Source organism: Acomys russatus, chromosome 15 (genome assembly GCF_903995435.1).
Source record: "Acomys russatus chromosome 15, mAcoRus1.1, whole genome shotgun sequence".
NCBI lineage: Eukaryota > Metazoa > Chordata > Mammalia > Rodentia > Muridae > Acomys > Acomys russatus.
The window spans coordinates 49,084,589-49,228,767 of NC_067151.1; the positions used below are offsets into that span (position 1 = coordinate 49,084,589).

At 37.1% G+C, this 144,179-nt stretch overlaps 1 protein-coding gene across 1 annotated transcript; it reads right to left on the bottom strand.

Moving 5' to 3' along the window:
- Positions 1 to 17,667: 17,667 nt before the first annotated feature.
- On the bottom strand, positions 17,668 to 117,101 carry Zbbx (zinc finger B-box domain containing). The gene is made up of 19 exons (XM_051157303.1): positions 116,982 to 117,101; positions 114,272 to 114,385; positions 111,727 to 111,817; positions 103,863 to 103,911; positions 102,598 to 102,707; positions 99,505 to 99,600; positions 76,946 to 77,098; positions 70,732 to 70,906; positions 64,431 to 64,551; positions 59,500 to 59,609; positions 59,060 to 59,160; positions 57,751 to 57,830; positions 55,800 to 55,939; positions 52,414 to 52,700; positions 47,092 to 47,245; positions 43,219 to 43,335; positions 33,757 to 34,014; positions 19,510 to 19,645; positions 17,668 to 17,910 (listed from the first exon to the last, which is right to left on the bottom strand). Exons 1-19 carry the CDS (start codon positions 117,047 to 117,049, stop codon positions 17,778 to 17,780), a joined length of 2,493 nt encoding a protein of 830 aa, XP_051013260.1. The 5' UTR covers positions 117,050 to 117,101; the 3' UTR covers positions 17,668 to 17,777.
- Between the last annotated feature and the right edge of the window lie 27,078 nt (positions 117,102 to 144,179).

Here is a 144,179-nt window from a genome sequence, read left to right on the forward strand (position 1 = left end):
TCAACATATGAGTTTCAAAATTTCCCAATATTGGAACATCCACTCAAAACAAATATTTCATATCACAATGTTTTTAAATGTGTGCACTGAAAGTCTTTGTCAAGGTAGATTGGATTTGGGCATTAGCCCAAAGTAAAATCTTTTCAATGGTATAGAATGTATTTCAAGTGGTCAGAACATTCTCCACAGTTGAGTGGAGAGTGGGATATGACTTTCTCAAGTACTCTGGTGCCTCACATTTGACCATGTCCCCTGGAGGGGGAGACCTGGTGGCACTCAGAGGAAGGACAGTAAGTTACCAAGAAGAGACTTGATACCCTATGAGCATATACAGGGGGAGGTAATCCCCCTCAGGAACAGTCATAGGGGAGGGGAATAGGGGGAAAATGGGAGGGAGAGAAGAATGGGAGGATACAAGGGATGGGATAACCATTGAGATGTAACAAGAATAAATTAATAAAAAAATTTTTAAAAGATAAAAATATTTATACCTATTAAAAAAAGAAGAAGTCTAAAAGTGAGAAACTCAATCTGAATGATGATTAGGTCTTTTTGTGTATCATGTGCCTTTGAATAAACATCAAAAACTGAGAGATGGTTTATGTAATAAACAGTGTGATTTAAGCAAAGCAGTGCCTCAAAATGTGAGTTGTGTGAAAACTGGCTTTTATTACATATTTAATCTACACTAGGTGCAATGTTCATATGTTCTGAAAACAATCAGATATAGAGCAGCAGTGAGAAAGATGTCACAAGCAATGAGGATGCCACATGCCCTCACTACCCTCCTTTCTTGTCTTCCCTGGTAACACAACCTTAGTTCTGTTCTAAGCATCTATATATTCAGTCACATATTCATTTCCTTTGCATCTAGATGTAATTAAGTCCTTGCCAACAAAATATAAGCGTAAGTCTTACAATAAAGAAAAGAACTGACAACCAGAGTATGTCCAATTGAGTCTTTTCATTATCCTATTCATAAAGCCTGAGACTAAGCTAGTGATACAGTATCTTGGAAGATAAAATAACCTTCAGAATGAAAACACCATGTAAGCTGTTGTTACCATAGAAGTGCCTGACTTCCTATCACTAGATTTAATTTCTCTATAAAAAAAAAAAAACTACTGGTTTATTACTTTGTCACTTGGTGTTTCTTCTGAAATTATACAAATAAAACTCATCAAATAGCCTAAGCTTCTTCTGAGGTTGTGTCACAGATCAAAGAAGTAATGAATGTGATAAATATTACTGAAATTTTATGTGGGATGTCCATCTCCTGCTGTGATTCTAATGCTCATATTTTAATTCCAGAGCCATGAAGAATAAACATAAGATTTAAAAGGCAGTTTAATGGATAAAGAGCTGTTGCTTTTCAAGCATGATGATCTGAATTTCAGTCCCCAGACCCAAGCAAAACCCAGGCTTGGGTTACACTATATATGTAACCCAGTTAAGACAAGTCAACCCCTAGGGCTCATTGGCCATCCAGCCTACCTAAAATGATGAGACACAAATTCAATCAGACTCTGTCTCAAGAGCATAAGGTGGAGAGTCATAGACAGGACACTCGGCATCTTCCTCTGGCCTCAGAATGATGCACGTTCAGGCATGGGCATGGGTACGGCCATGGCCACACACACATACACGCACGCGCACACACACACACACACACACACACACACACACACACACACACACACTAAATGAGAAACTTACCGAAATGTCCCTTTCACGTTTATCTAAATGTATACAGCTGTAAATTGGAGCTAAGGGGAAATATCATTCTTCAAAAAAGTTTCTTAACATGACTTTGTGTATATATACTAATATATGTATACTTTTTTTCTGGATAGAAGGTATGCACACATCCCTTTTTTTCTTCCACAAACAAGAGCATAGACACCTTTAAGAACTGTTTGCATCACTGTGATTGTTTATAATATGCATTTGAGAAAGAAGATTTATCAACCAATTAATTCTCTTCATTTAAAAGATAACTGTCACCTAATGGAGACTGTTAAGAATGCCCTCTACTTTTCTATAACTATGGAAGACATTCACATTAGATGAGGAGCTTCTTTATTTCCTTTAGAATCATTTATGCTTGCCTGTTATTCCCCAGCTAAAGTCGTAATCTTGTTTGCAGCATCATAATCATTTACACAGTGAACAGTCAGTGTGTCACTAACTAAGAATTATGACTTTAGGTAAAGGATAAACTACAGACACAGATGAACTCTAAGGAAATAAACATTGTTTCCATGCAAATGTCGCTAGTAATAAATAACCAGGGATGGAAATTATGATGAAATAGAAAATCATATAAAAACAGGGACATGGAAGTGTAAAAGAGATGCCTTAATTTTTTTTTAAAGTATGATGTGCAAAGTGTCTAAGAAATTCTAGCATAAAATTCCTATATACATTTTAACTCATAGATTATAAAAATATATTAATATATGAAACAATGTTTGATAATTCCTTATCAAATGTTTATGTGGTACCTTGTATCATTTAATCTAATTGCCATAGTCAAAGTGATTTTAATGTTGATTTTCATGGCTTATTCACACCAATTTGACCCCTAATTTACTCACTAATTAATTATGATTTACTTTAATTATGGAACTGACACAATCTGAAATTACTTGGACAGAGTTTCAGTGAGGGATTTCTTTATTAAATTAATTCATGAGCACTCTGTGGGGGATTGTTGTAAGTGTGTTAAGACCTAAGCCACTATGGGCAGCATGATTCCCTATACAGGGTCTATTGTTAAGAATAGAAAAGTGAGCTGAGAACAGATAATCAAGAGAGAATTATGGATCCATTTCTCTCCACTCTTGATTACAGATGTGATGGGACCAGCTATTTGAAGTTCCCACATTGACATCACTATGACGATGGATTATAATCTAGAAATGTTCACTGAAATAATCCTTTCTCCTATGGTAGGTTTGTCAAGACATTTTATTATAGGAGCAAAAATGAAACTAGAACACTGTTCCACCATTTATTTCTTTTTTTTTTTTTTTCTTTTCATCACTATTTTATTTTTTACAAAGAATACAAGAAGTCCATATAGCTTTAAAAATGATACAGGGAAAATCTTTATATAATGTTACCAAGATATACCCTTAAAGGTAGAGCAACATGTGTGTGTCTCCTGAAAGAGAAAAACAACCACAACCACAGACCTGGTGGCACTCAGAGGAAGGACAGCAAGTAGCCAAGAAGAGACTTGATACCCTATGAGAATATATAAGGGGACATAATCCCCCTCAGGAACAGTCATAGGGGAGGGGAATAATGGGAAAATGGGGGGGGGGAGGAATGGGAGGATACAAGGGATGGGATAAACATTGAGATGTAACAAGAATAAATTAATAAAAAAAAATGAGAAAAAAAATAAATAAATCCACCATTTATTTCTTAAATATAAATTATTTATATTTGAACTCTGGAAAGGTGATAATAAATAGGACAGAGCCGTTTTCAGATCCAAAAGTATTTAAATATTCATTGTTTTAATTTATTCTCACAATGCATTAGATAACCTGCAAGGACATTATGTTTTCTCTACATACATTATTTTTTAATATTTAAGCATGAAATATTATAGTATGTTTTTCTTTAAATATACTATACACATATTATATTGTTTCCCTTTGGGGGAAACTAAGGAATTAAGCAGCTTATTATTTGAAGTCTGTACAATATTTAATTCTCTAATGTCCTTCCAATCTGAAGAAGCATCTCCCAGTTTGAGTGCATAATGGTGAACAGAAGAAACATAATACATGCTCAATCAAGATGTTCTACTATACCAATTAAAATATACAATCTACTTCAAAAGAATATCTTCAAAAGCACACAGAAGTATTAACCATTATAGTTGTTGGTGCCATTTTTCATTATGGGAAATCATAAGGAAGGACTCAAGGGAATAAACGTGATGGGGATTAAACATAGAGTTTGATAAGATCCATGATGAGACCTAAGAGATGAGAACAAACATACTCCCAAGACTGCAAGAGATGAGCACTGATTAAGCTATTTTGTAAATATCAATAAGAAACAGAGAACTTGTTTTTCTGAGTGAGTGAATTCTTTAGACTATCTAAGTGCCCTACTATACACAAAAAGCTGCTTCATAGCATCCAATCACTCGCAAAATATTCAGAGCACCTCACATGTCTTGCACAGCAAAAAAAAAAAAAAAAAAAATGACTTGCAGGTTTTCAAATACCACAGGCCTGTGTTCTGTACAGGATAGCACAGTGCACCTTGGTGACCTCATTATGTTTAAACTATTGAATATAACTTAATACTATTTTGTTTCCATCATGTGGATGATCAGTGTGGTAAGGTAATGATGTTATGGGTATTGCACCTCTAGACTGCTAGGTTTTAGTATTAGAAATGCAGATGTTGAGTCAGGTTATCCTTTTAGGCAAAAAAAAAAAAAAATAGTCTTTAATAAAGATCGGGGATCTGAGGTAGTGTCTCAGGCCAAAGATAGGAGATAAAAGTCTACTATTAAGTTTTATTTGGGAAGGGATGGGTTTATACAACTAAGAAATAGGGTTAGTTAACATGTGACCTACTTATATGACTGGAGCAGAGACAGGACTACCAGTGAGTTAGGCTTTGTGGTAGGGATCACTCTGAGGCTGAGAGTGGTGCCTTGCCAATGTGTGTTACTGTCGTGGTTTTAATGAGATGTCCTCCTTAGTCTTCTACTTTGAATATTTTGACCCCAGTCACTGGCCTTATTGGGAGAGGTTTAAATGTAGCTTGTCACAGGAAGCAGGTTTTGAGACTTTAAGACTTGCACTATTTATCTTTTTCTCTCTATGATCATACTTGAAGTTCAAAATATAAGCTCTCAGCTACAGCTATAGCTTTGATAACAGATGCCTCTGTTCCACCAATGTGTTCTCTATCTCTCTGGAATCACATAAGCCCAAATAAACTCTTCCTTCTTAAAGTCGCCTTAGCCATGCTGTTTGACTGAAGCAACCAAAAGGTAATTAATATGGATCTATAGGCTGTTGTTATCTTAAGGCTATCAATGATCCCCATCCCCAGGAGGAAGAGAAAGGTAGGTATTAGGCATGGTGCTGCCTTGCTGGCAACCTTCTCTGCTAAGGCCCTGAGGTCCTTGATAAGTTGGGTATAAAATACTAAAGGCCAGTATTCATGTGCAAACATTGGAACATTTTTCCAAAAGATGCTAGAGGCATACTGTGCTAACCTTAATATCTCTTTTATGGTTGAGATGCCTCTGGAATATTCAGAACCCACCTAGTGCTACAGTCAGAAGTAGGTGTAGTCCTGGAAAAGTAATTTTAAGATTGAGCTTCAAAATGAGTGAATACATTGAATCTGCTTCAGGCAAAAACTAGAATCTTATTTAGTTTTTATACCCTCATTAGTCTAATAGCTGTGGAATTAAGGAACTTTTCTAAGTGTGTGGTTGTGTGGAGAAAGCTTATGAAGGCATAAGGAATTTGTTCTCTTCCATTCCTCGGTGTCTTGTCAGGTCTGATTATAAAGTGTCATGGATTTAAACAGTCAGCCACAGACTGGTGACAGAAGAAATGATAAATATTTAAAACACAGGGCACTCTTGGCAGTCATAGATAACTAGAAATGCCCCTTGAAACTTGTACCATGCCCGGTTCTAGTCTATCTTTGTTCCTATCTGCTACTGAGAAGTGAAGAAGAGACCTGTTCATGCACTCTGTGAATTCCATGATGAATTTTCATGTTGAAGGTGTGAGCCAAGAAAAAAAAAATCTCTTCTATATTAAGTGGTTTCTGCCAGGAATTTTGACCAGAAATAAGGAAAGTTAGATGTTAAACTATAAGCTGTATGTGGCACATTCCGTATGTCAAACTTGGACCAAAGCTGCATGTGTTATAATTAGTTTGAATTTACTTTTTATTTATGCTTTGACTTGAGACAGAATTTCACTCTATTATCCAGGCTAGCCTCTATCTCACAGTGAATCCCAAGCTGACCTAGAATTTTTATGTTAGAATGGTAATATACAATACAAAAGCTTTTTACCTACACACGTATCATAGTTGCCTTCTTGGAAGAGAGATTATCTTGGCCAAATGCCAAGGATCTATGGTAACTAACTGGGCAGAAAAGTACTAGGATATCTAGGTGAACACGATGTATTGTAGAAAGGGGGAAGGGAAAATTCTAGGACCTTCACCAGGGATTGAAACTGTTTCTTCTTCTTACTCTCTTCCAGCTAAAAAATATCAGGAGAGAAGTTATAGTATACAGTGTAGCCGCTAACAGCTCCATTTTGATCAAAGCAACCATCTTAGAGGCGGGACGCCAACTCCATCACAGACTTGAGTTTGTTAAGACAATTCCAAGAAGTGAATCCTATTACATTTTGGGGCAAATGCTGGACACTACAGCCTCATTGTCCTTTCTCAGGCATGTGTAAAATTATTAGCTAATTGCTTATTCTGACTTCTGTAAACTTGCTTAATTATCACTTGTGAAAGACCTGTGATGTTATCTCATGCCTGTAGAATTCCATGTGTACAGAAAAGAAGGGATTGTATAGTTATAATTTTTGCCTTTAAAAACTCTCAGGTAATTAATTTTTATTCCTTCTCAAGTCTTTGATGGAGTTGAAGACCAGGTAGCTTAGTTTTACAATGAATTTTAGTTGTTTAGGGGTTAAGATGTTTTTACGTCTAGATAGATGTTTTAAGTTGATGACAACATGTGATGGAGATTGATTTACATTCAGAATTTTAGATGCACCAAAATAGGAAAAATGTTTTCTCAAGGCTGTCAAACACAAATAGCCAAAACACTAAGAATGTAACATTTATATAATTCCTGATTGTGCCATGGTTCTTCTTGTTGTCGAGTGTATATGTGTGTATATGTGTGTACATGTGTATATATGTGTAATAATATAAATGCACATGCAAAAATAAAATTGTTTAATAACAAAAGCTTCAGTCAGGGATGCAGTTCCTACAGTCCCAATTCTACCAAGAGGCTATGATAAGCTGCAGCTCAAATAAAAGTTGGCTGTTAAAACTTGATAGTCAGGGGTAGTCTTTTCAGTGGTCTAAATCCATGATGCAGCTTCTGTAAGTTCTTCATCCATAATGGTATGTGACTTTGCTGTGATGAAGCTGATTTTAAGTCACCCTCAATTTCATAAGTAAACCCTCTCCCATGATTGCAGGTAAGCCCAATAAACTCTTTGTTTCACCACATTACACATGCTGTTCTTATCTAACACTGCCTATGTGAAGAGAATAGAAATTTGTCCACATAGCTCCAGATAAAAGTCATTAGAGCATCTTGAAACCAGTACACAAAGGATTGATACCATAGCTGACTACATGGAAGGAATAGGAGTGGCACAACTCCCCAGCATGAATAAGAAATGAGTTTTACATTTCCTGAAGAATTCATCCAAGTTTTAAAAATTATATCTGGAGGAAAAACTTTTTTCTTCATTAAAAATAATATATTTGAGCAAATTCTGGCAAGGACATTCAAAAATCCTTAAGCCTGAGCTAACAAATTAAAAGGAAGTATGTTCTATGTTAAGAGATGAAGAGGCAAAGCATTTTGACAACAGATACTAAAATTCAGATAGCCAGTGGCAGGAGGAGAAAAGTCAAAAGGACTTTTGACATAAAATGACAATTTTGAGATGACTCACTGCTGTGTCTATGGGTTTGTGAAAACAAACATGTTAGAAAAATAAAAGCTACTGCTTAAGGAGGTAGACTTCCAGCAGATCTTCACCATTCTCTCAGCTTCTCTAAATCCAATCCTCCTGCTAAACCCTGCCTCACCATCAGCACTGAAGCAGACCACCTGTGAGCCTCCTAGCTCTCTCTCTCCTCTCTCTCTCTCTCTCTCTCTCTCTCTCTCTCTCTCTCTCCCTCCCTCCCTCCCTCCCTCTCCTCTCTCTCCCTCCCTCTCCTCTCTCTCTCTCTCCCCCTCCCTCCCTCCCTCCCTCTCCTCTCTCTCCCTCCCTCTCCTCTCTCCCTCTCCTCTCTCTCTCTCTCTCCTCCCTCCCTCCCTCTCCTCTCTCCCTCTCCTCTCTCTCTCTCTCTCTCCTCTCCCTCCCTCCCTCCCTCCCTCTCCTCTCTCTCTCCCTCTCCTCTCTCTTTCTCTCCACCTCCTCCTCCTCCTCCTCCTCCGCTCTCCTCCTATTTCCAGCAGATCTTCTCATGCAACCTTCCTTCCCATTCATCCAATTGCCCTATCTCCCAACTACAGCAAGTGAATTTCATACAACCAACCAGGCAAGTAAATCAACTCATCAGTGAAATCCCCCAGTCTCATCCTCAGCTCTACCTTCTATGGCATCCCTTCCCTCTTTACTTTGCTCTCTAAGCCCATCCCCAGGAGACTGAGCAGATCCTGGAGAAACATATTGCATATTCTCTCTTCCTGAAGATGATGGACTACCTCAATCCCCCTATCCCCTCCCCAACCCCAGCTTTCAGCCAATTCCTAAATACAAGTTTTCAGCACACATTCTAATCAGAAACTGTAGAGGCCACACCTGGAAGGAACGTAGAAGAATTATCTACCAGGCAATATAAGGCCAATACACTCTCCTCAGAACCACAGAGAACAAAAGAAACTGATTAGAAAAACATCAACTTAACAAGAAGATCATATTATCAGCATCTAGAATGACAATGATCCCAAACCCAGATGCCTTTACTCTAGCATGAAAAACACAACTACAGCAAGAAAAATACGTCTTTTCTAGAGCCTCGCAAGCTTACTAAAGTAGACCCTAAGAAATGCAACATAGCTATAGCACAAGAAAGGACCTTACTGGATACGACAGAGGTCCTCAAATAAGAATGAATAAATCAGTTAAGGAAATCTATGAAAAGAAGGACAAGCAGTGGGAAAAAATGAATAAAGCAGTTCAAGACTTCAAAGTAGAAATAGAATCTTACATACCCATACTGAGGAAAATGTAGAAATAAAAATTTTAGGAACTTAACAACAGGAGCCTCAGCCACAAGCCTCAACAAGAAAATACCAGAGATGGAAGAGAGAATCTCAGGAATTGAAGACAAGATAGGACAATGAAAAACTGTCATAGAATCTCAGGCATTGAAGACAAGATACAAAAATTAAAAACTGTCAAAGAAACTGTTAAATCTAAAAAGCCACAGGCACAAGACATAAAGGGAATGTGTAACACCATGAAAAGATGAAATCTATAAATAATAGAAAGGAAGGAAGGAGAAGAAACCCAGATCAAAGGCACAGACAGTAATTTTTTAAATTCCCTAGCGCCTAACCTAAAATTCCCCCAAAGAATAAGATGCTTATCAAGGTTCAAGAAGCATAATGGAAACCTAATAGAATGCACTAGAAAATAAATTCCCTTAACACATAATAATCAAAGCATTAAACATACAGAACAAAGAATATTAATAGTGGCAATGGAAAAAAGGCCAAGTAATATACAAATGCAGACCAATAAAATAACACCCAACTTTTCGAGGGAGACCTAAAAGTCAGAAAGCTAGAAAAGATGTTCTGTAAACTCTAAAAGACCACATATGCCAGTCCAGAATATTAGACCTAGAAATGAAGAAAGACACTCCATGACAAACTCAAATTTAAGAAATATTTACGAGCAAAACGAGATCTACAGAAGGAGCTAAAGGGAAAAACTTCAGATAAAAAGAGGTACAAAAAAACACAAAGAATACTTTTAGACCAGCAAATTAAAAATAGGGAGAAAAAACAAATACCTCAAAAACAAAAAAACAGAAATCAACACAGTACTGCTGCTGATGTCATCAATATTGATGATATCAATTCTCAAATAAAAATAAAAACAAAACAACACACTACAAAGAAACAATGAAACAAACACTGGCTTATTTGATAAAATAAATAAGATTGACAAACCATTTTCTAAATTAACTAAAAGGCAGAGAAAAGAGCCAAATAACAAATTTAAAGATGTAGATGAAAATGGGGTCATAACTACAGACACAGAGGAAGAACATTGAATCATAAAGATATCCTTAAAAACCTGTACTCCATCAAATTGAAAAGAAAAAATAATGTAAAATTTTCTTGATACATACCGCCTATCAAAGTTAAATCAAGATCAGTTGAGCAACTTAAACAGACCTATACCTTCTAGTGATAATTAAAAGTTACCAAACAAGAAAATTCCTGGGTAGACAATTTTAGGGCAGAATTTTATCAGACTTTCAAAGACAAATTAATGCTAATATTTCTTAAATTATTTCACAAAGTAGAGACAGAAGGAATATCGCCCAATTCATTTTCTGAGGCCACAATTACACTGTACCCTAAACTTCATAAAGACCCAACAAAGTAGAGGCTAACAGGCAATTTACCTGATACACATAAATCAAAAAATTCTCAACAAACAAAAGCAATTGCAAGCTGAATCCAAGAACACATCAAAATGTAATGGGTGTAAATATGTTTTTGTTGTGATCCCAAGTGTGGGATGTGAAACAAACTTACGTGAGGGTGTGCTGTGTTTTTCCGCTGAAAACAGACTTGTGAGAGAACAGGTGCTATTTGTCCACTGGAAGAGGAACCGGCTCTTGTTGGGGCATGGGCTCTGCCAGCTGATAAACACGCTAGTACAGACTGAGAGGAGATATATATTTGAGTCCTAAACAAGAGGCAGGGCTTTTTGGTCTTGGCTGCTCACCACTCCACTTTGAGATGCTCCTGGAGAGAACTGCCCTAGGGAAGGTTACTAATCTGTATTCAGGCTGCTGCTCTGGATTCCAGTGGCTGCAGCTGCAGTTACTTTTGTTGAATTACTTGTTTTTTGTTTAATGGGTCTGCTGGAATCCTGTGACTACACCAATAGAATTACTCCAAGGAACGTAATCTAAAATGGTCTATTTCTCCTGTTCCCATTAACCTCTTTTCTCTCCTGTCTAGGTTAGGTGAGTTGGAAGGGAGGCATAGCATTAAAAATATAATCAAATAAAGTAGGTTTGAAAAAGTTCAAAGCCTACATCCAAAAACAAAACAAAAAAACAAAACAAACAAAAACCGCATGAGTAGGTTTTTGTCCCAGAGATGCAGGAATGGTTCAACATATGCAAACCGATAAATATAATCTTCCATTATAAATAATCTGGAAGGCCAAAAACCACATGATCATCTCATGTAGATGCAGAAAAGGCCTTTGACAAAATCTAATACTCATTCATGATAAAAGTCCAGGAGAAACTAAGAATACACAGGACATGCTTCAATGTAACAAAGACAATTTAGAGCAAGCCCACATCCAGTATCAACCTAAGTGAAGATGGAGAGTAGGGTATGACTTTCAAATGAACTCTGGTGCCTCACATTTGACCATGTCCCCTGGAGGGGGAGACCTGGTGGCACTCAGAGGAAGGATAGCAGGCTACCAAGAAAAGACTTGATACCCCATGAGCATATACAGGGGGAGGTAATCCCCCTCAGGAACAGTCATAGGGGAGGGGAAAATGGGAGGGAGGGAAGAATGGGAGGATACAAGGGACAGGATAACCATTGAGATGTAACAAGAATAAATTAATTAAAAAATTTTAAAAAAGAATAAGTCAAAACAGTTGTACTAAAGTCAGGAATGAGAAAACATTGTTCACCTTTTCTTCTTTCAATACAGTACTTGAAGCCCTAGCTAAAGAAATAAAGCAACTGAAAGATATTAAAAGGATACAAAATGGAACAAAAAAAGTGAAAATATATTTATTTTTGGATGGTATGATTATATGAATAAGTAAACAATTTTTACCAATAAATTGATTGACCAACCTGACTCTCTATTAAGGATAGAAGCCATTTATCTATAATGTCAGAACATATTCATTTGTTTGCTGCAAAATTCAAATTGACCATGTTTTAACCTGTTCCTAAAATGTAACATGCTCCCCACCCTATTATGTTTCATTCATACCCTGAATATATTTTGGGCATGCCCTGATAAGATGTTCTGCCAAAATTTTTAAAAATGTCTATCGAAATTGCCATATAACCAAAAATTCTCTGGAAATTCCTCAATCCTTGACAGCCCCATATTCCTATGACTATATGGACTATACAAACACCACCCTCTCCTGTGTTAGATGCTATGTTCAAAACCCACTATATGGAGATAGTCCTGTCTGACAGAAAATAAAGCTCACTTAATTTGACCAAAGAATTTGTGTGATGACCTTTAGTCTCATTTGGTGGCATTAATAAATGCCTACAGCTAATATATACTTTCAGCACATTAGCAGGGTACAAAATTAATTTTAAAAAATCAGTAACCTCCTTATATGAAAAGGACAAACATACTGAAATAAAAATCAGGTAAGCAACACCCTTCACAATAACCAAAAAAAAAAAAAAATGTGTAAAATGTCTTGGAGTAATTTTCACCAAGCAAGTGAACGATTTGTCTGGTTAAAACTTTAACACATGAGTGACTCTAAGACTCCTAGTAATAGGGCCCCTTCCTGTAACCAGACAAAATTTCCAATAGAGGGATGGGAACACCAACCGAGGCACAAAACTTTGAACCTCAATTGTTCATGCCTATACAGATGTGCAAGGATAAAATAGGTACCAGAAAGTGAGGGAATGGGCAACCAATGACTGGCCCAACTTGAAACACGTACTTGAGAAAGCCCACCCTGACACTATTAATGATATTCTGCTATACTTGCAGACAAAAGCCTAGCATAACTCTCATCTGAGAGGATTCACCCAGCTGCTGATGGAAATGGATGCAGAGATCCACAGCCAAACATTAGATGGAGGTTAGGTAACCTTGTGGAAGAGTGGGAAAAGGATTGAAGGAACCAGAGAGGTCAAGGACACCACAAGAAAACCTACAGAAACCAACTAACCGGGATCCACAGTGGCTCATAGAGATTGAATCACCAACCAAAGAGCATGCATGGGACATACCTAGTGCCCATACACATATGTAACAGATGTGCAGCTTGGTTCTCATGTGAGACCACTAACAGCAAGAGCAACAGCTGTGTCTGACTCTGCTTTTTGCCTCTGGATCCCTTTTCCCTAATTGGCTGCCTTATCTAGCAATAATAGAAGATGTACCTACTGAAACTTGACATGCCAAGGCTGAGTGATATCCTTGGAGGGTCTTCTCTTCTTTGAGGAGAAAGGCAGGGAGGGTGATGGGGGAAAGAGAGGTGAGAGGAAGGGACTGGGAGGAGAAGAGGGAGGGGAAGCTCTGCTTGGGATGTAAAGGAAAGTGAATTAACTAATGAAAAAACTTTTAACACTTTGAAGAAAGATATTGAGGAAGCTATCAGAAGTTGGATAGTTCTCCCATAATCACGGATTTGTAGGATTGATACAGACTAAATGGTTGTCTTATGAGAAGCAATATACAGATTCGGTATAATCCTTGTCAAAATTCCAACACAATTTTTTTTCACAGATCTTGAAAGGACAATTTCAACTTCATGTGACAATGAAAAAATTAGCTAAAACAATCCTGAATAAGAGCTTCTAGATGTAGCACCAACTCTCACTTCCAATTGTACTACATAGATATTAGTAAAACCCAGATGGTATTGGCACAAAAACAGAAATGTTGATCAATGGAATCAATATGAAAAACAAGGCATAAAATCACTTATTGATACCTGACTTTTTATAAGGAAGCCAAAAATGTGCACTTGAAAAAAAAAAGACAGTGTTGGTTAAAATGGATGGCTTTATATAGAAGAATGGAAGTATATCTATACTTATCATCCTGCACAAAACTACTCCAAAGGAACAAAACCCTCAGCATAGGACTAGTACCCTGAACTTGATAAAAAACAAAGTAGGGGATAGCTTTGAACTTATTGGCATAGAAAAAGACTTTCTGAAGATATCACCATTAGCACAGGCACTAAGAAAAATTAATAAAAAGGACCTCAAGAAACTGAGAAGCTTCTGTGAGGCAAAGTATGCCATCTTTCAGAGAAAATACCAGGCTACAACACAGAACAAGACTTTTACCAACTATATATCTAATAGAGGCATAATATTCAAAATATATAAAGAACAGTAGAAATAATAAATACATAAAGACATATACATATATATGCATATACTAGATATCAAGAAAACAAATAACCCTCTTTGAAAATGTGATACCGATCCAGATAGTAATTATTAAAAGGGAAAACTCAAATTCCTGATTTTTAAGAAATTTTTAAGAAAAAAAGTATGTATCTTTTAACTGCCTAAACATTTGGCAAATTTTAATAATTTTTTTCTTTTGTGTTAAATATTTTTTACATATATATGTATATCATTGCACATATATACAATAAACTTCCTACAGCCAGAGGAACCATGATACAATCAGGAATTACATAAATGTTGACAGTATATAATTTCAAATAAAAATTCTTAGAGATTTTATCATATAGCCATAAGACTGTCTAAGATCTATAAAATAACCAGCAAATGCTGGTTAGAAAGTGGAGTTTGTGGAACACTTAATCCATTGCTAATGGGAGTGCAAACTTGTACATGCTGAAGACAAAATCAACACACATCACTGAACATGGAGAAATCAGTGTGATATGTACCTAGAATCTTCACATTTGTGCTTGTGTTCTTGGTCCTGGAAAGTATGCTGCAGGCAATCAAAGAAGAAATGTAAATAATAACCCATCTATAAACCCTTCAATTTATAGTAATGTCCTGCCTATAGTGTATGCTCGTAAAACGGTGGCCCAGATTTTTCTTCCATTTGTGTTTGGTTCTGTTGTGGGCCTCTCGACTATCCACTCTCTGGCACTTGGATCAGTTGTCATCGGAGAAGCTTCATTCAACAACTGATAGAAATTGACGCAGAGAATCACAGCCAACATTAGGTGAAGCCTAGGAAATCTAGTGGAGGCGGGTGTGTGTTGGGGGGTAAGCAGGAGCCAGATGGGTCAAGGACACCAAAAGAAAAGCCACGGAATCAAGTACCTGGGCACATAAGGGGTCACAGAGACTGAACCAACAGCAAGGGAGCCTACATGGGAGAGACCTAGGCCCTTTGCACATATGATAAAGTTGTGTAGCTTGATCTTCTTGTGGGACCTCTAACAATAGGAGAGCGAGCTGTCTTTGACACTGTTGCCTGCCTTTGAGACCCTTTCCTCTCACTGGGGTGCCTTGTCCAGCTTTCCTAGAGGAAGAAGTGCCTAGTCGTAAAGCAACGTGATATGCCACGGCTGGTTAACATCTTTGGAGGCTGACCTTTTTCTGAAGAGAAAAGGAAGTGGAGTGGATGTGGAGGGGAAAGGGAGGGTAAGGGACTGGGAGGAGCGGAGGAAGAAAAAATGATGTTGGGATGCAAAGTAAATGAAGTCAAAACTAATTTTTTTTTATTTTAAAGAAATCTATGTTTGTGCTGGGCATGGTGGTGCACACCTTTAATGCCAGCACTTGGAAGTCAGAATCACGCCAGTTGCTGTGAGTTCGAGGCCAGCCTGATCTACAAAGTGAGTCCAGAACAGCCAACAGAAACCTTGCCTTGAAATAAACAACACCAACAACAACAAAAAAAACAAAGCAAAAACAAACAGAAGAAATCTATTTTCAGCAAAAGTAGAAGAAATAAATAGCTTTCCTCAAAAAATTAAATTGTTCATTTAAAAAAAGGCTCTGTAGCCACATTCATTTGAACATATATTTCCTTCTGCAAAATTTTATTCTGGTGATATGGCTGGCTTTTCTGATATCTTATTGTCTATATATGTTAATCATATTTAGTGAGAGATATTTTAATATTAAGAATCATAGAAATTATGTACTCTCCATCTACCATTGCCTTATAGCTTAACAGAGGATATGTGTGGATTTAATTTATTGGTCCTTTAGTAAAAGTGACAAAGATAAAACTACATTGTGGCCCCAAATAAAAATATACTACCTAGAATCACAAAATAACAAAAGAATTTGAGCCACTAGCATGACATATTTGGTAAAAGTGCAACACACATCAATCATTTTTCTTCTTAAATTAACAAAGTCCAAAACTCAGGGAGGACCTGCTATAAAATGTCAGAAATTGTCAACCAATATTCTACCCTCCAGGTCCTTCCTTACCATTTCCTAAATATGTTGATTGTACTACTGTATAAAATCTCAAATAGCCACAAAAAAAACCACAAAACAAACAAACAAACAAACAAACAACTTAGAACTTGGGAACACCAGCAAGAAATAATTAATAGATTATGTTATAGTGGGTGATTTTGTTTTGATGCCAAGTATGGGCTGTGAAATGGACTTGTGAGAGAACAGGTGCTGTTTGTGTGCTAGAAGAGGAATAGAAGAGGAACCACCGCTTCGGAACTCAGGGTCTTTGCCAACTGATAAACATAACCCCCAAACAAGAGACTTGGCATTTTTGGTTTTTTGGTTCTGGCATTTCTGCTTGTTGTTTGGCTGTTCAAATCTCCACTTCGAGATGCTCTTAGAGAGAACTTCAAGAGAATGCTTTGAGGTTTCTGGCTGCTGTTCCACATTCCAGCTGCAGCCCTGGGTCCCAGCTGCTGTGGTTCCAGTCACCTTTGCTGAATTGCTGGTTTGCTGTTAAACCAGCCTGCTGAAATCCTGACTACGAAGAGTAGAATCGCTCCAAGGAACTGAATCTGAAAAGGTCTACTTCTCCTGTATCCATTAACCTCTCTTCTCTCCTATCAGGGTAGATGGGTTGGAAGGGAGGTATTACCACTAAAGAACTATAAATAAAGTAAATTTGAAAATTTTCAAAGCCTACATTATGACCTATAGTAATGACCACCTTAGGGATGTCTAAAGGCATAAAACAATGTAGCTGATGATGGAGAGAGAGAGAGAGAGAGAGAGAGAGAGAGAGAGAGAGAGAGAGAGAGAGAGGAGATGGTGGGAGAGGACGAGCGAGAGAGAGAGAGAGAGAGAGAGAGAGAGAGAGAGAGAGAGATGGTGCAGAAGAAGGATCAATTGACACAGTTGAACTGATAACTCCAATTTGCGGGTGGGCAGGCTGGGGACCCAAAGAAAAACTGCTGATGAGGCTCTTGCCAAAAAGAGCCTACAAGGCCCACTCACATTGTCCAGAACATTCTAATTTACTCAATATCTAATGAGAAAATAGCTACTTTCATCAAAACACATTTTTTTTCCTGAAACATCTGGAATAACTTCTGTGCCCTGCAGCCTAGACAGACTGGCACAGGAAATCTTCCAGTTCTTTGACTATCCCAAAGTGAGATGCTTTGAGGTATCTCTTTAAAAGTACAATGGACCTAAAACAAATATTTTATCCACTTTGTTTTAGGTCTTTTTTTCCCCTTGCATCAACTTCAGCTGCCTATATACAGTATCAAAACAAACAAACAGAAAAAACTCTCACAGAAAAAGCACTGTAATTTTAAGCTCAGTTGATGATATTGTGATAACATTCTCATAGAGAGTACAACTTTTCATAATTATGTCAAATATAATTGAATAAGAAACATTAATTAGCTTAAAGACAATCTTGTTCTGTTCTATAGTAAATTTTATTGACATAAATTTACCCATTACCAGTGTAATCGGAAATTATATGTAAAAATGAATGTTTGAACCTCAAGCTCATACCATCACTAATCTTTATTAGCTTACAAGCTTAGAAGCATCAGACTCATAATCTCTAGTTGATCACTCAGTTGTTTGGTTTATTCCGACTACAAAATGGAAAAGTAATGCAGTATTACACACTCTTCGCCCATGGTAGTGTACTGACATGCTGCTTGTCAAGAAAATCTTCCTCTTCCTCTTCCTCTTCTGAACTATAATCAGCAAGTGATAGGAAAGACAGCAGTTTGGTATTTCTTCCAGAAGAGCTGAAAATGCATTAGAAGATCAATACACAGCATATGGCACCAATTTTCATCTTTCATTTGTCTTATAATCTATACATATGTTGAAGTCATCAGAATCAAGGTGAATGGGGCTGTAAGTTTTGATGCTCTTGGGATATGCTAAGGCTCCTCATAATGAAAATTTTTCATCATTTTCCTGTTTCCAAGTAACAAAGCTACAATTGTACCAAAGGATATGGATTTTTATGGGCTCCAGTAGTGTTCTTCCCTGATGACTTCTTAGGAACTTCTAAAACCTGCAGAGCCTCAGGCCATCATTAGAACATTCATCATGATATTGGCTGCTTACAAGAATCCCAATGAACAGACATTCAGATAAATCACCTCTTTGTGTACAGTAAATTAGGACAATGCGGTTAGTCATTCAAGATAAACCAAAGCTAAAATTCAATGACACTAACTACTTGCCTGTTTTTTTTTTCTTATTTGATTTATTTTGTTGGTATTTTACCTGGAGGGGGTGTGGACTGTCCAAAGCTTTAACTCATAGATGTCTGAGGTTTATAAATAAATATAGCTTAGGGGAGCAAAATAGTCTGTATTGTTCAGATATTTTGATGCAAAGTTACCAGGATATCCAGCCTATGTATATTAGAAAATATGAAAATGTTCACCCTGTGATGGACACAACACCTTGATAGATTATTTTATCAAATCCAAAACAGGCTAAATCAGCAACTCGTAAAGTAATCTGTAACCAACTAGGAAAAGACTATAAGGCCAAGGTGACTTTTGTGTGACTCTTTCAATTGTAAGTCCAGCTTTATAACATTTGTTCTCCTATAGTTTTAGTATAAAATTTATTTTGTGAAATAATGGTGAGAACAAATATTAAGTTGGGCTTTAATAACTTCTAGCGAGAAAAACAGCAGTTTCATACTATTCATTTTAAAGTTATTTATATTGAAATGGAAACAATTTAAGAGCTCAGGCAGAAGATTTTCTCTTCCACAAAGACTGAGTTATAAACTCTTAATTACCTTTGAGCACGAGACTTTAAAGCAACCTAAGAGACATCTGATTAGAAAGGCTTTTGTTTTGAATTTATTTTCTTATTTTTAAAAGGTGACATTGTCTCTCAAAACTGCCAGTGCCATTAATAGCCATGCTTACTACTCTGCTGAAGCATTTGTCAATCTGATCTATCTTTTAAATTGATCCCTATATGCAAAGAAGTATAAAATTGTACAAATTAAGGAAAAATTTCGGAATATTTTATTCTCAAATATTTAGAGGGTATTTTTAGTATTAAGACGGTACTATATGAACTATGGAAATTCATCAGATTAATTCAAGCAAGGCAACTGTTTTTCATATAATACGGGAGTATCATTACTTCCATTTTTGTCTTTTTGACAACACACACCATATAGCACAGAAATATCTTCAAAAGTGACAAGTTTTTAAGTCTTTTACTACTACGTCATTTTACAAAAATAAAATCATTATAAATTTCACACATGTAGGTAATATTTCCTCACATAGCAGAGAAAACTAATTGAAGCTCCTTCAATTCTCCCGTGTACCTATTTTTTTCAGGAAGCGGTAGTCTTAACTTACCTGACCTCAATTCCATCGGGGTCCCTCTCACATTCCATCTCAAGGTCGTCTTTGGACATTGGACCTAAATTCAGATTATTGTGGTTAAACAACTGTAAATCTTCTAATGGTAGACTGGGCAGTTCTTCTGCAGGACCTGAAACATGCCATTCAATACATCACTGCCACATCTGAGAAACAACTCAACAATATATGGTGCTGGAGTTTACCCAGAATGAATTATAAAGATTATAAAGCAACATAAAGAGGTTCGACACAGACTTGTCACCACCCATCAGTTTCTTAATGATACTGAAGTGTTGCCTGAGATTCCCATGGAGCACAGTCTGAGATTCCCATGGAGCACAGCCTGAGATTCCCATGGAGCACAGCTTGAGATTCCCATGGAGCACAGCTTAAGACTCCCATGGAGCACAGCTTGAGATTCCCATGGAGCACAGCTTGAGATTCCCATGGAGCACAGCCTAAGATTCCCATGGAGCACATCTTAAGATTCCCATGGAGCACAGTTTGAGATTCCCATGGAGCACAGCCTGAGATTCCCATGGAGCACAGCTTGAGATTCCCATGGAGCACAGCTTGAGATTCCCATGGAGCACAGCCTAAGAGGTACAGTGCTTACCTAATGTGTATAAATCCCTTGGTCCAGTAAGTAGCACCAAAAGTAAAGAAGAGAAAGAGAGGAGGGAAGGAAAGGTAAAAGGAAATAAACAAAGCCTTGATATCAGGACACCTCAATCATACTGAATTTTAAAATGTACATGCTACTTGTGATATGTGTCAAATATCCTGCAAATGCACTAAATTTCAAGTGGAATAAAGGAATCCTCTTTAACAATAGATTTGTATGCAGTTTTTCCATTTGCCTGAATGTTAGATATTTTATTATCTGTGTGTGTGTTTATTCTGCAATGCTCTTCCTCTTTTATAGATTCTTTGCTTAGGAGAAATGATACTTTGTACTTGAAGGAGGGAGAGGGGCATGTACACCTTAAATCTTCTCCCTTTTCATTAGCTGGCCTGTGGTTCAGTAGCCTAGGTGTAAACAAACAGTCATATAAAATAAACAGAATGTTTAGGCAAACTTACTCTATACAAACTATTCTAGGTCCAAGTATGGAAATAAACATTCCTATGTTAGATGTCAATGCATTCTTTCTGATATCGATGTAACCTCCTTAATATGGTTTCTCATGTGGCCTAGGTTGGCTCAATATGTAGTCAGGGATGATTGAAAATTTCACATCCCCTTATCACTTTCAGCTGAATTCTGTGATGACAGATGTGACTCACTGCACCCTGTTTATGAGGCACTGGAGCTGGAATCTAGAATTGTGTGCACGTTCACACTCTCCCAGCTGAAATCTATACCCAGCCTGTGAAGCCATCTCATTTATCAAAGGATATATTATGATGAAGGTGTATACTGTCCCTATCACTGGGTGCTGTCCTCCTCCAATTTACAAAAGGATCAAATAATTAGCTTCCTGGTTAGAAGGAATAAACACTAAACTACTCTCATACTGGACTGAAAACTATTTAGTTTTTGATAGTTAATAGTAACTTTCAATGTTTCAGCAAGCAGATTTCCCCACTGAAAGTAAATTACATTGTTCCTAATGAAAGATAGACCTCAATATATTTACAGATTTAACTTCCTTAAAATTATTTAGCTCAGTGATTTTCAAATTATGATACACTTAGATAAATTAAGTTTGAGATGAAGTTCTTTTCCCATAATCCCAAAGCAATCAAAGAGAGTTACCTAATTTCATTTATATTTGAGGACTCGTGATAAGATTTACTCTGAAACAAAAATCCTAAAAGTTTTCGTTATACCAAAAAAAAAAAAAAAAAAAAAAAAAAATCACCACCCTCACGTGTTAGATTAGAAAAATGAGGGCCCACAGAAAAATAGTCACTCACTATACAATGAAAATTGATAGTAGACCCAAGTTGCTTTAGCTTGTTCAGACCACACGTGGCTATGCTCCAGCACCTAATTCTTAACTTTGAGCTGTTCTCTTCTCCCCTTTTCAGCCTTTAGGTGAAAAGACAACACCCAATCCCACACAGCGGCACTAATGAGAAGGCTGGTATCACTGGAAAGAGAGGACTTCAGGACTTCATTTCATGATGATCACAAAACGCACAAAGTCAACAGGAGGAAGATACAAAGATGGAGCGTGACAAGCAGCTATGCCAATACAAGAGAACCCTGGATTTAGTGGTATGGTGCAATCATAAATGAAAGATTAACCTAAAGTCAAGCATCACCTGTAATCCCAACACTAGGGGGTCAGAGATAGGAAGATACTTAGTTCCAGGCATGACTGTATTATATAGCAATCTTGAGACCAGGCTGGTCTATATGGCATGACTTTGTGTCAATAATACTTCTGCTAAACAAAAGGGTTTGGCAGAAAACTCACATTTTAAGACCATAGAAATATTCCACACAAATCCTTTGCCTATAAAAGAAGTAACTGAAAAAACTACTTTTAACAATAGCAAAACTAATCTCAAAGGTCCAACAAAACAAAGCAAGTGGCCACTTATTCTTCAACTGGAACTTAAACCAGAAAAATGATGAGTCTAACACAAGCTTTAAGACAGCATGTTAAACATGTCCTACAGAATAGAGAAGCATGTCCATCACACTAACTGTATGACTCTGAGCATTGCAGCAGGCATGTGTAAGAGAGGTGTTCTTGTTCAGGAAGGTACACACTCATATGATGTTTGGTAAAGTCACAATGTCTGTAACTAACTTTCTAGTGGATCAAAAAACCCAAAACACAAAAATACATTCTCTCATTCTCCTCTCTCCTCCCTCCACCATCTGTATTTTCCTTCCCTCTATCTCCCTCTCTGTCTTAGGTTGTACATACATACAGGACTTTGACACGTATTTCTTCTATTCTTTTACAAATTTCCTGAAAGTTTGCAATTACTTTTAAAAATCCATCTACAATATCAAAGGAAAAGTTAAATCAATATCATTAGAATATTTCTTTTAAAATCCTAACATAGAATTCGAACTTCAGGGAAAGCACAGCAAATACAGGCAGAAATAAAATACACATGGAGCGACCTTGGTAGCTATGGCTGTCTGTCAACTTGACTATATCTTGAATTAGCCAGAACTCAAGCAGCTGGATATACCCGTGAGAGATCTTTCTTGATTGGATCATTTGAGATGGTAATGTTCACCTAAAATCTGGCGCATCCCATCTGGTGGCTGCCTACATAAATGATAAGAAGCTCTTGTTCTCTGCCTTCTTGCCTCATGCTCAAAGGAAGTCCATTCACTTGCTGGCATTGAAGCCTACTTCTTTGGGATTTTCGCAAACTCTGAAGAGCAAGAGAGACGTTCAGCCTCATGGACTGAACATCAGAGTTTTAGATTTTCTGTTGGAAGACAGCCATTGTGAAAATGTCAACTAATACAGTAAGTGAAGAACATATTGGAAAGGCATTGTTCAGAGACTATCAAACTAAAGAAAATAGGTTCCCAGAAGGAGAAAGTAGAACGTAATAGAAACCAATCCAAGGATACAAAAGCAGAAATTCTTTTCTGAAATTGAGGAATGTATTCTACAATCAGAAAGAAAAGCTGCCACTGTAAGAAACAAATGAAATAGAATCATCCTAGTCCTGTCACTTAGTAGCCAAGAACATAAGACAAGATAGGTCATAAGCCTAGGGGAAGTATGATCAAAATATATGGTATGAAAAAATTGAAGAAAAAAGAACAAAAAAATTAAACAGAAACTCTTCCAGGAAAGGAGTGTGAGAAATAAATGAGCATTAGATTATGTCAAGCCTAATCCAGAGCCAGGAATGTCCTTGTTGACGTTATCATAAAAGAAAAGGAGTCATTCAGACTATTGTCGTAAGCTGATCATGTTTCAAGTATAAAGTACTCAGGGGATTCTAAACTGGAGCCACTTCAGGTAGTACAGCCATAAATCCATGCCTACAGGGATAAACAACTGGACTATTAGGCTCAAACAAACAAAACTTCAATGGAAAAACAGGGAGAAAGGGCAGTGAAGAGATATCTGCAATTGGGCAAAGGAAAAAAGTTCAAATCTATTAATTATGTATATTCAGGTGATTAGTCATAACAGACACACCTTGTTGCCCAGAAAGCTGGTTCTCCAAGCACCGTTATTACCCAGTAAGCCTGATTATCTGAGTTCGATCTGTTGAGCCCATGTAAAGATGTAATGAGAGAAATTACTTAGCAAATTTGTCCTCCAACCTCCACACTTGCCAACTTATACTCGCCCTCTTTCTCCTCCCATCCACATCATACATATACCCAAACACACACAATATACAGAGAAATATTAAAAATACATTTTAAAGACAGGTCATTTTAAGAATACCATTTCCAAACTTTCTCAAGATGAATGAAAACACAGATAACTTAATTCTCAGGAATTCTAAAAAGAAAGAAAGTGGAAGGAAAACTTAACAAGGTAGGCTATAACTCACTGAGATGTATTTACTGCTATCTAGATTAGCATGTGATTTAATAAATTGTGCAAATAAATGATTCTACATCTTTTATTTTGGAGGTGAAATAATGACAAAAAAACTAAGGCAGAAAGAAACAATCTCAATTGCCTAATTTTCCCAGTTTTATTAAATATTAAGAAAAACTCACAAAATCTAGAAGTAAACTGTCAATATTTTCTGACCTAAAACGGAGCAATTTCATATAGTTAACTTGGCAACCGTATTCTGGTGATAATATTTTACTGATGTGTATCCTACTAAGATTTTGAATCTGTACGCCTGTCTAGTTACAATTGAAAAGTATTGTGCAAAATAGCAGGAATGTTTTTATAAAGGTACAATATACCTCCTTCCTTTTATTCTATCCATCTACCTTTGTGTAAGTGTTTACCCCAGGATTGAAACATTGCCTTTTGGAAGGGAAAGAAAAACTCGAAACTCAGGAGATGTTGCAAGACTCAAGATCATAATCTCACAAAACTCATGAGATTTCTCATAATATTACATAAACAATAAGGAAGGAGTGGGAGGGAGCAGGAACATATGACTCCTTAAAGAACCACCTACAAGCTGAGCAGTGAATTACAGTAACAGAACTTGGATAAGCAGGACATGGATGGTATGACTTCTGTGGTGTGTCACGGCTGTCTCTCTGGAGAGAGTGATGCAACATCGCTGTAAACATTAATTTTTATGACACAAACATATTTGAAATGACCCTCATTCTAGTTAATAGTGGAAGAATAGATAATAAGACTTGTGATGTTATGTTGCTTTGGTTTTGGGTGTTTTGTTGTTGTTGTTGTTGTTGGTGGTGGTGGTGGTGGTGGTTTGGGTTGGGTTTTGGGTTTTGGGTTTCGCTTTTTTCCCCCTTGTTTTCTTTTTTCACCTTATTGGCTGAAGTTTTCATAATTGAGTTTGATCATTCTTAGAAAAGTGTCAAAGTTGTCTAAACTTCATAAGAAATAAGACTACTAACAGCAAAGAAACAGGATACACAGACCCAGATAACTTTCTACCCTCTTCATCTAGAGTTAGTGTCAAACTGTGAATGACTGTAAGAGGATCACATCCCTGATGTTTTGGTAATGCAAAACACTTGCAATGTTCAAGCATAGGGTGGCCATTCGTCACATTCTTTGAAACTATTCAGGTTGGAAATAAAATGAGCAAGTAGATTTGCTTTCCAAACTGTGGTCTGTTACCCAGCAGCCTGGCCGTTGCCAAGGCATGTGTTAACTGTGCAGACACATTAACTTAGTGTGCATTTGAAGAAGAACCCAGGGGTCTGTGCATACATTTAAGGTTGGGAATCATTGCTTTAAAACTCCTAACAGCACAATTTTCCCACAAAGACTTATCTTATAGAAGATTTAAAAAACCTGAAGATATTAACCTTTCATTGCACTTGAGGAAAAAAGATTTTGTCCTTTATACCATTTTTTCATTACATTTTATTTGTGTGTGTACATACACATATATACACACACCAATAAGTATATACAGAGGTCAGAAAAAACCTTGGAGAATTCTGCCACATGTATTCCTCTGACCAATTTCTTCCTTTCTTTTTCTTTTCTTTTTCTTTTGTTTTTGTGTGTGTGTGTGTGTGTGTGTGTGTGTGTGTGTGCTGTTTATTTATTTTGCTTTGCTTTGTTTTATGATACAGGGTGTGTGTATGTGTGTATGTGTGTGTGTGTGTGTGTGTGTGTGTGTGTGTGTGTGTAGCCATGGATATTCTTGAACTCACTTTATAGACCAGGCTGGCCTTGAACTCAGAAATCTGTCTGCCTCTTCCCCCTAAGAGCTAGGATTAAAGGCATCACCACAGCCCTGCTGGGATCAAATGTTGGTTGTCAATCTTGGTCAAATGGCTTTATACACTGAAACATTCTGATGTCTCAAAACATGAAGGTTCTTTTGTCATAGCCAGGACCCAGAGGCTGGATATCCCAGAGACCAAAAAATAGTGGCAAAAAAGAAGTCCGTGAAATGATTTCTAATGATATTCTGCTCTCACAGACTGGTGCCTTGCCCAATTGTCATCAAAGAGGCTCCATGGAGAAACTGATGGAAACAGATGTAGAGACCCCATAGCCAAACACTAGAATTCAGGGAATCCTGCAGAAGAGGGGTAGGAATGATTGGAGGAGCCAAAGGGGTCAAGGACACTGCAAGAAAACCCACAGAATCAGCTAGCTTGGATTCATAGGGGCTCAAAGAGAGTGAACCAACACCAAAGACCCTGCATGGATCTGACCGAGGGGCTCTGCATATATCTTACAGTTGTGTAGCTTGGTATTTTTGTGGGAGTGAGGGCTGTCTCTGGCTCTCATGCCTGCTTTTGAGACTTTTTCTCATAGTGGGCTGTCATGCCCTTCCTTAGTACCATGGGACTAGTCTTACTACAACTTGCCACGTCATGTTTGGTTGATATCGATGAGAGGCCTGCTCTTTTATGGAAAGAAACAGAAGGGGAGTGGACTGGGGGACACTGGAAGGAGAGGAGGAAGGAAAAATGCAATCAGGATGTAACATATGAAAGAAAATTCAATTTAAAAAATGTAAAAAGAGGCAGAAGGGGAGATCCAAGATGGCGGCGAGCAGTGTGGACCGCGTTTGGAGGCTCCAGTGAACAATTCAGGGAATTGCACAGATTTCTGAGCCAGGAACACCGAGGTCCAAACATCACGGCAGCAGGAGTGCTCCACGGTTCGGAGGGACCAGGGTGTGGAGGACCTGCGTGCCCCTGCACACGGGAGGAGCGTGGTTTTTCTCTGATCGGAGTGGCAGCGGCAGAGGCAGCAGCACCAGCGGCACCAGCAGCGGCGGCTGAGGTTTGCAGCTCATAGCCTTCCGGTGGAGGCGATTGGTGTGGTGGCTGGTGGGAATTGCTGCGGGAGAGGGGACTCGGGGCAGGATTTGGGTCGCGTGGAGCCTTTGGACCCAGACTGGACTCGGCGGACAGTTCGGCCCCAGAGTCCCGGGTATTGGCCCGGCCCAGCAAACAATTCTGCCTGAGGCACTAACTCAGCGTGGCCATAGCTCCCCTGCTGTGGCACAGGCTTAGTTGAGCACGCTGCTCCACACTAGGCACCACCTCAGCTCAGCGGCAGCTCCCCTGCGGTGACACAGTCTGGGCGGAGCACTTGGTTTCACCACAGGCGCTAACTCAGAGCAGCTGCAGTTCTCCTGCTGTGGCGCAGGCTTGGTGACGTGCTCGGTTCCATCCTAGGCACCACCTCAGCTCAGCGGCAGCTCCCCTGTGGTGACACAGTCCGGGCGGAGCACTTGTTCCACCACAGGCGCTAACTCAGAGCAGCCGCAGTTCTCCTGCTGTGGCGCAGGCTTGGTGACGTGCTCGGTTCCATCCTAGGCACCACCTCAGCTCAGCGGCAGCTCCCCTGTGGTGACACAGTCCCGGCGGAGCACTTGTTCCACCACTGGCGCTAACTCAGAGCAGCCGCAGTTCTCCTGCTGTGGCACAGGCTGGACAGAGCGCTCGGTTCCACCAGCTCTAAGACTCTGGTTGGACACAGTGTGCAGTTTGAATCCAGAATTCCTGGCTGAGATTGGTGGTCAGTTCGGGCCCTGAGTCAATAACTGACCACAGCACGCACTTTGGGCCAAAAGGCCCTAGTGGAGCTTGGTGCGTAGTCCCAGCCCAAAAATTCTGGCTGGACCCTGTGTGCATTTTGGGCCCAAAATTCCTAGCTGAGCTTGGCAGACGGTTCAGGCCCTGAGAATCTAGCTGAGTTCTGCCCGTGGTTCGGTCCCAGTGCTCCTGGCTGGACTTGGCAGGGAACACAGAAGGCTGTGGATACCTTGGCCTGACCCAATGCTCACTCAGAGACCCAGAACAATTGCAGGATCCACAGCAGAGGGGGACTGAGGATCACTGGCTGTGAGAGACCAGAACAACAGGGCTAACCTCCTAACATCCACACCAGTGAAGCTTTGAGCTCGCAGCCTAGGGAAATCGTAAGAAAACAAGTGAATCTATCGTCAGACACCCTCCATTCAACTCTGGAAGCTACCCAACAAAAACAAAGACGGCAAGATGTCTAAAGGACAACGAAAAAGCATACGCAAAAAAACCCCAAAACAACATGGCGTCTCCAGTTTCCAGCTATCCCAAAGAAAACCACCCAGAGAACTCAAATACAACGGAAATACAAGAAAATGACCTCAAATCCTTAGTAATGAGGATGATAATGGAGGAAACAAATAAAATTCGTAATCAAATGCAGGAAGACGCAGACAAACAGGTGAGAGACATAAAAGAAGCACATAGAGTGGAACTGGAAAAATTGCAGGAAAATGCAAACAACCAGATGAAAGAAATAACTAAAACGGTTCAAGCTCTGAAGACCTATAAAGAGGCAATGGAAGAAACTCAGGAATATACAAAAAATCAGATGAAAGAAATCAAAAAATCAGTTCAAGATCTGAAAATGAAAATGGATTCAATGATAAACACACAGACAGAAGAAAACGAGAACGTGAGACCTCAGAGAAGAAGGCGAGCAACACAGAGGTGAGCTTTTCTAACAGAATCCAAGAGATGGAAGAACGAATCTCAGGGCTAGAAGATACAATCACAGATATTGAATCAACCATTAAAGAAAATGCCAAATCTGGAAAACTCCTGACACAAAACATCCAAGAAATTAAGGACACCATGAAAAGAAGAAATTTGCGGATAATAGGCATTGAAGAAAGAGAAGACATCAGACTCCAGGGCCCAGAAACTATTCTCAACAAAATCATAGAAGAAAATTTCCCCAATCTAAAGAAAGAGATGCCTATAAACATACAAGAGGCCTACAGAACACCAAATAGAATTGACCAGAAAAGAAAAACTGCCCGCCACATAATAATCAAAACACAAAACATGCAGAAAAAAGAAAAAATATTAAAAGCTGCAAGGGAAAAGGGCCAAATAACATTTAATGGTAAACCTATCAGAATTACACCTGACTTCTCAGCAGAGACCATAAAAGCCAGAAGGGCCTGGACAGAGATCCTGCAAACCCTAAGAGAACACAGATGCCAGGCCAGACTACTTTACCCAGCAAAATTATCAATAACCATTGATGGAGAAAACAAAATATTCCATGACAAAAACAAATTCAAACAGTACCTATCCACAAACCCAGCTTTACAGAAGGTACTAGAAGGAAAACTCCATCCCAAAGGGTCAAGCTACAACCAAAACTACCCAGGAAATAGATAACTATCCCATGGCAAAAACACAACTACACAAACGCTCGACTGGAAACAACATCAAAATTAAGACTCTTAACAGTCACTGGTCATTAATATCTCTCAACATCAATGGCCTCAATTCTCCAATAAAAAGACACAGACTAACTGAATGGGTACATAAACAAGACCCAACATTCTTCTGCATCCAAGAAACACATCTCACCCATAATGAAAGGCATTACCTCAGGGTAAAAGGTTGGAAAAAAATATTCCAAGCAAATGGTCACAAGAAGCAAGCAGGTGTAGCCATTTTAGTATCGAACAAAATAGACTTTCAACCAAAATTAATCAAAAGGGATGAGGAAGGACACTTCATACTCATCAAAGGTAAAGTCAACCAAGATGACATCACAATTCTGAACATCTATGCTCCCAATACAAGGGCACCCACATATGTAAAAGATCTCCTAAAAAAGCTTAAACCACACATCGATCCCCACACAATAATAGTGGGAGACTTCAACACCCCACTCTCACTGAAGGATAAGTCATTGAAACAGAAACTAAGCCGAGAAATAACATCATTAACCAATGCCATGGGTCAAATGGATCTAACAGATATCTATAGAACCTTTCACCCAAACAAGAAAGAATACACCTTCTTCTCTGCACCCCATGGAACCTTCTCCAAAATTGATCACATCGTAGGTCACAAAGCAAGCCTCAATAGATACAAGAGGATTGAAATAATACCTTGTATCCTATCAGATCACCATGCTCTTAGGCTGCAATTCAACAACAACAGAAATAACAAAAAGCCTACACGTTTGTGGAAACTAAACAACTCTCTGCTAAATGACACCTGGGTCAGGGAAGAAATAAAGAAAGAAATCAAGGAGTTTCTGAAATTCAATGAAAATGAAGAAACAACATACCCAAATTTGTGGGATACATTGAAAGCAGTGCTAAGAGGAAAATTCATAGCACTAAGTGCCTTTAAAAAGAAATTGGAAACATCGCACATAAGCATCTTAACAACACAACTGGAAGCCCTAGAAAAAAAAGAAGCAGAAACACCCAAGAGGAGTAGACGCCTGGAAATAATCAAACTCAGGGCTGAAATTAACAAATTAGAAACTAAGAAAACAGTCCAAAGAATCAACAAAACCAAAAGCTGGTTCTTTGAGAAAATCAACAAGATAGACGAACCATTAGCCAAACTAACTAAAAGGCAGAGAGACAGTATTGAAATCAACAAAATCAGAAATGAAAAGGGAGACATAACAACAGACACTGAAGAAATTCAAAGAATCATAAGATCCTACTTTGAAGGCATATACGCCACAAAATTTGAAAATCTAAGGGAAATGGATGATTTTCTTGAACGTTTTCACTTGCCAAAGTTGAAAGAAGAACAGATAATCAAGCTAAATAGTCCCATTTCCCCTACAGAAATAGAAGCAATCATCGATGGTCTCCCAACCAAAAAAGCCCAGGGCCAGATGGTTTTAGTGCAGAATTCTACCAGACCTTTAAGGGCGAGCTAATACCGATACTCTTCAAGCTACTCCAAAAGATAGAAATGGATGGAAAATTACCAAATTCATTCTATGAGGCCATAGTCTCATTGATACCTAAACCTCACAAAGACTCAACAAAGAAAGAGAATTTCAGACCAATTTCTCTTATGAACATAGATGCAAAAAATACTAAATAAAATACTTGCAAAACGAATACAGGAGCACATCAAAGATATCATTCATCATGACCAAGTAGGCTTCATTCCAGGCATGCAGGGATGGTTTAATATACGGAAATCCATCAATGTAATCCACCATATAAACAAACTGAAAATAAAAAACCACATGATCATCTCCTTGGATGCAGAGAAAGCATTTGATAAAATTCAACACCCATTCATGTTTAAAGTTTTAGAGAGATCGGGGATACAAGGCACTTTCCTCAACATAATAAAGGCTATATACAGCAAGCCAATAGCCAAAATCAAAGTAAATGGTGAGATGCTCAAGGAAATTCCTCTCAAATCGGGAACAAGGCAAGGCTGCCCACTCTCTCCATATCTCTTCAATATAGTACTCGAAGTTTCTAGCCAGAGCAATAAGACAACAAAAGGAGATCAAGGGTATCCAAATGGGAAAGGAGGAAGTCAAATTATCCCTCTTTGCAGATGATATGATAGTGTACATAAGTGACCCTCAAAACTCCACCAGAGAACTCCTAAAGCTGATAAACACCTTCAGCAAATTGGCTGGATACAAAATTAACTCAAAAAAGTCTGTAGCCTTCCTATACACAAATGACAAGCTTGCAGAGGAAGAAATTAGGAAAACCACACCCTTCACATTAGCCACAAGCAATATAAAATATCTAGGAGTTACCCTAACTAAGCAAGTGAAGGACTTGTATGAAAAAAATTTCAAAACTCTGAAGAAAGAGATTGAAGATGACCTGAGAAGATGGCGTGATCTTCCTTGCTCATGGATCGGGAGAATTAACATAGTAAAAATGGCCATCCTACCAAAAGCAATCTACAGATTCAATGCAATCCCTATCAAAATCACTACACAATTTTTTAAAGACATTGAAAGTTCAATTCTGAACTTCATATGGAAAAACAAAAAACCCAGAATAGCTAAAACAATCTTGTACAATAAAAGATGCTCCGGAGGAATCTCCATACCTGATCTCAAACTGTACTATAAAGCAATAGTACTTAAAACAGCATGGTACTGGCACAGCAACAGGCTGGTTGATCAGTGGAATCGAATCGAAGACCCAGATATGAATCCACACACATATGGTCACTTGATTTTTGACAAAGAAGCCAAATCCATTCAATGGAAAAAGGATAGCATCTTCAACAAATGGTGCTGGTCTAACTGGAGGTCTATGTGTAAAAAATGAAACTGGACCCATATTTGTCACCTTGCACAAAACTCAAATCCAAGTGGATTAAAGACCTCAACATAAAACCAGAGACACTAAGCCACTTAGAAGAAAAAGTGGGAAAGAGCCTGGAACATATTGGCACAGGAGACAACTTCCTGAACAGAACACCAACGGCCCAGGCCTTAATGTCAACCATTAATAAATGGGACCTCATGAGGCTGAGAAGCTTCTGTAAGGCAGGAGACACTGTCAAGAGAACAAAGCGACAGCCTACAGACTGGGAAAAAATTTTCACCAACCCTACATCTGACAAAGGTCTAATATCCAAAATATATAAAGAACTCAAGAAATTAAACACCACCAAACCGAATAACCCAATTGAGAAATGGGGCTTGGAACTAAACAGAGAATTCTCAACAGAGGAGTATCAAATGGCTGAGAAACACTTAAAGAAATGCTCAACCTCCTTAGTCATCAGGGAAATGCAAATCAAAACAACTCTGAGATTCCATCTTACACCCATCAGAATGGCTAAGATCAAAAATTCAAGCGACACCACATGCTGGCGAGGATGTGGGGAGAGAGGAACACTCCTTCATTGCTGGTGGGAATGCAAACTAGTACAGCCACTTTGGAAATCTATCTGGTGCTATCTCAGAAAAATGGAAATAGGGCTTCCTCAAGACCCAGCTATTTCACTCCTTCGAATATACCCAGAAGATGCTCCAGCACACAACAAGAAAATTTGCTCAACCATGTTCATAGCAGCCTTATTCATAATAGCCAGAACATGGAAACAGCCTAAGTGTCCCTCAGTAGAAGAGTGGATAAAGAAACTGTGGTACATATACACTATGGAATACTACTCAGCTATTAAAAACAAGGAATTCCCGAAATTTGTGGATAAATGGATTGAGCTAGAAATGATCATAATGAGTGAGTTAACCCAGAAGCAGAAAGAATCAAATGGTATATACTCACTTATATCTGCATACTAGCCCAAGGGGCATGTCCCACGAAAGCCTTCACTTACCAGGAAACTGGGACAGAGGGGAAGGCATCCTATTGGGACTCTAAATGAGAGACGCATGGGAGAACAGCAAAATAAAAGGATCCAGAGGGTCCTAGAAATCTACAAGTAGAACAATATGATAGGCAGATTTGGGCCCAGGGGTCCCGCTCAAACTAAGGCACCAGCCAAGGACAATACAGGAGGTAAACTTTAAACCCCTTCCCAGATCTAGCCAATGGTCAGAATATTCTCCACAGTTGAGTGGAGAGTGTGATACGACTTTCTCACGTACTCTGGTGCCTCACATTTGACCATGTCCCCTGGACGGGGAGACCTGGTGGCACTCAGAAGAAGGACAGCAAGTAGCCAAGAAGAGACTTGATACCCTATGAGAATATATAGGGGGACATAATCCCCCTCAGGAACAGTCATAGGGGAGGGGAATAATGGGAAAATGGGGGGGGGAGGAATGGGAGGATACAAGGGATGGGATAAACATTGAGATGTAACAAGAATAAATTAAAAAAAAATGTAAAAAGATTGAAGCACAGTACAGACTTAATGTTTTATAAGTAAAATCTAGCATTTACCTGCCAGGTTTCTCATTGCATTTAATTCTTTCTCCAAAGTGTCTAAGGCTTGTTGATCAGCAGTGTTATCTCCAAAGACCTCATTCTGACCAGTGACGTCAATGTACTCAATCTCTGAGATTTCAGAAGCAGCTCTGGATAGGGACTGAGCAGCTGCACTTCTTGACCGGGTATAAGAGGACAAAAGGGAGCTGGAGCCTTTTTGAACCGAGGTTGAAAGAGGGAAATTCGCTGTTGAAGGTCTCTGTGAGTTCTGCCCTACAATAAGGAAAGAAAGTAATCAAATGCTTGAAGGTCTCAAGTGTAACCAGGGTGGTGGTGCAAGACCTTAAACCCATAATTCCAGAGCTCTGGTGGCAGAGGCACATGGATTTCTGTGAGTTCTAGACCATCGTGGACTACACAGGAAAACCAGTGTGTTTGTGTGTGTGTGTGTGTGTGTGTGTGTGTGTGAGAGAGAGAGAGAGAGAGAGAGAGAGAGAGAGAGACAGAGAGACAGAGAGACAGAGAGAGACAGAGACAGAGAGAGACAGAGAGAGGGAGAGACAGAGAGACAGAGAGAGAGAGAGAGAGAGAGAGAGAGAGATCCCAAGTGTATTTATTTGTCTGCTTTGTTTGTTTAATTTAGTGTGCTTAATGCACAAATAAGCACAGATGTTGGTAGAGACTGGTGTTCTCATCGTCAGGAACACCTTTCAACTCCTTTGACAGAACTTCTCTCATTAGCCTAGGTTTACCAGTTAGACTCCAGGGTTTGGCCAGTGAGCCCCAGTGTTCTGTCTAATGCCACCATCCCAGTCCCGGGATCGCAAGCACGCACTGTCGTGCCTGACAATTTTACATGGATGCTAGGATCAAATTCAGGTCCTGGTGTTTAGAAAATAAGCACTTCACTGGCTGAGCCATCTGCTGTGCTCCACTCCCCAGTGTGCACCAACAATATGAATTGCTTCCATCCTGAACACAAATCAACAGAGTTCATCCAACAATGTTGGTGGTAAAGGCAACTCTTGACCGTCTCGTATTTGAGTTATTGACAGTGAATTCACCTCAAATTACATTCACAGTGACATAAAGAGCTCCTCTGAGTCATTCTTCTGCCCTCAGGAAAAGGGAACTTAATATTAATAGCAGCTAAAGCAAATATATACATATGACAATTCAGCTTCATACCAGACTAACATACATGCTCCATTCTAGTCTATTCAAAACCAGATGCCCTTATATGTTCCTTAAATTCTATGAAAATACCACACTGTGCCTTATAAAGGGGACAAAATAAGATAAATGTGGTATACCCCTGAAGAACTAATTTGACTTATCAGAATTATAAAGACAAATAGCTTATTGCTGAGGGCTAGGCCAGTTCAAGACTTTCGCTAAGATCTTGATGCATGGTAAAGGAACTTAGTTACACTCTTGGCAATGCCAGTAATGGCCTTGAGGAAACTGCAGTTTTAGATCCTGAAAACCAGACTTTCCCCACTGTATGATAGTATTTTCCTGACTATGTCTCATGCATATTTTCAGGGGAACTGTACAGAGGATGCTCTACTTCTTTTTATTTTTTATTGAAAATAGATTCTTCTTTCATACAATACATACTAATGACAGTTTCCTCTCCCTCCACTCTTCCTAGCTCCCCCACCACCTCCCCTCTCCTCTAGATGCATTTCCCCCTCCATTTCCCTTTGAGAAAAGAACAGGCTTCCAAAAGACAACTGTTAAACATGACAAAAACAAGGTACAATAAGACAAGGCAAAAACCCTTCTATCATGGCTGGATAAGGCAATCCAATAGGAGGAAGAGTTCAAGAGCAGGCAAAAGAATCAGAGATACACCTGCTCCTTCTATTAGAAGTGTAAAAAAAAAAAAAAAAAAAAAAAAAAAAAAAAAAAAAAAAGAGCTGACAACCATAACATGTGCAGAGGATCTAGTGCAGATACATGCAAGTCTCATGATTGTCATGTAGCCTCTGTGGGCCCATATTAACCATGTTCTCTTGGGATTTTCCTTCCCCTCTGACTCCTATAATCTATAGTCTCCACCCCATTTTATGAGGCATTGCAGATACATTTGGTTGGCATAAGACATCAGCTTGTGCCAGAACTTTGAACTCCAGTTTTCCTAGGTTCTTTATCCTCACGTGGCTGGCCCTTCCTTCCCCTTGCAAGCCTGTCACTGAAGAACAACCTGCTGGTCCAGTCTAGGCTGCTGTGAAGAAACATTAATTTTAAGAAGAAAATAAGAAGCCATGTGTACATTGTGTAAATCTAAATTCATTCTTTGATGCTTCTGGACCCTCAGTACAGCGGTATCAGGAAGATAGACCCAGTCAGGTTACCTCTTTCCTCTCCTCCCCTCTTCCCTCCCTCTAACCCCTCCCCTCTCCCCCTTCCTCCTCCTCTTCCCCTTCCTTCTCCTCTTTCTTCTCTCTCCTCTCTCTCTCTCTCTCTCTCTCTCTCTCTCTCTCTCTCTCTCTCTCCCTCTCTCCTCTTCTCTTTTCTCTTCTCTACTCTTCTTCTCTATCTCTCCTTCTGCCCTCCCCTGCCCATCTCTGCTCATCCTCCTCTCTCTCTCCTCTCCTCTTCTCTCACCCCTCTGTCTGTCCCTCCTCTCTCTTTCTCTCTCTCTCTCTCTCTCTCTCTCTCTCTCTCTCTCTCTCTCTCTCTCTCTCTCTCTCTCTCTGTTTCTCTCTCCTATCTCTGGGCCAGAATAGTTTCTTGCTCCATTTCAGAGGCTGGCTCATTTGGTTTCTTTAACATGCAATGTTCTGCCACAGAAAGAAAGGTAATACTTTAAATTCTATTATTGCATAATTCAAATCTTCTCTTTTGCACAAAAGATTCTTTAACAAAAGCCGTGGAAATTTACCAGAAATGGAATTAAAGATTCACAGCACAGGTGTAATCCTTTCATTTGCCATCAGATTTATGGAGGTAGGTATTTTTAAATCTAACATAAATAATTTAAAATGTAAATTTGTAACCCCTCGAAACAAATGAGGTTTGTGTGAAATATTGAGATAGGCAACTGTCGTTATCATAGAAATCATGATTGACTAAATAGATCCCAGTAGCATTATGTCATTATACAGAATCAAAGAGAAATTTAAAATAAAAAATGACGAGGAAAGTCACCCAGTATAAAATAAAAATAAGTTTGCCTTCTCACCTTCCTCCCCCCACCCCTTTGTTCTATATTGAGTGTAGTGGATAACCTCGGAAGCCTGGGATGCAATATGTAAATAGTTAAATAATGATTTTGCTAAATGTAATTATGAATAAATTAAGTCGCTGACCCATTTTTGACTATGTGCAGAAAAACATTCCACAGAAAGGTAATCAACAGGCACACACCTATGTATTGATTCTTGTTAAAATGCCCTCAAGAGTTACTTTGATGATCAGAATTGAAAAGTAGTTTCCCCTTTATAGAATGTGGAAATATTCAATATGTCATTCATAGCCAGGAAGGAGCAAGCTGCTGCTCCCACACCATGCCCCAATGCAGTAAACAAAAGGCTACAAGCAGGAATTCTTTACAAAACACAAATGTCCTGGATCTCAGGAAATAACCTTCTTTTTTTTCTGTGTCATTATGCTTCATCAAATGAAAAAATTAACAGTTTTATATTTCTTATTTAGATGTAGCAAATAAGAGGAAGGTGTTTTTAGTAAGGCCAGGGTTTCTCACAACAACAACAACAACAACACCACAGTGAAGTGAGAAAAATATAAAATAACATACATGTCCTTCAGAAAACTCAGGAGATGACTCAACTAACTGGTGCTTTCAGCAGCATCTGGTTACCACTGAATTTGAAGCTAATTGATCCCAATTGGACTAAAAGGTACCCACGGGATAGATCAGATATGCTAGCATAGAGCAAAAGGACAGACCATCTTCCCTGCAGGAAATATGCTCCACTATAGTTTGAAGTCACCAAAACACAGGGATTTTACTTATTATTCCTTCAGGTAAACTTATTATTCACTTTAGAATTTAATTTATGAGCTTATTAATATCTCTGCTAAGATTTTTTGTAGTTTTTATTATGTTATTCACATTATATGTTTGTAATCTCTTCGCTTTTATCTTCCTGTTCCCAAAGCAACACGACATAAAGAACGCCACTCATAAAAAAATGTCAGTTGAAACCATCATCCCATACTAGAAATAAACACACACACATACAAATACACAGACGCACACATATGCATACATACACACACACGCACATACACATATACACACATGCATACACACACATACATGCACATACACACACTCGCACATACACACACTCACACACACACACACACACACCCATATACACAAGCACACACAAACACACACACATACATTCTCACACCCACATGGCTTTTGGAGCAACTGGTGCCATTATTTTCAACATAGTATCAGAAAATGAGTAATTTGCTTGATTCCAGTTAGATTCTAGATGTAACTAACTCTCTTCAGTGATAGCTTAAAAATATATACTCTACTCTGAGTATTAAAACTATTGAAAAGACAAAATATGATGGTATTAATGAGCAAAAAATTATTAATGAGGTTATGACAAATCAATCAACAAATAGTGCTTAATGTAATTGTTGCTGCCATTCTATGTATAACATGCAATTTGATGAAACAATTATAGCATGTACTTTGGAATAGCACATTTTTTCCTTTACAGGTGTAGAAAGGATACAGATCAATTATTTCCTACATCACTCCTATTTTGAGACAACATCCCTGACTGAACCTGGAACTCACTGATTCACCTTAGACTGATTCACCTTAGGCTGGCTGGCCAGGCAGGCCCCAGGGATCCCCAGGCTTGTACTTCTCCAATGTCTGCATCACAGGCATATTCCATCGTCCCTGGCTTTTACTTGAGTTCAGGGATCAAACTGGTGTCCCCTTGCAAGCAGGGAAAGTAATTTATTAGCTGAGCCATTCTCCAGCCTCCTTGGGTAGCATCTTAGTAACAATATTTTTATCAAAGGACCCAATGTTTCAATCATAAACTCTCTGAAAAATATTATTTATTGGAATATTTGATTCTCTGCATAATTTTAAGGATTACTATTAAAAATGCGAACATTTCTGAAGACGTCTAGGAACACAAAGAACTTTAACTGAACAGCATGGTTTAGTGGGGGAAATGCTTATCTGGGCTGCTAAGAACCTTATTATCTTTCCTTGTTGAATCAGAAATCAGCTTTGTGATCTGACACAATAACCCACATCTCACCTTTAAAAGGCATAATTAGACAATGTAATGTCTTAAATTCTATCCAAGTCTCAGAACAAGTGAATTAATACTTAGTTCATTCCAATGATAAAAATCATTTATTAACCCCTAAATCTGGCAACTACTGTGTAACAATCAGATATGCTAAAATGAATCAGTTGTTAACCCTATCAATTTGCACCCAAAATACAAGAACAAGTCTCTATCACTGAACATTCACACAAGAAAAGGCTATTTTTTGCTTTGTAACCAAGGTAGGATACATAAGAAAAAAAATCAATGGCTTCTAGAAAGAACAAAGTAGATGGAGGGCTTGGGGACCAGCATTATGTAGAGTGGCCACAAAGAACTCACTGAAGAGGGAGTGAAGTGGAAGTCTCTGGTTTCTTTAAAAATTTGAGCTGTTTGCTCAACCATGTTCATAGCAGCCTTATTCATAATAGCCAAATCATGGAAACAGCCTAAGTGTCCCTCAGTAGAAGAATGGATAAAGAAACTGTGGTACATTTACATTATGGAATACTACACAGCTATTAAAAACAAGGAATTCCCAAAATTTGTGGACAAATGGATTGAGCTAGAAATGATCATAATGAGTGAGTTAACAAAGAAGCAGAAAGAGTCAAATGGTATATACTCACTGATATCTGCATACTAGCCCAAGGGGCATGTCCCATGAAAGTCTTCAGTTACCAGGAAACTGGGACAGAGTGGAGGACATCCTATTGGGACTCTGGGTGAGAGAAGCATGAGAGAATGGCAAAATAGAAGGATCCAGATGGTCCTAGAAACCTACAAGAGGAACATTATGATAGGCAGATTTGGGCCCAGGGGTCCCGCTCAAACTAAGGCACCAGCCAAGGACAACACATGCAGTAAACTTCAAACTCCTACCCAGATCTAGCCAATGGACAGGACATTCTTCACAGCTGAGTGGAGAGTGGGGTCTGACTTTCACAGGAACTCTGGTACCCCATTTTTGACCACGTCCCCTGGATAGTGAGACCTGGTGGCACTCAGAGGAAGGAGAGCAGACTACCAAGAAGAGACTTGATACCCTATGAGAATATACAGAGGGAGGAAGTCCCTCTCAGTCACAGTCATAGGGGAGAGGAGTAAAGGAAAAATGAGAGGGAGGGAGTAATGGGAGGATACAAGGGATGGGATAACCATTGAGATGTAATATGAATAAATTAATAAAATATATGTGTAATGTAATGCTTTGCTGAAAGCTGTCTTGTGAGCAGGCATGTGATGTATTGCTGAAAACAGGCATGTAAGAGGGTTGTGATGTTTAAAATTAATAAAAACAGAACCTCACAGACAGTGAGATGATGCTTTTGCATTGCCATGCCATCCAGTGCTTCACTGGTCTTCGCTGGTCTACACTCCCCTTTTCCTGTTAACCTTTTTTCTCCCTTCGCCCTCTGGTTGGTGGCTTAGAAGGAAGGTAGATGCACTTAAGAACCCTAAATAAAGTTCGTTTTGAAAAATCTAAGTCTACAAGGAAACATCTGATCTGAGATTGAAAGCAACCCCAAGAAGATCTGAGGAGAGATTGGGAGTTTACTAACCATCCTGTATAGAAGGGAGAATCAAATCGTTAGGCTAAAAATAAGAGTATAATTTACCTAAGGACAGACAAGAGCCAGTGGGAGAATAGGGTGGGAAGAGCTGCAGTGAGGAGAGATGAGGAAGGAGCATTTACAAATGAGTAAGTTGTAGCTGGTGCAAGTCAACTTGACTTCTTGGTGTCCAATTGAAGAGGTTACATCTACACTGCTACATTTATAAACACAGGGGATACTGGGGGAGGTTGAATGAGGAAGAGACTTGACTGTAAACATGTATGAACTCTGTGCTTTTTATATTCACAGATTTTAAAGTCCTTTCAGGAATTAACATTCCTACATATACGGGCATCAGTACAGAGTAAAAAAATTCTGTACATTTCTGCATTGACAAGAGGATTTAATTATATTTCAGGCCACTACCCCTTTCCAGAACCCAACTCTCCCAACTGGTCACTTTTATTACCTTTTAAAGACTCAGTTAAAATGTCATATAATCTCTAACATCTGACATATATATTTTATCATCTCTGTTCACACACACACACACACACACACACACACACACACCCCTCTACTGTAGATGATATACACTAATTTAATTGTAGTTCTTATATCTAGCAGTTTTCTACAAGTAAAACTTTTGAAAAATCTATAGTAAAACCAGAGAGAATGATTAACAACCGCACATTATCACGTGTCTTCTTAATTCTGTATGAATCAACATCTCTAATGAGAATATATAACCTGTTTTCTATTTGCTGTTGACATTTATTTCTGAGAACCACTGGATGGACTCTAAGCTGTGTAGCTTTTCTGTTATCTCCCATGGCTACAGTTGCTAGCTTAGGACAGGTGCTCCAACAAAGGGTTTTTATAGTAAATTACTGACTGGGCTTCTGCCCCCAAAATACATTTAAAAGCATTTGGCTATTTACTTAGAAAGATTTGTCTTTGTAACTGATTTCTCACAGCATGTGCTTAAATTTCTTTTCATCCATACACAGTGACTTAAAACACAGTTCCTTCTTCTTGCCCAGGAGGCAAGAAGCAGAATCCTTGAGGTTGCTTTTAAATTTGATGGGACAATAGGTGGGTAATTATAGAGGACACCAAAATTTATGATAAAAGGATAGTTTAATACTAACACATTTATTTCTGACAGTGAGTCATCATAAATTCATATGGAAAAGATCTAAGCCAGCTGAGGAGACTTAATCATAGAGTTTAGGGTAAAAGAAACATATAAATCATATGTATATGAACAAATCATCTGTAATTAATTTTCTGGTTTGATGAGAGGCTTCAAACCAAAGCAAAAAGCCCATTTTGCCAAGTATTTCTGCTAAGCAGGAATCTTCCTGAAAGCAGAGCAAATGCTCATGCATTCTTTTATCCTCCGACCTTCACTTGATGTCAACATGTTGTATGCACCTGTGTTGCGCTGATTTAATTCTTTCAGTTACATATTGCAACTTCATGTGAAATACCAAAAAAGGGCATGTATGATGCAATAAGAGAACTATTCTAACCATAACAGTAATAAATGCATCATGAAAATACTATGATAAGCAGGCAAAGATGTGTGCCCATATACACCTAACACAGAAAATAAACACAGGCAATCCTAACCTTTAAAAGTAAAAAACCCAGCAGAAAAACATAGAGCATTAGATTTAAGACCAAATGATACTGACCTGGTTGCAAGACTCGATCTCAATATAGTTCAATTCTTTCGCAAATGGGTACAAATAGTCATAATAAGATCTATAGGCCTCCATTGGCTTCCTAACTTCAGAGCTCAGAGAATCCCATGGAAGGCGGGCAGAAAGACTGTAGAATTCAGGACATCAGAGGAAACATGGTCCACTCAATCAACTAAGCAGGGATATCACATATGGGCTCACAGAGTTTCAAGTGGCAGACATGGAGTATGCAAGGGTCTGCACCAGGTCTTCTGCACATACATTATGGGTATTATCTTGGTGGGGTTTTGGGGGGAACTCCTATTTATGGAAGTAGGTTTGTCTTTGACTTTTTTGCTGCTTTTGAGACTCTTCTCCTGTTGGGCTGCCTTGTCCCGCCATGGTGTGAGGCTTTTTGTCTTATCTTACTGTAATTTTGCTTTGTCTGTTTGGTTGTTGGCTACTGGGGGCCTCTTCTTTTCTGAAAGGGAGACAGAAGAGGTGTGGATACTGGAGAGACAGGAGATGGGAGAAACTGGAAGTAGTGGGAGGGGAAAACAGTGATCTGGATGTGTTGTATAGGAGAAGATTCTATTATAAATTTAAAAAGAATCATGTAAAAGAGCATGTTAAATATAGCCTAAAAAACATAGCAAACATGTGAAGAACTTGTATGGATGTTCCTTGAGGATTTCTCAAAACATACCATCTTCTGAGCCACATTTTTTAATATAATTCACCAATGAGTTGCTATGAAAAATAACCAGGAATCTAACTTATCTTTGAGAGAAATGAGTTCACTTGAGGGCTTAATTATCTGCCTATATATTTTAGAATGGAGTGCAGCTACACAAAAAAATTCAGATGACTAATAAGTTAGTAGGATCCAAACAGGTATACAAATGAACCAGCAACGTGACACTTCTGCCTTCCCATTGACTGTACCTGTCTTTTGCTGTTTCATATTTGGAAGTGGGTTTTCATCATTCTGCAGATCACACAGGGCAGATGTACTACCAGCATGCTCACTTATGCTGCTGTCTGGGATCCACACTTTGTCTTCTGAAACAGAAAATTGATAAATTAATATAAAAGTAGAAAGTAAGGTAAGTCTCATGCCTTTAATGTTCAGTGGGAATAGTAGAAGAGTACATAGACAGAATATAGACTCCAGAAGAGAGGGGGAATGACAGTGAAATGTTCTTCTGCATGTGGTCCCGCCGTTGTAATCATGACCTCACAAGTGTGCTGTGCTAGGATTCCACAAGCTTTCACAGGTCAACAGTGAATCACAGATGCAGGAGATGCTCAGGCATTCTGACCCCTGCCTGAAAATCTCCTAATATGTGCTGGGGTAATGTGATTTGTCCTTCAGTTGAATTATCCAATAAGGATTCGATAGACAAGGTGAACCCATAGTCACAGATATAGTTCTGTTAAACACAGTGGCTCACAATACAGAACAAAAAGGAATCGACTTGGAAAAGAAACTTGTGGGGAGAAAGGGTATCCTCATTAGTTTTGCATCAACTTGACACAATCTAGACTCGGTTAGGAAGAGAGACACTTGAGAAAACATATCCATTACATTGGCCTATTATTACCATGTCTGATGAGTATTTTCTTTATTAATGATTGGTGTGAGTAGGTCAAACTCTGTTGAGTGGTGCCAAACCTGTGCTGATGGTCCTGAATGTATAAGAAAGTGGGGCAAGCAAGGCACGAGGAACATGCCAACAAGCCAAGTCCCTCTCTGGCTTCTGCTTTAGTACCTGCTTCCAGGTTCCTGCCTTGAATTCCTGCCTTGGTTTCTTTCAGTGATGGAGTATGATATGGAAGTGTAAGATGAACATTTTCCTCCTTAAGTAACTTTTGGCCATGATGCTTTATGGCTTTAACTAAAACAAGGAAAATCATACAGGTAGAATAAGAGATAAAATAGAATACTTAGTAAGAGTAATAAGAATATATATATATAATATTGTTAAAGAATAAAATTTTAAATATCTCAATATATGAAAAAAATCACATAAATCAATTGCTTATTTTTTTAATTCTACTATATTTCCTAACAATATTAATCTGAATAAAGGAACATTTATAGTAAATACATGTATTATGAAGTGCATTCTCAATTGTAAAATATATGCTACTCAGCTCCTATGTCTTAATTATAAAGAAAAAGTCTGATAAATAGAAAAATAAATATATAGATGTTTACAAAATAAAAAACACTTTTAAAATATATGACAATACACATTAAGATGTAATAATTTATGAACAAAGACATTTCTGTGTTTGTGGTGCTGAAGTAGATAACAAGGCTTTGCATTTACAACTGAATACCATGACAACCCCTTAAAAATGCATTTAGACACGTAAAGAGTAAATACTGTAGATGATACCAAGACCTAGCCTTAGAAACAAAATTCAAGATGTAGGAAATCTGATATAATGTAAAACTACTGAGTCAGGGGGGAAAACCTCATTACAATGAAAAGTCCTGGACCTGAAGGGTTTTATAAATTATTTAAAGAAAACTAGGCCTAAGGAGATAGAGTAGTCAGCAAGGTGCTTGTCACTAAAGGCTGAGGACCTGAGTCTGCATCCATAGTACTTGTGTAAAAAGCCAGTAGGGTCAGAGGCCATTCATTGATAACAAATTCATACATTGGCATACTACCAACCATAAAAAGAAAGGATTGGTTTCCTTTATAAACTCGATATTTTAGCAGTGATTTTCCAACTATATCCCCTAGAGTTTTGGAAGGCTGAAAAATGCATAAAAGGAAATATAAACATGTAATGACTCAGAAATTATGGTCTTTCCTTTTTTCCTTTCTTATTTTATTTTATTTATTATAATTTATTCCCATAACATCCCAATTGTTATCCTCTCCCCCTTGTCTTCTCACTCCCACACTCCCATACCCTCCTCTAGACCCTTGAGGGGGGCATACTCCCCCACTGTCTGGCCCCAGTCTATCACGTCTTGTGAGGATAGCCTGTGTCACCTTCTTCTGTGTGCATGCAAGGCCATCCTGCTAAGGGTCAGTGATCAATTCATGGGAACCAGAGTGCGTGTCAGAGGTTCAGAGGCAGTCTCCCCACCATCTGTCCACAATGTGGAGCATTAGCAGTCCATCAGCTACATTTAAACAAGGGGTCATGGTTCTCTGAATCAGTTTGTTAGTGCATCAGTTTGTTCAGGGCCTCTGTGTCCATATCTGCCAGCCCTTATGGTCTCTCTGGAGGAGATCCTGACCCCTCAGGGTCCTTCCATCATGCCACAGTTCCTTAAGCCCAGCTTGGAGTCCCAGTATCTGTCCCAATTTCCCACTGGGTGGGGCCTGCAATGGACATTTATGTTGGACTAACATCCACTTATAAGTGAGTATATCTACCATGCCTGTCTTTCTGGTTCTGGGTTATCTCACTAAGAGTGATCTTTCTATTTCCATCCATCTGCCTGCAAATTTCAAGATTTCCTTGTTTTGTAACAGGTGAAGAGGTTTCCATTATGTAAATGTGCCACAGTTTTTTATCCATTCTTTGGCTAAGGGACATCTAGGTTGTTTCAAGAAAATTTCCACAACCTAAATAGTCTTATTTTCTCATACTTTATTTTAAAAACATATGTTATTGCACATGATAAAACTTGGAACACTGTGCTAAGTGAAATATGCTGGTCCACATGTATTAATGAGTTAATTAGAATTAAAAAGTTGTAAGGGAGAATGGGGAAATAGAAGGATCTAGAGGGTCCTAGAAACCTACAAGTAGAACATGACAGGCAGATCGGGGCCCAGGGGTCCTGCTTAAACTATGGCACCAACCAAAGACAATACGTGCAGTAAACTTTGAACCTCTACCCAGATCTAGCCAATGGACAGTACACTCTCCAAGCTGAGTGGAGAGTGGGGTCTGACTTTAACACGGACTCTGGGGCCCCATATTTGACCACAACCCCTGGATGGGGAGGCCTGGTGGCACTTAGAGGAAGGATAGCAGGCTACCAAGAAGAGACTTGATACCTTCTGAACATATACAGGGGAAGGAGGTCCCCCTCAGTCATAGTCATAGGGGAGGGGAGTAAGGTGAAAGTGGGAGAGATGGAGGAATGGGAGGATACAGGGGATGAGATAACAATTTAGATGTAATATGAATAAATTAATAAAATACATTATAAAAAGAAAAAAGTTATACGCAGAGAGAGAAAAATGCTGTTAGCTTGGGTTAATGAGAGAGGATAATGAATTATGTTTATTGAAAATAGAATTTTGATCTAGCAAGATAAATATGTTCTAGAGACAAACAGTACTAATGTTATATATCATTATGAAAGAAAAACTACCACTAAGTCACACACTTAACAATAGTCAAAAAGTAAATTTAACTTACTTCTGTTTTAGTATAATTAAAGACAGTATGAGTATTTCAGAAAGAATCTGAAATTACAGATAAATCTTAGAAATTTAAGTGATCTTGATATTTTTATGATTTGTTTTAAAGACAAAATGTAAAGATGATGTCTAGTTGATAAAATGATTCAAATAGATTTTTTTATTTTTTGATATAAAATGAACAATGTTTTTAAATTCTTAACATAATCTTCCCCCACCATTATTGTCTTTTATTAGTTTCTGATAGCATCAAATATGACAGCACACATAATGCCAATACTTTCAAAGAAACAAAGAAAAGGTTGTGGTCAATGATAACAGTTCCCTAGTTTTTTTTAAATGGTGGCAGTTTTTTAAATTGAGTTAGGGTTTGACTGGAGTGGCCCAAAGGTCATGATTCCTGATCAGAATTTACCTGTAACTGTTATCCTAGAACAGGCATGGCTGCATCCTAGATTTGATGAAGGGAGGGAGTCGATTCTCTCATTTTTATCAGGAGTAAAGAACTTCTCAAGTCCTTGGTACTGTTCTTTTACAGGTTTTTTCCTGAGGGCTATTTCTTGTAACAACTAGAAAACAACATTTGATGTTTTTATTTTCTAGCTCATTAAAACAAAGTCATGCATTCATTCATTGTGCAACTTACTATGACCACGACACCAGTTCTGCTGTGACAACTTTTATACTGTAATAGGGAGACAAAATATTACAATATTTAGATCTAATAAATGCAATACTGTAATGATAAGCTCAAAGTTGTCATTAACCCAAGAAAGTTGAAAGTTTACAAAGTAAAACATTTTTTCTTTCTGTATTCATTCTTTTATTTTCTTCCCCTAGTAGGCTGGGTTTTAACCTTCCTAATCCTGTGGCCGTCATGTTGTGGTGGTTGTCAACTATAAACTTATTTTCATTGCTTCTTCATAACTGTAATTTTGCTATTGTTATAATTTATAATATATGTTTGATATGTAGGATATCTGATATGCTATTTCTATGAAAAGACCATTTCACCATGAAAGGGGTTGCAATACACATGTTGAGACCCACTATTATATTACATTGTTGACATAAATTATGCTGGAATGAGGAAGCTCTTGCATATGCCTCTGAACTAGTGTTTATACTCATAAAAATACTTTGAAAGATGAAGTTAAATGCCAATGAGAATAGATCTCTTATGATGATTAACACAGATGGAATCTATGCCTAAAACAAACATACAAAAAATTGAGGTACCAGGAAGAGAAATAACTTAAGATGTTAATGTAACCATAATCCAGCAAATTTAGACTTTGTGTCCTTTGGAGTTAGTGACTATATCTATTCCACCATCTAACTCATTGTTGTTCATATTATGATTGTGATTTAAAAAAAAAAAAACAGAACATAAGCTGCACATGTTGGCTTATACTTGTATTCTGAGCACATAAAGAAGACTGGAACAGGAGGATTTCTGTGAGTTCAAGGGCTGTCTGGCTTACAGAATGTCTAACTTGGAGAGGAAAGGGCTTGTTTAATGTAGACTTCCGTATCAAGGATCCCCATCAAAGAAACCAGGACAGAAACTCAAATATGGCAGGAACCCAGAGGTAGGAGATGGTGCAGAGGTAGTGGAGGGGTGCTGCCTACTGGCTTGCTCCACATGGCTTACTCAACTTGCTGCTTTATAGAACCTAGGACCACTAGCCCATGGATCATACCACCCACAATGGCTTGGCCTTCCTCAATAAATCACTAAGAAAATGTCTTAAAGATGGGTCATATGGAGGCATTTTTCAATTGAGATTCCCTCATCTCAGATAACTCTAGCTTGTTTCAAGTTTACACATGACTAATTAGCATACATAGTTAGCAAGAACTTATCCTTAAAATAGAAATCCTAGGAGGAAACAAGTAATTCATAAGTAAGACTTCTACATGGATTTAACAAGTGCTGAGAGTGTCAGTATTTAACAATTCCATGATCAATGTAACTAATGCTCAAATATACTTTGCTCCAAAAGAGTAGATACCACACAGTGATTCCTATAACTCCAAACAAACATAGAGTTCACCTTTATACATCCTAAAATAAGGCTAGCAACAAGTATTGTACATAACTCAGGAATCCTAATAAACTCTCTAGGACATTGTTTGTACATGACCAAGATATTGCTCAGCTCTAATATGCATGGATAATGCCATTACCAATATTTAAAAAATGTTTTTAAACTCTGAGCACAGGGTTTGGAAATTTGTAATAGTGATATTTTGTTTTATACTATTTTTTTTTCAAAACTCACAGAGTTTACTGTGGACAGTTGGAGAACCACAACAACTGGGGACCTCCAACAAGTCCATTTTTATCCCCAGTATGGTACAAAATCCTAGTGCGTAATTCAACAGGAAGTTCTACTTTGCAAAGATGAAAGTCCAAAATGAACAACCTACACTCAATTTGACTATCAGGAAACATCACAGCCCAAATTACCCTTGATTCTTCCACTTGATTTTTATTCCTGAACATAATAGATATCTACATGATTTCTGGTGAGGGAATTATTTCTACTTTGCTAAAGGGGAACTTACACTCAGTTCAGACATTAGCATTTTACGGACAAAGAGAGAGTGAATTCAACTCCTTGACTATCTGAAAGCAGGAATTCATTTTTCAAACTGTAAAGCACCAATTCTTTTCATGTTTAATTTAAAACACTCAGTTTTTTAATAGACTCCTGATGGTGTCTTTCTATTAGTCACATTCTTTCTATTTATACTCCAGCTCACTACAGAGATTAGATTAACCAGTTTCTGAATGAAGGTGCTCATTGTATGTCTTGGCCTCTCCAGTTGAAACTACTACTAGGAGAAGACATTTTCCGTGGAAGAATTGTTTTAATCCTCTATGGAGTGCATTCCTTGTTGTTACTTTACTGACAAACTTCTAGGGATAAAGGTTATTTAGTTCACCTTGAAAATATGAGGTCAAAAACACAATGCTCCACAAATGAACACTATACTGTTCATGGCACTAACTTATACCACTTCCCCAGAAGATTGTTGATAGTTGCTGACTACTTGAAAATTGCTAAGGGATGATTAGTTTATTACTGTGCCCAAATCAAAATAGTTGGAGTAGCAGATCCTTTGAAACAGACAGATGACAAACGCAATTTTTTTTCAAATACCCTCTGTAAATCTGTTGAGCATATTTTCATAAAATTGAGTAATGACTTCCTGATCAACTAGGTATGAGGCACTTTTGCTCTGTGATGATAAATGTTACCACTTTTAAGAAAAACACACATGTACACAGATGACCTGATATAGACCCAGGCAGGCCCTGTGTTTGCCATTTTAGTCTCTGGGATCCCATGTGAGCTCAGCCTTGCTGATTTGAGGGCCATGTTCTCCTGAAATTTTCCATCCTCTCTGACTCCTACAATCTTTCCTCCTCTTCCTCTGCAGGGTTCCCAGACTCCAGGAGGAGAGACCCCATGGAGACCTCCATATTTGACTGTTTCTGCATAGTGTATGGCTGTTGGTCTCTGAACCCACACCCATCTGCTCCAAGAGAAAGTTTCTCTGATGACTGCACAAGGTGTATGAGACTCCTAACAATGGAAGCAAATGTTTGTCTGACTATTTGCCTGTTCTTGCAACTCTTTTCCTCCTATTGCATTGCCTTATCCAGCCTTGATCAGGGCTTTTGCCTTGTCTTATTGCCCTGTTTTGCTGTTGTCCCTTGGAGGCCTGCTCTCTTCAGAAGAGGAAATGGAGGGGCAATGCATCTGGGTAAGAATAGAAGGGACATACTGGGAGGAGTAAAGAAAAGAAGAAATATGGTTGGGATGTATTTTATGAAAGGGAGTCTATTTTCAATAAAAACTTAGAAAAGAAGAAAGGCACACATTTTTATCAGTAGTACTATTAGGATTAAAACATATAATTAGTAAGCTTTAAAGGTTTCAAATACATTTTTGAACTCTTTAAACCTTGAATATATGCAATACTAACTTGATCACACAAGTTAACATTAGTAATTTAATTGTAAAAAGGATTTGTAGACCAGGAGAAGAAAAAAAAAGCATTGAGACCTTATAGATTGAATTAATCATATTATATTTTGTTATAGACACATTCCATAATGCATGCTTTTATTATTACTTATTCCTCTCATAGTACATCTATGTAAAATGAATATAGATCTTAATGTTAGCAAAGATTGTCATGTTTTTTCTCTATGAATTTTTGCATAATTAAATTTCAACATATTTATAGTAATGTTCATATTAACAATTCTAGTTTTGTTTCATCTTACTACCTTAATATTTTCATTATAAGAATTACCACAAATTATGTATTTTTTTCAAAATGCCCTTTACTAGGGTAATGGAAGATGTATTTTTATTACTCATTTAATGAAAGTATTTTAGATTTCTAAATGCTTTACTATATCTATTAAGCATCTGGGTTCTTCAAAGCTATTTGACTGGCTTTTTATAAATAAGTTACTGGGTTTTGTTTGCCATTATTTTCTGATATCTGAGTTTACCCTTGAAAAATAGTGTATTTCAAGTTTCTTCATAAAAGATACATTGGCCCCAGAAAGTAATTAGGAATGTTCTCAATATTTTGCACAAGATATTTCATCATTAGATTAGAATACAGATTCTCTAATGATTTATTAAAATTAACTTGCAAATCTTGCATGATTGTTTTTTCTTGCTGTGTTTTCTGAAGGGAAAACTGTATACAGAAAGACAAAAGCACTTACCATTAGTTGAAATGCATTCATTGTGTATTCACTCATTATTTTGTTGCCAAATAGAGTATCACATACAGAGCAATTTGTAAATTAAGTAAATTTCCTTTCATTCTGAATATTAGAAAGTCTAAGATCTAGCTTCCTTATAGATAGAAATAATCATGTTGTGTCTTGCTATTGATATACTCCACAATGTGCGATTTTATTATTATTTATTCCTTTCATAGTGCATCTATGTAAATTTAATATAAGTCTTAAATGTTAGAAAAGAATGTCATATTTTTTTCTGTATGAATTCTTTGGTTCTTGTTTCAGCTTAGGCTGTATAAGCTGACTTTAAATAAAATTATAGGGATGCAAAAAGAGCCGATTTATCTAATTTCCAAGGAGTTAATTATTAAAAAGTCACAGCTACAGAAGACTTCTACTGTGTAGAATTGAGATTTCAAAAGAGTTTCAAATTGGCCGAGTAGAAGAAAGAGCTACTTTGTTTGCTTCTCTGTTTTTTCTTCCTTAGCCATACTCCTGAAATTATGACTTTCTTTACCGACATCATCGGCGGCAGTCATTTTCTTTGCACCTGAATTGATATCACTCCAACAATATTTATATTGATGTACAAATGTATGTATACGTGTATATATGTATAAGCATATATATATAGCTATATGTTATAGAATGCATACACTCTATTCTTTATAAATAAATTTTATTTTTAAAAGTACCATTATTGTTAATGGGTCTATGTGGTGGCTCTTTAGTATCATTTGTCATGGGAAAATGCATGTTAAAATGGCATTCATCTTGTAAGAATTTGTCCTATATAAGCCTCCTAGTGTCTGCTTCCATAAGAGTCATTCTTTAGCTATCACTTTATAAGGCAGCACATTTTAACTTCAGTAGAGGATAACATATTAGCATGTTCTATGCCAAAACATAATTTTCTCAAGAACATTCTTAAAATCTGTTACTGAAATAGGTATTTACCAGTGGTGGCTTTGTAGTTTTTGAATCATCCAAGTTTGTCCCCTCATTCAGATTGCTGCATTCCAAGGATGTGTTGGTCTCTTGAGATGAAGTCTCCTCTATGATGAAAGATGTATCTAAATCCACAGTTGGCAAGGAACTCTCAGGTGGCATGCAGGAATCAACACAGTCTTCATTATTTCCTTGGTCTATATTTTCTTCTGTTAGATTTTTCTCAAAAGAGATGGTTTCTCCTATTTTCTTTAACTCATCAGAATAAATACCAGACTCCACAGTGTTTGAAGATTCTGTTGCTGAAAACACATATTTAACAGGACATAAATAAATACATTAAAAATTAATTGATTATAATGTTCACAAACCAAAATCCAGTGGTTAAAAATATTTTACCTGTAAAACTTATTTCATCAAACTTGTTTACTTATTTGCATGTTTTACCTTGTCAGTCCAAATTGTGCTAAGACGGGGCCAAGGAAGTCAACTATTTAAAAAGGGCAGCAATGAGGAGAAAAGAGAAAGGATGGCAGGGATTCTGCCGTACTCAGACACAAATGAGCAAGACAGTATTAGTGATCTCCTCATTACATCTGCTCATTTAGATCATTGGTTTTCACTGGGCTGCAGACTGGAAGCATCTGCCATTCCTCTTTGAAACTGTCAGCGGATAGCCCAACCTCAACCAATTAGACACTAAAGTGAAACTCAGGCAACAGCATCTATCATTCCCTCCATCAAACTCTGTGTGTGACTAGTGTGAAGCCAAGGTGGCAACGAACTAAGCAAGATGTTTTGAGGATTCAAAATATCTTAATGATTGTTCCACCAAATTGCTTTTACTTTAAAGCACACCAAACAATATTTGTATTGGAGAGAGCTTAAATTGTTAGCTCTTATTTTCTTTCCAAAACAAATACCTCTTTCGACAATTTAATGTCTGAAATAGTAGAGAGTTTAAGAGTTCTTTGGTATAAATTCTAGGCTATAGCAATATAGGGTTACCTGTTACTACCAAATATTTATATAACATGGCAATTACACATAGTGTATGGAAATTACCCTTCAAACTGTTATAATTAATAAAAATGACAATTATGAAAAATGACATCAACTTATAGATTAGAGATATGCTTCTAAAAGAACATGAGAAAGGCTATAAACACAGCAAAATGCCCATTACAATCCTATGCTTGTCTCTTAGAATAATCCAAACATAAAAAATATTTTTAGAATAAATGATAGGATTGTGCATTAAAAAGTTCACATATAATTTCCAGAATGTATTGCAAGATTGGTAACTACTACTGCTAAAAATCTTTTCATAATGCTCTGTTATAAAGAGTGTTGGGGGTACAATAATAGAAGTAAGGAAATAGGAGAAATACTTGGGAAAATATTTGAAAAAATATTATCTGAAATATAAAAAGAACTCTTAAAATTCTATAATAGCAAAACAAACAATAGCTAGAAAGGACAAGATGTGAATAAATATTTCATTAAAAGAACAGAAAGAGGATATATCAGAGTACTTACCTAGTTTATACAAATATTGAGTTTAAAATCACAGCATCACACACACACACACAAACACACACACACGCACTTGCACACTCGTGCTCCCACAATCATATACAGATGGTAAATAAACATATCAAGAAATGTTAAATATCAGATTTCAATAGGGAGCTGGCAAAGGATAGCGAACACTGAAGCAAAGGAATTCTCTTTTTCTTTGCATTTTCAGTACTTTGGTAGAAATATTGTGATTTAAATATTAACTGTCATCCACAGACTAATGCATTTGGATACTGTTTCCAAGTGATTTGGGAAGGCTATAAAACTTTTTGAAGGTAAAGCCTTGTGGGAAAAAGGGGTGGGATTGAGGATTTATAGCCTGGCCTCATTTCTTGTTTATCATCTCTTCTTCCTGTATATAGATAAAATGTTATGATTCTGCTCCCCTCACTACTGGGGATCCTGCTGTCATGCCTTCCTTGATACAATGAACCATATGCTTTCTGAAACTGTAATCTAAAATTAATCCTTTATTCCTAACCTTCTTTTACTCAAGGTATTTTATCACAGTAACAGAAAAATGACTCATACATGGGTTTTAGTAGAAGCTACATTCATAACTGCCAAATCCTGGAAATAAAATAATATTATTTTATAGTTAATAGGAAAACTAAATAAAATAAAGTTCATTCATATAATGCAATATTATTTATCATTAAAATAAGATGAGCCTTTTGGTATAGGATGTTAATAGTGGGGAAACTATATTTGAGTGCAATGGGAATACTGGAGTGCTCTATGATTTTTACTCAACTTTGAAGTAAACAAAAAGCACTTCTAAACAATAGATATGTTTAAATGCCTTTGAAGTAACACACAAGTATTTATATTCACAAATGTTTCTAGTACCAATGACAGGTAAAACAATAACAAAAAAAATGAGTCCAAAGTGCTAGGTTGCATTATGTGTATATAATTCTTATGGGCCATACCAATTTAAAACGACAGGACAGGGAGGACTGGCATGAAGCCACCATTCTTCCTCACCTTCTGCTAGCCAGTCAGGTTATCATAGATTTAAATCAGTTACTTTCAGTAATGCTCCTGGGTATCATTCAATTTCTTCACAAAAATATACCTACTGGTTTCCTGGAAATTTTTTATTTTGTAAAATATAGTATTTGAAAAGATGCTTTAAAATCATCCAGTAACTACATTGTAGATTAGCCAAAAAAAAAAAAATAAAAACCATCAGAGAAAGATGATGGCATTTCAAGGTGATGCATATTTAGGGGAAGATATGAAAATTGAATCTGACTACTAGGTCAAGGAATTTCAGAGTGAGTGTCTTAGATAGTGATTTTTAAATCTTAAACTAGAAAAGCCCCAAAATTTTCATACTTCATTCAGATTTACAAAATTCAAAGGAGCTAGAGGGAATGACACCAGAGAACTAAAAGCAGGGAGCAGGGAATATTATGCTTAGGGCTTATCTCATATGAACTTTACATCCAATATGAATATTATAGGGAGCTGTTTAATTGTATATGAAGGCAAGTGAGTCACTTACCACACTCACATCACTAAAACCTTTTCTATGTGTCTTTGAAATACTAATTTTAGCCATAATAAATTGTCTAGATACCTGCATTAATTTTATTTGCCTATAAATCCAATTCTATTTTATTGATTAAAAATAATATTTGCAAGATAATTATATGGTTTTGACCAATCTTACTGCAACTATTCAATTTTTCTGGCTTTATAATGAGCAGAATAATAAGTAAGATATTCCTAGACTGCTATATCTAGTGGACTTATTAAATTACCAATATTCATTATTTAAATATATTAAGCAAAAACCAGAATATTACCTTTTGAGTCATCTTTATAGTATGTAGCACTTTTTCTCAAACAAAGACTTAAGAGGTCTGTTTTTCCCTTGTTGAAAATAAGATGGTGATGGATGCCATTTTCACTTGGAAAGCAATTCTGATAATTGGGAAATGTAGAACTTTCATGTTTAGAGAAAAGCAGAAAGAATTAGTTGAAAAGTCTGGTCTCTGAAAGTTCTGGTTTATTAATTACATAAGATTATAATTTAATACTATTTTAAATATTTTGTAGACATATTGAACACAATATAAGTGGTATTATGTATAATACTGTAACTAAATTCCAAATCTCAATAGAAATTTCCTACTTAACAATATATTGATATGTGTGATTCTTTAGATCTTTCAAGACCATTGAAATTTCATAGAACTACAAGCATAGAGTTCCCTGAATTGTCTGTGTTCCATTCAGTGATGAAAGTTAAAAGCATTATGTCCTACTACATTTCCGTTGCTAACATCTGTACTGTTGTCACATTCACTACAGATCAAACAAAACCCAACTTTTATGTAAACTCTATAATCATAAAACTCATGGATTATAGCTAACCAAAGTGTTATATTATGTTACTCTTGAGGAGAGAGAGAGAGAGAGAGAGAGAGAGAGAGAGAGAGAGAGAGAGAGAGAGATTTAGTCCTGTGGTTACCTTCAATCCAACACTGTAAGACTAATGCTAAACCATAATGGGTAATTTTATTCACCTCCTCTAACACTTTACACAGAGGTAAAAAATGACATGGGACAATGTATATAAAAAAAAAAAAAATAAGGGCAAGTAAGATGATTCAGTGTGTGTCCAGAGTTGTTACCAAGTCTTACAACCTGCGTTCAATCCCCAAAATCTTCATGGTAGGAGAGAATCCATTCTTTACAAGTTGTCCTTGGGCCTTTATATGCAAGTATATGACAAAACACACACACACACACATAGATGCACAGGAATTTACATATACAAAACTATAATTATTATAATCTTTTAAAAGTAGCAAGCAGAAATGTCAGTCATTTCCATAAGGACACACAATAGGAGATAACACTCTAAACTACTGATCAGAAAGATGTCTCCTACACAAGACCTGGCTACCCAGTGCACCTCTGCTGTTCAGTAATTGAACCCTATGTCAAGACAGAATGCTTCTTCGTGTTCCAGGGTATCACTTAGAGTCAAAGCTATTGTGATGCACTGGGAAGGGCAGCAGCTGATCTGAACAAAGCTCTAATAGAGGAGGTGCTTAACAGGAGCCGGATCCCACTGTTAAGTCGTATCGATCATTTGTGATGAAACACAAAAAACACTAAATGTCACAAAAGGGGGTAATTTTTAACTTTACTAACAGAAATATTTGATTATTCATGTAGAAATGACAAAAATGGGACAGAGCAATTGTGCAGTGAACTACTATACTTCTTTTTCCAGGTATGTATTAGGTCTTGCCTAAAGAGTAGTACTGTATCAGAGGAGCTCTTGAACCTGGTCATTTATATAAGTTCTTATTTTAGACTTCAAAAGAAAGTATAGTCCAAAAGCATCTTTAGAAAAAAGATTGATGTACATTATATCCAACTTGGAAGACTACTTCAAATAAATCACTAAATTCATAACACATAAAGAATACAAACATTCAACAAAATTGCAGGTTTGTTGCTTTAAAAACAACGAAACTAAAAATAATATGCACAAATTGCTACATGACTAAAGTGAACTTAATACTAATAAACATTTAAACACCATGAATTTCCCAGCTAAACAGATGGATGATATTTGCATGGTGGGATTTTAGTTGTGTTATTACTACTAATGGCTGTACTATAGATCAGATCTGCCCTATTGCCTCAGCCACATAGGCAAATGCTCTACCACTCTACCACAACCCAGCCCTTTTGTGACAGTGTTTAAAGAGTAACCAAAGTGAATGAGAAAGAACTTACTTTAGTTGATTCTCTGCATCAGCCAATTCAATTCTGGAAGGCACAGCTTTCCCCATTTCTTCAAATTCTTTTTCATGAGTCTTATTAAATACATGTTATGTAATATTAATATACTCAATAAATCAATTATACCACTTTTCATGTAACATATATAGCTTTCATATAGCCATTTAATTGTGTGTGACATTATTTATTTCTACAAATGACTCTTTAGTTATACCATACATGTTCCAGAGGGAGAAAATTCAGTGATTTATCCTTGAGGAAATTTAATGTTGTTCTCAGTATTTATAATTGTCACATTTGATACTAATAATAGCAATTTATGTAACAACTGTCAATCCCAGTAGATTGCTGACAACCAATTTTCTGGTCTTCTTAACGTACTGTCTGAAATTTATTCTAAAAATCACATATGTTTTCTTCGAGGTTGCCAAATACAAACAGCCAAAATATTATGAATGTAACATTAATATAATCCCTGCTTATTTGTGGTTCTTCTCTCTACATGTAGTTTATTTTATTTATGTGTAATAATATAAATGTATATGTAAAAAATTAAAAAATACTAAATGGTGCGTATGGGTGTTCTGTATTTGACTAATATCTGCCACTTCTTTAAAGGATCAATAAACCACTCATAGAAGAAAGAAAAGCTGTAACAGCTACCAATCCAGTGGTCACAAAGGAAGCAAAAGGTGGGCTTTGCATTCTCATGATGTTCTGAAACAGCAATCCAAAATGTCAGAATGTTTCTAACAAAGTCATAATTCAACTATTAGGGAACCAGGAAGTAAAAATACAGAGGCTGGATCACATCTGAGTCAATTTGTCTGAGCTGTGTTTGGCTGTCTCTAGTTCCCATTGTAACTTCTAGGGTTGTACTGGCATTACTATAAAAACTCCCCTAAACCACAAATGCTATCTTTTCCTTTAAAAGAATATAATATTACTGACATCCCAGAAACTACACATTACACCTAAATATATTTAAATAAGATGCTATGTGAGGGAAATACCCTTTTTATGCACGCCTGAGGAGAAAAGGAGCTGTGTGAGCTAACATAGCAGAACAATTGCACACCTCCCATGATGCATGCCTCCAAAAATGTGTTGATATTAAGTCAGTGTTTACCTGTGGTCTCTGCAATAAAATGAACAATTTTATATTCATCAACAAACTGGAACCCAAACATGAATTTCTTCTTAAATTCTAACAAGTTAAAGAAATCTTACTGATAATAACAGGAAGACAACACGATGACGTATTTTCTAGGTTAAACAATTTGAACAGCCACTATATACTTACAGTATCCAGTTCTACTATTGTTAGTGATGGTGGAGGTCTCTCTATATTCACTTTTTCTACTGGCATAAAAAGGGGTGGATATTTTACTTTGAGCTCCTCAGCTAGGAAATAAAATTGAAAAACATTACCAAAAAGCATATCTGGTAATTTACTGTCTAGAGATAATGCTACCAAAAATAAAAAGTCATTCATGAATCTGCACAGAGATGAAACACTGCCAATTTCCTCAGCTCAAACAAAACACACATTTCCTTGCAGTTATTGTCCGTATGCAGCTATTAAAGTTAGAGCAAGACACTATAGCAAATAAAAGGAGCTGGATTTTCATAGTAAAGATCAGAATGATACATGGACAAAACATAAAAGTGTGTGTTGATTATTGCTTGGTTATATAATTTTAAACAGTAAGTGTTAGAAGATCTAATCAAAGATCAACTGACCGTCACTATCAGCATCACTTTCATTCTGAGTGCACTGTGCCTCAGCAGTGGTTTCACGTCGAGGTGAGAGTGTCTTTGGTAGCATGTTACAAAGTTGTTCCTGAGGAGTTCTAGAACACAAGAACGATTCAATTAAAAGAGAAAAACATATTAGTTGAACTTTCCCAGACAAGGTATTTACTTGTCAAGTGAGTGAGAATTCAAAACTAATGCTGAAGTTTTTACTATAACATTAATTCATAGGTTGCAATTAATAAAATTTCAATGTGATAAAAGTTTTTAAATCAATTACCCATCACCCAAGGAGTTTTACAGTTGCATACTGTGTTTTGTTATAAGATGAAGGCCAAAGTCACGATACAAGCCAATAGTCTCTCAAAAGCCACATGGAGTCCAAAGAACACGCCATGCTGTTGACAAGGCTAATTTACAAGTATATGTTTTAATCTCACACACTTGGCACTATGTTGATGAGTTCTAAAGCAACCTAAGGGAATTTATCTAAACTTTCAACACATCAGTAGAGTGGCAAATGGGGTTCGATTATAGGAATGTGAGATGTTCTGTCTGTGGCATCCATTACCTAATTAACAACAAGGGTGGATCCAAACTGCTTCAAATGGAAAGCATGAAGCTTAAGAATTCTCAGAGTTCAAGAATGCGTATTTAATTCTGGAGGATGTTCACAGACTTGTGAGGTTTACTTTTAAATCAAATATAAATAACTGCACAATCCTTATAGATAATGCAAACTCACATGGTTGCCATGTAAAAGACCCCATCTTAGTAGTATTTTTAATACCAACATAAAACATAAAATTTGTCCATTTTTATTCTAACCACTTTTATGACACTCAGTTTGAATAGACGCTAGATTAAATAATCTCTACTATGATGCTCATTATTAAAGATGATGGTATTAGGGGTGAGGGGGTGGAGAGCCTACTAGTTCCAGGTCATTAGGCAGAGAACACAGTAATAGCAGGCATCTGCGCAGCCTGCTCTTCAAGGAAACCCTAGCTGTGTTTTCACTCTACAGTGCATCTTTTCTTGCTTGTAAATACACTGGTTGCATCTTCTAGTAAAGTGTACAAATCACACAAGCACAAAATATTGTGTTACTCATCTTCACATACTAAAAAACTTTGAAGACTTTAAACTCCACTGAGAGTTTAACTAAGTAAGTTTTATAAAAGACTATTAGGTAATAAAAAGACCAAAAGGAAACTGGCACTTGGTCCCCAGAAACTGCTTCCTAGTTCAATATTAGTTTATTGTGCTAATAACTCCCTGTATATAGCATAAGTAAAAATAGACTGTTATCCAAGTGCTTCATGAAGCAAACCAACTTTAGTTGTTGGTTCATTTGCATCTTTATTTTATGATGATAGCCTTACAGAGTTCTGATAGCAGAGTTGAAGAGCGGGGATACTACACATTATTTATTCTATATTAAATCAAGAAAATTCATGCCAATAAAATTTAAGTGATTTCCTAGGAGCCTCCCCCACCCCAGGTATTCAAGGGGATAACCCTAGCTGAGAACCCTAGCAGCAGGGCATACTAGTACTGAAGTGGCCACATCCTATAGCAGTACAGGATGTCCATTGGTGGGAGGTGGTCACCAACCCAACCATAAACATCCTCAACCCATAATTTGTCCTGCATACAAGAGGTATAGGGATAAAAGATGGAGCAGAGGTTGAGGTAATGACCGACCAAAGACTGGCCAAACTTGATCCACTCCATGGAAGAGACCCAACTCCTGACACTACCAATGATACTCTGCTATCCTGGCAGACAGAAACATAGCAGAACTATTATCTGAGAGGCTTCATCCATCAGATAATGGAAGCAGAGATACAGAAACCCACAGCTAAACATTAGGCAGAGCTCCGGGAGTTGTATGAAAGAGTTATAGGAGGAATTGCAGGCCTGGAGGAGTCAAGAAGACCTACATAGCCAACTAACATGGACCAATGGAGGATCATAGAGACTGAGGCACCAACTAAAGAACATGCATGGAATGGTTCTAGGCCCCATACACATATGAAGCTGATGGGCTGCGTGGTCCTCAGGTGGGTTCCCTAACAACTAAAGTGGGATTGTTTCTGACTTGGACTCTGTTGCCTTCCTCTGGATCCCATTACCCTAGCATAGCTACCTTGTCTTACCTCAGTGAAAGTGGAGGCTGATGGGACTTGATGTGACAACAGTGTTGGTACCCAGGGGTGGGGAATATGGAAGAAGTGTGAGGAAGGATAGAACTGGGAGGAAAAGAGGGAGGGTGATTGCAATTAGGATGCACCTATGAATAAACAACACTTATCTTTAAGAAGCCTTGGCTTCCATTATTCCATTCCCAATACCTCTCATAGAACCATAAAATATAAAGTCGAATATACCTTTTATAATAGTAGTTACCACTTCTCTGAAACTTAGCAATTTTTATCTCTCCTCTCTCTCTCTCCTCTCTCTCTCTCTCTCTTCTCCGTCTCTCCTCTCTCTCCTCTCTCCTCCTCTCTCGTTCCTCTCTCTCTCTCTCTCCTCTCTCTCTGTCTCTCTCTCCATTCCTCCCCTCCCCCCTCTGCATTCTATAAACACGTATATGCATCTGTATACTCATATGTGTGGACGTGGGTGTGACAAGGCTGGTCATTCATTAGTGTCACTTTTCAACTGCCCTCTATTTTATTGTATTCAGTCCTTAATGGTCTTGACCTTGTGTCCTCTTGACCTTGCCCAGTATAGGCTGGCCTGCCTGTCCACTGATTCCCAAAGATTTCTTGTTTCTGCCTCCCTGGCACTAAGATTACTAACATTTGCTACTATGCACAGCGTTTTTTACTGTATGTTCTGGGGATTAAATATAGGTTGTCATGTTTGTAGCAAAGACAGTTCACAGACTGGTTTATTGATCTCTCATACTCAGCATTATTGATAAAAATCCATTTAAATATAAAAGAAATATCTCCTAGAGCTTATGGCGAGAGTTACTAGCCCTATAAGAGTACCCACTTACTATTATTTTTCTAAATGTACATAGTGTTTCTCTACACATAGATTAATGCAACTCTCAGTCCTCATCAGAACAGAAGCTAAAACAAAGACTCAGAAATGATCACAGTGTAGAGAAGTGTCTGTGGAGTACTTGTCCATAAGTGGACATTCTACATTCGCCCTCTTTCCAAGACAGAACATAGGGAAAAGTGGGAAGAAACAAATGTATTCTGAGCATGATAGGAGCATTACATCCATATACAGCCGGTAGCTGTGGTTGCTTACGCAGTCCAGCATGAGATCAAACCAGTCAGCAGCCAGCTGGGAAATAGAATGGTATGGGAAAAGAGCACAAGAGCCCAACTCTAGCTGAGAAACTATTGAAAGCTGATGGCTGCTGAGGGAGGATGAATTGGTTTTCTTTTTCTTTTCTTTTTTTTTTTTTTTTTCTTCTTCTTTTTTTTAATTTTTTATTATTAATTTATTCTTGTTTACATCTCAATGGTTATTCCATCCCTTGTGTCCTCCCATTCTTCCCTCCCTCCCCTTTTCCCCTTATTCCCCTCCCCTATGACTGTTCCTGAGGGTTTTTTTTTTTTTTTTTTTTGGTTTTTTGTTTTTTTTTTTTTTTTTGTTTTTTTTTTTTTCCGAGATAGGATTTCTATGTGTAGCCTTGACTATCCTGGACTCACTTTGTGAGCCAGGCTGGCCTCAAACTCACAATGATACACCCACCTGCCTCTGCCTCCCAAGTGCTGGGATAAAGGAGGTGAGCCACCTTTAAGGGTGTGGTCCTTGGTAGGTTGGCCATGCTCCAGTGGATGGCAACACACACACTCTCTCCTCTCTCTCTCTCTCTCTCTCTCTCTCTCTCTCTCTCTCTCTCTCTCTCTCTCTCTCTCTCTCTTTCTCTCTCATTGGGTCAATACTAATTATACAGAAGAGAAATAACATCTTTTCATGAATAATTTCAATTGTAAAATGGGAAAAAACTAGAAAATCATCAGTGGAACAACAAAGTAGAATTATGACTAGGCTTAAAAAAGTAGTTAGAAACAGAATACCACTCCCAGGGAATATGATTTATGAGAATGTCTGATAGATGAAATGGGCTTCCCTGGAAATGGATGTTTTTGTATGATGAAGCACAGGCTTTGTGATCACTATTCACTTGCAGGCTAGAGAGTTTCTCTAGCATTTTTGTTTTTCAAAATGTGACTCAAAGACCACAATCATAGCACCCATGTCACTTAGGAGGAATTGGAACTACGGAAACTGCGTACTTAGATTCAGACCTACTTTATAAAAATTGACATTTCTCCCATCATTGGTAATTTTAACCACATATAGGGCCTCAGAGTTTATGACTTTGAATGGTATAAGCTCAATTTGTTACAAGGCAGAGATGGCTACACTTCATTGTTCCTGCCAATAGATTTTTAAACAAATTACAAGACCAAGCATCTGACCAAAGGTCTTTGAAAAAATAAACTGATTAGAATTAATAAAGGTACAAAATTAAAGATCTAATTTATGTTAAACTAGTTTAATTTAAAATATGTTTCAATTTAATACAATTGTAAAATAAAGCCACAAATATCTATGCTAAAACACAGAAAAGTCATTTTAAAGTATTTTTATTTATTACATATTTTTTATTGTTAGTCTTAAATTCTACACTTTATTTGTGCCTTTCCCCAGATATACATTTCTTATATTTCTCAAGGTTAAAATACACAATATGTGTGTATAAATATAATTGATTAAAATTATTGCTAATATATCCAATAGTAATTTTAAATTGCTTTAAAACAAGCCTTACAAATACATAGTATACTTACAAACTGCTTCAGAAAGCCATGTCCCACAAGCAAGAAACATGAATAACTTCTATTTCTGATAAATAGTAATGTTAAAATTTTACTGAATACCTTCTGTGTTTCTTAAGCCATAATTTTTCCATGTATGACAGACTGTCTTCTGAAAATTCAATATTAATTGGTTCTGTCCAAATTTTCAAATTTGTTTGTACTTCACATTCTTCCACTGAGTCTATAAAGATAAACACTGCACATAATTAATGTAGCCATGCCTATAAATTAGCATACCTTTTCTTTAGATAGAGTGTCAGTTGTTTATGGAGTATAATTCTTGGCATTTATCCTTATAAATGCAATTATTGTTATCTAATGATATATGCTATTAATATAATATCAAGACTAAGATATAAATAATGCTAAAGGATTTTTAAAGCATTGGATTTAATAATTGATTCTGTGGACAATTCTTTGAAAATCTCTTGAAATAAACGAATCCTATGAGTCAAAAGCTTTCAAAGTGCAACATCTCATAAATGAAAAAAGGTAAATAGAGTCAGTGTATATTCCACACACCCAGCACCTGCACACACACACATAAAGGTGTATATTACAGCCACTCCTAATAACATTTACACTTTGTGGGGAATAGAAAAAGGTAATTAATAATGAATTTTATCTTATTTAGAATGAAGAGAACAAAGGTTCCAGTGGACATTTACCTTTGCAGTCATTTGCTCCCAAATGCTATTCTTTCTGAAGTATGACAAACTACAAAACTACTCAGGGCTATTTGAAAGTGATGAAGCTTTTGGGGAAGGAAAGCTGACAAGTCCAGGACAGACAGCTCTTCCAATCTCCAGATACTATCCCTCTATCTAGGCTGCAACACCCCCAGAATAAAAAGCTGCAAAAAAGAAAGGAAGGAAGGAAGGAAGGAAGAGAGAGGAGAGAGAGAGGAGAGAGAGAAAGAAGAAGAAGAAGAAGAAGAAGAAGAAGAAGAAGAAGAAGAAGAAGAAGAAGAAGAAGAAAAGAAAGTGGTAAGGATTAAAAAGAAAATGTTTAGGTATTTTAACACTAAGCTCACCCTAACATCATACTGCAGACTTTAGAGATTATCATCTGGCAGCAGCCAAATGCAGGTAGCTGCATAAACCAGAAGAACGGTGTTTTTCAGTTCCTGTCCTTCCAAGAGTATTGTGGGAAAGAGACAGAGGAAATTCGGAGGGTAATGACCAGAATCTATTAAATGATAGAAGGAAATGAATTAGGATTATGCATTGTGAACAGGGACATATGATGGGAGGAAGAGGAGGTGTGGGAAGCATGCTGAAGTTGAAAGAATTTTATCACAATGGTTGAGAGGAGGAGGAAGGGCGGCCTTAGGTTGGTTCTTTTCAGAGACGCGAACCACTGTACTTGTGACAGGGCTAAGGCAAGTAGCCTGTGGTTCATTTTTATCCGTTCAGCACTGGCGCAGTCTCAGGAAATAAACATGAGACACCTGGCCTTAATGTGCTTATTGGTATATTTCATGAATGAATGTGCCTAGTGACAATCGCATAACTGCTAGGAGAAGAATCTTTGGCTCAGCGGGACATTTTGCTAGTCAACTGAAGAGCATAAGGATTCTTCATGAGGTGTGGATCCCTGAAAGAAAGGCCTCATGGGCTATCATAGAGGCTTTGTTTGTCTTCTTGTCTCTGGCTAAGAAACCTTCTTTTCAGAGAATTTGTATGAGATTCTCCACCATTCCTCGTGTTGTGGTCATAGGCATTTTTCTTAACATGCAACACAAAAATCCTAAAGTAAATGGGTGCCTGAAGAATCTGAAGAAGCCCCGGATACCTGAGTAGAGGAAAACAAACAAGCCAATGGGAGGATTTCAGCAGGAAGGTGAGAGAAAAGAGCTTTAGGCCACATTACAGCCTCTGGACATCAAAAGTACCAAACATTCACACTAAAGAGAAGGAGTCTCTGCATGACTAAAGTGAATGAAGGGAAAAGTCAGTGACAGACACAGCTGGAGAACTGGGAAAGTTAAAACACGCAGCTCGGCTAAAGGGTTATTAAATGCAAAGATGCATAAAGTTATTTCTAATAAAAGGTGTATATGTTAAGCATAGTACTTAGCTCCATTGTTTGAGCAAAAATTTAAGTGTCTGAAATTTTAAGTGTTGGAAATAATGGGAACAACAGAAAACTTTCACACACTTCAGATGGAATGTAAAATATTGGAAATACATTTCTGAATAGTTCACTTTTAATCTAACTTGAGGACAAATTTTCCTGAAAAAAAAAAAAACACCCCAGCTATTCAACTCTCAAGTATTAACATCCCTAGAATTGTGTTCAGGACATAGTTCAAGTCCTGTACAAGAAAATGTATAGTAGTATTATTTGACATGGTCAAAATGAGAAATACCCTAAACAACAGTCAACATTGAAACTGAGAAATAGTGCCACATTCACAAAGGAAATTAGTAAGCATTTAAAGCAGTTGGACTACAACCACACATATGTCATTCATGAATCCCAGATAAATAATATTAGGTCATATAAAGCATAAAATAATATAAATAAATTATATATATATATATATATATATATATATATATATATATATATATATAACACTTGCAAATTTAACAATATATTTTGAGTAAACCCCAGGGAAACCAAGGGAATAAACTATAAATTACAGGTTAGTAAAATGCTGGAGAAGATGGAAAAATAGAGGATAGTCATATGGATAGGCAGAATCACAAGTGCTTATTAGTTTTTCTTCAATGAGCTGTAAAGTTTACAATACTACTTTTATACATGTTTAACACTGTAGATACAATCTATATGAAATTAAAATATTTACAAGCACACTTATGACATTACCAATAAAGTGTATATATTCTTGAAAATATCAAAATTAAATATGTCAAGAACAGATCTTACTATAATTTCTACACAGGAGATCCATAGTAAGAAAGAAAGAAAAAAAGTGTAGAAACAATCACTCGAAAAAGGACGTTGTTATTTTTTTCCAAATATTCTTTAGATTATCATAGCATCTTTCCCCAACTACCTGTTCTAAATGCACCTTATTCTTTGATGGAACCTCACAGTTCTTTCTTTTTGAAACTTCTCAGTTAAACATATATTCTTCTTTGAAGTGTGTAAAGCCATATTAGCCATTTCCTCCCTGGGACCAGTTCCTCTATGAACATAATATTAGACATAAGATGTCTGCCACATGACACAGTTTATCTGTGGGTCCCACACCCATCAGTCTCATCTTGGTGGTTTAGCCATGGCACAATTACTTCTGTAACTGTGCTCTAACAGGGCCAGAGAAGAGACCCTTCCTGACACTTTAGTGATGACAGGCTCCAAGCTACAACAGAGTAATTTTTCCACCTATTGTGGTGGAAGAATGACAGGAGTTTCATAGGATATAACAGCAGCCTGAAAGAAAAATGTCCAAACTTCATGAGATAGTGTCTTCTACAGGACCATGTTAAACCTTGTGTAAATTACAATAAATTCTCTTTTTAATAGGGCTCATATATTATTTTATTGTGTTCTTACCCTCTGTATAGAAACAGAATAATAAGATAAGTCTACAAATTTAAAATTTAGGTACAAAGTCAACATAATTAAAATTCCAACAGTCTCTTAAAGTGATGTTAGAAGTTTGACAGCAGACGGTATCTGTTGTGCATTTTCTTTCTTGACAAAAGTCACTTGACTTTGACTCTGATGAAACAACTTTCGGGGCATCATTATTGTATGTTCTAATAACAAATTCTTATCAAAGCAATGGTCCATCATTTTCCCAAGTCAATCAATTTAACTGTGTACTTCAGAATATAGCATTGATGCAACTTTAAATAAAACTCTTTCCCACTAAATTTGTTCTTACTAGATACAAAGATGGCTTCTCCAGGTGTCAATGTGATATTGACAGTGATAAAAATTTATAGAAAATGTAACACATGATAAGAACAATGGATTTCATGGATGTAGCTGCACTTTTCTTATACTATTATGGGATAATATTTCCTGGCAGTGCCATGATAATAAATAAGGCTTACTTAGGACATGTACTGTAGGCAGAGTAAGCCAAACTATACCTAAAATATGTATTCACCCATGATGATATATCACTACAGAATCCATGATTGAAAAATGCTCACTATAACCATTCTCACTGTGACAGTTGTTCTCTGTTCACTGAATTTTCCTAATAACATCCACCTAATAGCCAATCACTGTCTATGTGTAGAATCAAAAAAATCAAGGTGTTACAGACTACACAATACTATAAAGCCTGAGACATAAAGTAACTATGGAATTAGACATTAAAGGAACATCCTAGCCCTGAAACATAAATTATACCACTATTTCTGATTATATTTAATAACAGAATAGAAAACAATGTATTTACTGTGTCAAGGATCAGTACACTAGAGCTTGTAATTTAAATCTGACCTATTGTTTCCTATGACTGAATTTCTGTGTTCATAAATATAAGATTTTATTGCAACACAGTGCAACTTATTGATTCATGTGTTGTCCATGACCTTTTTCGAACTTTATAAGGTTGGCTAGCTGAATATGCTTATAGAAAATGTTTATCAAGTTCTGTAATAAGTCAAGAGCATCTCTTCAATGGTAAATATGGTGGTACATTTTGCGATAAGGATATAGCATCTAAAAAACAACAATGGTTAGTTTGATAAACTTTATGATGATCTAATCATCCTGTGAACATTAGCTTTTTCACTTAATAATCAATCATTGATGAAAAAATTGTCCATAATCCCATCAAAACATAGTTGCTTCAGGCATTTCATTTTAGAATATGAAAGCTTAAGGAGGGGGTAGAAAATTCTATGACTTTTGTAATTATTCCTTTTTATTTGTTTTCTTTTCAAGACAAGGTTTCTCTCTGTAACCTTGGCTATCCAGCCTTTCTTTGTAGACCAGGCTATCCTTGAGCTAGCAGCGATCTACCTGCCTCTATCTTCCTGAGTACTGGAATTAAACACCTGCACCACCATGCCAGGCTTTCTACTTATGAATCAACTTTTATACCACCTCTAAGACTTGCCTTGCAAGGTTTTTTTTTAATATTAGGTCTAAGGAAATAAGTACATTTTGGACCCATATTTCCAATGCACGAATATGAGGAAGAATTTTTAAAAGGCTTCATTTTTTTTCTCTTCATGTGCTATAAACCATTATAAACTCAAAACTAGAATTTAAGAGTGTTTCTGAAGTTCTGAGTATTGCATTTTCTTCATTTGATATCTTGGTTAAATTCTGCTCAGATAGAATTACCATTTTAGGGTTATTATTGTTGTGATAAAACACCATGATGAAGAAGCCAGTTGGAGAGGAAAGGGTTTATTTCACTTACAGGTTATTGTTCATCAATAAAGGAAGTCAAGGCAAGTATTCAAACCGGGCAGTAACCTGGAGGCAGAAACTAGTGAAGAGGCTACGAAAGATCGGCCTTCTTTTAGAACCAGCTTAGATGTGGCCAGATGCATTTGCAAAGGGCTAGCTCTTCCTACATCAATTACTGATTAAGAAAATGCCATGTGGGTTTATTTAAATGAAAGGAAAATATTGCAAATACAAATCTATTCTGCCTGTGATGTTCACTGTGGTCACATACAAATTATGGTTTATGGTTTACTTGCAAACACTTGTTCCGCAACCATCTCAGTTTAGGGTGCTGTTTTGGAGGCAGTGCAGTTTGGGAGGTTGAAGCCACACAATGAAAGAAGTATATTTTCTGAAGGCATGCTCTGTGGTTTATAGCAGTATCTTATTTCCTGTCTTGTATCTCATGCCTTTTCTACAGTGATGTAAGAAAGGAGTCCAGCCATCAGCTCCTGCTACCTTGGAGCCACCTGCTGCTGTATTTCCCCTACCTTGATGGACTGTATCATCTCCAACTGAGAGCCAAAATAAAGATCTCCTTTATGTTGCTTTGTCTGAGATTTCTAACACTGAAGAGAAACATTACTGATCTAATATATATAAAGTGCCCTTTGCTTTCCTGCCTTCAGACTTTCCCACCTGATGTATTGCAACAGTAGATCTACACTGGGATAGTTTCCTAACCACTGTTTCCTTGCAGTAAAATAAAAGCTGAGACTTCAATGCTCTATTCATGTGATTATGTGAATTTACATAGAAAACCAGGGCAAATATCCCCCATGATGAATTTATGCTTTATAAATATTAAACAACTCACCACTGGCTGCCTATTGTGTACACAAAGCTCCCTGGAGAAGCTGTAGCAAATTGTGCTTTATTGTTTTTAAACATTGTGTTTGTATTGTGAAGAGTGGAAAGAAAATGAAGACACCTTTATTTCGTTATATGAATATTTGAACAGTGTCCATACCTGGTTTTGTTGGATGTAAGTTCTCTTGCTTGTTTTCCTCCTGATGTCTAGCTCTCCACTGAGCTAAGGCTTCCTGGAAGGACTGGGCTGATGCTTCTTCATCAAAAGGCATTTCACACAAGGGCTTGTGCCTTGGATTTACACCTTCTCCTCCTTCTGCTGCTGTAGTTTCTACCTAACCAGTTAAAAAGGTAGCAAAGAAGGTTGATTAAACTTTCTGCATCCTAAAAACATGAAAAGAAGATCTAATTCACTCAGACAAGTATCTATTTATATAATGCACATTTGAGTGCTTTATTGTTTTCTTTAAACTCTGCTAGCATTTATAAATGTTCTGATCAAATGTTAACAATGTAAGAACCTATAAATCTGATGATTTTCTCTATTCTACCCCTATTTCTCCCCATCTACAGATGTTCTGGCTGTCTACACATTACTCATTCTTTCTTCTTCCCCAATTCTCTGGTACTTGTAAATTTCTCACAGTACAGCAATTGTGTATTAGGAGATAGGGTCTCATTCTATGTCTTTCCAAGAGAGGTCTCAAACTTGAGATATTTCTACTTTGGCCTCCTATATTATTGGATTATAAGCATTCGGTCATACCAGTTGACATGATTATAGATGTGTGGGGGGATTTTATGTGTTCTCATATAAATCTCATGCTGTCATTGTCTCCAGAACATTTACATTCTCAGAAGGTTTCTATCAGCATCTGCAAAGATCCTGAAGAACTTTCTCATCCTATGCTGTCACCTCCTCTCATTTCTATCATTCTACTGTCCAAGCTCACCTCACAATCTTGGAGAGCTGATGACCACTAGGTACATTTCCTCTTTGGGGCCTTGTACTAGTTTTTTAATCCTTTCCATAGCATTTCACAAACATTTCCCTATACCATTCAACTTTATCAATATTACTTTCCTCCAGAGTTCTCCACTGGGAATAGTGAATGTTCCTCATTCCTCTGCACCCTCTTTTCTGTTTGTTTGCTTTTCTCTTCTATAGCTTATTTCTGAGTCAGTATCTTCTACAGATAGCAAAAGAATCAATCTGGTATGAATATTGTCTTTGTCTTTTTATTAAGTGCAAATATAGTACCTGGTTACAAAATAGTAGGTTCCCTTAACAAGTAGGTAAAATGATCAACTAAGTTCATCAAACTGTAGGGGATTGTGCAACCCAAAGTGCTGGTTCTTTGAAAAAAGTAAATAACATTGATGAACCCTTAGCCAAGTTAGCTTAAAAAAAAAAAACCCAAAGATTCAAGTTAATAAAAATTGTGATTAAAAAAAAGAAGACATAACAATAGATTCTGAATATGTGCAGTCATCATCAAACCCCTAACCAGATCGAGACAAGGGACAGGATATTCTCTACAGTTAAGTAGAGACTGGGGACTGACTGCCACATGAACTCTGGTGCCTCGTATTTGGTCATGTCTCCTTGATGTGGAGGCCAGATGGCACTCAGAGGAAGGACAGCAGACTACCAAGAAGAAACTTGATACCCTAGCATCATATGCAAGGGGAGGAGGTCCCCCTCAGTCACAGTCATAGGGAAGGGGAATGGGGTGAAAGTGACAGGGAGGGAGGAATGGGAGGATGCACGGGATGAGATAGCAATTGAAGTGTAATATGAATGATTTTATTTTTTCAATTAAAACAAAACAAAACAATGGATTCTGGGGAAATACAGAAATAAAGACATGGTTTTAAAATCTGTTCTTCACCTAATTGGAAAAGCTAAAATAAATAGATGATTTTCTTGATATATATGATTTTACAAGGTCAAATCAAGGCCAAATAAGTGATGAAAACAACATAACCCTCAGTGAAATAGAAGTAGTAAGTACAAGTATACCAACCACAAGAAACTCAGGACTAAATGGATTGAACAAAGAATTCTATCAAACTTTCAAAGAAGAATTAGCACTGATACTTTTCAAATTATTTCACAACACAGAAAGAGAGGGAAAATTGTGTGATTCTCCTTATGAGGCCACAACTACCCTGATACCTGAACCACATAAAAACTCAACAAAGAAAAAGAATTACAGACCAATTTTCATTATGAACATGGATTCAAAAGTTCTCAATAAAATGCTTGCAAACACAATGCAAAAATATATCAAAGCTTTCATCCACCATGATAAATTATGGTATTTCCCAGAGATTCAGGAATAGTTTCACCTGATCAATGTAATCCACCACATTAAAAGACTGAAAACAGAAACCTGATCATTTCATTAGAGTCAGAAAAATTCTTATACAAACCAACACCCCTTCAAGCCAATAAACCCAGAAGAGACTAGAATTCAAGGTGAATACCCCAAAATAACAAAGGCAATTTACTGCATGCCAAAAACCAACAATCTAAATAACAAAAATTTGAAGCATTTCCACTAAAATCAAGACAAAGAAAAGGTTGTCCACTCTCTCCATACTTATTCAGTATAATACTTGAAATATTCTAGAACTGCTTTATAGAACAGAGTGGCCTTGAATTCAGTGTTTGCCTGCCTCTGTTTCACAAGTGCTAGATTTAAAAATATTAACCAATTACAACATAATATTCTGACTGAAGAGTAGACCCTCTAACTAGACAAGTCTCCTAGTTGAGAGAGAGGAACACCAAGCCACCCACAAAAACTTTTACCTAAAACTCACCCTGCCTACAATATGTGCAGGGATAAAGATAGAACAGATAGAGCAGAGTCTGAGGGAATGCCCATCTAATTCTTAGTCCAAGCCAAGACCAACACCATGGGAGTGCACCAACCTCTGACACTATTAACGATACTCTGCTATACTTGCAGACAAGAGACTAGCAAAGTTGTCCTCTGAGAGGTTCCACCCAGCAATGCTTCCAAACAGATGCTGAGACTTCACAGCCAAATACTGGGTAATGCTGATGGAGTCTTGTGGAAAAGAAGGAGAAAAGGACCTGTAGGGAACAAGAGCTCTACAAAAAAGACCAACAGAGCCAATTAACCAGGGCCCAGAGGGGCTGGTGGAGACTAAAGCCAAGGACCTTGCATGGACTTGGCCTAGGCCCCCTACAAAGATGTAGCTAATGGACAGCTCAGACTTCAATGTGGGTCCTCTAGTAAGGGTCTCAGGGGGCCTATCTCTGACATAGACTCTGTTGCCAGCTTCTTTATCACTTCCCCCTGGTGGGACTACCTAGCCAGGCCACAGGGGAAGGGGATGCTCTCAGTCCTGATTCAACTTAATGAGCTGAGGTTAGGTAGGAAGTAGGATTCCCCTTCTCTGAGGAACAGGGGAAGCAGGATGGGGGAGAGGGAGGGAGGATGGAGGTAAGGTGGGATGAAGCTATGACCAGAATGTAAAATAAATAAATATTTTTTTAATTTTAAAGAATTATAAAGCAGGGCTTCTTTAAAAAATAAATAATATCCTTCCTCTGAGTGCCACCAGGTCTCCCCCTACAGGGGACATGGTCAAATGTGAGGCACCAGAGTATGTGTGAAAGTCATACCCCACTCTCCACTCAACTGTGGAGAATGTTCTGATCATTGGCTAGATCTGGGTAGGGGTTTAAAGTTTACCACCTGTATTGTCCTTGGCTGGTGCCTTAGTTTGAGCGGGACTCCTGGGCCCAAATCCGCCTATCATAATGTTCTTCTTATAGGTTTCTAGGACCCTCTGGATCCTTCTACTTTGCTATTCTCCCATGCTTCTCTCATTTAGAGTCCCAATAGGATGCCTTCCCCTCTGTCCCAGTTTCCTGGTAAGTGAAGGCTTTTGTGGGACATGCCCCTTGGGCTAGTATGCAGATATAAGTGAGTATATACCATTTGAGTCTTTCTGCTTCTGGGTTAACTCACTCACTATGATCATTTCTAGCTCAATCCATTTGTCCACAAATTTCGGGAATTTCTTGTTTTTAATAGCTGAGTAGTATTCCATAGTGTATATGTACCACAGTTTCTTTATCCATTCTTCTACTGAGGGACACTTAGGCTGTTTCCATGTTCTGGCTATTATGAACAAGGCTGCTATGAACATGGTTGAGCAAATTTTCTTGTTGTATGCTGGAGTATCTTCTGGGTATATTCCAAGGAGTGGAATAGCTGGATCTTGAGGAAGCCCTATTCCAATTTTTCTGAGATAGCACCAGATAGATTTCCAAGGTGGCTGTACTCAGAGGAAAGATAGCAGATTACCAAGAAGAGACTCCATACCCTATGAGCATATACAGGAGGAGGAAATCCCCCTCAGGAACAGTCATAGGGGAGGGGAATAAGGGGAAAATGGGAGGGAGGGAAGAATAGGAAGATACAAGGGATGGGATAACCATTGAGATGTAACAAGACTAAATTAATAAAAAAAATAAATAAAATTCAGTAAAAAGAAAAAAAGAAACTGTGGTACATTTACACTATGGAATACTACTCAGCCATTAAAAACAAGAAATTCCCAAAAATAAATAAATAAATAATAAGGCTCTATAATTAATAGGGTTCATCAAAAGATGAAGCACAAATTGCCGAGACAAACTTAAAGAAGTTCCAGCATCCTTATTTATCAGGGATATGAAAATCCACACTATTCTGAGATTTAATCTTATAGAAATCAGAATTGTTAAGCTCAATAGAACAAATAACAGTTCACGCTAGTAAGGATGTGGGGAAAGGGAAACATGGATCCTTTCCTGATGAGAGTCAGTTAAATCCTATGGGCATTTGAGGAGTCATATGGAAACTTACTACAGTAGAAGCTTCCTAAGATATACACATATATCAATTGAAATCTAAACTTAATCACCAAGTAACAGGGGAGACAAAACCCCAACTGTCTCTCTTGCCACTGAGTGAAACCTCTAGAGCCAAGAATGGTTTACATCCAATTGGATTGTTTGGCAAAAGGGCATCAAGGAAACTCCCAAACCACACGGGCTATTGCCAAATCTATTGGGAGCTCTCTGCAAACAACTTTTGTTAGATATAATCATTTCCATTAGATTTTCATTTCCAAAAGCTTTGTCTCCCAGTTCTTAACTTCTTTCTTTTTCTTCTCTGTTTCCTTTGTTTTACAATGGCTGGTATAATCTCTAGAGAGGGAAAAAAAAAGGTATGGAATTCATGGGGTGGGAGGTGTAAAAGCAGTGAGAAGAAATGACAGTGGGCAAGTTGTGAACAGAATATACTATATGTAGAAAGAAAACCCGAAAGTCTATGATCTTGGTAAATAGTATAATGCTTTTTTCTATATATTATTTTACAATTATGAGGATGTCATTCATCCAGTGATGGTTTCCAGTAATCTTTATAGGTCTACAAGAACAAGAGATACTTTCTTGAAATCTTCAAGCATAGCTGTTGTGGAGGAAGACATAAGTATGCTGGAGTAGAATATTTAAGTACATATTTGAAAGTCAAGAGGCTTCAGTTCAGCACAGACTTAATTATCAAGTAACAAAGCTTTGTGACTAGCCACATAACTCAGTCCATGAGCTATAGAGAAAAGACCAGTATCATGTGGGGCAGAGAGAGTTATAATACCAATCAGAATATGGACTTTGTTTCTTGCTAAAGATTGAATAGAAGCAGATTCTTTCCCTAGAAATGTTCTATCTTGGGGAGTTGTGTTTCAGCTTTTATTAATAAATCTACCACATTCATTCCACTCTATTACAGAAAATAATCTACTATATGTGTCTATACACAGATATATGTATACATATAAATAAATATATGTATGCATAGATAAAATTTTATATAGCACATTGTGTTAATAATATTTAATCTGAATCAGTGCCACATTTTGGTATTCATCTTCCTTTATACACTGCTAAAACTGATTGTCAAGATTTTGTATTTTTGAGCATGTGGAAGTATAACTAATACAAATTTGTTATATTGTATTGTGACATTTATTTGAATGCTTCTTTCTAACACTCATACAATTCCTGACATGGTAAAAAAAAATACTCAGAAAGTCATATTGTCAAAAAGACCAATCAATTTTCATCAAAAAGAACAATTTTCAATTGAATCAAGGTAGTCTCAAGATTGTTGCTATAGAAGGGTCTGCGACAGAAAAATATTTTTATAGTCTAGATATATTAAAATACTAAAACAATTAAATATTAATTAACAATATGATAAAGTGCATCTCTGTCAAAAGATGTGAATGGCAGTCATCATACATAGGACAGGAAATATTCTATTTTTTCTTCCTCAGTTTACCTTAGAGCTGTTCTCCAGATGGCGCAGGGCTTTGGGTTTATGCTGACTTTTGCTGGACGCCTCTGCAGAATTATTCCCTTCATTGGGTGGATTTACTTCCTTTATAAATTGATGGGCAGCATCTAACACACTGGATAAGATTTGAGATTTTGGCTAAAAAAAAAAGAAAAGGCACTGTCAGGAAGCTTAATAGGGGAGTCTCAGTAATTTACAAACAGTAAATCAAGTTTTCAGTATTGACCTATTAAATTCAATAAAAGTTAATTGTTATTTAAAATGAAAAACTCAATTTTTGATTTTTATGATTTATTTTTGAGATCATAATTATATTATTTCGCCTCTTCGTTCTTCCCTTCAAACTTTCCCAGACACCCAGTTATTGATCTTTTTCAAGTTCTTCACATTTTTTTCATTTATTGTTGCTACATGAATACAAAGTATATACAAGTATATGCACATATATTTATTTCCCTAGATATGTTCTACTCAGTCTCTATATTGTTACTTTGATGTGTATTTCCAAGGCTGACAATTTGGTGTTAGATAATCAACTATTGTGCTGTTTCTGGAGGAAGTAATTTTCTACCATTTTCAGTGTTCCTAGGCTGCCTATATTTCTTTCTGCATGATTTAGGTCTAGTGGGCTTTCTCCCCATGTGCTTTAAACATATATTGGTTTTTTGCTTTTGTTCAGCTAATTTTTAGGCATTTAAGTTGGTAAGTCTTTATAGCTTCAGCTTCTTGATATTAGTAGGAGAAAAAAAATCCCATAGCAAACTCTCTGATCCTATGGCATGCTTTCTCTCCTCTCCTCTCTCCTCTCCTCTCTCCTCTCTCCTCTCCTCTCCTCTCCTCTCTCCTCTCCTCTTCTCTCCGCTCCTCTCTCTCCCCCATTCTTTCCTCCCCTCTTCCTCAATATACCTTGAGCCTCAGGTGTGGAAGTTGTTTTTAATAGATGTACTAATTAGGACTGGACTTCACATTTCCACGTTTTGAGAGGTTTGGGCTGTGCGTTTTTGTAATGGTCCCTGTCTATTGAAAAATGAAGTTTTCTTGATGAGGGATACAGACCACACTTATCTGTGGGTAGTAAATAAATATTTAAAATGTACTTAGAGATAATGCTGGCTTAGTAACATGGTAATTTTAGGTTCTCCTCCAAGACCCAGGACTTCACTAGCCCTGAGTTGTTAGGTAGGATTCCAGTACCAGGAATGATTTCCCTTTCATTAGGCATGCCTATGTCCAAGCAGAGAACTTTTGTTACTGCCAAAATATGGATGATGCCCCTACTGCAACCATGCTCGTCATTACTGTGTCTCATGGTCATCATCACTATAAAGAACTGTTGGTTGCTTCCCTCCTTTTGAAGCTGGCATGGATTCTTTTGATATCAATCATCCTAACAGTAGCCACTATCTACTGAGTACAATAATTGGGGCTCATTCCTTTCTAAGCATCTTTAAATGATTACGATACTTCGTCCTAGAGAAAACTTTAAAATTTAACTATTTTTTTCTGTTTTAGGTAAAAGTAACATGCTCAGAAAGATAAATAACTAACCTTTGATCACGTAGTCAGTGAGAAGCAGAGCGAGGAGGTATGTAAACCTAAATGCTCACTGTCTTTTCACTATCTACCTTTAAATAGATTGCTGTATTGCTTTATGTATTTCATGGCTAAAAAACTCACTAAATATGTCTTATCTATTAGGAGTCTAGATAAGCTGTAATGAGCTTTCCTGTATAACAAAGCAGAGGCAGTAAGTGCTCTATCTGTACTTCTCTAAAGGGCCATGTCTTTCCTCATTTTATGACTTCTTACTGAAAGGTGACCTACAGAAAATCCTTTTCTACTGTATCTTTATCTTCATCATCTTTGGCTGGAAGTATCCTAGGTCTCCTGGTTTTCCACAGAGCCCTTGCCCCTCTCCTTTCCACTTTATGAGCTCTTTGCGCTAACTTGCTATATGGACTTCACATCATCATTTGGTGTACAAACATCTTGTTAATATTAAGAAGCTCATGAGTGGAAAAATGTGCCCTGTAAGGCTTTGTGTGATTATCAGAGTGACCACTAAGTAGCACACGGTAAAAATGAACTATGAAAAGAGGCAAGTGAGCTGCAGAATATTTTAAAGTGAATTGAAAATGTTAGAGATAACTTTGCCTATGTCTCTGGACATGGGATCCTGGATAAGGCCTATTCTCTGAGGTATCACCTATAGCAGTTTGGCTACTCTATCCATGACTCTGAAGATTTCTGGATCTAAATTTGAACTAATTTTTGAGAGGAAAGCACAGAGGCTCTCTTAAAGACTGTGAGGAAAACAAAAAGAAGACTCTCACTTATCAGAAAGTATCTGAAAAGTGGAAGTGTACAGCAGGATTCAGAAGTTACTATTTTTGCCCTCTGCTATGGCAATGTTCCTATTTTTAAGTTTTCATCTAGTAAACAATATAAATAGGCAAGACTACATTGTAATTTTTCAGTTATGACCTTTTACAAATCTATTAAGATGCATTGCCACTGTTAATGCTGTTAATAAATCAGTGATTACTTTCTGAATGAGAATTAAGCATTCTCCCCAGAGTCCTCCTTCTTTAGTTTCTTTAGGTCTGTGTATTGTAGTTTGTGCTTATCCTGTATTACTTGGTTAATATCTGCTTATAAGTGAGTATATACTATGCATGTCTTTCTGGGTCTGGGTTACCTCACTCAGGATGATCATTTCTAGGAAGAATAGAATAGACCCCAGAAGCAGTTCATGAGAAGGAACAGGACAGAGCCTAACATAGAGTTCCTCTGAAAGACTCTACCCAGCAGGAGATTCAAGCAGATGCTGGGTCACACAGGCAAATGCCAGGGTGGAGCACAGGGAGTCTATGGAAGCGTTGGGAAATAGAAGTACCTGGAGGGGTCAGGAGCTCTCCAAAGAGACTATTGAAGCCAGCAACCCAGGGAGGAGGAAGGGGTGCTGCAGAGACCGATGGACAGACCACGGACCATGCATGAGGAGGCCCTAGACCCTCTGCTCAGATGTAGTAGATAGATATCACAGTCTCCTTGAGGGTCACATAAAATGGGGAGTAGCGGCTATTTCTAACATGGACTCTGGTGCCCACCCATTGATCATTCCCCCCTAGTGAGGCAGCCTTGCCAGGCCACAGAGGAAGAGGATACAGGCAGTCCAAATGAGACTTGATAGGCTGAGGTCAGATGTTAGGGGAGGAGGGCTTCCCCTTTTCTGAGGACTAGGGGAGGAAGGCATAGGGTATGAGGAAGGGAAGGTGGGATCAGGAGGCAATGACAGGGAGGTATAAAGTGAACAAATTAAAAAGAAAAAATAACAGAAAGAAAAAAATCTGAGAGTACCAAAGTAAACAGTGTTATTTCACACTGAATTCATTGACTACTCATGAAAATATGCCTTACAGACATGCATTGCTACTTACACTGTGCACAGAACAGTGCCAGCTCTACACATTCCCGCTGTAATTAGCCACACAAATAGGTGAGCTCTGTGTGTTTTTTTCTTAGTATATGTGCTTTGTTCTTTTTTTATTTTACTAATTTATTCAGATTACAACTCAATTGTTATCCCATCACTTGTATCCTCCCATTCCCCCCTCCCTCCTGCTTTCACCCTATTCTCTGTGTTTTAAAAGACATATGAGCCAGTGCGAAATATCAGCCTTAAAGAAACAGCTGTAGCTTCCTATCACGTCAGTCATGGCAGGTGGCCTGACCCTTTAAGACTGGTCAGAGAACAGCTACAGGTGTGCAGAAGCCAAGCCCAGAAAGAGAAGCTGAAATCACAAGCACAGATGAGCCTATGTCCAGCCATTAGAAATAATCTAATGGAGGAAGTCTTCTGGAACCTGAAGGACACAGGTTTCCAGAGCTCTACCCACCTTTACAAGACGACCTGCTGGACCAGACACAAGGATTATTCAGGTTAGACCTCACTCATCCCACCCAAATCCCCTGTTTGGTGGTCCAACTGGGACACAGCCAGCAGTGGACAGCTGTTCCCTGAGTTCTAGCCATAGGCCCACAGCTCTAGCCACCCTCCTTTGGAGTCCAGTGGGCACCTAAAACACCCAGCCAGCACCAGGGACAACCAGATGGCTAAAGAGCAGCATAGAGCAGAACCAACAAGAGCCAGGGCAATGTGGCACCACCAAAACCCAGCTATCCTACTACTGCAAGGCGTGGATATCCTAACACAGTTGAAACACACACACACACACACACACACACACACACGAGATTAAACCACCTTTTCTTATGAAGATGATAGAGGAAACAAATAAACCCCTTAAAGAAATACAGAAAAAATACAATCAAATAGGTGAAGAAAATGAATAACATGGTTCAAGATCTAAAAATGGAAATAGAAACAATAAAGAAAGCACAAACTGGGGGAGTGCAGGAGATAAAACTTATGGAAGAGAAGAGGAACTACAGCTGTAAGCATCATCAACAGAATAAAAGAAATGGAAGAGGGGAATCACAGCCTTAGAAGATACAATGGAAGAAATCAATAAATCTGTTAAAGAAAATGTTAAATTTAAAAAGTTTCTGACACAAAACATCCAAGAACTCAGGCATATTATGAAAAGACTTAACATAAGAATTATAGAAATAGAAGAAAGAAGATTCCAGGTTCCAAGGGAGAGAAGCAGTCCTTGACACCATTAATGTTACTCTGCTATGCTTATAAACAGGAGCCTAGCATAGCATAACTCCTCTCGGCTTCACCCAGCGACTGATGGAAACAGATGCAGAGACCCACATCCAAAGGTTAGACAGAGATCAGAGTCTTATCGAAGAATTGGAGGAATGATTCAGGGAGCCAGACAGGTGAAGGACTCCACAAGAAAACCTACAGAGTCATCTAACCTGGGTCTATGAGGGCTCACAGAGCCTGAACCTGGGCTCCTCGTGCATATTTAACCGGTGTATAGCTTAGCTGTTATGTGCCTCCCCCAACAGCTGTAGCAGGTGCCAGGGTGAGTTGCTACCCATGGGGGAACCTCTCCCTTCTCTGACGAGGAAAGTGGTGTGGAAGGATGTAGTGGGGAACTGGGGGAAGAGGACGTGGCCTGCAATCTGTACATAAAGTGAATGAATGAATGAATGAATGAATAAATAAATGTATTTTAGTCATTACTTTTATTCTAGAGAGTAACCTAACTAAACCTTGATTTTAAATTGTCTAGGAAAAAGGCCTGTGAATTTCAAAAGCCCTGACATTGTTAGGCTTTCATCTAATATTTATAATATTGAATATAGTAAATTTTACATGCTAAATATCAAAAGTATAGATATTTAAATAATGCCAACAAACCTTACTCATATTCTAGTAAGAATCCTGCTACTGATGTTTCAATAGCTTTTGTAATATTCTTAGGTATCATGTCAAAAATCAATACATGGCAAAAATATGTATTGAAGTTAATTTACTATTACAAGGCCGTCTTATGTTTTAGAAGCTGGCAGATTGTCTGTTAGCTTCTCTGGGAAGTGAACCAGAGAAAGTTGGAGAACAGCTTTAAAATACATAGAATTAAACCTAGCCAAGGAAGTGAAATGCTTGTAACATTGAGACTTTAAAACACTGAAAAAAGAAATTGATGAATATTCTCTATTCTAGAACATGGGAAAATCTCCCATGTGGACAGATTGGCAGAATGAATGTTGTGAAAATGTGTTTTTTTTTTTTTTAAACTGGAAAAGCTCTACAGATTCAACAAAATTCCTCTATAAATTCAAAAGATCATCTTCACAAAGACAAAAAAGGCAAAGCAATTCTAAGAAAAGCAATGCTTGATTTCATGTCATATTGCAAAGTCATTTTTACCAAAAACCTTGTGATTCTGGCACAGGAAAAGATGTATAGATCATCAGAGTAAAATAGAGGAGATTGAAGTAAATTTATGCAGCGACAGCCACCTAATTTTAGATAATGATACCAAAAACATACATATGAAAAAATAAAAGATGTTAATCAAATGTTTCTGGAAACCAACCACAAAAAAATAAAAATATAAAAAAAAACAATGTAAACAAAAAACAACTGGGTATTCACATCTAGGAGAGTGAAGCTAGACACTTCCCTTTTTAAAAAAATAAACAAAATCTCCCAATGTTTTAATTAATTCTTTGAAAAATGTACAATTAATGTTGATCACATTTACCCCTCACTCCTCTCCATAAATTCTCCAAGGTCATGAACATTCTACGTACTATGAACAAAACATATTTATTAAGTTAGCCAGTTTAGAACTTCATTTAGCAACCCCACTAACATCTCAAGTCAGTGTGCTTTTTTTATTAAATATTTTTTACATGTACATTTATATTTTTACACATATATACAATAAACCACATACAGCAAGAAGAACTATGAAACAATCAGGAATTATATAAATGTTACATTCTTAGTGTTTTGGCTATTTGTTTTTGGCAGCCTTGAAGAAAACATCTTTCCTATCTTGGTGCATCTAAAAATTCTGAATATAAATCAATATCTATCATATCTCATCAGTCTTTTTTCTCTTTTAGAAAAAGTAATCTATTGAGGCCAATTTGTGCTGTCCATATACTAATGGGTGTGGAGTCATCCACTGGAGTGTGGTTGTCATCCTAACAGGAGCCACACCCTTAATTAAACCTGATCCCCACTCTGCCCCCAGAAGCCATCAACTATCCATAGCTCCTAGGTTATGGCTCATGGGGTTAATCCCCTGTTATTGTTTACAAACAAAACAAAACTAAAACTATTAAAAATGAATCAGAGACCTTAATTTAATACTTAAAATGAATAGAGGAAAACATGTCAAGTCTTTCTGGACAGACTACAGTAGCTCAGGAAATTTTTACTATAACAGCAAATAATAGACATAAATTACAATGTTTCTGTATGGCAAAGAAAATTTTTAACTGAATTAAAAAGCACGGTAGAGAATAGAAACAGAATTTTTGACATATATGTTTGTGTGTTTGTGTATGTATGTATACATATACATATATATGAATGACAGAGGAGTAACATAAAATTAAAATATATAAAGGTCTCAAAAAACAAAACACTAATAAATCCAACAACCTAGCAGATGAATGATCTAATCAAATGAGAAGACTGTTCTCAGAAGGAAAAGTACAAATGACCAATAAGCATATAAAATAATTGGTATGTTTGTCCTGCAGGTGAATGAAATTTAAACCTACTTTAAGATTCCTTACCTCAGTGAAAATGACTATCAATCAAAATTAAAAACTCGAAGAAATGGTAGCAAGGGTGTAGGACAAAATAAACAGTTGTATCCTGCTTATGGAACACAAACTGCTCCATCATTTAAATCGGAATTGAGGCGTCACAAAGATCCAAAGATAGAGATACCATGTGACTCAACTATGCTTTGTCTGGGTAAATACACTTCAGCAACTCTAAGTCAACATATAGCAGAGACTACCGCACCCATCTTTAGGTATTGCTTTGCACAACAGCCAAGTTATGAACTCAGCCTACATGTACAATGACAAATGAATGGATAAGGAATTTATGGCATAGATACATGAAGTTTTGTTCAGCCACGGGGTGAAATTATTATTTTACGGGAAATAGGCACAAATGCATATTATCATATTAAATGAGTCAAATCTGACACAGAGGAACAAACATCACACTTTCCATTGTTTGTGAATCCTTTAACTATTGCTATATAAAAGGATGTACATGGATCTGAAAGTGGGAGATAAAATTAGGGGAGGAAGGGACTAATAGAAAAAAGAATGGGGGACAAGGAAGACTAAAGGGAGGGAATGGAAGTGCATTGAGTATGGCCAAAGTTGTATGAAATACGGCAGCACACACATGGATAAATACCAGTGAATAAACTTGCATGCCTGATAGTTTAATTTTACTGGCATATTTCTAGTCCTTAGTAACTTTATTTTCTTTGGTGTAAGGCTATTTATTTGTCCCATCATTCTTCATGTAAAGGCAATCTCATGAAGAAAGATAGCAAATATTTAAGATCCTTATTATGAAACCAAAGAAAACTAAGTTCAGACAGCCCTGTTCAAAGTCAAATGACTGTGAAAATTCAGAGCTTGGATATAATGAAGGCCTTCCTTCTTGCTTTCTAATTCCTTCCCATTGGTGACATAGGAAATGTAGTTTATCTTTGATTTTCAGTAACTGTGTTAAATTTGTCTCCAGTATATCTTCAACATTGTTCTTCCCCTTAAAATTATATACAAAATACTAGTTTCAAAATCAAAATCCTTACAGAAAACTTAGAAAGTAATTTTTTGTTTTTAATTTATATTAACCTGTTTAGTAATTTTTTATTTGACTAATCATGTAAATATACATTACCATCCCATCATATTAAACTGTGTAAATTTTTCCTAGAATTAACTACAGTTAAAATTTGGGAGCACATGAGAAAGTCATATCCCACTCTCCACTCAACTGTGGAGAATGGAGACCTAGTGGCACTCAGAGGAAGGACAGCAGGTTACCAAGAAGAGACTTGATACCTTATGAGCATATACAGGGGGAGGTAATCCCCCTCAGGAACAGTCATAGAGGAGGGGAATAAGGGGAAAATGGGAGGGAGGGAAGAATGGGAGGATACAAGGGATGGGATAACCATTGAGATGTAACAAGAATAAATTAATAAAATAAAATAAAATAAAACAAAACAAAATTGGGAGCACATTACTGAAAACATTTGTGCCTATTTAGAGGTACACATTTAAACTTGTGACACTGATCATATTATCTTTCACTTTATGATACAACAGTTACTCTCATAAGCAGTAAAGAATCAATGGGCAAGATCTATTATATGATATATAATATAATTATTATGTATAAATATTATTGTATCTATAATATATTAATATGCCTATTAGGCATAATATTGTGCCATATATTAAGGTATTATTTTCAAATCAAGAAACTGAAATCAACATTTGTTTACATAGTCTAAATATAAAAAATTAAGTTTAGCAGTGCTAACATGTAGAAACAAAATAAGAGACTGAGATTGTACAAATTTAGCTGTGCAACAATACTCCATGTTAAAAATGTCTTAAGTCAATCAAAAACAGCCTTTACAGAACATAGTAAATCAGCTCTTTCACTGTATGGAGGACAGAAGTTTAAAATAGAGTCAAAGAATATGATTTTCTGTCAGTATTTCATGTCACCCCACATCCTTCACCCCATGATGCGATGGTAGGATTTCATCTGGTAAGTGCTCTACATTCTCACCTCAACTTTTCTTCCCCTTAGAAGATATTATCTTCAAATTACACTCAAGAAGAATTCATCACTCTGACAATACATCATTAATCAAAGTTAAGAGAGCTGGTATTTTGTTGTATTTGGGAGTTGATGGCAGGCATTTTATAAAAGTTAAGGTCCAAGAGCAAAAGTTTTCTTTTAAAAAATGGCATGGCTAATGGCAGCCTCTATGCTGCCGAACTGTACCTTTTACCATTACTAAATCATTTTCAGTGTTCGGTAATAAATATCAATGATCACACTGACACAGCCATACTTCCTTAAGTTCCAGTTCAGATGTGTGTTAAACACATCACGCACCATCTTACTTTGCAAGTTTGAAAACAGAAATTGGAATGTATTCATTCATGATTTTTTTTGGAGGGGTGAGAGATTCGATGACAAAAGTTTCACTATTGTGGTGTTAGTTTTGAACTTGATCCTAGTGCCTCAGCCTCCAATATCTACACCAACTCACATTCTAGAGTGTTAACTTCTTCTGCTTTTCCACTTGCAATGTTTTAGGAATTATTTATTGTAAAGACAATCTTTATTCTAAAACGATTAATCTAAACTTGGCAGAAGAATTTTGCTATACATAGAGAGTAAGCAATAAGACAATACACACAAAGAGAGAAATGTATTTTAAAAGGCTCAAAAGATATTATAAATTCATTAGTTTCAATGACTAATAAATATTGATCATTTGGAATTAGCATTAACTATATAATTTTTCGTCAAGAACAAGTTATGTACTAAATTTACCCATCAATGCATGCAATGTGATAGTCTGTGTACCTATCAATTAAAAGTAATGTCTCGAAAAGACTTTTAAAAAAATCAACTCAGATTTTAAACTAAAATTACTTATTTAAAAAGCATACTTTTATACATCTTAAGCAGCTAAATAAGTATAGAAAGGATAAGTGTTACCTTCAGCTTTCCATTACTAAATCATACCTCTGTTGTCAGAGCGAACTAGTTTTTTTCTGATGAATTTGACATTAAAAATTGGCTTATTACATTTTTCCCTAAAAGTGGGCTTTACCTTAGCTGAAAGGTTTATCAGAATTTACGGAGGAAATCAATAAATTAGTCAAAAGTTTCTACTACAAAAGTTCCTCCTACTAAAATAAAATGTCAAGTGCAAGCTAGGAAGAAAAGGCCAAAATTTCCAATCATTGGGCAGTTAGAAACAAAAAACAATTTGTACCAAAGTCCCTAAATATACAGTGTACAAATACAGGGAAAGACAAACATTTGGAGTAAAACAAGTTGCAATCATGGGAACCACAGGAGAATTTGCATTTTCATGGGTAGGAAGAGGGCCCAGTGGAGGGAGTATGAGCACTATGCAAGAAGAGTGCTGCAGCTTGCTGCCCACCAAGTTTGCTCAAGATTCTGTGAGAAATGCTGGTTCCAGAGAATAAGGCAGCAAGCAATAGAGCAGGACCCCAAAATCATCCTCATGCCACTGCACATGAGGACAGACATAAGCAGCCTCCAGGGTGTGTGTGCATGTAACACACATGCATGCTGAAACTTAACAAATAAAAAAGCAGGGAAAAGAATATGCACTTAGAAGCAGTCTGCTTGTCATATTTCTAAAATGGTGTTGCAATTGCATAAGGCATGAAACATTCCAAATTGGAAAAACTTTCTGCACTAACCACAAACCAGATAGGAATCAAATCCTGGAAATATAAAAATCATGTGCCTGTAGTTTCCAGCAACATACAATTTGAAGCAGAACTTAGACCTTTAGATGTACCTTTCCTATAAAGTGCTGGCTGGTGTCTATCAGGTTTTATTAATTGCTGATTTATGCAAGGACAAGATGACATGTGAATGTAATAATTCAAAACATAATGTATTACCCAAAAAGCGCAATCATTTAGTCTCAAGAAAACAAAAAGCATGATTTGAGTCTAAATAACTGTACCTTTCAATTTTGTTGCCTCATGAAACCAGATACACTGAATGTGTTAGAAGAAAAAGTGGGGAAGAGCCTTAAACTCGTTGGCACAGGAGACAACTTCCTAAACAGAACACCAACAGCCCAGGCACTAAGGTCAACAATTAATAAATTGGACCACATGAAATTGAAAAGCTTCTGTAAGGTAAAGGACACTGTCAAGAGAACAAAGCATCAACCTACAGACTGAGGAAAGATCTTCACCAACTCTACACATGACAAGGGGCTAATATCCAAAATACATTTAAAAACCCTCAAGAAATTAAACATTACCAAACCAAATAACCCAATTAAGAAATGGGATACAGAGCTAAACATAGAATTCTCAATAGAGGAATATTGAATGGCTAAGAAACACTTAAAGAACTACTCAACATCCTTAGTCAACAGAGAAACACTAATCAAAATGACTCTGAGACTCCATCTTACACCAATCAGAATGGTTAAGATCAAAAGCACAGGTGGTAGCCCATGCTAGTAAGATGTGGAGAAAGGGGAACACTCCTTCATTGCTGGTGGGAGTGCAAACTGGTACAACTTTGGAAATCAACCTGATGCTTTCTTTAAAAACTGGGAATAGGGCTACCTCAAGACCCAGGTATTCCACTCCTTTGAATATACCCAAAAGATGCTCCACCACACAACAAGGACATTTGCTCAACTATGCTCATAGCAGCCTTATTCATAATAGCCACAACCTAGAAACAACTTAGATGTCCCTCAGTCAAAGAATGGATAAAGAAACTGTGGTATATTTACACTAAGGAATACTACTCAGCTATTAAACAAGGAAACCTTGAAATTTGCAGGCAAATGAATGGAACTAAAAATGATCATCCTGAGTGAGTTAACCCAGACCCAGAAAGACACACATGGTATATACTCACTTATAATTGGATACTAGCCCAACACGGATGCCCTCTGAGAGTCTTCACCCAGTGGGGGATAGTGACAGATGCTAGGACTCCCTATTGTACTCCAGGTGAGAGTGATATGAAAAAAATGGTGATATAGAAGGACCTATAGGGTCCAGAATTCCTAAGACCATCAAGGCTGGCAGACCTAGACCCAAGGGGGCCTGCACAAACTCCTGTACCAACCAAGGACAATGCATGCAGCAAATCTAGACCCCCCCCCTCCCCACTATACAGATCTAGCCAATGGACAGCTCATTCTCCATGGTTGTGTGGAGAGCAGGGACTGCCTGCCTCTCACGTGAAATTTGCCCCTCACCTTTTTGGCCACTTGCCCTTGGTGGAGACACCTGGTGGCACTCAAAGGGAAAGCAGTCTATCTGGATGAGACCTGATAGCCTGTGATCATATGGTGAGGGAGGAGGTCTCCTTCTATCACAGGTCTAGGGGAAGGGAATAGGGTGAAAGAGGGAAGGAGGAGTGAACAGGAAGATACAAGTGAGGGGATAACAACTGGGATGTAATCTGAACAAATTATTTTAAAATAAGAATGAAAAATGAAAAAAAAAAGAATACTTTCTTAAGAAACAATCATTAATCCAGGATAACCAAAGAAAGCAACACAGGGAACTCACAACTTCAATCTTGCTACCTATTTGTGGTTTGGATGCCATATAATTATGCACTATATTAATTATCTTAGCAAGTACTTACTGTTGTTTTCAGCTAATATTACATGTATAATGAATTCATTCAGCTGAGTTAGCTGATTTCAGTAATTACTCATATTTGAGCTATATGAAGAACAAACAATTTCATATTCTATTATTTGAATAACAGTTTTAGAAACAGCAGAATAAATTCAGCAACAAAGAGTGATCAAGAAATCTGTCATACTTGGGTGTTAAATAAAGTATTGCTCTTGCATCGCCACGGAACAATTTAATTTTATAAAGAATGATGAGCCTAAACTAATTCAACCCAAACCACTCTAAAGCTGTCAAATCTTGGAAAAAAATAAATAAAACAAAAAACAAAAGCAAAACAGAAAACTAGAAGACAATGTACTTAGTATTTTCATATTGTAAAGGCTCCTGAAATATTCAGCCTCATGTCATCAAGTAAAAGTTTGGTTTTATATGGTTAGACATTGAAGAGATCCCAAATAATATTCTATTATCCAAAATTTGAATAAGGGAGAAGTGCATGTCATTAAGCATGATAAAGCAAAATCTTAACTTTTCATTTATTATTTTATAATGGTTTTACAAAATGAGATACTACTCCCAGAAACAGCTCTCCGTGCACAATGCTCTACTTTTACTACAGGCACTTTTTTGAGCATCAGACTCATCTTTTAATGTATTTTTAATTATAAATTTGTGTGTTTGGTGTTTTTTCTGCATATATATCTACATAATACATGTGTACATGTTGCCCTCAGAGACCAAAAGAAGGTGTTGTACTGTCTAGAACTTAAGTTACAGTCAGTTAGTGGCTGTCATGTGGATACTGGGAATCAAATTTGGGGCCTCTGGAAGAGCAGCCAATATTCTAAATGGCTGAGCCATCTCTCCAGCCCCAAGATTTACTCACCTTTGAACTCCATTAAACTCTATTTCTGCTTTCCCTCGTCTTTTACTCATTAGCTCTTGTTATTGTATATTGACTCTAGACTTGGCTATTTTGGTTACCACATATTAATAGTTAAGCAATATTTTGCTTTCTATACATTTATTCATTAACACACACAGATCCAGGAAATCAGGGCTTTTACAACTAACCAATAAGTTTATTGATATAATTAAGGTGATGATAATGGTGACATGAATATGTCAAAAATTTATCAAACTCTATACAATAAATGTGGGAAGATTTTGTTTTATAATTATACATTGAGATAGTTATGAAAATATTACTAAACATAATGGTAATTTTAAATAATTCTTTGAACTTATAAATAATGTTACTGTTTCATAAGCTTTAAGTGTAAATGGAATAAAGATAACATGGCACTTATAGGAATACTTTATGTGCACTAATAAAACCTTATGCACATAATATGTGCTACAAGCAGAAAAAATTTATACTGTCATTTAATCTGATTCTTTCCATAACACTGCAAGTTTCTGAGCTTCTGTATATAATTTTATCTTAAAGATCCTCCTAGCACAAGATAAAAAAAATTCAAGTGACAGCACATGCTGATGACGAAGTGGATAAAGGGGAACACTCCTCCATTGCTGGTGGGAACACAAACTTGTACAGCCACTTTGGAAATCAATCTGGTGCTTTGTCAGATAACTGAGAATAATGCTACCTCAAGACCCAGCTATGCCACGCCTGGACCTATATCCAAAAGTTGCTCCACACAACAGGTACATTTCCTCAACTATGTTCATAGCAGCTTTATTAGTAATAGCCAGTATCTGGAAACAACCTGGATGATCCTCACCTGAAGAATGGATAAAGAAACTGTGCTACATTTACACAATGTAATACTACTCAGCTGTTAAAAACAAGGAAATCTTGAAAATGTAAGGCAAATTGATGGAACTAGAAATGACCATCCAGACCCAGAAAGACATGAATGGTGTATAGTCACTTATAAGTGGATATTAGCCCAACATAGACACTCCAGCCAGTGGAGGATCGGGACAGATGCAGGTTCTTGTTGCTGGACTCTTGGTAGAGTGTGAAGAGTGGTATGGAAGAGTGGGGAATAGAAGAACCCAGGGGTTCAAGTGACCCACAAGGAGACCATCAAGACTGACAGTTATGGACCCAGTGGGGCCTGTACAAACTGATGCACAAACCAAGGACAATGCATGAAGTGAACCTAGACACCCTGTTCAGATCTAGCCAATGAATAGGCCATTTTCCATGATTGTGGGAGGCAGCAGGAACTGCCTCTGACAGGAACTTTGGTGATCCCCAATGTCATCGCTTTCCTCGGTGGGGAGTCTGGTGGGCACATTGTCTTACTGGAAGCAGACAATCGAGTTAAGACCTAATAGGCTGTCATGCGCAAGTGGAGGAGGAAACCCCTTCTTTCAATGGTGTAGGGGGGCAGAAGATGGCAGAAGAGAGAGGAAAGGTCAGAACTGGAAGATATATGCACGGGGCTGTAATGTGAATAAAGTATAATAAATTAAAATAACAAAAAAAAAAGAGGAAAAATAAGGAGCCTCCTAGCTCAAACATGAAAGTCCATTCTCTTCTCCCTTTGAAATTGGTTCACAGCTTCTCTACACTAAACCTGTTCACTGTAGGGATCCTCTCCACCACACTGGTTGCGTCCTCTGTCATTCTTTTTAAATACACTGCCTAAGCCACTCATGTTCTTGCTCTTGAATGATAACAGCAACTCTACTTTCTCTTCCACCCACATTACCATTTGTCTTTATTTCCCTTTCCCAAGCTCTTTGGTCTGTGTAAATGATTCAGTTGGAAAAGTTACTACTATCTTGACAGTCTGAGGGCCTAACTGAAGATTCCACAAACCCATGTGAACAGCCAAGTGCAGTTCCTCTTAGTTCCAACTCTTTGGAAGCAAACAGAAGGATTCCCTAGAAGATCAAGAGCTATGCAGTCCGGCCTGTGCAATGAATTTATTGGTCTATGAGTGACTCTGTCTCAAACAAAGTTGGTCAAACATTTTTGACCAGTAAAGTGCACATACATTATTCTGGTACTCAGGAGATACAGGAGAATTTCAAGTTCAAGGCCAGCCTTAGCTACACAGAGGGATTCAGTAAAGCCCTGCAAAACACATGCACAGAAATAAAGCAAAACGAACAAAACAAACTTGAAAACTTTGGAAAATTTCATGACATTATTCACAATAGTCTCAAATGTAAAGGTAACACAGATAGCCATCAAATGATGGATGGATAAATAAAACCTGCTATAGTCTATAACTGAACACTGCTTACTTTTCCATAAAAATAAATCAAATAGTGAAGTGCAACACCAATTAATGCTTAAAACATCATGCAAGTAAGGTAAACTGATCACAAATTATGTATATTTGCATAACAAGCTAATCCTGTAAGAGGTAGAAAAGTAGATGATTTTTCAGGAACTGTTCATCTTATATAATATCTATATAATATGTATAGTGTAAAAAATAATTCTACCATTTGTTCCCAGAAAAATAATTTTACTGGTCTTCATATCAATCTACTTTTGAAATTCTGAAGGAGTGATCAAACACTTAAATGAAATGCTGACCAAGCATTCTGCCTGAGTTAAGTAAGCTGTCAGAGTCTGAATGCTCACACTGAGCCACTCTGGGCAACGGTTGACTCAGAAACAGGCATATTGGCTTGGCAGCAGGACAGCTTCAGTGTTTGTTCTGGAAGGGGGTCCTGTGTAGGGGTCCAGGCAGAAGCACAGCTCTGGTGTATATTAGATGCCTGGTTTTCAGTTCTTATTTTCCAAGAAGCCAATCTGCACTCCAGGGCTTCTAAAACCCCACAGGGAATGTAACAGTTACAAAGCTCTCTGCAGGTAGGGAACTCAACTTTACCCTCCATCTGCAGTTTTTTTCCTGCTGAAATAAAACTTGTCTTACACAGGTCATATTTACTATAAATATGTTTCATAGACACCTTTTTCTACTTCTCCAAGAAAAGGCTACAAAGTTAACTAAAGGCCAAATTTGACACATAAGAGGGAAACTTTTGTGAATTTTTAGCTATATAGGCTACTAATACAGGTTACATTCTTCATGCAATATTGACTAATAAGATCTTTAGCTTTCAAAATATAGAAAAAGTAAACTTTTGTCACATAAAATACTAGATTATGCTGTTTCAGAATGTGATCATATCATTAGGTCTCCATTCACACTTTTATCCACTGATTTCTTAGGGACAGTGACAGGTACTGAGAATACAGTCATGACCAAATGAGATGCACTTTGTATGGAATTTGGAACTTTATCAGAAGACATGGGAAAGTGAGCAGCTAATAGTAATATAATTCTTTAAAATCCCTTAACTGATTTAACAGAAAGCGATAATTGGGTCAAAGGGCAATGAACTTAGCCCGGTAGTGTAGGAATACACATTATTCATACCCAAGAAATAGTAGAGAAATGGCAATAACCAGCTGTTACATATGTTTTAAATATTTTACATTTCTCTGAAGTACATCATTAAAATTTATAAGTAAGCTTATATTATTTCCAGGATAATTTTGTAATTTGACTGTATGATCAAGTTAACATGTGCTAATTCCCTTTGAAGGATAATTTCTTGGTATCTGCATCCTTCTCCCTTACTGGTGACTGTAGGCGAAGACTTCAAGCCAGCTCATCTGTTTCTTCTTGGGTCCAGAATGGAATGTGTTGCAAGTTAGGCATCCATCAACCCTCTGGGTAAATTCTACCCTCTAAAGGATATTTGGACAATTCCAAGAAGCAGCAACAAGTCAAGTTGTCTTAACATCTATGACACAACACGCAATTTTTACTGTCTCAAGTATAGCTGCTGCTCCTGTTTATACCTTCACACTTGAATACTGACTTCTCAGTTTCCAGGGAGGCACTGACCTTTAAAAAATTCTAGCAGTCCCTAAAATTAAGCCAATAACCAGGTATAAATTTGCTCTGAATTCTATATTGTTCTGAGTAACATTCTCCTAAAAAATAATTGTGGAACTTGTCTTTCAGCATTTTATTAATGAGTGTTCAGGAAACACTAAATTTAGGCAAGAGAAAAATAAAATGCAGGGGCAATAAAAAGAAAAAGCTGATCAGTGATGACTACAAAAGGAGAATAATAATGGCCACCAGAGTTGTACCAAATTGAAACAACGAGGCTGTTCAGATTATTTTTTTGGCAGGGGCGGGGGGGCAGGGGAGTGATTATGCTATGATCTGTAGTGCTTCTTCCAGAATTCATTCAAGTGTAATCCTCATTTGTGAGATGTTGAGATGTGGTACCAAGTAAGATCTTTACATGATGGTTATGAAAAAACATGCATCAGTAGTTTATCTTGAAGGTTTGTCTCTATCCCTATAGCTTTGCAATGGGCTGTACAACCTGAAAACTTGCCTACCACGGAACCCTTTTTTTTTTTTTTCCAGATGCAGCCCTCAAGTGTGTCCCTGTATTAGCCAATATTTTTTATATCAACAGAAGACAAACAAACAAAATCACCCCTTAGACGCAGTGCTAGAATATGTAGATGCTATGGGAAAGAAAAATTCTTGGACGGAGTCACAGTGATGCCCCATTTGCAGCAGTCTTCGAGCAGTCAGGGAAAGGAGCATCTAAGATGTAAATAAGATGATCTGAGGGACACACACATCACACACACAACATACATGTGCATGGCAAATGTCCTTCGTAAGACCACCCAAGTAATTATGATATTCTCCACAACAAGTAATCATTGCATCAAAACGCATCATTTTTGAACATCAATGGGACAGTGATACCGTGAGCCTAAAATGTGGTAATGGACATTGCCAGTTTAAATGTGTAATTAAAATATAATGAAGTTAATGAGCGTAAATTGTATCCTGGTACTGAGATTCATTTACTCAGCAATTGCTTGCCTGTAAATTTATTCACAAAAACATGTATTCCCAATAGCACCCATGCTTGTGTAAGCACACCTTCCCGTGGAGATTAAAGGCCTCATAGAAAACAATATGAAGTTCTGCCATGGGTAGTCTCTTTTTTCTTTCCTTAGAACCCCCTTCTGAGGTTTCAACTTTGCATTTAAGAGAATCTCCATTCCAATTAAGAAAAGCTACTTACTGTAATCTATCTATTAATGATTAACTTAATCCAACCTCCCCTATGCACGCCTTACTTCACAGTAGAACGCCTTTTGTGCTTTCTGCAGCCTCCTTTTTCTCTGATTAGTGTTCTTTGGTGCATTTATTGTTAAAAGGAAAAATGAATGTTTGTCATATTAAGACCTTATTTTTCATCTAGGAAAAAAACTACAAGTTTTAGTATTGACAATTTTTCTAGCTAAAGAAATAGGACTTTTAAAGTTTTCAACTACTCCTGTGTCTTTATCCCTTTTCTGCACGAGTAACTATTTAATAGGGTTTGAAAGAGGAATGGAAACCTGAAATGTTTCCATCATTGTCAAGCATAATCAGTCACAAATTAAATAGAATACCTCTTAAAGTTAGTGTTAGTCAGCCGGAGAATAGTAATAAATGGCTTGCTTTCAATATTGCAGGGATTTTTAAATGTAAAACTAGATAATGTCTTACAAAATGTATGTAGTGACTAAATCACAAGATGAATTGGTCTGTAAACCAAGAATTTATATGGCTTTAAAGCATCAAATTTGGCTATATATTTAAAAAGCTACAGATTTGTCATAGATTAAAGAATATGAAATATATTATTTTATGTAATATTGTAAATAGCAATTTTACTGGAATGTTTTTCCCTGCATTGCAATGTTATTTCTATAGTAATATTTAATATTTCTCATCATGTATTTGTCCTAATTCTCTGGTCAATGAAATCTCATGACTGTATTCATTACTAAAAGAGATGAACACCAAAACCAAAACATTTCTAATTAATAAAATCTACAAAGAAAAAGATATCAGAATTACGGACTGACTGGTAGACAAGGCCAAGGCTCCAGGGGTGGGATAAGAGGGGAAGGAAGGAAGGAAGGAAAGAAGCCAGGCAGACAGAAGGCAGGCCAGCATTCCCAACATTTGCCCCATGACAGCACTAGTATCCACAGATGGAGGACAGTAGAGATGAAAAACCGTGAATGGAAAAGAGACACTGTTCTCAGTAAATACTTGACAATACTTTTATATGCATCAAAACCTTTCAAGGAGTCAGTGTGACTTCTCATACTCTTTGGTTTTTATACCCATCAAATTCATCGATGCTAACTTTTATAGGCAAATGTGTTTTCTTCAATTTCAAATTCCCAAAAAACTTAAATATCATTTTACTATTTGTGGCTTAACAACATTTCCTCATCTGCAAATAAAACAACAAATGCTATGACAGCAGCATTTTATGTGCTCTTCCTACTAAGAAGGAAAAAAAGAAAAGAAAAAGGAAGAACATGGTGGGTGAAGTGATGGATATGTTCATTGGCTTGGTTTGGGTAATATGTCTCAAGGAATGTGTGCACATGGAAACATTAAATGAGCTTGCTCATGTGCAACTGGTATCTATAATTATATATTAATAACATGGAAAATTAGCTTATAGATTGGTGTAAGTGCTCTCTGCAAAGACACTATGGAGCTCACAGTAAATTTACACTCGAAATAAGCATACTCTAATTTTTAAAATGTGTAATAGTTAATATATACATAGTAAATGCTTTCTTACTTTCTTGATCAATTCCACATTTAGAATTTCATAGGATTTTAATCTAAACAGATCAGATAAATCTAAATTAAGTTATAAAATCCATTCCAATGATTCTGATAGAGAAATATGGAAGAGAAGGAGACTTGGTGCTGAGAAAGTACTCTCTGGTTTAGGTTGTTTTGATAAGCTTGGCTTTATTCACATATCTACAGAAATTCATATCAAAGTCCTGTGATGAATATATGGGTAGCAGACAGGCGGAAAGTGAGAAAAAAAACGCAAAGGAAAAGAGAAGTCAGCTTGGATACACTAGGAAGCTAAAACACTAAGATGGGAGGAAGATGATGCTAAGATGGGAGGAAGAAGATGTGGTTCACTCTCCTTTGTATCTTTCTTACAAAGCAACACGGCGTTTTAGTTAAGAATGGTGATTTAGTTGGAAGTGATTCCAGAACAGCCAAGGCTACACCTGCCTAAAAAAAAAAAAAAGAGTGGTGATTTAAAACAAGCTCAATGAATAAACCTTCCAGTCCAGTGGGGACTTTCCATTAGGAACTTACAATAAGGTCATTGACCATTTATCTTCAGCATGATGAATACTATTGTAGCTATTTCTTAACAGTTAGACTGCCTTTGACAGGCTAATTTTTGAATTCTAGCAGTTTTTGGTTATATTATCCCAGGGTAAAGAGTGTTTTTGGTTTGGTTAGATTAGATTTTTTTTGTTTGGTTTTCCTCCATGTTGTCTGACTTTTCTCTTTCCATGCTCTAAACACTGGCTGGTAATTCAGTAACAGACAGGATGAGGAGGTAGCTCATTGAGTAGTGCGCTTGCTTTAGAAGTCACAGACCCAGAACTCAAGTAAAAAGCCAGGCACAATGCATTTGTGACTTCAGTACTGGCAAGATGGAGAAAAGAAGATCCCTAGAACTCCTGGTCCAGACAACAGAGCCTAAGCAGCAAGCTTAGGTCCCAGGGAGAAACAAAGACACAAAAACAAGGTTGAAGGTTCTTGAAGAATGATAGGATTCCTCTATCCTACAGAGAGGGGGGGGGAGGAGGGAGGGAGAATGTGTGTGTAATGGACTTTGGCACATATGACATGGTAGATCTATTAGATGCTTTGCATTCCTCATCATAATGGTTCAACATCTTCTGAACCTAAACATATTTCTATAGAGAGGACAAGTAAAGATTGGAATCTCACCAACATGTTTCCAAACGCAAATTTAGTCATCCTCTTTTCATTCTGTATGCACTATTAATGTCTTTAACTATTAAATCAGGTCTTTGACTCTCATTTTATCTCTGGGTTCTTACCAGCAGGAGGCTGGCAGTGTTAACCTGTGTAATAACGCTGCCTAGCATAGACCTAGCATCCTAGAAGGCATTCCAGAAGTTACTGTTGAATAAATTGCTATAAAATATTTTATGGCATTTATGACAAATAAACACAGCATTAAAAGAAACTAGTATAATGTAATCCCTATATCTAACTATATCTATTCTTTATGTATGCAGGTTTTAAAGGTGTTTGTCAGGGCAAAAACTCAGGCATTTTATGAAGTAATCGATAGACTTAAAAGAACAAATAAAATATCCTGGCACATGGCAGGGGGAAGGATGTCCCTCCTGAGCTTATCCGACTGATAGTGCATGGAGATGAACAAATGGTTACATAACATGAAAAAAAAAACGTATTTCTATTCACAAACCAGCTAGGAATTGTACTTAAAATAAATTAGTTGTAAACCTAAAAGTGCCATAGATAAAAATTGTCTAATCTCAATGTTATAAGTTCATTGACAGGTGCAGAATCTGAAGATCATCATCAAGCTAAGTATTTAAGGGACTATATTAAAAGAGTCAAAAAAAAAATCTGGATTAGTGCTCAGTGAATTAATTTTAAGATACACGTCAAGGCTGACATAGATAACAGGATGTTAGAAATTCATGCAAATTTCCTGAATTCTAGATAATAAGGTATATTTAAATTCATTTATGTTGTATCATGTTAGGAATAGACTCTTAAGCTTCCTACCTGTAGAAGAGTTGTTCTGTGGAACTTCAGTGCCCCCTTCTGGTGCATTTTAGCAAAGCATCCTGAGCAATAATCTTCGCCACATTCCAGGCATACCTTTAAAGACACATATGTGATACAACTGCTATTACCCTCATATTTATTCTTCAAATTGCACAGACGTCTTTGAAATAAAAAATTGCCAAAATGGTAATATTTAACACTGAATAACTACTCTCATCAAATAATTGTAACAGTAACAGTGGACGTGTTTATATATATATATATATATTATGTGTATATATACTTGTACTGTTTTGTAATAACCATAACAGAACTAATACCACTAGGTCAAACTCCTTGACCTGGTATAAATAAAACATTATAAATTAAAACTCTCACTTAATGACATCTTTTATCCTTATGTATATTGACACCATTCAAAAACCATATACTTTGTCCCTTTCAAAAATTCAACATACTTCCATGAATGCACAGCTCTCATGGTGATTCTTAAAATATAGTTTTGAAAGTGCTGTCAGATGTGTGTACAAAGGAAAGAAAAAACAAGACGTGGTATTTGTGACGGCTAAGATAGTCACAGGCCATGGCCAACAAAAAGACGATCCTCCAGCTTTTTTGGTCCCACGAAAGCCTTCACTTACCAGGAAACTGGGACGGAGGGGAAGGCATCCTATTGGGACTCTAAATGAGAGACGCATGGGAGAACAGCAAAATAAAAGGATCCAGAGGGTCCTAGAAATCTACAAGTAGAACAATATGATAGGCAGATTTGGGCCCAGGGGTCCCGCTCAAACTAAGGCACCAGCCAAGGACAATACAGGAGGTAAACTTTAAACCCCTTCCCAGATCTAGCCAATGGTCAGAATATTCTCCACAGTTGAGTGGAGAGTGTGATACGACTTTCTCACATACTCTGGTGCCTCACATTTGACCATGTCCCCTGGAGGGGGAGACCTGGTGGCACTCAGAGGAAGGACAGCAAGTAGCCAAGAAGAGACTTGATACCCTATGAGAATATATAGGGGAACGTAATCCCCCTCAGGAACAGTCATAGGGGAGGGGAATAATGGGAAAATGGGGGGGGGAGGAATGGGAGGATACAAGGGATGGGATAAACATTGAGATGTAACAAGAATAAATTAATAAAAAAAAAAAAAAAAGAAAAAAAAAGAAAAAAGAAAATGCAATGCTTGAACTGGGGAAAGTGTGGGCATGTAATACAGCTGTACCTGTAATGTGAGCAGGAATCACCTCAAATAAAAAGATGGGGAAATAAAACTTTACTCTGATTGAAGTTGGCTATTATGAAGCTATAACACTGTTTCAATACCTTCACAACGCAGTGAGCTGTAGTGTACATAACTAAGAGTCTTCATTTGTTTCAGTTTGGCCCAGTCTGAACCACTGAAACATGGAAAAGAACACGCATGCAAGAACAGGGTGTGTTTCAGAAAGCCTATGTCAACAATAATTAATATTGCTGTCAATTGTCAGTAACGGACTGAGTGAATATCAATGTTTATCACCGTTAAAATATTGGGCTTTGAGTCATACAGTGGGGATATTATTGTTGGTTCACCATTAGCTTGTGTGGTCAAACAAATCAAGTATGACATAACAAAAGAATCCTTTTTTTTTTGGAAAACTAATAAAATATTTAAAAATAAATCTATAATTTTAGATGACTGCATGGTCTATTATTAACTTAATATATTTTCAAAGGTAATTAAGAAAATAAAGCTGGAACTTTTATCTAAGCAGAAATATCCCCCCCACACCTGCTGCCAACCCATAAAGACTTTGTAACTAGTCATAACAAAAAATCCTTAACACAATTTTAAGTACCAAATAAATGTTAAATATTTCACATAGCTATATGGTAGTATTTTTATACTAATGCCTATTTCAAGATGCATTGTGCACAATTTTCTTGAATATACCTACTAACATTTCACTGATAGTTTCATAAACTTTTGGCAATTTCTATCACATAATATGATGCAGGCAACTAAAATACAGGTTCAGCACATGATTCTAAGCTAAGTATTTATTAAGAGATTTTTTTTAATAAGCAGCTCAACAGATATTTGTAGCCTGGAAGATCAAAGCTAAGAGTTGCCAAGTAAGCTCACATATTTTGTTATACAAGCATATTTGGATTTAAATGGGTTAAAATGACTGCCAACTGGAAAATCTTTTTAGGCAGTTTGTGCAACTGGCAGCAACTTACTAAACCATAGATAAGAATTCCAATCTCCCAAATAGTTTCCTCAATGATAAAACACCAGAATGCAGTTTTTAAAGCTACTTGCTTGATTTGGCAAATTCCAGATTGGCTGTATGGCGGTAGTTTTCAGAACGCATTTCAATCTAATCATATCATCTTCCTGTGCCAAATTAATATGTAACTTTCCTCTCTGCTTTTAGCATAGAGAAACAGCCTACAGCCACTGAAATCTCATTTAAAATTAAATGCTTGGAAGTGTTGGATTTTATCAATATTTGTAAATGAATAAAGTCATAAGGTGACAAGCTAAAGACAAAATCATCTTAGATATTGTCCCCTTTGTATGTATCAGGTACAATGGCAGGCACCCCATTAAACTGTAACCATCCATAGCTTTGTGGCATAGGCCACAGGTATAAAATCATCCATAGGAGGACTCGGTAGTTTACTAAAGGTCATTTATCTCATAAGGAAAACTGACACACAAAATTCCAAACTGAAAACCACTTACTCTTATCATAATAAAACATGTATGATAAAAGGAAACATATAGGGAGTTGTTCAAGGTGTCACACCTTTCAAGTTATGACAGGACACCGTGTTTACTTTAGATATATCTTTGCATACATGTGTGTTGCTAAGCATGATTGAAAAGAGAGAGGACACAACTTTAAATGATGCCATTAAGCAAGAGTGAGCAGATGATGTTTAGTGAAGATATAGAGATGTGAAACTTCTGTGTTAGGACATAGAATAACAATAATGTTAAAGAGTAGCATGTGGCTAGTCTAGAGATTCATGGGGGAGGGGTGTGTCTAAGAGGCCATGATAGGCCTATTCCTCCTGCATTGTGGTGTACTTACGAGGAGAGCAGCTTTGTTCTCACACTGTCCACAGACTTTCCTCTTAGTCTTGGGCTTTTCACTTCCAATAAAATGTGCCATTTTGCAAGTAACTGGTTCTTTTGCTGGAGCTAAAAGAAGAAGATAATCAGGATAATCAGCCTAAAGTACAGTGTTTGGTTTCATGGTTTAAAATGTAATAAAACGATGAGCATTTTCAAACTCTCACACAACACTTAAGCGTTGTAGAACCTGTATCAACTCCTGCCAGATCCTCTGAGGAAGGGCCACAGGCATCTACTCTGACTGCTTTGCTTTGACCCTATTCACTTGAGTGTCCTTCACCACGGTACTAAAATCATTACTCTTGACAGATTTCTTAGGCACTTCCCTTTCCCTGAATACAAGTGAAGTCCACTTAGAAAAGTTCTAAACATACCATGGCATAACATTTATGATAAGTATGCCTGTTTTAGTTACTTGTCATGCTGCTGCAATGAAACACCTGACTAAACAATTTCAGGAATGAGAAATGTTGGTTTTGGCTTTCAGTTCTAGGTGAGAGTTGTGGTAGGGAAGTCATGGTGGCAGAAGAGAGAGATGACTGTTGCTACACAGCTGCCTTTGTGCTCTTATTCAGTCTGTAACCCTAGACCGTAGGATGGAGCTATCCATATCTGGTATGTGTCTTTCTAAATCAATTAACCTTATCTAGAGAATCACTCAGGGATGTGTCCAACCATGGTCACTATGTTTCCACTGTAAATCTTAATCCCATGGATCGGACAATGAAGATCAGCTGACAATATGTTTGTATCGATGTTGTATTATATGTGTTTCTAGAATTTAGTCCATCAAATTATCTAAGTAATCAATACAAATATATTTAACCTCCAGAAAAACATTGTACTTCCATTTAGATCACTCAGATAATTGTTAAACTGCAAAGCAATTTTTCAATATTCTTTCACTTCCTAGAGTGGTATCTTAATTTATAATTTTATACTAGTAACTATGCTCCTTGGTTTAAAGATTATATTGAAATGTTTAAAAGTAGCTTTCACTTCTGAAGAGAGCTATTAGTTTTAATGATATCCTAAGTTGATATTTTGACGCCAAAAATTGAATAAAATTTTTTTAAAAATCAAAATATCATTTGGTAGCTGAGAAGCTTTATTTTACATAAATTGTTGCAATTTATTCATAGTATATGTGGAGATCCAACATGAATATATATGATATATGAAGGGCTTCATGTTTAGCATATAATACAGAAAGCTGCTTACCTTGAATCTGTTCCTTTAGTAACTTCAATTTTACTTTTCCAGTAGAGAGCTAAATTAATGAAATAGATGTTAATTTTCAGCTACACACTCTCTTAATGAAAAAGAGTAAGCTACACATTTTCTTAACCAAAAAAAAAGAGTAATGAAGTTATTAACAGAATGTTAGATAGCTGTACCATTTGAGTACATCTTACACAAAAATGTATTATTTGAGAATAACAAAATTACAAGGCAAGCAAAAGCATTGATTATATATATATATATATATATATATATATATATATATATATATATATCAGTTTTTGATGCAGGGTCTCAGTAGGTAACCCAGGCTAATCTCTAGCTCATGATCACCCTAAATACCAACATTAAAAGTATGAGCTACCATGCCCAATTTGTAGACCAAATTTTACACAACATACTAGGAATATTTTTCCTATTATACAAAGTTTCAGAAGCCCATTTTCAGGCAAGTATATAATGAATATAACAAAAATTACTGTATGCCAGCATGAATTAATTTTAAGAAAACACTAACATTAAAATATTGTGAAGGTTTGGAAGTCTCTCCCTTCTTCTGAAGCACGCAGTCTGCTATTTGTACAGACTGTACCTACGCTGAATTCTTACTGAACCATTTTGTTCAGTAGAAGCCAATGGCATTCTCTTATTTGTACGATTTAGAGAACCACGTTTCAGTGTCACAGTCTCATCCATCATATGTATTATTTATGAACCCTAACTTTCCTATTTGATTGCTAAAATATACTTGAGAAAGTAAAAGCCAATACTGGGTATTTCAATATAAACAATCCCTTGAAACCTTCGGATCTTAGCATCGTAGGTAGCAGAAGTGACCCTAATGACAGTGCACGTTTGCCTGGGTCGTATTAAAGCCAGCCTTTAAAATATACAAGTGAGCCCAGAGGATGCTGTGCATTTACATAGACACTGTCTATTCATGACCAGCTTGCAATTTGCAATTTGCATGCTCAATTGCCCAATTTGTACATGAAGATACGAGAACAATAGCCACCTCTATATCTATGGCTGCACCAACTGCAGTCATTTTTGAAAACTTAGGCCTGATTATTCTCTTCAGTTTTGCCTAAAAGAGGCATTTATTGTTCATAGTCTTTGAAGTAGCTGTTCAGATGTTTTCTGAACCAAACACAGCCGAAAAGAAAATAGAATTGAATTGATCAACTTTTAAAATGAAGCACACTTTTATTTTTTAAGTTGGCAATGTTATACAAGTTACAGATAACTTAACCTCACTTTTTATAACTGAATTATCCAGTGTGATTACCTTAGTGATAAAACTGAATTGCAATGTGATCAGCATGGATATGATTTCCTTCGGTTGAGTAGATGTGTCAGGAAAATAAAATAATTATATTTAAATAATTTATAATTTCTTTTTATTACTATGAGTAATATTTTCCTGTTTTATAAATGTCTCCATATTTACTTCAAATTATCCAAATTGCATAAAAATATTCAAGCAAATAAGCTGCTAGCTCCTAGTTTCAGTCTAATTGAATTTTTTCATTAAATCTGATTTTCATGTTTGAAAAACAATTGCGTGATAAAGCAAGGATAGTAGATGGACAGAAATTCACAGTGTGTTTACATGCTTCTGAATATCTGAAGCAAGAATTTGATACATGTATTGCTGTAGGCATTGAATAAGAGCTTCTCAATGCCAGGGCAGTTGAATTGGCCCTGCCATCATGTCTGAACAATTGGTGATGACTAAGAATGGTTAGTTGTCTCCAGCTCCAGAGATCACAAATATCTGCAACCTTGTACAAGTTCCTTTATGTATCCAAAGTGCTCCCCAGAAGGCACTCTTTCAAAAATTTTCATGCTCAACCCATCTCCTAAAAATTTTCCACGTCTGCTTACTCTCTGCATATCTAGACAATGCTTACGGTTCCATTCAATCCCGTATCTCTCCTAAAAATGTTTCACGCCAAAGTTCACATTAACTGAAGCCCACTTTGGGGGTCAAAGTGTCTCTAAAATAATACTCACAGATGCTAGTTCCTTTCTGCGGGTTTGTTTGTCTTATGATTTTTAGTTTGTTTTTGGCAGGCTGACCTACAATTCACTATGTAGCTGAAGATGGCTCTGACTTTCTGATCCACTAGCCCCATTTCCCAAATGATGAATGCCATCACGCCATTTATGAAGTACTGGGGATTCCACCCTGAGCTTCCTGCGTGCTAAGTAGGCACTCTCCACCTCAGTCACTTTCCCAGACCGATTACATCCCGATTTCCTCATTCCCTTTTACTCACTGGCAAGGACTGGAGAGAGGGGAGTCTACACCTTTTACCCAGGGTACTGTTCTTCCATCATCCCTCAGCAAATCCACAACCACTGAAGATCTCCACTGCACACTTCCTGTCTTTATCAATGTCCATGTTCCTCTTCCACCCAAACATCAGAAATCTACTCAGTATTTCTCATTATCCCATCTCTGGTTAATAATTCTAAATACTTCTGTGTCTGCTTACCTGACATCCTGCACTGAAAATCTTCCAACACTCTGGCAATCATGAAGACCTAAATTCCTCTAGTTGCCCCACCATTGTGACCAAACCTTGCAACTAGACATCATTTCAAATGTCCATATCATCAAAATCCCAAACACAGAGTTTCTCAGTGATAAATGTGATCACTTTTTCATCTACTCTTTCTTAGCTCTCCCATTCTACCTAACATTGTGATGAAATAATGCAATGGAATCTCCTGCACCCCCATGCTGAATAACCCCAATGGACACAGAGGACTTGTTAGCAGTCAGCTCAATGATTTACTGCTAAACCCCATGACTCCTACAGCTGTTACTCCAAACTTCCACTCTCAAGAATTTGTAATCATCCTGTTTCCTGTTCCCTCATGATCAGATGTTGTCACTTTCAACTCTAAGAGAATGTCGGAGGTCTATTATGCTTTCCCACACTATTGTACTCTATCGCTTGTCAGACCCAATCTCTAGTATGTTTATTTCCAACTGTGTTATTTTATGTTTTGCTTGCCTGTTGGCTCTGTTTTTTTGTTTTGTTTTGTTTTGTTTTTTTGTTTTTTTAACAATTAGACTTTATTATACAATCTAACAATCCTATACAAGAGAGGAAAAGGGTTAAAGGGAAACAAGAGTAAACCTTCCAGTATCTGTTCCAGGGGACAGATCCCCAGGTGTCTCTGGTCTGTAAGCTGCTCTGGCCTATAAACTGGTCTCTCCCCAAATCCACATGAAAGCCTGTTCCAAAAGATGCAATCTTTCCTTTTCTCCTCCACCTGTTTCTCTCAGGCTGGTCTGGGTCAAAAACCCTGTCCCCATCAATGTTTGATTAGAAACACAATAGCCCAGCTGGAGTCTCCCAGTCCACTTTTTTTTTTTTTTTTTTTTTGTATTTTTTTTTTAATTTATTCTTGTTACATCTCAATAGTTATCCCATCCCTTGTGTCCTCCCATTCCTCCCTCCCTCCCATTTTCCCCTTACTTCCCTCCCCTATGACTGTGACTGAGGGGGACTTCCTCCCCCTGTATATGCTCATAGGGTATCAAGTCTCTTCTTGGTAACCTGCTATCCTTCCTCTGAGTGCCACCAGGTCTCCTCCTCCAGGGGACATGGTCAAATATGGGACACCAGAGTATGTGTGAAAGTCATACCCCACTCTCCACTCAACTGTGGACAATGTCCTGTCCATTGGCTAGATCTGGGTAAGGGTTTGTAGTTTATGGCCTGTATTGTCCTTGGCTGGTGCCACAGTTTGAGCGGGACCCCTGGGCCCAAATCTGCCTATCATAATGTTCTTCTTTATATTTCAGACCCAAGATGGCTCCGTTTAGTCTATCTGTGGTGTTTTTAAGGGACAAGGTCCACCAAGACTGTTTTTATCTGGGACAAAGTTTACAATCCTTCCCACACTTGCCAGAAGAAATGTGTACTCTCTCTCCCCAGTGAAGGCATCTTTAATGAACCACCTTCCCAAAGACCACAGCCCCAACCACTGCCATTCTACAACTTTGATTTCTTCCCTACTTGTATTCCCATTTTGTAGCTAATAAACTTACTGAATGAAGTCCACCAAACCACAAACAACTTAACTCTTGCCTTGGTCCTATTAAACCTTTATGTGTTCTTGCTCTTGTGCTCACTAGAGTAGCATTTGTTCATTGTCTCTCATTCTCCGATTTTTAAATACCTGAAATGTACTGTTGCATTGACCTAATTGTGGCACAGCAATTAAACTCCAGCCTTTAAAAGTCTCATTTTTCCATACATAGACATACAGCAATTCAAAGTAGGTTCATACAGAGCATCTCTTACCTCGCCCGGAAGTCTAAACGTTACAAATGTCTTATGAGTGCATAGCAGATGTTCAAGGTGTTGACTTGCCTAAGACTGCAGAAATAGCTAAATGAGTGAGAACTTTAATTTATGAGGCCAGTACAGACCTTCTCACCCCTGGCACCACTGACACCAAGGGGTTCTTCAATGAGCTGTAGCAAGTTCAGCAATAACCTTGGCCCTGATCTATTACACATCTTCACCAAAACCAAACAGACAGCCTCTCTTGATGGTAACAAGTGCAAAAATGAGGGGGAAAACCCTTCACACATTATCAAAGGTCTCCAGGGAAACAAAATTGCCTCATTGAGAATCACTGTGCTGAAGTGAAGTTTCTTTATGACACAACACAGTAGATGTTGCTGGCGTTTTCATGTGTTCTAGGAAGGATCTCCTTCTCTTTAGTCTTCTCTGAAATCCCAAAATTTTGGCTCCATTTCCTGCCCTTTTATTTCCAGGTTCTCTACAGTGGAAAACTGAAAGATTATTTTAGAACAAGGCTAACAACCTGATGCTTGACATTGAGCAAATCAGTTTACTCCTCAGATGTGAAATTACTTTATCCGTGAAACCACAATTATATGCTGTGAGATACAAGTTCTTGCTGAGATAAAAAGCCAACTAAGATAAGCTCCCAACTGGCATAAAATATACTGAGTTAATATGAAATTTTGAGGGCTGCCATACCCATGCATAGGCTTTCCTTGAGTTTAAGTATTCACATCTCTCTTGTTTACATAAAATCCTAAGGATGCATTTATTCAGCTTTACTTATATGAATACAAACAATTTCCTAAAGTTATACCACAGGTTTTTCTTCCTTTAGAATCTGACTTACTCTATACACCCTATATTATCTATTATGTATTTAACTTCTTTCTTTCCTCACTGCATATTTTGATGCAATGTTTTTCCTTATATCTCTCCTGTCTATTTTAATTCAGATTCATTTCATATAACTTTGATGATCTTTCTCTGTGTCCCACTGTACCCCTCTATGCCTTTGAGCCCACTGATCTCCAGAACTGACATCTCACAAAGTAACTGGCAAGTAGAAAAGAAACACCTATTTCTATTTTTGCTTATTTTTCCCTTGATTTCCACAGTTAATGTTGTAAGGCATGTGCTATAAATTGTATGCAAATAAATAAATAGAAAATATACATAGGAAGTCAATGTTAAGACTCTATTTATTTCTGCTGTGCTTTGTGGCTAAAACTGGATATAGCTCACTTTCTTTATATTCTATTAATAAATAAATGGACAACTGGACAAGAAAATCCATTATAAATCATTCTTCTAACACTACAGTCTAATTGGTCAAGCTCTTCAAGGGAAGAGAACCTCACTCATAAAGTAAAATGCATCAAGGTATGTGAGACTAGGATCAGAAACGTCTACCTCCTCGTTTTATGATAGATACCCTCCACATTTCCCACATTTGCCCTCTTTTATAATGATATTTGTGGAAACAAGTATTTTGATTTATTCTTCAAATATTTCCTTACATAAACTCATTAAATACGCTATTATTTCCCACATACACATTATTCATAGGCCAAATCTTTATTACAAATATTTTATATTGACTTTAACTAAAAGTATTTGATGTACCTTGTTTTTTCTATTGTAGATGAGGACATCCTTGAAAACGAAGAGTAAACCACCCAAAGGCCAAAACAGTACTTAACAAATGCCATTACATACAAAGCCATGATCATATGTCTGGTGATTATGGCGAGCATTTTCTTGGTTTGTGCTTTTCTTTTTGACTCAGGGTCTTACACCATACATAACCCAGGCAGGCCTCAAACACAAGCCATCCCCCCTGCTTCAACTTCTGAGGTGCCGGGATTATGAGTGTGAGCTACATTAACTGCTAACAGCCAAAATTTTTAGCATATTTACAGTAATACCTGAAATGCAACACACTGTGGAAAATAATGACCAGTGAAAGGCAGCTTATAAATTTTTAACCCCAGGACGAAAGAAACCTGCCTCCAAAGGGGGATGGCGCTGTGTAATGAAATGTTTTTATCTGAAGCAAAAAAGTACAGAAGTGCCGAGTAAGATATTTGTGGGTGCCAAATGACCCAATGAAAGTTTAATGATAGGTATATAAAAATAAAACGCTGTGCAAGTCAAAATTCACGAAGTCACAAATCTTGTACCGAAGAAATCCAGAGAAAAAGTTTTCCTTATATAAATGCACCTACCTGCCTGCAATCATAAATGTGATGAAATGTTACATTTTACAATGCACAGTAGAGATAAAGAAAATCTGTAGCGTGGGATACCAAGCAGATTTTTCCTTGAACATCTTTATTCATGAGACCAAGAGAGTATGAGTAATTATTACTCAAGCAGAATACAAAAATATTAAGAAAATAAATAACATGAAGTCAGGATTGAATCTTCTAATATGTTATATCATATAATATTAGTGTTCATTTTAATATAAAACAATGTCATTATATTTTATATCCTTTAAACATCAAATGAATGGAGCAATTGTATCTGGAATTTGGAAGAAGGAAGAATGCAAAACATCCCCTCAAAGTAATTTTTTAAAGCTTCTTAAATATTCCATATTAAAATTTTTCTGAGGCAAAAAGCCTCTTGTATGAAAAACAAAAGACCTATAGGTGGCAATAGTGCCAATAGAAGACCAGCAGAGCCATCTAACCAGGGCCCAGAGGGGCCTGTGGCGTCTAAAGCACAAACCAGGGACCATGCATAGACTGAACCTAGTTTCTCTATATAGATGTAGCCGATTGGCAGCTCAGGCTTCATATGGGTCTTTACATGAACTTTGTTGCTTGTATTTCTATCACTTCCCCCTGGCAGGACTGCCTAGCCAGGCCACAGGAGAAAAGGATGAACTCCTGATACAATTTGATGAGCTGGGGTGGGTAGGGAGGGAGTACGGGGTGGGGTGGGGGGAGATGGTGAGACTGAGAGGAGAAATGGAAGGAGACTATGACTGGGATGTAAAGTGAATAAAAAATAAAATGAAAAAACAAAGCATATCTGAATAATTAAAGCCTCATAGTAACCTAAAGGTGATGAGTCTACAGTAAAGTTACTAAAACAAGAATAATGGGTTCTTAATTCTCCACAGTTGAGTGGAGAGTGGGGTCTGACTTTCACATGAACTCTGGTGCCCCATATTTGACCACGTCCCCTGGATGGAGAGGCCTGGTGGCACTCAGAGGAAGGATAGCAGGCTACCAAGAAGAGACTTGATACCCTATGAGCATATACAGGGGGAGGAAGTCCCCCTCAGTCACAGTCATAGCAGAGGGGAGTAAGGGGAAAATGGAATGGAGGGAGAAATGGAAGGATACAAGGGATGGGATAACAGTTAAGATGTAATATGAATAAATTAATAAAATATATTTTTAAAAGTATGGAAGTGAATGAAAAGCCTGAAAACATAACCTGGTTTTTTTTTTTTTTTTTTTTTTTTTTTTCCTTTTTCTTTTTGGCTTTCTTACCTTTGTAGCATTCCCATGACTTTGCGACATTTTGTGTGACTGGTTACCAAATTTGCCCACACTTCCAGATTTCCAGTGATATCCATTTGCCCTTCAACATACATAAAGCAAAATGTAAGTACCAAAAGCATTTCTCCTTTTAATGAAAACATTTTACCTGTTTTCAGGAAATATAAACCATAGATTACAAAAAAAGGCAAATTTTAATTTTACAGCTTTAAACAGAGATTCTTTGAGCGCCACAAAAAAAATATGTTTGAGGGTACAAAAATAATCAAATTTTATTGGACAACCTTCCCAGTGTCACACAGTTGATAAAAAATAATGGCACCATGGGCCTCCCTTTTCCTAGTCAATGGGTGGCAAGTCTTCACTTTCTCTGTGACACTTAGAATCTGTAAGACCTTAGGAAAGAAAATTATTACTCTCAAATCTAATTCTAGAAGACCGTCCAATAAAGGCTCCATGGCTAAAGAAAATTCACTCCTTGCACCTGATTCCAAGAACTCCCATTTTCATTCGTTAAAAAGACCAAATCAAAAATGGTAAGGTAGCTCAATGAAGCTATTGATTTATAAAAATGAAGACTTAAGTTTGATGCACAAAAGAAATGGGGTAGGGGAGGAGAGACAGAGAGAGAGAGAGGAGTCAAGCATGGTGGTACACACTTGTAGTCCCAATGCTAGGGAAGTGGAGACAGAATTCTGGGGCTCTCTGGCTACTTGATGAGAGACCTTATCTCAAAAAGATGAAGTGATCAACCCCCCAAGAACTGAAACCCAGGAACATCTGGCTTCTATATGCTTGAACATAAACACATATGTATGTGTGTGCACGTACATGCACACACACACACACACACACACACACATATGCATGCATCCACTCACACATACATATACCAGCATTAAAAAAAAAGAGTAAAGTAAAAGAAAAAAATCATTAGTGAATTGTTATAATTAAATCAGAAAGACATACTTGGGCATCTGCATAACAAACAATTTAAAACGCCTTGATTAAACCAGTATTTTACTTAAGGGACATATGTATAAATGCCATGCAAATTTCTTAAAGAATCAAATTCTAAGAATAAGTATCACTGAGACCATAATAAATATGTCTGACTATATATCAATGACTAGTGAAGTACTTCTTGGATATTGTATGCTTATCACTTTGAAGACCAAACAGAGCTAAACTTAATATACAAAGATTATGGTGACATTTAACATAAGCAAATACACGTGAAATGTATAGTCTTATTCTTTGCAGTGGATTGCAAATTTCCGAAATCAATTTATAAGGCAATTTACCCATGTCAACTACAGTATAAAATAAACATGCAACTGAACCTAAAATGGCAGAGGAGTTTATTCAAAGATGCTATTGGATAAGATTAAAAGTACATGTTGAATAACATAGGTTCATGGTGACTTTTTTCTTATTAATTTATTCATATTACATCTCAATGGTTATCCCATCCCTTGTATCCTCGCATTCCTCCCTCCTTCCCATTTTCCCCTTACTCCCCTCCCCTATGACTGTGCTTGAGGGGGACTTCCTCCCCTGTATGTGCTCATAGGGTATCAAGTTTCTTCTGGGTAGCCTGCTATCTTTCCTCTGAGTGCCACCAGGTCTCCCCCTCCAGGGTGACATTTATATTCTCAAAATACTAAAAAGTCACTAAAAATGCCACAATTCAATACATGCCCATGTTGCTAGACCACTGACCAAAATATTGTGATGTGAGTTATTTTTAATAACTTTTAGATTAACTCATATATTAAGACACAAACACACCCACACATCCCCCAAAAGACTTGTACAAAGATAGAAAATTTGTGGAAAAAGAATTTTAATCATTAAATGCTTCAAGGAAATGGGCTGGTTGGAGGCTTAGACTTAAAAAATTATCATACAATTGTCAGTTATTTCTGATACGTATCAACTTTACTTGTTAGGATTATAATAACAAGAAAATTAAATTAACATCGAGTCAGATACAAGCATAATATTAAGGAGATTTCATCAAGAAAAATATCAGGTATTTTTTGCTTAAAATATTTTACATATACCCACAGGTTTAAATAATTCTTGTGTATCACAAAAACATACTTGTTCCTGCAGGGTTACACTACACAACAATGCCCTAAACATCAGCTTGGTTTTCTGCTATCTTGATTACAATTGTTTCATAGCAAAGTACCAAGCTTGCATTGCTTTCTTCTACATTCCAGGCAGCAAGTCACTGGTGACCTTAACGTAAGAGGCAACTATGAAAAGAAAAACCGCTAGTAAACTTGTGAGAAAACAGAAGCCCTGGAGATTTAAAAAAGCAGTGTCCTTCACATAAGTAATTCAGTATTCCTTATTCCTCAGAAACAGTTAAGGCTCGTCAAGCCACAAAGTGATTCTACTAGTATAGCAACAGTCACACAAAATAGTTCTTTCTTTAAATCGATTAAATTAATAGCATCTTCAAATCGACATAATATTAGGGAATATTGTGTTTATGCTTCTACAATCCTCAGAAGCTTCCACTCACTTAATTTCTTCCTTTCCCTTGTTCCATGTGGATTGGAATTCTTGTAATTTCTTTTCCATCTTTTGATTCTCCAGTTCCAGTTGAATTTTCTCCATTTTCAGTTCCTGCGCATGTCTATAGATATGAGATTGGAATAGTCATTAGTCATTTAGAGTAAGCAAATACACCTCAAAGCAAGCAAATTTAGTCTGTGCCTAAATTGTAACTCTCAATAAGGTTTAAACAATGCCATGGTTCATCTGCTTCCTTGGCACTTCCTGAAGAATATTTTTTTTACAACTCAGTATTTGCCTGCTATTAATATTCTCTCTAATCAATGTGTCTCTTCAAATCTAAACATTTCAAAGTGTTATTTGAAAAAAAATAAAAGTGTTATTTGCTCTATACAGGAGCCATGTTTTATATATGCACAAATATCTGTGACAAACAGAATAAATTTATAATTTTTATACCTGCTTTACTCTATTAGATAGCTCATAGCATAGTAATTACAACTGCCATTATTCTTCATTCATCTGTCTATTCATTTAATGCAGGATGGAGATTAAACCTGGAGCCTGCACCTGCTGTATAAGCACACTTTACTGCTGAGTTATATCATCAGCCTGCAACAAGTATTTTCTTTCTAAATAAACTCCTTCTGTTGAACTGGCAGCTTTAACCCCTCTTTTTAAATTTTCTTTCTGTCTTTCTTTCTCCCTTCATGTCTTTCTTTCTTTCTTCCTTTCTTTCTTTTTTTGTCTTTTTGAAACAACATCTCTCAGTGACCTAAAACTCACTAAAGTAAGATTCACTAACTGGCCAGAGAACGCCAGGGCTCTGCCTGTCTCTGCTCTTCCCAGCACCAGAATTATAAGCATGTAAAACTGCACGCAGCTTTTATTAGATGGCTTTTCACATGTGGCTTTTTCTCCATAGCCAAGAGATTTTCTTCATAGTACCTGAAGCTGCCCCCTGTTATTTGCCTTAGCCCCTGACTATTGGATACCGAGAAGCTAACCCCAGTGTCTAGATTTCATTATCTGCTATGAATTTAAAACCTTCCCTTTGTAATTGTGAATATTATGGCCTGACCCAAACTAGAGAATAATTAATATAAGAAAGGAGATATACAGAGGTGGCAAGTTTTCACTGAAGAGCAAATGCACCAAGCTTTTGATCTCAGGAGGAAACAATCCACAGTGATGCTTCAAAGTGACTGAAAAAGGGTCCACAGAAGCTGACATACATGTAGAAGGAGAGACTTGTGCCTTTATTAACATCCGAAGGATGAGGCTCACCACACTAAACACAAGAACTCTGAGGAGTGAAAGGAGGCAAGACACATAGAGCCTCTAATTCCGAAAGAAAACAGACAGGCAGGAAATTCACTGAGGCGCAGTGTGACTTTGCTGTTACTTAGGTAAGGACGATGTGGGCCACAGTCAGGGATACATCCTTGCCTTCAGACTACGAATATTTCTTGAGGCAAACAAAGTCTGCCCGCTAAGACCAATATGATTAAAGAATGCAGCCAGTCAAAGGGAGGTGGTAGAAACAATGTTCCAGAAAGAAAGAAAAGTATGGGCAGAAGAAAGAGAAAATAACATGAGTCAAGAAGCTGGAGGCTCCATTCTGTAACTTATGAAGTGTAAAATAGGAAAAGATGGAGAAATGGGCCTGCCAGTCCAGATGAGACTTGATAGGCAAAGGCCAGATGATAGGGGAGTAGGGCGCCCCCCTTCGGAGGACTAGGAGAAGGGGTTGAGGGGGTGATGAGGGAGGCGGGGTGGAACTTGGAGGGGATGAGGGAGGAGACTATGTTCAGGATGTAAAATGAGTCAATTAAATATTGTTTAAAATTGAAGTAAAAAAAGAAATGGGATAGTGGTCTGAGCAAAAGAAAAAAAAAAGGTCTGAGTGTGATCCAAAGTTCGGAGTTATCTTTTGTGAAAGATGAAGATCACTTCAGGATTACAAGACACATGACCACACTTGTGTTTATAAACAGAATTTTGATGTTCCATGAAAACTCAAATTATAAGTAGGAAGGCTTAGAAGACAGACAGACAGCTAAAATATGGCACCCAATAATCCAAACTGTAAAGAGTATGCTAGTCTGAGGGGAGACAATGTAGAGGAAAATGACAGCACCTGATAAAAACAGGAAAACACAATTAACTAGACTATTGACTGACTGGAAGTAAATGACTAACCAAGGTCACAAAAGGCCGATCTAAAATAATCCCAGATTTATACCTTAACCAGCCAGGATTACACTGGTGTGATTTCCTCACAGGAACACTCTGAGCAAAAGAACAGGGCTACCATTCAAAGTTAGTTTCCTGGTGATGCACATACTCAGTGTTCCAAGAGCTTACAGCACTTAACCTCCTGCTTCCAAAGCAAGCACTGAAAGGGGCCATCACAGTGTCTTTTAACCATCCCTTATACTGCTTCAGCAGTTGAAGAATCCAACTCTTATTTATGGCTTCACAATTTAATCATTGTTAAATAATTTTAGCACTAATTTTGAAAATTATCATAGACTGTACATTTCTAAACTATTATTTTACTAAAATTACTTTACTATAGATGAAAATAGCAATGTGAAAATAGAAGTATTAATGAAATTTGACTTTTACCTATCTCCTGATTTAAAAAAATATAGTTTGATTTACATTTAAATACTTTAAACAAATATTTTACTTAAAAATATGTATATACTTACTTATATTTTAGTTTTACAGAATTTCCAGGTTTTCCCCAGGGGATAACTACAAAATCCTTGGTGTTCATGATTATTTGTCTCTTAATGTAGTCTTTAAATTATTGTAGCTTTGGAAAATTTCTGAAAAAAAATAACACAAAGAGTTACCCCAGAGTTAAAGTGGTTACAAATTCTAAGCCACACATGTAATTCAGGCGAACCTCTTTGCTATATTTGCTTTGTTTGCACAGTGTTGAAGACTGATGTTAAGGCTTCTAAAATGCTAAGTAGTTGCTGCCTGAGCCATGAACCCTGCCCTCAGGAAAGCATTCAAAATCCAAATCTTTAGGATGAGAAAGCTTCGAAGGCTCAACAGCTAACACAAAAATATTTATGTGTGTTAAATATACAGTACATGTACTTATATATACTATATAGGCTACATGAACATAACATTTAACAAAACTAAAACTTCACTGCTTTCTACGTAAATAACAGACTAAGACAGGCATGATAGTAGACATCTGAAATCGACTTCAAAGTCAGCCTGGGATATACAGTGATTCAAAGTCGGCCTAGGCAACATAGAAAGTTCCTGCATCTTAAAAGAAAAGAAAAGAAATAAAAGAAAACTGGGAAGTATCTAATAAAAAGTAAAAATCCAGCCCTTTCAATAAGTAAAGCATGCATTCTGGCTCTTTCTACAGTTAGGAGGTTTCAGAAGATTAAAAACAAATGCATCTCACAGCAGCGTTTGGTCAAGGCAGATGCCATATTTGACTCTGGTCCCTTAAAACTATATCATTTACTGATGCCATATTAGTTTGTATATGATGTGTTCACAATGACCCATCAATTAAATATGCATTTCTTGAAATGTATTCCCACTTTCACAATGCATAACTATCAGATTATATTTTTAAAAATTCTTAATATACTGAGGAATGAAAAGAACCCTTGAAACACAACCCAAATACCTTTATATATATGCACACATTATTATTATATTATTATTATTATTATTATTATTATTATTATTATTATTATTATTATTATTATTATTATTTAACACAAAAGTTAAAGTGTGTAATAATTGCCTAAAGACACTCTGATATTCCCATATACATATATATATATATATATATATATATATATATATATATATATATATATAAAATTTAGTAGCACTCTTTGACTAAAACAAAAAAAATTACAGTATTTTAAAAACAACTTTCCAATAAATAAAGGCAAAGGTTTCTCTTTTTTTTTCTTTTTTTTTTTTTTTAATTCTTTTATTTTTGCAGCCCCCTCCCTCTTCTCCTCCAGGTTCCATCATCTCACTCTTTTCCATCTTTCTTCATCCCCTTCTGCTCAGAAAAGAAGAGCCCCACCAACCTATCCAGCACATCAAATCACATCAGGACTAAGCGCATCCTCTCCCACTGAGACCCAACAAGGCATCCTAACTCTGAGTTAGCCAGATAATTAAATTATTCAGAAAACACATTTTTAGTATCTCAAATACTTATGATTTTTACATTAGGCTGAAGTACAGATATATATGCACCACTAGTATGTTTCATAGTGATTAAAAATAACTGTTAATATCCAGGACTAAAGATTTCTTGTTGGAAGACTGCTTTCCTATCATGCACAATGTTTTGGATTTGAGCTCTAGTACCACATAAAAGAGATATGGTTATCTACATACTCAGGAGGTGTGAGCAAGAAAGTCAGAAGTTCAAGGTCATCAATAGTTATACAGTAAATTCAAGGCCAGCTAGTGCTGCCTGAGACCCTGTCTCAAAAAAAAAAAAAAAAAAATCTAAATGTCAAAAGCTTTTTAAAAATATTGCTGTGGCCACAGTCTTAAATGTCCAAACTATTTAATGCTGTGTGTTCCAGGACAACAGTAAATATGTATTAAGGCTGATATATTCATGGCATTGTACTGAGAGGTAGAAAGAGTCAAGGCCTTAAGAGATTTGTTTTCTGACCTCAAATGGTTTAGAGTCAAAAAGGGCATATAAACTCACATAAAAAAAAAGCCATATAAAAAGAAGAAATAATAAGGTCATAAAACTTATAGACATGATACAGGAAAAAATTTAGGCTAACTAGTATTTTAGTGAAGTTTTGAAGCAGAAGGGCTTATAGATGAAAACACCAGTTATTTTTAACAAAATCTCAATTGTTTGATTTTACCAATAAAGACTCAGGAGCCAGATGTTGGGGTGAAGCCTCCTACCTCAGAAATGCAGAAAAAGCACCCAGCTGACTTTCCTCCTCAGCTGACACACCAAAAGGAAAAAAAAAAAACAAAAAACAAAAAAACAAAAAACACCTCCTTCCCCCTATTGTCTCAAACAAAAACAAAAACAAAACAAAAAAACTTCAAACTGAATGTCCCTCCCTTTTACTTCCTGTGTGTCTCTCTATCTATCCTCCTGACTTCCTCTTACTCGCTAAGGCTTTTTCTATGTTCGCTCCATGTCAACTGTTCCACCATGCTTGCTCCACCTCTTGACCTAGGGTTAATTTTACTTAATCCTGTTTACAATACTCAAGGAAAAATCTCTTGGAATGAAGGCATTCCAGGACTGAGCCACACCACAACTAGAAGCAGTATATTTTTTTTTTTTTCCAGTATAGAGCACAACTCAGGGTTCACACTGTGATCAAATATCCTGCAACACATACCACAGGGCAAGAAAAAAGTTCTTGAAAGGGACTAATGGCAGTTCCCGTTTGGATGATGAATGGAGCACGCAGAAGGAATGTAAGCCTCGGTGTAGAGAGAGGCTGAAGCTTGCTAGTGGCTGGCTTTTGTTTTTCCAATACTGGAGATCAAATCCAAGGTCTTTCATGTATTAGATAACCAATCTTAACAATGTACATCAACCTTAGCCTACTCAGTAGCATCCAATGTCTAGTACAAGTATGGAGAATTTAATCTTTAGCAAGAAAGAATTGGTGAAAATTTTTGAGAGAACAACAAAAGATGAACCTGGAACGTTTGCTCAAAGAATTAAGGAGGACAACACTAACACAGACATTCCCATGCCCACGTGGAAATCCACATACTCAAATCAATTTGTCAGCTTCTCCCTCTGCAGAATTGTCTTAGGATATCAATAGAGTGACTCCTCTCACAGTAATTTGGGAATGCTTCTCTTAAAAGTGTCTGCAGATTCACTCACATATCTGACAACTGCTTCAACTGCTTAGGTCTCTTTTATTGTAGGGAAGTGATAGAGGAAAATAATCAACATGAGTGATGAGAGAGAGAGAGAGAGAGAGAGAGAGAGAGAGAGAGAGAGAGAGAGAGAGAGAGAGAGAGAACAAAATGTTTCTTTCAGAAATATTCCCAGACAGTGAGCTAGAGTCTATTCCTCTTTCTGATGCAAATAAGAAAAATCAAGCTTCTGAACTGTTCTTCCTCCTTGATAACTTTGTAAAAGCTTACACTTTGTAATTATCATCCAAAAGATAACACAAGAGGATGCTCAGAGTTGGTGTTTCTGGTTAATCAAAATAATCTCTGCTGTCTTAATTTCTTTTGCACATTGGGATCTGTGTGTGGTGCTGCTATCTATGCATTTCATATGCAGGAAGTTTAACTTCTTCACAAGGATTGATTTTATCCATACAAATAGTGAGAGAAAATCCTGTAAATCTCATTAGAGTGAGATGATTTGGATTTACAGCTCTGATGATAATGTGATTTAACCAATAAACAGTCTTATTCAGAGGCCACTTCACTTCACTGAATGCAGTTAGTGAGGTTTCTTTTCAATTAAATGTTTATCAAGTCATGCACATAAGCCAATTTATTGCATGCATAAAAATGAAAGATTATAATGGTGAGTCATGCTATTCTGTCTGTTTCTTTGGGTAAAGCCAATACAGAATTAGTCATTTTTCTTGGGACGGCAAAGCTATAACAATGTCTGAATCATAAGTAGCAAAGCATAAAGCCCGAGGCACAAAGTAAAATTACAGGATATAAATAACTACGGTTTTCTAAAGATCTGTCTATTCACTTATTTTATATGTGTATGCCTGAGTGTCTGTATGTGCATCACATGTGTGCAGTACTGATAAAACCCAGAAGAACTCATCAGCTAGCATAGAATTGAAGTTACATATGGTTGGAAGCCATTCCATATATATATATATTACCTTGTTGGGTGGCTTTTACAGTTTTCTGTCCCCTAGACCCACTTTCACCCACACACATGCATCCAATGTGATCCCAGGTTTACTATTACAGGTTGATATTGGTTCTACCCATGCTCTCAGTTTAGAAAGAAATACAGTCACTCTGTTGCCACAGGACAGAAAAAAAAAAAAAAAAAGTGTTCCATGTCTATGAAGCTAGAAAACTTAGCCACGCCATCAGTGGAATGAGAACTTTGAGAAACAACTGTCTCCAGCAAGATTGTACAGGCTTTTGACCTTGAGAAATGATATTATAATCTAAAAAGTTAACACTCAAAACACTGCATAATTAAGATACAAAGGAAACTCAAAAGCTCCTCACAGTGGTTTAAGTAAGCTTACAATTTTGGAGTATGGTAATAGCTGTCCTTGGATGCATATGGTCTGCAGGTCATGCATGAACACATAAATGGCTTTGCCATAGTTGAGAATGTTTTGCGGGTTGGTTGATTCTTCTAATGACTCTGATAGGTTTATATACTAAAATTTAAGAGTTACCACTAAGCTCTTTTTCTTACTTTAGAGCAGCATATTTTTAAGTGTCTAACCATTGGAATTTTAGGGGGGAGAGTTAAACACTTTGAGGTCACTAGGTAATGCAGTACTTGGAAATCCGAGACTCATGAAAGAAATGTGAAACAAAAATTAAGTTAATTAGAAAGTACTTGCTTCAAACTGCTAATGTTAGGTTTAAATTTCAATATGTGTGATATTAACATTTACTAGGTATACATTAAACCTTTAAAAGTTTAAGGGGTGAAGTGATCCCATATGATCTTCAGCCTAAGAGCCTGTGTGTGAGCAGAACAGTGAATAAACTCATGTCATGTTTTCCCAGCATGGGCCCCTATCTCAGTCAGATAGCCTAACTCCAAGCCTTTGGCAGTCTCTCACCAACTCAGGATACCTAATGAGACACAGCTTAGTGGTACTAAGTGATATGCACATAGCCCAATATTTTGTGCTCTACACCGGTCCTTTTCTAGAAAATCACTGATACCTATATATTACATTTAACCCAACTCAAAGTCAAAAGACCCTTTTAAATAATGAGGACTTTATAGATATAAGCTCTTCCTTAGTTGCTTTTAAAATCTGTGAATAACACAATGATAAAGAAGGTAATAATAATTGTTAATTCACTGTTAAGTAAAAACTTCATATGATTACAAGCAAGAATGAAATTTTTTTCTTTAAGTTACAACTTTCAGAAACTAAGCCCTTTAATGTTTTACCAGCAACATTCAGTTTCATATGATCCACTGTTACTGTTTTCCCATGAACATTTTAGGCATTAGAAAGTTAAGCATGTAAGGATGGTGAAAAAACAAAAAACAACAAAAAAAAGACAATCAGAATTATTGTCCTATTGCTTGTTCTATTACTAGCTCTGACAATTGCTCTTAAGACTTTAAATGTAATTACTTTTCCACACACTCAACATCTTTAAGTCAAATTAATAATCTAAATAAATACACAAATAAACCCAAGGTTTTATTGGTAAATATTCTTTCCTTTTCCCCAGTCATCATCTTTCATACATTAGAAGTTTACATACACATCTCAATACCGTTGATACCTTTCTGATGACCAATTGTTTCTCTAGTTCTATAGCTCAACAGTTAGACCTTCTTGCCAGCAAGCCTAGCACCCAAGTCCAAGACTGAAAATGTACATGGTGGAATATGGGAGCCTTCTCTTCACTCATTCTCTGACCTCCACATGAAACACACACACACACACACACACACACACACACACACACACACTGCAACAAAAATGACCCAACTACACTGCCTGGCACTTAAGATTTTCTGATATGCATCACCTTCTTTTAGTCTTGTCTTCTATTTTCTGTTATCTTATTCATTGACCAGTTAAAGGGCCCCTTTTACTATTTTCTTCACTGGGGTGGAGATTGAAATCTTCGGAAACAGTATATGAAGCTCACTTACTATTATTGTATCTATTTCTGCATAAAATGTTGCTTAAATGGGTTCTATTTCTAAGTAGTCCATGTACTCGTGAGGCATCCTTTCATTTGTCTTTGTATATCCATCAATTATTACAATATCCACATATCTCACAGTATGGCTAGTAATGTATTGAGTTGCAAGTGTTTCAGTTTTCTACTACTTTTAACTTATTGCACAATCTTATCTATTAAGTTACCCACACACACACAGACAACAAATATATATAAATTTGTATGACTTACTTCCTACGTGTAAGAAATTATATAAAGATATATAAAGATTACGTGTAAAGGATTATATATATATATATATATATATATATATATATATAAGTTTAGATTAGGATAGATGTAGAATTTACAGTTTTTATCCTATACAGCTTCACTTTCCCAAAATATTTTAACATGACTTGCCAAAGTCTGTTAATGCCCATTTTTCTTTAAAAATACTATGAAGAGGATAAACGGGGGGCAGGGTGGGGACGAATAAAACATGCACTGCCTCAGATATTTCTACTCTACCAGCCTTTACTTGAGAGGACAGAACTTCAAGAAGGAAGTGGGAAAATGAGAACAGACAGGGAGAAATAAAGCTGTAAATGAATTATGTAAGATGGGTTCTCCAGTAACTGCACGTTTCACAGGACACCAACAACTTCAAGGGATAAAAGATATGAGCATTTGAAAAGAATGCTATAACTGATGGATGCTGGGTTTTCTCGATCTGGGCCCCATCCTTGATTCTTGACTGCACTGACATCATTGACGGAAGTCTTTTACATAGAAACATGTAACTTCTGAGCCAGAGCTGAGTCTGGGAGCCCAGGAGTCTGACATGGCAATGGTTCAATTGCCTGCTGGACTCCTCCCAATCCCGCAGGGTCTCCTTGCTCTCCGGCTCCTCCACATTCTGCCCCACCCAGATCCAGCTTGTCACCTCGTCACCAGGGCTTGGCTCTATCCCCAAGACCCTTCCCAGTCCACCTGCTGTATGCATTTTTAGTCCTCTAACTCACCTGCGACCCTTCTTGCAGCTCCTGCTGCCGCCACCGCCCAGAGCTTCCGCCTTGGTCTCCTTGGTTACCGCGTTATATCGGTACCCATAGCAACCAGAATGCTTGGGCTTGGTATTGCCACTGTCCACCTGCAGAGGGGGGAAGAGAGTCTATAATGTGTGAGACACATGCAAGATCCTGGGAAAAGAAAGTACAAGGAAATTCAACAAGTGTGTATGTTGTGAGGGATGGGGGATGGGGGGGGGTGGTCGTCGGTTCAGTTGGCCTCAGCCTAGATTGATCTGCTTTTACTGAACACTGTAAGTACGGACCAAAGCTTCGCTCATCCTCATAACAGGCACAGACAGACTTAAAAGCTAGAAAATAGCAGGGCACTGTATTAACTCTAGCCATTTATCCTCAGGAATCCCCTCACCCATGTATAATGTTTTACTGCTTTCCAAAGACTACCGAGAAGCTAAGAAGCTAGTTCTCTCAGTAAGTCCAGAACTCCCTTGAAACACCAAATATTTGATCCACGACTCTGTAAATTTTAGAGGTGTCTCTAAAGACATTGCAGATAAATACATAAACAAATACACACAAATAACTCATACACTCAAGATATTTTTAATGTACATTATGTATAACACATTCTAATTATCTCCCTCCTACCCTTGCCAATTCCCCCTACAAAGCCCCTTCTCACCCACATTCATGCCTTTTTATTTTGCTTTGTGACCCAGTGAATTTAACCAGGACTGTTTGTGTGTCTATGCCTTAGAAATTATCCATTGGTGTATGGTGAGCTCACCAGTGAGCATATAACTAAAGACAATGACTGCCCTGCTCGGAGAATTTCAGTAGTTAATAGTTGATACAGGAGAAGTAGTGCCCTGTGTAGCCTTCTCACACTGCTGAATGTTCACAAATCCACTTTTGTGCAGACCCAACCCAAATAATCATAGTTGTGAGTTCATGATCACAATGAAGTGCTGTGTCCGGCTCAGATGATGATTTTACACTGCCCTTCTCATGATCGTCCAGCTGTTCCATTCTTCCAATCCTCCTTTCCTCCACATTCCCTGAGCCTTATAGGAAGTGATACAAATATCTTGTTTAGGTGTTAGCGCTCATTTGTCACTTAGTCTCAGCACATTAAGCATCTTGTGAGTCCTCTAATTCACTGCTGTTCACTAGAAAGAGATTAAATCTGAGAGTAGCATTCACCTATAGGTATAAACATAGGTATTTACCAGGTTATTTGGCACTATTTCAATTTAGTTAAACAGTCATAAGTTCTACTTAAGGCCTATGAGGTTCCAAGACAAGTGTTTTTATTGAATTTACAGTACCAGGTATGGGATGCCTCCTATAAAGCTGTCTTCATAATCAATCAGAAAGTTTTTCTTTATCTCTGTAGTAGTCACACAACAATTACACTTGGGTATACCTTAATGAGTAATTTGGTAATGTCATTTACACATTTAGAGCCGAGTAAGACTGCTCTTATCTTTTCTTCCCATTAGCCTTCACAGCACCTTACAGGATTCTGAAAGCTGGCCAACAGGTAGAAAGGTTCCAACTAAGAGGTTTTTTTTTTTTAATATTTCTTTATATATCTATGTCATGCAACCAAGATGTGTAGTGTCTTCAGCAATAGGATCTTATCAACCGAGATCTTATCAACCATTATGAACATGAAAAATATGAAATACAGTTTGATTTTCCATTCAATTGAATGACAGTTCTAGGCTTTTTCTATTGTCTAGCTATCGTGAATAGAGCAGCAATAAACACTGATGTGCAAGTATCTTTACAGTAGGACTTAGAGTACTTTGAGTATATACCCCCAGCGTGATGTAGGATGGTCATATGATGTCTCTATCTCTAGTTTCTGTTTGTTTGTGAGAAACTTCTAGACTACTTCCAAACGTGCCTGTGCCAAAGTTTGAGCATCAAATAATTTTGTTCCAAGCAGAGAGAGTCTCATTTTAATTTTAGATTCTAAATATAGTGGGTTTTTTTCATCAAATCTCTATTTATATGCTACAGGTAGACGATGTGATTGATTCTTCAGTCAGTTTCCCTATAACCTAGTACACTTAGCCACACTGCACCCATCACAGTGCTAGACAAGTATTCTTATTTGTCACAGTGACTAGGGCAACTATGGTAATCTCTCCTGGACCTGCTAGCCTATGTTTGGTAAAAAATTCAGTGTTTTCTCTTGGCAAAAATGGTAACGTTGCAATAATTCTGGCTAAGACAAGGTATAAAACTAGGTTTTGGAGTCAGATAGACTTGAATTTTAGGTATGATCATATAAAATATATTTGCTATGTCAGCATAACCTATAGTAGGGGCAAACTGGTCTAACTTGTCAAGTGATACAGCAGTACACGTAGCCAATAATGTTGTAACGTGTTAAAGAAAACAAATAACACAAAGAATATTAAATCTCTAGCTCTAATACAGACACATAATAAGTACTTATGGACAGTAAAAAAAAAATGTTGTGTGGCATTGATATTTGCTATTGCAGATTCAATGATATGACTTCACCATTCCTTCCTTTAAATCTAGTAAAATGACAAATTTTGAATAGCCAGATAATACTGGTAGTTTTCTTGTACACATTGTGCTTCCTAGAACCTTGTACTTTTGTAATCATCCTCAACAATATTCTTAGTATCTATTTTTTCATTCAGTAATTTACTTATTCATGTCTTCAACAAATATATGCAGATAATTAATTTGTCGTAGGTACCAAATTACTTTATTTAAGAAGGCACTTCTTATATTGATGTATTTTAATTTGTATGCGTATAGGTGCATGCCTAATGCCCATTGAGGCCAGAATATGGCATTGGATCCCTTTGAACTGGCATAACAGAAGGTTGTGAGATTCCATGTGCATGTAGGGATCAAATCTGGGTCCTCTGGAAGAGTAGCCAGTGCTCTTAAACAATGAACCATCTCACAGACACCATGTGGTAACTTTTGTTTTGTTTTTCAAGACAGGGCTGCTCTGTGTAGCCTTGGCTATCCTGGACTCTCTTTGTAGACCATGCTGGCGTTGAACTCACAGTGATTCTCCTGCCTCTGTCTCCCAAGTGCTGGGATTAAAGGCCTGCACCATCAGGCCTGGCATAGTAACACATTTTAATAAGGGCAAAACAGTCATTCAGAAGTGTGCTATGAAAAAAAAAAGCTGCTGTAAAAAAATATAAAATGATTAAAGCTCTACATTAGATTAATCATTAAGGACCTCTAAATGTATAAAGAGAACAAAATTGGCCAATTGTGGTACAAGAACCTATGGATAAAAAATAAACTTCAATTCTGTACTAATAGACAGTGGTATTTCACATAAAAATTCTCTTCACATTTGTAAACTATCACCCTTTGTTTTGTTTTCTTTTGTTTTTAGTTTCTGGTTTTTGGTTTTTCAAGGCAGGGTTTCTCTGTGTAGGCTTGGCTATCCTGGATTCACTTTGTAGACCAGGCTGGCCTCAAACTCAGAGTTCTACCTGCCTCTGCCTCTCAGAGTGCTGTGATTACAGGAATGAGCCACCATGCCTACCTGTAAACTATCACTTTCACTTCACATACACACACAAAAATCCCTAAACACATTTAATAACACAGTAAGAAAATTAAATTCACAAAACAGTCTTAAAATATTATGGAATTTTTAAAATACACTTACATTTTTTCTAAGATTACATTAAAATATCATATACATAAAAAATTTTAAATTACAATAAACACTCATGGTTTATAGCACCTTGTAAACAGAAGCTGGAAATGTCCTACGTTAGCCCCTCATATGCACAAATGTGTGTTCACACACATGTATTTACACACACATAAAATAAAGACAAAAGATACTTGGTACAATAAGCAGAATTAAATCTAGGTCAAACTTTCACATCTTAATTAAATAAATGGTGGTTTTTAATTTGTCATAGATTTTATATAGATAATCTAAAATTTTGTAAAATAAAATTATTTAATCCCTATTTTATAGTTGGAACAAATAATAAACTCGGTGACTAAAAAAAAAAAAGTTAATTATGTTTCAGGAACCAGAGGCTGGCTAGACCAGAGAACTAGGATACCACAAATATGGCTTGGGTGGGGGATGTCAACAAAAATATTCCTAATAATATTCTGCTACAGTCATATACAGGAGCCTAGCATAATTATCATCAGAATTCATATAGCAACTGATGGAAACAGATACAGAGACCCACAGCTAAACATCAGGTGGAGCTCATGGAATCCTGCAGAAGGTGTTGAGGAAGGTTTCCAGGATCCAGAAGGGTCAAGCACACCATAATAAGACTCACAGGCTCAACTAACCTGGTCTCATAAAGCTATAGAGACTGAACTGCCAGCCATGGAGCCTGCATGGCTCTGACCTAAGCCCTTTGCCTATACGTTATGGTTCTATAGCTAGGTCTTCTTGTGAGACTCCTAGCGGTGGTAGCAGTGGAGACCCTTTACCCCATGCTGGGTTGCCTCATCCAGCCTTAATATGAGGGCTGGTGCCTAATCTTACTGCAGTTTGATATGCCATGTTTCGATGATATCCCTGGGAAGTCTGCACTTTCCTAAAGGTAGGAGTGGATGAGAGGAGAGGTGAGATGGTGGAGAAGAGACTGAGTGGAGAGAAAAGAAAAAAATACGTGGTTAGGATTTAAAATACAAGAGAAGCATAAATAAGAAATTTTAAAACTTATGTACAAATATGGAAAACAAAACCAGAGCTAAAATGTAAATCATGTATTGTTGGGTTTTGTTTTGTTTTGTTTTGTTTTATACTGAAGTATAAAGGATTGTGTTTCAGAATTATGACTACTGATAAAAATGGAAAAAAAAACACACACACACACAAATACAATAACATCTCTGGAGAGGTGTTGTTCTTTCTGATTAAGCAGTGCATTTAGCTGGCACCTCAGTAACTCGGCAGATGATTTACCACATCTGTGTCTGGAGTGCAATGCTCCTGGGGACTTTGCCAAAGCACATTTCACTGTGCCACTGGAAGAGGAGATTTGAACACAAGCTTTTGAACCAGGAACATCCCATTAAAAGAGGTAAAAACTTATCCCACAATTCATAAATGAAGAACACAAACTTGAGGCCCATGAGATGGCTCACCAGGTGAAAGAGATTACTACAGTCCACGGACCAGAGGTCAGTCCTATGAAATACATAAAAAAAAAAAAAAAAGCAGAAGAAAATCAATTCCACAATGTTGTTCTCTGATCTCCTTAAATATGCGGTCACACAAACAACCACATAAGCATTCAGGCACATTGGGAATAAGAAGAAAATTAATGATGATAAAACAAAGAACATGTACTAACTAAATTGAAAACATATTTACAAAAAAAGTAAGACACATCATTTCTCTGTCTCCCACAAACACACAAATGTACATCACAACACAACAACACACAAACACACACACACACAATTGCACTGGAGAAGCCCTACTCATTAAATAACTTCATTTGTGCTTGGCATAACATTGTCTGAAAGAAAGCTCTGCCAGGTTCTTGGACCTCTACCACAGGATGATTGAAGTTCTAGATGCGTATTACATCATTTACTAACTGCCTGCATGATTTAGCTCTTTAAGGCCTTTCACATTTGCAATAGTAATGCCTACAGAATTCATGGAAGCCTTCCACTCATGACCTTTGAGAAAATTTTCATTTGTGTTTCTTGTCTTAATAAGCTTTGTCCTATTAGTTGTCTTTAATGCAGTCTCAGAAAATGGTTACTCCTAGGTTAACTGTTCCTCAGTCTGTCTGGTGCTTCAGTAAGCTTCACCTATAGAGACTATCTCTGCCCCTCAATTGGAGCAGCTGTCTACCTCCCTGTCTTAGTTAGGGTTAATCTTGCTGTGATGGAACACCATGACCAAAAGTACCACGAGGAGGAAAAGGCTTATTTTGAGAGTTCCATATACCAGTTCATAATCAAAAGCAGTGAATGTAAGAACTCGAACATGGAACACATAGGCGGAAGCTGATGCAGAGGCTATGAGGGGGTGCCTCTTATTATCTTGCTCCCTCTGGTTTGCTCAGTCTCATTTTCTATAGAACCCGGGCAACCATTCCAGGAAGAGCACCACCCACAAAGGGCTGAGCCATCCCCCATTAATTGCTAACTGAAAAAACATACTACAGGCCTCCTTACAGCCCAAACTTATGGAAGCATTTTCTTAAGTGAGGGTACCTCTTCTCGGCTGACTTTAGGTAGTATCCAGTTGATGCACAACTATCCAGCATACTCCCCCAAGATGCATATTTTCTCTCTACATCTCAGGTCTTTGGTTAACCAGTCACCTCAGCATTGTATGATTGTTTTATCGCCTCTCAGAAGAGTCTTGGTATTCTTCTTGGCAGAAGATTCTCTCTTCCATCTCTTGTACTCTGCTGACTATGTTTCTGGATAAAGAGGTGAAAGGCTAGGTGGGTTCTAATCTGGCTGTACCTCAGGACCTACAGGCCTGAATGTGTGATTCTGGGGCCAGTGGGCCTCCTACAGAGGGGAGGTTATGATGCTCTGCAAGCAGTGTCCTGAAAAAAAGATGGGTGGACTCTTACTTGTCTCTTCCTGGGGCCAGAAGCCCTCCTCTAGAACAACAACAACAAAAAAATCCATTTTTGATAAGAAAAAATAGAACAAATATATAATAAAGCATTGAATTTGAAGGAGAGCAAGTAGGAGGTTTATGGGAGCTTTTGTGGGAGGAAAGGGAAGGGGAAAACAATGTAATTATAATTTCAAAAAAGATAAACACATAAAAGAGAAAAAGTTGTAATAGTTCATTTTTTAATAAATTGCACTCAAAATTATAAGTTACATCTGTCATCCATGACATAGAAATTTTCAGCAAATAAATTTCTGTAACACAGGAAATTATTCCTGATGGATGACAAGTGGATGACAAACATCAAAACACATGATATCTTTAATTTTAGAAATGCATACAGTGGTTGCCAAAGTTGAATAATAAATGTGGAATTGTTTGAATACCCATATCATTGTCTAACCAGTAAAATTCAGCACTTGTTCTACTCTAGGCACTTTCCTGAGATGGATGCAAAGAGTAAGAAGGACATCATTTAAACACTGGAAGCATTCAAATGAGGATTTACAAATATTTACTATGCTATACATCAAGTCTTACATTATGAGATACGGAAGCATTATATAATGCCTTAAAGGCATTAGCAACATTCAGTGGGATTTCTGGATATTTCAAAATTAGTTTATATTCCAGATACATAAGAATAACAATCTGGGCTGCGACCAAATTCAAAACCACTTTATCCACAATAGAAACCTCTAATCATTTGAAATAAAAAAGATTCGTCTCAGTCTCTTGACAGAATCATATATCAAAGGGTATCTTGCTGATATCATGATACATAGAAACAAAAGTAGATGGAGAAATGCCAGAATAAAAGATGGTTACATTGGGCTAAACTAGAAATGGCCTAAGTCCATAATAAATAGGTGCAGAAGGCACAGGCCACATGACCAACACTGTAAACTCCAAACAGAGTTTGACAATTAAAGAAATATGGTTGGTCAGAAACCACAAGCATATTGGTCTCAAGACTTGATAACTGTCTCAACTGAGGAGACATATTGACAACCAATTCAGCTACAAAAGGTGAATAAAACAGTGCACATACTGTGGGGCCATGGAGGAAGGGGAAATTATTTCAACTTGAAAAAAAATTAAATTTTAATGTAAATAGAAAGTAATAAAAATACCCAATAGGTCTAGTTACTTGTAAAATGAAGAGGCTTTGAAATATGCATCAGTGTCATCATAATATAGACAGTTACTGAAACTAAAGGAAATTTTGAAATTCTTATAAAAGCCTTCAGTTGGCTATGAAGGTTGTATCATTAGCAAAGATGTCTACCTCAATGTGTACATCCACTAGTTGCAACCTAGTATGTGACCTTTATCCTAAATAACTTATTGCAAGTTGCTCAGAATTAAGGCTACCAAAATGACTGTTTTTTTGTTTGTTTGTTTGTTTGTTGTTTTGTGTGTGTTTTGTTTTGTTTTGTTTTAGCAGCTGAAAGAAACATGCCCTTAATGGGAAATTCCAATACTGATACACCTGAAGATGACATTTTCTTTTCTTTGGGCTAAAATATTTTTAGATAAAAGCATAAGCATTCTTCTCCACCCTCTTCATCACTTCACAATCTTCGTAACACTGGGCACACCTAAAAAGGTATACTTTCAAAAGTGTACTCTGTGATCTTAAGCCAGGCTTGATCAAAAGTGCTTTCCCACAACTATTTTTGTACATGTTGACATTTTGGATCCCTGAATGAAGTACTTATTCTTTCCTTGTCTGAGGCAGGTAATAAACCTGTCCACTTTTTTTTTTTTATCTGTGTCTCTACTTTTTAGCTTTGTACTCCACAGCAATAGGAGAGCCTTTCATATTTAGTTACAGATTCATTATAGTAATCCTCAACTCTGCTTAAATGTCACTCATATTTTCAGTACAGGCAAGCAAAATATATCACAAAATGGTCACAGAAAGGATACAGAAGGAGAAAAGAAAAGAAGTAGAATCATTCCCTGAGCCTGTCCTGAGGAGGCTTCAAGTCTCCCAAGCAAAATATTTGTTTGTTAAATTGAAACCAGACAACTTGACATTATAATCCATATGACGACATCTTCAGAAAAACCAACTGTAAGAGAAAACAATTTTAAACATTATGGCCTCATATTTAATATAAGCATAACATTTCTTACTTCTGTGAGGAATTGTAAGCAGATGCTATGAACACAAATAATCTCACAGCCTGCTCTAGCTGTCAGAGATCTGATGTGTGGCTTCTGGAAGTTGTGTTCTGCCTCCTGACCCTGCCTGCCCTCATCGCGGCTTTCTGGATAAGTGTCTACACCCTGCTACTCAGATTCCCACTCAGATGCTTTCTTCTGAGAATGTGGAATTAAGCCTGAGAGAGACTCGTGAGATAGCAATGTTCTGACAAGTTAGACCACAGAGAGGAAAAATAATGGATAAAGGAGAAAAGGAAGCAGTGGGGAAGAGAATACAAGAAATATCGGTGAAAGAATGACGTTTCTGGAAACTTTTCTGAGGTACCCTCTTGATCTTATGTGAAAATGATACCTTCTTGGATCCTTAAATTATTTCTCTCTCTCTCTCTCTCTCTCTCTCTCTCTCTCTCTCTCTCTCTCTCTCTCTCTCTCTCTCTCTCTCTCTCTCTCTCTCTCTCTCTCTCTCTCTCTCTCTCTCTCTCTCTCTCTTTCTCTCTCTCACTCACTCTCTAAGATGGACCAAATGCCTTAAAGCTATAGTTTTTACAAGGACTTTTGACCTGTGTATCATGGATGGTTCTCCACAAAACCAGCCTGCATAAGAACCACCATGCCATTCCCTCACCCCATTTCATCCTCACTTTGTTATTTTGACTATAATGTATTGGTTTGTGTTATGGAGAGCAAAGTATCACATATAAAATCACCACAAAGAGAATTATAAAATAATAGTAAAATAATGTTTTATATAAGGCAAGTCTAAGAATAGATTCCTAGAAAATCTGCTTATCAGAAGAACATTAATCTATGACTATCATAATTTTAAATTAGAATGAAATTGCAAAGCCATTTTGGCATGCTTCAGAAGTCATCTCCTGAAAAATCTGAAATCTTCAGTTTACTTTTTAATCAGTTTAATTTCTTAGTTTATTTGTTTTAAGTTTAGCTAAGCTAGTTTTGTTCTGTGCAATTATTTATAATTGATGTAGCTTTAGGGAACAGCTAATTTTCAAAAGAGAAAAGATTGTATTTCAGAGAAAAAGTTATTTATTTCTGATCCTTGCCAAGCTTTAATAAGTGTATCTCACTGTCTTCTGGAGATTTATGCACTAGTAGCTATACTTCATTTGGAAAATTTGCATTTTTTTCTCTTATGCACTCAAGCTGGGAGGCACAAAACAAGAGTTGCAAGACTTCTTTGACATAAAATGTCTGACAGTAATTTCTTTCCTCAGTTTCATTTTTCTATAGTTCTAGTCCTCAAAGGTGTATTTTTCATTAGATTTTTGTGAACCATTTTCTAACAACAGCCTAACGTCACAGTTTCTCTACAAAACACACTGGAGAAGTTGTTCTGACTCACTCCACTAAGGAGTACATCGGAGGGAGCACCAACCATACATTCACTCATTTTCATATTAACTCAGAAAAACTTTAAAGCATCTATCTTAGTTTCATTTCTGTTGCTCTGATAAAAATATCCTGACAAAATGAACTTCAGTATACAGTTCCAAGTTACAGTCTATCATTGCAGGTAAACCAAGGAAAATTGTAAAACTTGAAGTAGTTAGATGTATTCAGAATCACCAGAGAATTATTCAAGCCCACTCACTACTCCACCCACTTTTCCCATTCCTATGCAATCCAGGACACAAACTCAGGGAATGGAGGCATCCAAAATGTGCTCATCTTCCCAAATCAGTCAATTAAGTTCAAGATATTCACTACAGACACTCGTACAGGCCAAGCTGATCTAGACAACCCCTCATTCGAGTCTCTCTTCCCTCATGATTCTAGATTATGCCAGGTTGGTCATTAAAGCTAGCCACCATAGCATTTGACATAGATAATTTGGGTAGATGAGGAGTTAATTCAGACATTAATCAAATATTGATTAAAATCCAACTATGTTTTAAATAGTCTGTCAGAACATGTTTATGATATCAAGAACTGTTGGGTCCCAGTCTGCGGGAAAAATTGAATCAGGGTTCACCTGAAAGAGGGAGTGGGGATTGAAAGTAGGATACAGAGACATGAGAAATCATGAATCAAGTCAGGACATTTCTGATCAAGATTCACTTTATTGCCGACTCGCAGGAACATATATAGAGCAAGGTCAATAGGATCTATTCTTATCTCACTCACCCTAGCCCCCGGGCAAGAATGCAATAGCCTAAATTGCCCCTGTAGAACTTCCTAGTTCTCTAAGTAGTTCCTTGTAAGAACTTCCTAGATCCTCTGGGTGGTTCCTAGTTGAGACTTCTTTACTTCTTTCAAAGGTAAATAGTCCAAGGATAGCCTAGAACACGAGACCTTGTGAGGTAAAGGTCAGCAACTCGAAGGTCACAGCATACAGCCTAAGCACAGGATTTCTGACATGGCAGAATTTGTCATGGGTCCCCACAAAGAACAATATAATCATATTCTGTACATGAAAAACACATGGTCTTGCTAGGAGACAAAACAAAAGTTCAGAATAATTATTACTAAATCTGAGAACTTGTAGAAAGGAAGAAAACTGACTGAAGTATTGGGAGTTAAGAAATATGTCTAAGCTTAAGAAAATCCAGTGCTACCTAATTTTGATCCTGATGGTTAAGAAGAACTGTTGCAGGATATTTTATCACATTGTGTACACAAAGATTGTGAACTGTAAATATCAGTTTCTTGTTTGGCTTGGTTCATTCCTAATACACACCTTTAATTCAAGACCTTTCTGCACACAGTTAATAAGTTAACCCTAGGTCAAGAAGCAGAACCAGCTGACTGGGACTAAAGAATAGGAGGGACTTTGAGTTGAAGGGTATTTAAGACAGCATGAATAGGAAGAAGGGTTTTTTTTTGTTGTTGTTGTTGTTGTTTTGTTTTTTTTGAGCTCTGAGCTATAAAGCTTTTGGCTTAGCGCTTTGGGATGTAAGTTGAGTAGGAAGGTCTACTTCTCTGAGCCAGCATGTTTTCACCCCAGCATCTGGCTCCTGAATCCTTATTGGTAAAAATCAAAAAGGATTTTCCTTCTTTTAAAACAACAAAGAACATCAAACAGACTGGTTTGATGTCAAACTAGTGGGTTTATGTGTGTAGGAAAACATATGCAAATTTTACTAGAGTGAAATAGAAAATCATAAATCCAGAATTCAGTATAATTTAGTGGGGCAGTACATGTTTTCCATGTAAGAAGCACTTGGTTAAATATCACACCACACACACCTGAAACTTGTGTGTAAGGAGGAATAGACAGGAAGGAAAGAGACTGAAAGAAATAAGACATGGTTTGGACCAGCATACCATTATTCAGGGGCAGGTCCTTGAGAGAGCTATAAACAGGGCATCAACTGATAAAAATATAGAAAGTGTAGCATCAGAAGGTCCTGTATAAGTTATGCCTAATGCCAAGCAAGTTTATTAAAAAGTATAGCACCCATACTTTTATCTTTATATTTAAAGGGAGAAATCATACCGTGTTGTCAGAATGCTACATACAATACAATGGGATGACGTGAACAGAAAGCTTATGAGATTTCAAGTGTGTCACAGACTGAGTACCCAGAGGCCTTGGGCCTGATATTGATAGCCCCTTATCTAACCCTAATCTGAAGCTGCAGCTCCTTCAAGGCCATGGTATTAAGCCATTAATGTCTTTGCCAAGTATGTTCATGGGGTTAGAGAAGAAATTGTGTTCCTTGTCCATATAGCAGGACCTCAGAGAAAAGCTACTTTGGCCCTGGACCCGGGCATTCACTGGCTCTTGTCAAGCATGATCCTGGTTTGCAGTAGGCACTGTGTTCCTTCTCTATACATCAGGGGATCAGGGAAAGCCTTGGATCAGCTTATGCCTCAACAAACACACCTCTTGAAAAGAGGAAACTAATCAATAGGTCACAGTTAGAAAATGCCAACTGCTGGGCCAAGAATGGAGAAAGAAATACTGAAGGAAAGTGAGCCATGTTATTTATAGGCAAAATTACTCACTAGATTTGGAATTAATTATGTGAGAGAGTAATGAAGAATGATCCCCAAGAATTTTGTCCTACTTACTAGGATAAAATTATATAAATTATGTGAAACTCTTTGGAAAACTTGTTCATTTAACATTGCATGCTAACTCGACAGCAAGTATTGATTTAGGAGATAAAACATTAACAAAATCAGGCAACTTTTTGACTTTCATTGATTTTCCCCCTTATTTTAAAAGAAGGTTATGAAATCTTGATATCAGTATGAGAGCTTTCCTTAGGAAATGAACTCATAACTAATTTGGAACCTGTGTGTGAAAGATTTGATATGCTTCCTGTAAAGGAGCATCACTGCCCTTAAATGGAAAATGAGATAATGATGGAAGTGCAACAAATAAAGAAAATAAATTGAGGTTTAATAATATAGATCTATGGTAAGCAAAAATGTAGATATTTGATACTTTGAAATATGGACGTAGGCAAGGACTTCATGTAAGAAACTCTAATAGCATAGGAAATAACCTTGGAAATCGACAAATAGAACCATATAACATTAAAAAAGATTCTGCAAAATCAGGGAACCAACTGTCTTACTGACCAACATCTTACAGAATTATAGGGTAAATCTTGGTAAGAGACAGACCTGTGATGGCTAGTCTTTGTTATCAACTTGACCTGATTTAAGAACACCTAGAAAACACATCTCTATGAATATCTGTAGGTATTTCTACATATACTGAACTTATTTTTCTACCAACAAGTGAATGGATAAAGAAAATGGGTACATATACACCATGGAATTTTATTCAGCTATGAAGAGTAAAATTATGATATTTTCAGAAAAATGAAGGAACCAGATGCTATTTAAGTGAAATAAACAAGATATAGTGAAATACTATGTTTCTCTTATAATTTTAAGTCTATATTTATTTTATCTATTTTATTTTTCAGTGATGGGAGCCTTACACATATTATGCAAGCACTTTACTACTGAGATGTATCCCTGCTAGAAGTAAATACAGATACATACATACATACAGAGAGAGAGAGAGAGAGAGAGAGAGAGAGAGAGAGAGAGAGAGAGAGGAAGTATAGGAAAGCAGAAGCATCACTGAGACAAGGTGGAGACCTGCCACAAGGTACTCTACATGGAAGATATGGAAATGTTTCTACCTGAGCCTCCTAATAGCAGGGGACATGAAAACTGAGGAAGCCATCTTCTAGCTAGGCAGTACATACAGTGGTGGGAGGGGACCACCAATCCATCTAGAAAATCTTCAACCCCAAAAATTACCCTGCATATAAGATGTGCAGACTAAGGGACTGTCACACCAATGCCTGGCCCAACCTGTGACCTATCCCATGGGAGAGGGCTAACCTCTGACATCATTAACAATACTCTGCTATGTTTACAGACAGAAGTCTCACATAACCATCCTCTGAGAGGCCCCACTCAGCATCAGGGAATCCTGTAGAAGAGTTGTGGGCAGGGTTGGATACGAGGACCCAGAGAAGACGAGAGCATCACAGGAAGGCAAACAGAGTCAACTAACCTAGTCCCATGGGAGCTTAAAGAGACAGAGGTACCAAGCAAAGAGCATTCATGGACTGGTCCTAGGCCCACTACACATATATAACCCATGGGCAGTTTGATCTTCATGTGGATCCCCTAGTAAGTTGAGTAGGTACTGACTATGACATGGACTCTGTTGCCTGCTTTTGGTCACTTTCCCCTAATGGAGTTGCTTTGCCTGGCCTCAGTGGAGGAAGAGAAGCTCAGTCCTGATGCAACATGATATGCTAGGGTAGATTGGTAGAGAGATTCTTCTTTCCTGAGGAGAAAGGGAGTGGGGTATGGGGAAGAGTGAGGGAGAGAGGGAGGGGAGGGGAGGGAGGGATGGGAGGGAAGGAACAACCCAGAGGAAAGGACGTAGGAAGCTATGATTGAGATGTAAAGTGAATACATGAGTAAGTCAAAATAAAATTTCAGAAATAGAAATTAATGGAATACATGTGGCATGAAAGTGGAAGAAAGAGACATTTGTGGGTATAGAAAATAAAGATAATATGGAGAACAACATAGGAATGAATAAGAAGAAGGTATGTGTACAAAGCCCATTACTTAAATGTCAAGTTATAGTTTATTTTAAAAAGACATTTCTATGACATTTTGTTAATACTGGAAGTCATAAACAAGGTTTAAACAGAAAAATAATTTACATATATATATATATATATATATATATATATATATATATATATTCATGAGTGTACAATGATGAGCAGAGAATATTGGGATATTGGAAATAAAGGGTCGACAGAAATACAGGAATACCAGAAAGAGCATTAATGCAATAGTGCAAGCAAGGTAATCACAAATCAATTGTATTACAGATTGTATTAAGATACAGAATGGCTATATAACAAGATCCGAAGTAACAGTAAATGAAACAAGATTATCATTGAATTCTCTCTTAAGTGTAAGACATCCAAAGTAAGCCTTGTCTTCAAAATAAAAGGAGCCTTAAGATCCTTGTATTGTGTTGCCTGATGTATAACACTTGACTTTTATTTAATAGTCTAAGAAAATTTACCCAACTCTCTCTTCTCATCAAACTACCACTCAAGGACAAGTAACCCAAAAAGGAAGAAGAGAAAGAAAAATGGACACACGTATATTGTGTTAGGGTGGGGAATAGGTGGAATGTGCATGTGTATGTGTTCATCTGAGTGTCTGAACACGTGTACATGGAGGCCATAAGTTCCCATCATATTACTTCATCAATAATATGCCACTTTTAGTTTATTTTTATCCAGAGTCTCTTGCTGAGCCTAAACTAACCCACCAGTGCCTAGGCTGGCTGGCTAGTGATCTCCTGCAAGCCACCAGTCTCTTACAGATATGCAACCCGTGAGTTGCTTAAGATTTGACATAATAACCTCATGCTTAAATAACAAGGAGTTTGCTGACAGAGCCAAATTCTCAGCCTCATTTATTTGTTTATTTTAAAGTGATTTCATGTCAAAATTTTATGAAAATGACCTTAAGTTTCTTTCTAATAGGCGTCTTTTCCCTTCCCTATCCCCATCTCTCCCTCTCTCGCCATCTCTCTGTGTCTCTAAGAAAAAGAGCAAGAACAAGAAGAAAATAAGAGAAGGAGGAGGAGGAGAAGCAAAAGGAGAAAATCAAGGAGGAGGAGGAGGAGAAGGGTGGAGATCACAGTTTCATTCCATCATGGTAAGCATGCTAAGGAAAAAGTGATATAATAGAGCAGCCAATGTTACGGCAACTGGGAAAAAGAGGAGTGGAGTATTAACAAAGGTCCTGGGCAACCTAAATTTTTCAAGGACATACCCTTGGAGACCAACGTTATTGAGTAGACACCACTTAACACAGTTCACTACTTAACAAAATTCTGTACAAATTTAGAACCCAAATATGGATTGAGCTATTCATTGTATATGTACTTTTTATGATCAAATCATTTTTAGAATAACTCACCAAAAGATATCAGAAGTGTGACCTGATTTTTCTAATGCCTAGGCATTTTTCAATTCAGTGCAATTAACAAGATTAATCATCAAAAATATACTCTTTGTCAACTTGATACCCTAATGCATTTCCTTAAACCATAGTATTATAATAATGGCTCATGTATGTTTTACAATTTAAAATTAATGTCATCTGTCTCAAAATTCCCCATAGTCTTAAGATTTCCAAATTAATCAAACCTCCCATTCAAACCTCTGTATATACAAAATAGATTGCCATGCTTTTGATGTACAATGGCACATTTTAACATTTCCATGCCAATAAGAAGTAGAAATTTTTCAAGGAGCAATACAACAAAATAAATAACTGTTTCCGCAAAACTTGTGTATTACCTCCAAGAAGGGCTATGAAACTAAGGATCAAGGACCACAACACAAAATCTTAAACTTCCAGAAGAAGTATAGATTGCACTACAAGATATGTACATAGGTAACGATTTTCTAAATAGGACAGTAATGTTTTAGAAAATAAGACAAGCAATTAAAAACTGAAATTGAGTGAAGTTAAGTTTTTTGTCATAACAGAGGAAATTATCGACTAAGTAAAAAAGGTATCAGAAATTTTGGGATAAAATGTTTACTACCTATAATATATATAGGTAGTAAGACCCACTCCTCCTCCATTTCCCTTAAGAAAAGAGCAGGCCTCCCAGGGAGATCAACTGAACATGGCATAGCAGCTTGCAGTAAGACTAGGCACAAACCCTCACATCAAGACTAGGTGAGGCAACAGAGTAAGAAGAGAGTCCTAAAAGCAGGCAAAAGAGTCAGAGACATCCCACTCCCACTGTTAGGAGTCTTACAAGAACACCAAGCTAACAGCCGTAAAATACGAAAAGGACCTGACACAGACCGATGAAGGCTCTCTGATTAGCCACTTTAGAGTCTCTCTCTCTCTCTCTCTCTCCTCTCTCTAATTTTTGACTCATTTTCCTTTTAATTAAGCTGAAAAGAAAAAAAAGAGATTATATATTCTAATTAGGTATGTTATGAAAATAACATAATAAATATGGTAGACATTTTATTGGGCTATCTTTAAAATAAATATCTATATTAACATAATATGGTGGTACTCAGAGGAAGGGGAAGCAGGCAATCTGGAAGAGACCTGATAGGCTGTGATCGTATGGTGCTGGGGCAGATCCCCTTCTGTCACTTGTTTAGGGGAGGAGTATAGGGTGAAAGAGGGAGGGAGGGGGGAACAATCTGGATATAATTTGAATAAATTATTTTAAAAGAAAGATAAATTACTGCTTCAATTTCTTTGTGCCCTTCTAAGGCCTATTCAGTTGAGTCTGTGGGCCATGTTCTTGACCCCTCTGGCTCCTACAATTCTTCCTCCCCTTCTTCCATGGAGTTTTCCAGAGCTCCAAGGAGAGGGACCAGATGGAGATCTCCAATATGAGCTCTCTTTCCTCCTATTTGTTCGGCTGTGAGTCTCTGCATCTGCTTCCATCACTTACCAGTGAAGGCCTCTCTGATGACAACTGGGCTACGCACTAATCTATGAGTATAGCAGATATCATTAGAAATCACTTTATTTGTTTTTTAGTTTTTCTATCATAGGTCTCTGTACTATGCAGCCTCTGGTCCTGCAGACTCTGTCAGGCATGGGTGTTCTCTAATCATGTCTGCCTCAAATTAGACAAGCCACTGGTTGGCCTCTCCCACACATTCTGACCTCCACGGCCACACCGTATATTGCAGGCAGGATAGATTGCTTGTCTAAGATTTTTGTGACTCAGGTGTTTGTCCCTGTCTCACCACTGGAAGCCTTGCCTGGTTACAAAGAGTGGCCAGTTCAGGCTTCTTATCCTCCATTACTAGGAATCCTCAGTAAGTTCAGTCTCTTAGAATTCTGAGAGTTTCTACTGTACTGGGTTGCCACATTCCTGCCCACCCCACAAAGTGTTTCGATTCTCACCCATATTCTTTCTTGCCATTCCTCGCCCTTCCACCTGATCTCTCCTGACCCCACTTCCACCCCCCTCCCAACAGCACACCCAAAACATTGATTGTCTTTCCCCTTACAAAGGAGGTTCATGCATTCCATTTAGAGCCTTCCTTGTTACTCAACCTCTCTGGGTCTGTGGATTGGCGTGTGATTTTCACTTACTTAAATGAAATTTCTATTTATAAGTGAGTACATACGATATTGTCTCTCTGGGTCTGGGTTACCTCACTCAGGATAATTTTTTCTTGTTCCATTTATTTGCCTGAAATTTTCATGATATCATTTTAACTGTCAGTAGAACTCCATTGTGTAAATATACCGTATTTTCTTTATCTCGTCTTCAGTTAAGGGACATTTAGGGTGTTTCCAGTTTCTGCCTACTATGAATAAAGCTTATATGAACATAGTGAGCAACTGTCCTTGGTACATCCTTAGTTATATGCCCAAGAGTGGAATAGCTGTGTCTTGAGATAGATAGATTTCCAATTTTCGGAAGAATAGCCATATTGATTTCCATGGTAGTTGTACAAGTTTTCACTCCCCCCAGCAATGTAGGAGTGTTCCCTTTGATCCACATCCTCACCAGCATGAGCTGTAACTTGTATATTTGCTCTTAGCCATTTGAGATGGAATCTCAAAGTGCTTTTGATTTGCATTTCCCTGATGGCTAACTATGTTGACCATTCCTTTAAGTGTTTATCAGACACTTGAAATTCCTTGTTTGAATATTCTCTACCCCTCTCAGTCCCTGTTTGGATGGGTACCTCATTCTTTTATTAGACAATTTGGTATTTTTCGTGTCTAATTCCTTGAGTTCTTGGATATTAGCCCTATTTCCAAGGTGGAGTTGGTGAAAAAAAAATTCTCATTCTCTAAAGCCTATCATTTTCTCCTACTAATGGTGCCCTTTGCCACGCAGAACCGTTTCAGTTTCATGAGATTCCATTTGCTGATTTTCTTAGTGCCTGTACTACCAGGGTTCTGTGCAGGAAGTTGTCTTCTATGCAAATACAGTCAAGGTTTTTTTCCCACTTTCTCTTCTATCCCATTCAGTGTATCTGGTTTTATAATGAGATCTTTGATCCACTTGGACTAGATTCTTAGGCAAGGTGATAAATATGGATCTGTTTGCATTCTTCTACATACAGAAATACAGTTGGAACAACACCATTGTTAAAAATGATTATTTTATTATTTATTTACGTATCATTTCCATTTTGGTTTTTTAAAACAAGGTTTCTCTGTGTAGTCCTGCCTGTCCTGGACTCACTTTGTAGAGCAGACTGGCTTCAAACTCACAGAGATCCACCTGCCTCTGCATCCCAAGTGCTGGGGCTAAAGGCTTGCACCACCACCACTCAGCTATTTATTATTTCTTTTGTGATTTTTTTTTTCCTTGTATGTTTCTGGCTCCTTTGTCAAAACTCAAATGTCCATAGGTGTGTGGATTTATGTGTGGGTCTTCCATTTGATTCCAATGATCAATATTCCTATTTTTATATCAATAACATGCAGTTTTTATTACTATTGCAATGTAGTACAGGTTCAGGAAGGGATGGTGATACCTCTGGAAGGTCTTTTATGATTCAGGATTGTTTTCACTGTCCTGGGTTTTTTGGTTTTCCATATGAAATTCTGCATTGTCCTTTCAAGGACTGTAAAGAATTGTGGTGGGATTTTGATGGTGATTGCATTGAATCTGTATATTGCTTTTTGAAGAA

Excerpts from the sequence above, each read along its gene's own strand:
- Zbbx (XM_051157303.1), bottom strand. The coding sequence starts at position 117,049 with ATGAACACCAAGGATTTTGTAGTTATCCCCTGGGGAAAACCTGGAAAT. Across the intron at positions 103,912-111,726 it reads GTCATGGGAATGCTACAAAG|CTCTCTACTGGAAAAGTAAA; the intron begins GTAAGAAAGCCA and ends TCATTAATTTAG. Across the intron at positions 47,246-52,413 it reads AAACTACAAAGCCACCACTG|TTGTTACAAGAAATAGCCCT; the intron begins GTAAATACCTAT and ends GTTGTTTTCTAG.